The 144,179-nt window shown below is 43.2% G+C and overlaps 7 protein-coding genes and 1 non-coding gene across 18 annotated transcripts in view; 6 read left to right on the forward strand and 2 right to left on the reverse strand.

The window, feature by feature from the left end:
• Positions 1–3,569: 3,569 nt before the first annotated feature.
• gch2 (GTP cyclohydrolase 2) lies at positions 3,570–11,956 on the forward strand. The gene is made up of 6 exons (XM_024387776.2): positions 3,570–4,045; positions 8,032–8,141; positions 8,601–8,656; positions 9,653–9,684; positions 9,807–9,891; positions 10,026–11,956. Exons 1-6 carry the CDS (start codon positions 3,748–3,750, stop codon positions 10,153–10,155), a joined length of 711 nt encoding a protein of 236 aa, XP_024243544.2. The 5' UTR covers positions 3,570–3,747; the 3' UTR covers positions 10,156–11,956.
• Positions 11,957–12,686: 730 nt separating this feature from the next.
• Positions 12,687–17,043, reverse strand: LOC112224294 (cysteine-rich PDZ-binding protein). The gene is made up of 5 exons (XM_024387777.2): positions 16,918–17,043; positions 16,538–16,603; positions 16,379–16,433; positions 16,190–16,311; positions 12,687–13,912 (listed from the first exon to the last, which is right to left on the reverse strand). The coding sequence occupies exons 1-5, from the start codon at positions 16,931–16,933 to the stop codon at positions 13,848–13,850; spliced, it is 324 nt and encodes a 107-aa protein (XP_024243545.1). The 5' UTR covers positions 16,934–17,043; the 3' UTR covers positions 12,687–13,847.
• An 8,557-nt stretch (positions 17,044–25,600) lies between these two features.
• Positions 25,601–52,036, reverse strand: LOC112224295 (protein tfg-1). Of its 5 annotated transcripts, none has more exons than XR_002949447.2 (13): positions 46,012–46,590; positions 43,427–43,469; positions 41,645–41,847; positions 41,282–41,363; positions 40,631–40,915; positions 38,043–38,251; positions 35,317–35,352; positions 34,766–34,846; positions 34,284–34,397; positions 32,257–32,301; positions 28,059–28,178; positions 27,294–27,937; positions 25,601–27,080 (listed from the first exon to the last, which is right to left on the reverse strand). XR_002949447.2 is itself a non-coding variant. In XM_024387780.2 (13 exons), exons 2-12 carry the CDS (start codon positions 43,467–43,469, stop codon positions 27,818–27,820), a joined length of 1,338 nt encoding a protein of 445 aa, XP_024243548.2. In that variant the 5' UTR covers positions 46,012–46,592; the 3' UTR covers positions 25,601–27,080; positions 27,778–27,817. The 5 variants fall into 5 exon arrangements, 4 of the variants coding, with proteins under 4 accessions (XP_024243548.2, XP_024243547.2, XP_024243546.2 ...); XM_024387780.2 differs by having other exon boundaries at positions 27,778–27,937; positions 46,012–46,592; XM_024387779.2 differs by lacking the exon at positions 46,012–46,590 and adding an exon at positions 51,676–52,036 and having other exon boundaries at positions 25,601–27,937.
• Positions 52,037–54,975: 2,939 nt separating this feature from the next.
• Positions 54,976–65,485, forward strand: LOC112224297 (metastasis-associated protein MTA3-like). The gene is made up of 14 exons (XM_042305992.1): positions 54,976–55,322; positions 57,036–57,103; positions 60,293–60,386; positions 60,594–60,732; positions 60,906–60,969; positions 61,089–61,206; positions 61,343–61,445; positions 61,532–61,631; positions 61,749–61,937; positions 62,141–62,215; positions 62,360–62,418; positions 64,386–64,504; positions 64,683–64,840; positions 65,004–65,485. Exons 1-14 carry the CDS (start codon positions 55,295–55,297, stop codon positions 65,247–65,249), a joined length of 1,560 nt encoding a protein of 519 aa, XP_042161926.1. The 5' UTR covers positions 54,976–55,294; the 3' UTR covers positions 65,250–65,485.
• Positions 65,486–65,977: 492 nt separating this feature from the next.
• Positions 65,978–71,965, forward strand: LOC112224296 (metastasis-associated protein MTA1-like). 2 transcript variants are annotated; one of them, XM_024387783.2, is made up of 6 exons: positions 65,978–67,023; positions 67,194–67,355; positions 67,443–67,471; positions 67,838–67,968; positions 69,720–69,747; positions 71,352–71,965. In XM_024387783.2, exons 1-6 carry the CDS (start codon positions 66,903–66,905, stop codon positions 71,409–71,411), a joined length of 531 nt encoding a protein of 176 aa, XP_024243551.1. In that variant the 5' UTR covers positions 65,978–66,902; the 3' UTR covers positions 71,412–71,965. The 2 variants fall into 2 exon arrangements, with proteins under 2 accessions (XP_024243551.1, XP_024243550.1); XM_024387782.2 differs by lacking the exon at positions 69,720–69,747 and having other exon boundaries at positions 65,979–67,023.
• Positions 71,966–76,443: 4,478 nt separating this feature from the next.
• Positions 76,444–76,538, forward strand: trnai-uau. The gene is made up of 2 exons: positions 76,444–76,481; positions 76,503–76,538. It is a non-coding gene; the product is annotated as a tRNA-Ile (tRNA).
• A 3,957-nt stretch (positions 76,539–80,495) lies between these two features.
• On the forward strand, positions 80,496–111,924 carry LOC112224298 (protein phosphatase 1B). Of its 6 annotated transcripts, none has more exons than XM_024387785.2 (8): positions 80,496–80,837; positions 93,640–94,134; positions 107,956–108,129; positions 108,245–108,418; positions 108,512–108,629; positions 108,855–108,966; positions 109,167–109,224; positions 109,720–110,879. In XM_024387785.2, exons 2-8 carry the CDS (start codon positions 93,652–93,654, stop codon positions 110,239–110,241), a joined length of 1,641 nt encoding a protein of 546 aa, XP_024243553.2. In that variant the 5' UTR covers positions 80,496–80,837; positions 93,640–93,651; the 3' UTR covers positions 110,242–110,879. The 6 variants fall into 6 exon arrangements, with proteins under 6 accessions (XP_024243553.2, XP_024243554.2, XP_024243555.2 ...); XM_024387786.2 differs by having other exon boundaries at positions 93,643–94,134; XM_024387787.2 differs by having other exon boundaries at positions 80,496–80,750.
• A 21,022-nt stretch (positions 111,925–132,946) lies between these two features.
• The window catches only part of LOC112224299 (protein kinase C epsilon type-like), a 17,263-nt gene continuing 6,030 nt past the window's right edge, over positions 132,947–144,179 (forward strand). The window contains exons 1-10 of the mRNA XM_042305995.1: positions 132,947–134,266; positions 134,507–134,653; positions 139,588–139,651; positions 141,285–141,450; positions 142,234–142,268; positions 142,459–142,547; positions 142,781–142,910; positions 143,055–143,197; positions 143,272–143,347; positions 143,489–143,661. Coding sequence (XP_042161929.1) covers positions 134,066–134,266; positions 134,507–134,653; positions 139,588–139,651; positions 141,285–141,450; positions 142,234–142,268; positions 142,459–142,547; positions 142,781–142,910; positions 143,055–143,197; positions 143,272–143,347; positions 143,489–143,661 — 1,224 coding nt within the window. The 5' untranslated portion in view covers positions 132,947–134,065. The remainder of the gene's footprint in view (positions 134,267–134,506; positions 134,654–139,587; positions 139,652–141,284; positions 141,451–142,233; positions 142,269–142,458; positions 142,548–142,780; positions 142,911–143,054; positions 143,198–143,271; positions 143,348–143,488; positions 143,662–144,179) is intronic.

Below are 144,179 nucleotides of genomic sequence, written 5' to 3' on the forward strand. Positions count from 1 at the left end.
CAGTGATTCACCTGAGAGGCCCAGAGTGACAGACTACAGTAGATTACTACTGCAGCATCACACACAAACACACATACACAAGCTCACACACACACGCTGACACACACGCACACATACACTCAGACCTAGGATAACTGTAGTTTTAACTATGCTTTGTGGAAGGTAACTATTTTTAGTGGCGAACAAATAGTTACTTTGGAGCTGACTACAACTATTTGAATACAGATCCCCAAAAAGCACTACTTTTTAAAACTATTTGAATACAGATCTGAGAATGCAACTACTTTATTTTTGTTTATATTTGAATACAGATCTCAGGAAGTGACTACTTTTCAGAAACTATTGGATACCTTCAACTAATGCCAGGGCTGTATCTCGAACTGCATGTTGAAAACAGAAATACAATGACTAGAGCACCCATAATGTCCTATGCTATTCAAATCTATCTCACAGTAAATTTGATCTACACAATACATTTCTATCTAAACATTCTGTAAATGACCATTCTCCTTAAAACCTCTTCAGGATTGGTGGGTCCCTCGTGGGACGGTTGAGCTAATGTAGGCTAATGCGATTAGCATGAGGTTGTAAGTAAGAAGAACATTTCCCAGGACATAGACATATCTGATATTGGCAGAAAGCTTACATTCTTGAACTGTCCAATTTACAGTAGCTATTACAGTGAAATAATAACATGCTATTGTTTGAGGAGTGCACAGTTATGAACTTCAAAAGTTATTAATAAACCAGTTAGGCACACTTGGGCAGTCTTGATACAAAAGTTTGAACAGAAATGCAATGGTTCATTGGATCAGTCTAAAACCTTGCACATACACTGCTGCCATCTAGTGGCCAACAACTAAATTGCACATTGGCTGGAATAATACATTATGGCTTTTCTCTTGCATTTCAAAGATGATGGTACAAAAAATTACAAAAAAAGCACGTTTTTTTATTGTATTATCTTTTACCAGATCTAATGTGTTATATTCTCCTACATTCATTTCACATTTCCACAAACTTCCAAGGGTTTCCTTTCAAAATGGTATCAAGAATATGCATATCCTTGCTTCAGGTCCTGAGCTATTGGCAGTTAGATTTGGGTATGTCAGTTTTGGTGAACATTTTAAAAAAGGGGCAGATCCTTAATGTCCATTGCCCCAGGTAATCAAGTCAAACCGTTTAACCAATGGTATTTTGTACAGATAATAAGTATAAATAAGTTGTGATGCTCAACAAATGCATTTCTTTTTCAACATGCCACCGAAAAAGTCAAAAGCTGCAATTAAATGTATGATACCTGAAAATACTGCAGAGAAATTCAAAGTAATTTGCAAACATTGCGAACAGCAATTTGTTCCTAGAAAGATCTCATACTTGCATACTTCTCGCGCCCCCAGGGGTACGCGCAATGCCGTCGGGGTATGCCAAATAAAAACGCGATGACATTTTTAACAGTCCATTTATTTTTTCCAACTGGGCTATATATTTGGGTGAGTTTTTTTGTTGCCAGAGTAGCCTCGTTTTACTGCCAAAAATCGAATTAATCTATCTCCTTTTCAGCTAAATAACAACACAATGTCAAATACAGGTAGCCTAGTCAAATAATTAACATCCAATCACATTAAGCGTTACTCTCTCGTGGGAATGGTCCGTATGTAGCCAAACGTAGCTGCTGCTCATGTTGGTATCTGTACTGATGGCGCAAAAGCCATGACAGGGAGACATAGTGGAGTTGTAACGTGCATGCAAGCAGTTGCTCCCGACGCCACTTGGGTACACTGCAGCATCCACCAAGAGACTCTTGCTGCCAAGGGAATGCCTGACAGCTTGAAAGACATTTTGGACACTACAGTGAAAATGGTGAACTTTGTTTATTAAAGCAAGGCCTCTGAACTCTTGTGTATTTTCTGCACTATGCAATGATATAGGAAGCGACCATGTAACGCTTTTACAACATACAGAAAGAAGTCATCTGTTTATCAAGTGGCAAAGTATTGACACTATTTTGGAATTGAGAGATGAGCTTAAAGTTTTCTTTACTGATGATAAAATTCACTTGTCTGACGCTTGCATGATGGCGAGTTTCTCACATGACTGGCCTATCTGGGTGATTTTATTTCTTGCCTGAATGATCTGAATCAAGGATTACATCTCTGCAACTATATTTTATGATTAAGAAGCTGGAGCTCCTCTCTGTCTGCATTAAGGACAACACACAGGTCTTTCCATCATCGTATGATTTTTTTATGTGCAAATGAACTCAAGCTTACGGACAATGTCAAATGTGATATAGCAAAGCACCTGAGTGAGTTGGGTGCACAATTACGCAGGTACTTTCCCCGAAACGGATGACACAAACAACTGGATTCTTTATCCCTTTCTTGCCTTGCCTCCAGTCCACTTACCAATATCTGAACAAGCGGCTCTGTGAAAATTGAATTTAGTCAGAAACCACTGTCAGATTTCTGGATTGGGCTGCGCTCAGAGTATCCTGCCTTGGCAAATTGTGCTGTTAAGACACTGATGCCCTGTGTGGAAAATGATTTAAGACTGAGACTCTCCAATACAACCTAACATTGCAGAGTCATGTGCATCCTTTCAAGCACACCCTTCTCATTAACCTGTGGTGAATTATTCACCATTTTCGATGAATAAATAAGGTTTTATATGTAAGATGGTGAAATAAAGAGCAAAATTATAGATTATTATTATATTATTATTTATGCCCTGGTCCTATAAGAGCGCGTTGTCACTTCCCACGATCCGGGTTGTGAATGTCCATTGCGGGTTGTGAATGTCCATTGCCCCAGGTAATCAAGTCAAACCAATTATATTTTGTATAGATAATTAAAAATAAGTTGTGATGCGCAACTACTATACACACACACAAAATAATGGTTATATATAGTGTCAAATGAGGGTTATTTGGCTTGTAACCATTGCAGATCCCTTTTTCGTAATATAATATGTTTTTTATAACCTTGCTGTTAATAGATCGCAAAGCATAATACAACTGAGCTAACGTTTGGAAATGACAAGTTAACAGCTCACATCTGAAGACGAGGGGACATTTAGGACGTCTTCTATTGTGGATCGCTAAAATGATCACAATTCCTCAATTCAAATATTATGGCGACACTATCTATACCAACGATTGTTAGGTATGGCTTATGAACAACAACAACAAAAACAAAGAATTACATGGGGCAGTTTGGAAAAAAAACGAATCCCCTCCTAATCGTTATCTGGAATAACAGACATTCTGGGATAATATAGTTACATAATCAACGTTCTGTACTAATACTCGTTCCGTGCGAATATGGGCTTATTATCGATAATGACCGATGATCAAGTCATGACAATCCTTTTTTTAATCCAATCAAATATGACAAACAATAAACCATTCAGTTAAAGAATTGATAACAACATAACAGACAAGCAAGCTTTTCTAGTCGTGACAATTCATACGAACTAACCCCTTGGAGCGCAGGATGGCGTCACCCGATGTTTTTCATTAGCGTGACGAAATGCGGAGCGAGGTTTGGTTTGGCACCGTGCGCACGCGGCTGCTGTAGGTCTGGTATATAAACGGAGCGCAGGTCAGGGCCATGGACAATCTGCTGCTGGTCACTGCTTGGCGGACAACAAAACGACAACTAGCGTTTACAATCAGCAACTTCTTGAGTTAGAAAGGCTGTATATTGTTTCTCCCTCTGTCAGATCGAATACCAAAAACCAGCGGCGATGAACAGCCATTGTAACGGGACCGGGAAGCAGCTGGTGACAGATTTCTACTATAATAACGGTTTCAGTGAGTTGAGCCTCGAGACCAAGAAGACCACCGTACAGCAGCGGAAACAGCATGAGACGTCCGGTAAAGATGCTGAGGATGAGTCCCGGTTACCGGCACTCGAAGCAGCGTACAGCAGCATCTTGCGGGGTCTCGGGGAGGACACGGACCGGCAGGGGCTCCTGAGGACGCCTCTAAGAGCCGCCAAGGCAATGCAGTTCCTTACCAAGGGATACCACGAGGACGTGTACGGTAAGACCCGGTGGGACTCAGTATTTGGTCGATTAATAGTTGGGGGGAATATGCTAAAAGTAAAGGGCACATCCAACTTGAATATCAGTACCCTGTTTTTGCCATCCTTTTCAAAAGCTGATGCAAAAGCAATGCAAACCTATAGGCCTATAGGTTTTTGTTTTTGGTGCAGAAACAAAATAAGAATACATTTATCAAAGATGAGCAGCAGGAGAGTGCCAAACGTAGGATAGAGTGAGAATAGAGAGCTAGGAACACATTCCTTCCTACACTGTAAATTGTAAAAAATAAACATTTGTTGAAACCAAATATATGATTCCTGCCAACTGTTATTTGATTATTAGCACACCTAAAGTTCAGCTGCCTACTTCTTTAAACACTCAATTTACTTTTCCCCTTTGGTTAAACCTAATAAATACAAACTTTTTATAAATACATATATATATATGTATATATATATATATATATATGTATATATATATATATATATATATATATTTTTTTTTAATTATAAAAGTTTGTTTATATATATATATATATATATATATATATATATATATATATATATATGTATATATATATATATATATATATATATATATATATATATATATATATATATATATATATATATATATATTACAGTTGAAGTCGGAAGTTTACATACACTTACATTGGAGTCATTACAACTACTTTTTCAACCACTCAACCACTAGTTTTGGCAAGTCGGTTAGGACATCTACTTTGTGCATGACACAACATTTTCCAACAATTGTTTACAGACCGATTATTTCACATACAATTCCAGTGGGTCAGAAGTTTACATACACTAAGTTGACTGTGCTTGGAAAATTCTAGAAAATTATGTAATGGCTTCAGACGCTTCTGATAGACTAATTGAAATCATTTGAGTCGATTGGAGGTGTACCTGTGGAGGTATTTCAAGGCCTACCTTCAAACTCTGTGCCTCTTTGCTTGACATCATGGTAAAATCAAAAGAAATAGGCCAAGACCTCAGAAAAAAATTGTAGACCTCCACAAGTCTTGTTCATGCTTGGGAGCAATTTCCAAATGCCTAAAGGTACCACGTTCATCTGTACAAAAAATAGTTTGCAAGTATAAACACCATGGGACCACGCAGCCGTCTCCTAGAAATGAACGTACTTTGGTACAAAAAGTGCAAATAAATCCCAGAACAACCGCAAAGGACCTTGTGAAGATGCTGGAGGAAACAGGTACAAGAGTATCTATATCCACAGTAAAAACGAGTCCTATATCGACATAACCTGAAAGACCGCTCAGCAAGGGAGAAGCCACTGCTCCAAAACCGCCATAAAAAAGCCATACTGTTTGCAACTGCATTTTGGAGAAATGTCCTCTGGTCTGATGAAACTAAAATAGAACTGTTTGGCCATGATGACCATCGTTACATTTGGAGGAAAAAGAGAGAGCCTTGCAAGCCGAAGAACACCATCCCAACCATGAAGCACGGGGGGTGGCAGCATCATATTGTGGGGGTGCTTTGCTGCAGAAGGGACTGGTGCACTTCACAAAATAGATGGCATCATGAGCAAAGAAAATTATGTTGATATATTGAAGAACATCTCAAGACATCAGTCAGGAAGTTAAAGCTTGGTCGCAAATGGGTCTTCCAAATGGACAATGACCCCAAACATACTTCCAAAGTTTTGGCAAAATGGCTTAAGGACAACAATGTCAAGGTATTGGAGTGGCCGTCACAAAGCCCTGACCTCAATAGTATATAAAATGTGTGGGCAAAACTGAAAAAGCATGTGTGAGCAAGGAGGCCTACAAACCTGACTCAGTTACACCAGCTCTGTCAGGAGGAGTGGGCTAAAATTCACCCAACTTATTGTGGAAAGCTTGTGGAAGGCTACCTGAAATGTTTGACCCAAGTTAAACAATTTAAAGGCAATCCTACCAAATACTAAATGAGTGTATGTACACTTCTGACCCACTGGGAATGTGATGAAAGAAGGAAAACCTGAAATAAATAATTATATCAACTATTATTCTGACATTTCACATTCTTAAAATAAAGTGGTAATCCTAACTGACCTAAAACAGGGCATTTTTACTAGGATTGAATGTCGGGAATTGTGAAAAACTGAGTTTAAATGTATTTGGCTAAGGTGTATGTAAACTTCTGACTTCAACTGTATATACACAACCGTGGGTCTAATCCTGAATGCTGATTGGTTAAAATCACATTCCAGCCTGTGTCTATTCCGCAAGTTAACACACACTGCCTATTTACTCTGACTGAGCAATCCACTGTCTCATCAACCCACTATAAAAAAACATCTAGAAATGATCTCACATTTCTTTTAGACTAAGATTTAGATTTCAACAGCGCAGATTTGTATCAACATTGCAACATAAATGTCACTAGAAAACAGCTTAAACGCAAATGCATCTACTTTTCTGTTATTTTGGCTGCACTCTTTGACGAGACTAAGTTAGCCATAGTTGGCTAGCTAGCAAGCAAGGGATAAGAACATTGCCAGCCAGTATAGCAATGGAACATTTAGAACGAACGACTAGGTCGCGTCCATAGATGTAGAACAAAACAAAACAGGCAACCGAACCGACAGAACGAACGACGAGCCAGTTTGGGACTATATCTTGTGGAAGGATGAAATAGTATGAATTAATACATTTTTTAAAAAAGGAATGAAAATATATCAATAATTATATGAATATGTTGGTAACCCGTTGTATAAAAGTGATAATGCCCTCATGCCGGTGTTTGGAAGATATATTGGCTGGCCCTGGCCCTCAACAACACCCATGCCAATATATCCTCCAAACACCGGTTTCTCAGGCATTATCACTTAAATATACATATAAACCATTTTAAAAAAATGTTGTACCAAGTTGATTTTTCACTTTGGAATCACCTATACAAGTTTATTTAATTGGGTAATAAGCAATTCAACAATATCCTGTAAATCAAGATATTATGTTAGATAAACACTTTCTGTACATAAGACATTCACATTAACTGTCTACAATTTCGTAACCAAATGATGACCACCTCATTATGAGCAATGCCAGTACTTAGGCAGATATCAGTGCTGGCAGTGAACATATAAAATAGTAAATTAAAAAACAAAACATTTTACCTTGAATGACATTTACTCTCACGGGTGGACTAAAATAACAAACCAAAAGCCAGGCCCACAATAGGCCACGCCTTCAACTCTTCTGATAGGCTGCCATTGCAAGATTGCACCCACCATCATGCAATGCGAATGTGCATGAGATGTTGAAAGCAATTTAGAAGTTTTCGTATCATTAAAAAATCACATTGATCTGTCAAATTTGTTTTTTTGATTTCTGACAAATTGAATAGAATAGGTTTATTGAACCACAGCGTAATTTTGGATTGTACACATCAGAAAAAGCACTTCAGCTGAACGAAAGTGCTATCCCACTTTTTACAGTGTTAATGTTTCTCTCAAATCTTTCAACAATATATTTTTGGATCCAAATCACATAATTGAATTGAAATCAACAGCTATATGCATGATGTGTTATTTATCTCGTTATCAGGCAGTTGCGTGGGTTAATCGAAACCCAACTTTTAGTTATGTGTTAACACGATTACCAATTCTCATCAAGACAGATGTTGCTGTTAGCGCTAAAGCCGGTGACTCATGCTTATCGGTCCTGGCTGTAGGAGCTCGCCAAGACCGCGTGCGTCGTCTTTATCCGCGTGTGGTGCCACTCTAACCTGTAATCTAAGAATGTGTGTGTGTTGGTGTTATGTCATTGATACGTATTTTCGTTCACGATCCGTTTTTTTGTCATTCGAATAGAGCAGTCTCTTGTTTGTATGGTCTAAATCAGGGGTGTCAAACATACAGCCTTTTTCAGTGCGCCCCCAGACCAGAGGTTGAACAATACTGATAGGCTTTTATCACAATTTGATGAACTTTCTCTCTTTCTCGCTCTCTCTACAGACATCCTGAATGATGCCATATTTGACGAGGACCATGACGAGATAGTGATAGTAAAAGACATTGAAATGTTCTCTCTTTGTGAACACCACCTTGTACCCTTTTTTGGCAGGGTAAGACTGGGGCTCTAAAGACAGAAAGTGGGGTGGGGAGTGGCTGACAGAGAATAGCAGAGCAAAGAATGGCAGAGAGAGAGAGTGTGTTCTGTTGGAAAGAGAGTATGGGGGGGGTTATTGGGTTCTTTGTCCTGGATAGGGAGCAATGGGACACACTCACATGCGCGCGTACGCACACACACGCACACGCACGCACACACACACACACACACACACACACACACACACACACACACACACACACACACACACACACACACACACACACACACACACACACACACACAAACAGTGAGTTGGCTTAGCACACAGTAGCTTTGATGCCAGTCTGGTGTTGTGTGTAGAGTTTACAAACAGTATGAAGATGCTGTATGTGTGCTGAGCAGGTCACATTTGAAACTCTGCTCTGGTTGTTTGAACTCTGACCTGTATTTCTAATCTGTTGCATTGACCCAGGTACATATCGGATACCTGCCAAATAAGAAGGTGGTCGGACTTAGCAAGCTGGCTAGGTGAGTATACAGTACAAACACACACACACAACTGACACACAGTCCATACATAGTGTGTGTATTGGAGAAGCTGGTTGGCTCATGACAGGGGCAGGGAATGGTCGGGCTACCCGAGTGTGTGTGTGTTAGTGCTGGGTGGCTGAGTTCTTCTGTTATTTCAGTTCTTTGACCTGGAGGCTTAGACTGTAAGCCCTACTGCTAATATCCTGTCTCACCCCAGACACACACACACACACACACACACACACACACACACACACACACACACACACACACACACACACACACACACACACACACACACACACACACACACACACACACACACACACACACACACACACACACACACACAATACCCAGACCTAGCCGCTCCCAGACCATGAGAAAATCCCTCCAGACCAGTGGGAATCATTCTTCTATTATCACAGGCTCTCTCTGTCTCTCTGTCTCTCCCTTGTCCTCCCTCCCTGTCTCTATTTCTCTCCCCATACTTTATAGCCCTTCAACCCTTTTGTATATTTCACTCCAAACATGCACATTGATCAGATCTTGCCTAACAATTTCAGATAATGTTTTGGCAGGCAGTGAATGATTGACAGATTGATAGAGTGATCGACAGGTCGATAGAATGATTGACAGATTGTGTATCGGGTCATCTCTCTATTTATGAAGACATTAATCATTATCAAACCTGATCACCAATTAGCTATATGTTTGATGGTCTTCTACTGTATTATATTATTGTTCTGTGTGTGTGCGCGCACGTCAGCGGAGGCTGTTGGGAGGGGGTATAGGAGAACAAGCTCTGTGTAATGGCTGGACTAGAATAAATGTAAACGGGATCAAACATATGGAAACCACATGTTTGACTCCGTTCCATTTTTTTTCTTTCTCCCAGAGCACGTCCTCCTATAGCTCATTCCACCAGCCTCCACTGGTGTGTGTATGGTCTTACTGTGATAGTAACTGTTTGTTTGCTGTGTGTGTCTGTAGGATTGTTGAGATGTACAGTCGAAGGCTCCAAGGTAAGAATGGCAGAGTGCTTACTCAAATATACATACACAGTACGCATACTGTAGTTCAAAGGACATATACGAAACATTACTATAAGAAATAGGCAACATTCTGTGCGTGTTCCCCTCCCCAGTCCAGGAGCGTCTGACCAAGCAGATTGCCATGGCGATATCAGAAGCTCTACAGCCAGCTGGTGTGGCTGTGGTTATAGAGGCAGCGTGAGTACTACACACTCTCACCACCTCTGAGTGTTTATTAGGTGCTTGAAGTTCCAGACTTATAAATCACATGTTAATCATGAGAGTAAAGCGGGGCATTATTGTGTTGGCTTGTATTTAATAATGTGTTCCAGGCACATGTGTATGGTGATGCGTGGGGTTCAGAAGATGAACAGTCGAACTGTGACCAGCTGCATGTTGGGGGTGTTCAGAGAAGATCCAAAGACTCGAGAAGAGTTCCTACGACTCACCAAGACTGCTTAGCAACCATCTCTGACCCCTGACCTCTAGCCCCTGCCCTGACCCTGTAAAGCACATGTTCTAGGGTAGAGTTCCTAAGACTACTCCACACACCTCACAGAAGCCTTATATACACAAAAGGCAATGCAGGCTATAATTATGAGAGGCTATAATTATGGTGCCTTCAGCTAACCACAGCTAGAAAACCTGACAGTCTTAAAACATGATCTCTACTGTATAGAAAGGTATATATATATATATACACTAGTTATAAGCACTAGATATGACTAGTTAAGACTGAGATTTATTGTGATACTGCGAGCAGGAAAGTGCCCTACCTCTTACCTTTTTTAATGCAACTCATGAACCGGGTTTCCACTCAACATTTTTATGTGAGTAAAGTACATGTCGGATAAAAAATGTCACAACAGACCTGATGGAAATAGCAAATTTGTCGGTAAACTTTCCAAATGTCGACAAAACAAAATACGCTAGACAAGGTGGGGTCTTTTTGTGGCTGTAAAAATAGTTATGTGAGGAGTTGCGGTGGGAAACGCCTTTATGTGCAAATATTGATAGAATAACCATATTATCTCAAGTAAATTTGGAGTCACGCAATATGTTGTGTGGTAATCCCACTACATCTCAGGAAATCATGCAGTTTATTAGGCTACAGATAAAATAAGTAATGAAATTCACTCCTTTATATTAAATATCAAGTCTTATTCTTGTGATATGATGATCAGTGCTTGGCTGTCAAGACCAGAGTGGGCACATACCGGATATAACCTAGCAGTTTTGTGACAAGCATCAGTAGAGTTGAAAATGCAATGGAAACCCATTTAACTTGTATTTTTTAAAAACTTGTATATTTAACTGCAAAAGTTATTTTTATGTGCACTACGTCATCATGCACAGCCTTTTATCCGCAAAAAGTACATTTGATGGAAATACATATCTGGTGGGAAAATGTGCATATTGTTTATTTGCAGATTTTTGAATATTCACATGAAAATCTGTCACACCGATTGGGTGGAACCTAGTTACTGTCATCAAGTTGCACTTTTTTAGGACCTCTTATTTTACCTACAGAATGTAGAAACAAGCCGTTTTCACATATGTAGACACTGGTATGGTGCTGGAGATTTTTTATTTTTTTATTTACTTAACCTTTCTTTTGACAGGGAGTCAATGTTAAGACCGAGGTCTCTTTTCCAGATGAGCCCTGTTTAGCACAACAATACACATTAAACTACAAAACAATTAAATAAATGTTATTATACACAAAAAGAAAAACACAATCATAAAAAAACAGACATTCTTCAGTAAAAAGGTTCCGGAACAACCATCTGAAATGCTCTAGAGGTATCAATTCCTCCAAGTTTGAAGTGGATTGTATGTAGATCATTCCACACTTAAGGTGCAAGGAAATTAAAGGCTGATTTACCTAACTCTAAAAGCCAAAGGAATCTCCAGAGTTAACCAACCCTGTGAATGGGTTTGATAACCTTTCATTTATAGACATAATGACGGAGGTTGAAAAGTGGTGGAATGTCCCTTTTTAAAGGGACAATCTGCAGTCACTACATACATTTTTGGACTTGTAAATTAATTATTTTTACCCATTGATTCTTGAGAAATATAACTTATATGCCTAATGAGCTTAGTTCAACTGTTACACCCAATCAGAACCCAACATATATGCTTGTTTTACTCGAATGTTTGTAAATATAAACAAACACTGTATAGTCTCAAAACAACCTCTTAAGGATCTGCCCCTTTTTTTCAATTTTCACCTTAAATGACATACCCAAATCTAACTGCCTGTAGCTCAGGCCCTGAAGCAAGGAAATGCATATTCTTGGTACCATTTGAAAGGAAACACTTTGAAGTTTGTGGAAATGTGAAAAGAATGTAGGACAATAACACATTAGATCTGGTAAAAGATCATGCAAGAGAAAGGCCATAGTGTATTATTCCAGCCCAGGTGCAATTTAGATGTTTTTCCCCACTAGATGGCAGCAGTGTATGTGCAATGTTTTAGACTGATCCAATGAACCATTGTATTTCTCTTCAAACTTTTGTGTCAAGATTGTCCAAATGTGCCTAATTTGTTTATTAATAACTTTTCATGTTCAAAACTGTGCACTCTCAAACAATAGCATGGTATTTTTTCACTGTAATAGCTACTGTAAATTGGACAGTACAGTTAGATTAACAAGAATTTAAGCTTTCTGACAATATCAGATATGTCTATGTCCTGGGAAATGTTCTTGTTACTTACAACCCCATGCTAATCGCAATAGCCTATGTTAGCTCAACCGTCCCGCAGGGGACCCACCAATCCTGAAGATTTATTTTAAAACTATAATTGTGATATCGTGGATGGTCAGTCCTTGCATACATAGCTCGGTCTATACATTTTTAGAGCGGTTTGATTTATCCAGCCCCATCCCTCATCTTTTACCGAAAGTTATTTTTCCAACAGCAGATTAGCCTGTTAAGACTCCATAATGTTTCATCTGTATGTAAAATAAAGGAAAATATCTGTAACCAACATTTGAAAAAAAGTGTATTTCAGCACTGGTCAGCAAAAGCATCTCTACAGTTTATAAGCCAACACGTGTTCTAGATCTATATTTCCTAGTATGTGTCTAACAGTGTTTTACTCTGTCTATGTTGCCATTTGTTTTCATGAATCATCATTATGTTGTGTGTTCTCTCAATTAAACTAGATCACCACAATAGAGTGGCTCTTTGTTTCTGTGTAATGGGCTGGGTGTGTGTTTGATGGGGTAGAGCCTGAGGGGAGACGGTGCCTTTAAATGTCAGTGGGCAGCTGCAATGACTCAGCCAACCTCTGTTCTCCTGCCGCGTTCACATGCTAGTCAGAACTCTGACATTTCAGACTTGCTAACTGGTTGAAGTTGTACACGTGCCATTGTACACGTGCCACGTTCAACCAGTTAGCAAGTCGAACATTTCAGAGTTTCCAAGTTCCGACTAGCACGTGAACACGGCATCTAACCTGAATCCTGGGTCACACAGGAAGTTACAGCATGCCGTGTCACATCATGATGATGTCAGAGGTTCTAAACCAATCACTGCAGCGTGTACAGGTGACCGAGCGATACAGAGAACAGGGTCGTGACTTGTCTTCAAGCCTATTGAATAAGACCATGTACAACAAACAGACATTTGTTGGAATGTTTTGGTCTGAGACAAAACAAAGTTGATGAATAATCATTTAATTGCCATTACATATGTATTATATTAATACACTCAAAAACATGACACTTGATATAATTTCCAATGAATTGATAAAAGGAAACTCCTGTATCAGAGCAGGTTTGACACGACCGGAGAGAAACCATCAGTCCAGGTACAAAAAACTAAAAGTAGTCTCGGATTTGGTGTGTGGAACAGTACTGGCCACTTATTGCGGATGGTTATAGGATCTGTACAATAGGGAGGGCTCCATCACACACACACACACACACACACACACACACACACACACACACGAGAGAGAGCTGGAAAGAGTAAGAACCCTTTGACTGTATCTCTGCTACGAGAGATTTAGACGGGGTCAAAGCAAGCCTGCTACAAAATAAAGCGGTCATTTCTTGTGCCCACCTTCCTTCCCCTTTCCCTCCTTTTCTTTCTCACTCCTCCCCTTATTTCTCTGGTTATACTGGTGGCCTGTCAGAAGACTATCAGACGGAGGTCTGCTTGTAGTTCTTGGTGTCCAGAACCTTCTTCCCACACATCGCACAGATCCCTAAGAGAGAGTGAGAGAAAAAGGGTGAGAGAAGGGAGATTGTGAACATTATTACATCTTCACTGAATGACAATTTGCTTCTTAGAGAGTGTTGTGGAAATATTGAATCAAATATTTGTCAGATACCGGAACTTGTAAAGTCAAATAGACTTTATTACAAAGTAACAGAAGCCGAGCAATTCCATGGAACAAGTTCATTTTCTTGTTACATTCAAGCTTTATAGGTTTCCAACTTCAAATAACACACATGGTCATTCCCCTCTATGTAGATGATTAACTCCCCTTGGCCTTGAGCCACCATTATCTTCCTGTCCCAATAATTGTTTGTTAATGCCCACATCTGCTCAGTTTAGTTTATATTGGTGGCGGCGCCATAGTGTTAATAAAAATAAATAATACATTTATTGCATATATACTTTCTTAATATAACTTATTTTCTAATAATACTTGATTAGTACAAACATATGTTCTTATTACAGATACATGGCTTTTGGTGCCTATATTAATTAAGGTACACATTTTCTGCTTCAGTTCTGTTTTTACATATCTAGTGATTAACTCCATGTTGACCCAGTCTGTATACTCTCATGGATTCTGCTTCCGTTCTGTTTTTACATGTCCAATGGTTAACTCTTTGTTTATCCAGCTCTGTCCATTCACCTGAGCTCAGCCTTTATTCTGCTTACACATGTCTATTAATTAACCCTATGTTTTCTGTCTCAATACTTCTGGGAAAACAATCTAGATACTGGAACATCAAACATTGTCATGAATTTTCACCTACAAGAGCAACCAAAATGGCAGACAAGATGGGGTGTGTAGTAGTGATGCGCGGGTCAGCTGTTTGTTCATCCACACCGCCCGACTATATGTGATAAAATGAAAATCTGAGGTCCGCCCCCGACCCGCAAATATAGAAAATGCACTGTACAGTCAGAGATGCGCTAACTATTTTTTGACAGGGGGTGCAGGTTGTTGATTTTTTAAAGCCCAATTAAAGACACGATTCTGCTTATAATTTCCAACATTTTGGTAGGCTATTTGTTAGTCAACTTGTTTAGATACATGCAGCTTCTCATCTGTAATTAATTGTTGCCCTAGAAGACTAAATAAACCCTTGCTCACCAGAAAATGTCATAAATCGATAGAATGAATGCATCAATCTAGTTTGATTTTTAATGCATCTAGTTGACATTGGTAACATTCACTTTCATCTCTGCTTCTCTCCTGCAGCAAAGGCATTTAGGGAACGGGGAGAAAATGCAAAAATGGGAATGATTTTGTGTGTAAAATTGACAAATGACATCAGTTTGACTGGTTTTAATAGAATTAAAAGCTATGAAAACAACCCAACATGTTTCTGATAAGATTTCCCTTCAGCTTGGATGCATATTTTATCAGCTTTTACGATGCTGATAAAGATAGCACCTTTATAGACGGTCCCTAATTGCGCATTCATTGTCTCAAGATGCTGTAAGAAATATATAATACTTCTGCAGGAGTTAGTATTATAATAGGCTATGTGAGAGGTTATAGACCTACAGTCAGTGTCCAGATTTCAGTTAGGACTACTATTCCATTTAACCCATCTGAACTTTTCAGTTATATTGATGTGCCATGTCGAATTTGTATAGCGCCTCACAATCAACATATTTCCCAAACATTAGGCTACTGTTCTGGCCCTCCCTTCTCTTTATTTTCAACTCTCCATTTTGCAGCTTTTCTCTTATTGAATTAAACTACGACATTGTCCTTTTTGCCTCAGTGGATCAACTTTAATTTTTTCTGCCCAAGTTCCCAAAAGCATTTGGCAATTGGTGTGTATTTGGCAAGTGTACAGTTAGTGCGTAAGCCTAATTCAGGGCCTAACGCCTGATAAATATAATTAGAATAAAAACCTCAATGTAGCCTATAGAATTGTACAAGTATACATTGTTATTTTACCTTTATTTAACTAGGCAAGTCAGTTAAGAACAAATTTTTATTTTCAATGACGGCCTAGGAACAGTGGTTTAACTGCCTGTTCAGGGGCAGAACGACAGATTTGTACCTTGTCAGCTCGGGGATTTAAACTTGCAACCTTCCGGTTACTAGTCCAATGCTCTAACCACTAGGCTACCCTGCCGCTGCATTTATGGATTTTTAATGCATTGTTTTCTCTTTATACATCGCGCCCACCCTTCATCCACACAATATTTTATGACCCCAAACCCGCTCGACCCGCACATATAACCCTGGGGGCTGCAGGTTACACTAGTGTGTAGGCAGATATAGTACCTTTCTTGTAGGCACAGCCCTGGCAGTAGTGAGATCCTGATTGGTGAACAGAGCTCTTGCAGATTCGGCAGATGCCAAAGCCCGACTTTCCTGATTTTCCTGGCTTCCCATAAGGATCAAACCTGTTGACAGAATCATATTATCGTAACATAACCATCATCTGACCATATACAACATCAACTGTCTTACCTAGCCTTCTTAGATGTCAGAGCCTTGTTCTCATTCAGCTTCCGCCCACCGCTCTCTACAAACATAATACAGTATACTGTTGTGAATACATAGTTGTGAATAGTTTGATACTATGTGTAATACACAATTCTGTATCTATAATACGAGTCCTATATCTACCTGTAGTGTTCCTTGCTCCATCCTTCCAGGTGTCTGGAGTTATCACCCTGCCCAGCTTCTTCTCACCTGAGATAGAAAGAGAAGCAATAGAGGCCGAGGGTGAAGAAAGAGAGAAGGAAAGGTCCGAAATAGGAGTAGATGTTGAAAGGAGATGGGGAGAGATGAGAGATAGGAATTCATTGTTAGCTGCAGGACTCACACAAACACTTCCCGTTCGGTCTGTGATACACAATAGGGCATGTTAACTAGGTAACGTTAGACTAAACAACAAAACAAGCCTTCTGCAACACAACAGTTAGCTGAGATAAAAACAATTAGACAGCTAGCCAGTTAACGTTAGTTATCTTCTTATAACTTCTAATTATCCAGAACTTACTTACAATTGTCGCAAACCATAGTTTATTTGTTTTGTACAACACTTTTTGCTAACACCACTAATAAACTGGACCTAAATGTGTAGCTAGTCAGTTGTAAACTTCCTGTTTCCGTTTTCAACCTCTGGGACCTCAGAACCTGATTGGTTGGTTTCGCAGGAGTGGTAAAACCGTTATTGGTTGACAAATATGTCAATCAATATAAGCGTCTGACTTTGCGCGGCTGAATGTTTACGGAAGGGAGTCTGATGAATGAACACCACAATATCGGTGTGAAATCTTGAAAAACAGCCACGCAGGCCTCTAGTTGACTTGTCTCATTTAGAATAGTAAACTCCTGTATTATTTCGAAGGATACAGCTAGCTAGGCTACAAAGGCCGTAGCTAGCTAGACAGCAAAACTTGACTCAACGTCATATCTCAGTACGAGGAAGGGGTTGTCAAGGTAGGCTATTCAGACTATCCACCCGACTGGAGCTGCAGTAGTTGGTTTTGTGCTAAAAAAAAATAGCTGTTGGGTTATTGCTAGGGGTTTTAGTGGTTCAGACTATTATGATGATGATGATTAACAATGCATCCAGCCTGGTCTGGTATATTTATATATTTTAGTAATTTAGCAGACCCTCTTATCCAGAGCGACTTACAGAAGCAATTAGGGTTAAGTGCCTTGCTCAAGGGCACATTAACATATTTTTCACCTAGTTGGCTCGATGATTTAAGCTAGCAACCTTTCGGTTACTGGCCCAAAGTGCTTAAGCACTAGACTACCTGAGTGTCTGTATCTGCTAACCATGCCTTTTATAGCACAGTCAGGTGGTAGTGCACTCGTCCTGTAACTGGGGTTGCTGGTTCAAACCCTGCTACGGCTTTTCCCCTCAAATACTGCAACAGGATACTATATTTCCAATTTCAGTACAGGTAGTCCTGACCAGACCTCTCTCCGGCACCATGTGGGACGAGGAGATCAGACATATGGCGTCCAGCCACGCCATCATGGCATCGGGGGTATTTATGGCGACAGTGGTGCCGGCGGTGCTAGTGCCGGGTTTCTCTGTGTATGGGACACACCTGCTGTGGCAGTACTCTGTTGCCGGGGTTGTCGCTGTGGTCAACATCTCCCTGTTCTGGCTGCTGGGGGTCAGCCCCCCCCAAGAAACACACTATCACCTACAAGGTACACAGTCACCTAAAGAAACAGAAACACACACACTCACCTACAAGGCATACTCACTATGAAGATATGATCAGTTTTATACGAGACTCTCTCTCCAACTACTTCTTTATCTTCTCTCTCGCGCGCTCACTCTCTCTCTCTGACAGAGACAGTATGTCTGTACTGTATGTCCACTGGTAGACAGTCTCTACTACTATGTCACAAGCTTCACAATGTCGATGCTTTGTGTGTGTGTAAAATGTGTATATGTATACTTGTGATTTGTTTTAGGGCCATGTCGGTGTGGGACACTTCTCTACAGATGGTGGTCGGCTGCAGTGTTGTGGGAGCCTGGCTGGGAGCCTTCCCTATCCCTTTGGACTGGGACCGACCCTGGCAGGTCAGATCACACACACACACAGAAAGGCAATGAGTAGAGCTGACACGACTCCTTACTTTGTATATCAGTAAGCCCTGTTTGTTCTACACAATATATTTATATCACAATGTTGTTTCCTGTAGGTGTGGCCTGTGTCCTGCAGTCTGGGTGGAGTGATTGGTTACCTGACTGGGCTAGTCGTCGCCCCTGCCTGGATACACTGGCACCGGAAACACCTCACCTACAAGAGCAAGTGATGGACAGGGAGTGTGGGTGGGTGGGTGTGAGAGAGTATGTATGTATGTATATTGTATTTTTTATTTATTTTAACTAGGCAAGTCAGTTAATAAATTCTTATTTACAAAGACGGCCTACCAAAAGGCAAAAAGCCTCCTGCGGGGACGGGGGCCCGGGATACATAAATAAAAAAAACAGTATAAATAATAATAAATATAAACACAACATTACATAAAGAGAGACCTAAGACAACAACATAGCAAGGCATGACAACACAACATGGTAGCAACACAACATGGTACAAACATTATTGGGCACAGTCAACAGCACACAGGTCAAGAAGGTAGAGACAACAAATACATCACACAAAGCAGCCACAACTGTCAGTAAGAGTGTCCATGAATCAGTCTTTGAATGAAGAGATTGAGATAACTGTCCAGTTTGAGTGTTTGTTGCAGCTCGTTCCAGTCGCTCGCTGCAGCGAACTGAAAAGAGGAGCGACCCAGGGATGTGTGTGTGCTTTGGGGACTGACTGGCAGAACGGGTATTGTATGTGGATGATGAGGGCTGCAGCAGTTATCTCAGATAGGGGGGAGTGAGGCCTAAGAGGGTTTTATAAATTAGCATCAACCAGTGGGTCTTGCGACGGGTATACAGAAATGACCAGTTTACAGAGGAGTATAGAGTGCAGTGATGTGTCCTATAAGGAGCATTGGTGGCAAATCTGATGGCCGAATGATAAAGAACGTCTAGCCGCTCGAGAGCACCCTTACCTGTTGATCTATAAATGTATGTCTCCGTAATCTAGCATGGGTAGGATGGTCATTTGAATCAGGGTTAGTTTGGCAGCTGGGGTGAAAGAGGAGCGATTACGATAGAGGAAACCAAGTCTATATTTAACTTTAGCCTGCAGCTTTGATATGTACTGAGAGATGGACAGTGCACCGTCTATCCATACAAGTACTATGTATGTGTAGTGTATGTATGTGTATTGTATGTATGTGCATTGTATATTGGGGTGAAAGAGTAATATTGTATGTGTGTGTGTATTGTATATGTGCATGCTTGTTATGTCACTCCTCCAGGCTGCTGATAATTAATTATCCTCTTAATTATCCTAGTAGTAATCCTGCTGTATTCCTTTGGTATCTGAATATTTATTGGGCTGTTGGTGGCCAGGCCCTCTCCTGTAAAATATGATGTTGCCATGTAAAAATATTCCAGATATCCTCTTTTTTGACAAATAAAGTCTTAGTTTCTTTTTATTCCTCTGATTGTGTTTCCCTATAGGCTTCTAATAGGGTTTTTACAGACAGAAACCACAGAGCTGTACCGCCACAGCTGTGCATTTCACACACACACACACACACACACACACACACACACTATACCATGAATTCCAAGGAACTGGCTGTAGATTTCTGAGATAGAAATTGTTTTATAACCATCCCCAGATATATGCCTCATCACAATTTTCCAAGAGCACACAGTGTTCTCCATCATTGGGAAATGGAATGGCCCAGCCCAAGCTCAGACTTGAATCGCATTGAAAATATGTGGCAAGATTGCTGTTCACCACCACTCCCCAGCTAATTTAAGAGGTTGATAAAATCTGCCGATACAGATTGCTGTCAAAGGTGCTTCTATGATTTGTTTAGCACAGCAACGTCGACTGAATGTAATTATTATAATTAACGACTTGGTCAAAACATGAGAAATTAACTTAACGACCAGCCCGCTTGGGTAGCATTTTAAGAACCCAAAAATCAATTTACTAATTTAAAATGTTCGGAAAACAGGACCTCCGATTTGACACACTAAACTCTATCTGAGAAGTAGTTGGTGAACCAGGCGAGGTAGTCATTTAAAAAACCAATGCTATTGAGTCCAGTGTTGCCAACTCCTCAGTAAGGAAAGTAGCTTTTGGCTATCCTAGAAATCGCTAAATGACATCATCGCATAATTGGCCATGTGCATGTAATTGTGATGGACGCTGTAGGGGAGAGAGAGAGACAAGTGAGTAAAAAACACCCTAAATATGTTTAGAACTACAAATGAATTTTCTTCTGTCGATTTTTTTTTTTAATGGTACAATTCCAACCCTCCTTTATCCGGGCTTGGGATGGCAAAAGTTTAGTTTAATTAATTTGGTTTGGTTTTTAACCATATGTCCACTTAGGAGCAACAAGTCACAGTAAAACATGAACATTTTTAACCATTTTTATTTTTTTTTGTATACAATCTACATTAACAATCTAAATGGACCAAAAAGAGACAATAGAAAAAAACTGTCATTGGCAATGTGAGAAAATTATGGAAACTAGTCTGGCCCTAGTTCGGGTTAATTGTTTTTTTAATATCAGCCAGCGGTGGCTTCCCGCATGCGCGATTCATTTGCAGTCTGGACGCTGAGGGGTGAACATCTGCTCTGACTGCAGCTGGGAGGGATTTCTGCACGAGGACTGGGCCGCCTGTGAGTGCTTTGGGACAGGGTGGGGCCCACGGCAGCACTCGCTGCTCGTTGAGAAGAGTAAGAACGATACATGCTTTCATGTCAGAGTCTCCAATAACACCAGAAAAAGTTGCTAGATTTGTTGCTAGTTGCTTTTTTGAAAATGTGTCGGTAGAGGGGTCTAAATACTCGCTAAATATAGCAACAAAGTCACTAAGTTGGCAACACTGATTGAGTCTGCAGATAAGAATGTGGTGATTGACAGAGGCGAAAGCCTTGGCCAGGTCGATGAAGACGGCTGCACAGTACTGTCTTTTATCGATGGTCGGTTATGATATTGTTTAGGACCTTGAGCGTGGCTGAGGTGCACCCATGACCAGCTCGGAAACCAGATTGCATAGCGGAGAAGGTACGGTGGGATTCGGAATGGTCGGTGATCTGTTTGTTAACTTGGCTTTCGAAGACTTTAGAGAGGCAGGGCAGGATGGATATACAGTGGGGCAAAAAAGTATTTAGTCAGCCACCAATTGTGCAAGTTCTCCCACTTAAAAAGATGAGGCCTGTAATTTTCATCATAGGTACACTTCAACTATGGCAGACAAAATGAGAAAAAAAATCCAGAAAATCACATTGTAGGATTTTTAATGAATTTATTTGCAAATTATGGTGGAAAATGAGTATGTCCAGGGCATAGCTGTGGGCTGAGGGGGGTCTATAACAAGCAGCAACAGTGAGAGACTTATTTATGGAAAGGTGGATTTATAAAAGTAGAAGCTTGAATTGTTTGGGCACAGACCTGGATAGTATGACAGAACTCTGCAGCCTATCTCTGCAGTAGATTGCAACTCCGCCCCCTCTGGCAGTTCTATCTTGACGGAAAATGTTGTAGTTGGGGATGGAAATTTCAGAATTTTTGGTGGTCCTAAGACAGGATTCAGACATGGCTAGGATATCAGGGTTGGTGGCGTGTGCTAAAGCAGTGAATAAAACAAACTTAGGGAGGAGGCTTCTGATGTTAACATGCATGAAACCAAGGCTTTTACGGTTACAGAAGTCAACAAAAGCACCGCCAGCATTCAAAAGTGACCAAAACATCAGCCAGGAAGCATAGGAACTGAGAAGTGGTCTGTGGTCACCACCTGCAGAACCACTCCTTTATTGGGGGTGTCTTGCTAATTGCCTACAATTTCCACCAGTTGTCTATTCCATTTGCACAACAGCATGTGACATTTATTGTCAATCAGTGTTACTTCCTAAGTGGACAGTTTGATTTCACAGAAGTGTGATTGACTTAGTTACATTGTGTTGTTTAAGTTTTCCCTTTATTTTTTTTAGCAGTATATAACATTCTATTGGTTGCAAGAATTTTGTATAGTAACTTAAATTGAAAATTTCGAAGTTTTGAATCCGGCGTTGTTTTGCGTATCAATTCATAAACCATGTGCCATGGAATGGGTACATCGCAAATCTCTTCCCAACTATTTTGCAATTTATATGGCACAGCTGTCTGTTTTTTGGTCCTTAAATGAAATTGGTATATGTTTTTATTTTTCACACTTTTCTTGAATCATTTATGTTTTTTAATACAGGGCCGACATACAACTTCCTTACTTTTTTCCCTTCTACTTGCCTCTTCCATTTTTGTGGTAATGCTGCAATTAATTTGTTGTAATTTTGGGAAGAGCAGACATGTCCATATGTCTGTGTTAGCTGTATGTGTGACATAACTCCACCAGTCCTATTTATGGTATCATTCACTAAAATTATACCTTTTTTAAAATTATTCGAAAAATATGTTTTTTAAATCAATTAGTAGTATATTTGAGTTTAACCACAATATTTGTTGTATTATTTGTTCTGTCTTTTCAGGTGGATTAAACTGAAAGTGCAACCAACTTTCTAAGGCTTGTAAAAAATAACTATATTTTGGAGATTATTTACTTTTCAAACAACCGAAAGTGAGCAGGTGTCATCTGAATAAAGGGGAAAAGGCCCTTCTTGAACATAGGATGAGACATTCTTACCACTTTACTAGAGAACCAGTTTTGATTTAAGTATAACTTTTGTATGACTGATGCCTTTAGTGAGAGGTCTAATGCTTTAATATTTAATAATTTCTGCCCTCCGAATTCATATTCGTTATATAAATAGGCCCTTTTAATTTTGTCTGGCTTGCCATTCCAAATAAAATTGAATATTTTTGGTTCATATAATTTAAAAAGCAGGTCACTCGATGTAGGCAAAACATTGAGCAAATAGATCAACTGTGAAATGACTAAAGCGTTAATCAGGGTTATTTTTCCACAAATAGACAGGTATTTTCCTTTCTATGGTAGCAAGATCTTATCTATTTTTGCCAACTTTCTATAAAAATTATTGGAGTGAGATCATTTCTTTCTTTTGGGATTTGTATACCGAGTATGTCCACATCTCCGTCATACCACTTAATTGGTAAACTACATGGTAATGTAAAATTAGCATTTTTTTGTGATCCAATACGTAGTATCACTTATCATAATTTGGTTTTAATCCAGAGAGGATAGCAAAAGTATCTAGTTCCTCTGAGGCCGTGGAGAGATTTTAATTGTGTTTTTTAAAGAAAGCATGAATCATTAGCGTACAATGGCACCTTCGTTTTTAAGCCACGGATTTCTAATCCCTTAATATTATTGTTTGATCTAATTTTAACAGCTAACATTTCGATTGCAATAATAAATAGATATGCCGATAGTGGACAACCTTGTTTTACTCCTCTAGATAGTTTAAAACTGTCTGAGATGTAGCCATTATTTACTATTTTACACCTAGGGTTACTATACATACTTTTAACCCATTTTAAAGAGATTCCCCAAAATTTAAATATTCTAGGCATTTATATATAAACTCCAGTCGTACTTTATCAAAAGCCTTTTCAAAATCAGCTATGAAAACCAGGCCTGGTGTCCCCAATATTTCATGGTATTCTATTGTTTCCAGTACTTGTCTTATATTATCTCCAATGTAAAAAACCTGTCTGATTAGGATGAATAATATCTGACAATACTTTTTTAATTCTATGCGTCAAGCATTTTGTTAGGATTTTTGCATCACAACACTGAAGCACGTTGTGTTAGCTAATCCAAGTTTATCATTTTAAAAGGCTAATTGATCATTAGAAAACCCTTTTGCAATTATGTTAGCACAGCTGAAAACTGTTGTTCTGGTTAAAGAAGCAATAAAACTGGCCTTCTTTAGACTAGTTGAGGATCTGAAGCATCAGCATTTATGGGTTCGATTACAGGCTCAAAATGGCTAGAAACAAAGACATTTCTTCTGAAACTCATCAGTCTATTCTTGTTCTGAAAAATGAAGGCTATTCCATGTGGGAAATTGCCAAGAAACTGAAGATCTTGTACAACACTGTGTACTACTCCCTTCACAGAACAGAGCAAACTGGCTATAACCAGAATAAAGAGGAGTGGGAGGCCCCGGTGCACAACTGAGCAAGAGGAAAAGTACATTGGAGTGTATAGTTTGAGAAACAGACACCTCACAATTCCTCCACTGGCAGCTTCATTAAATAGTGCACGCAAAACACCAGTCTCAATGTATAGAGGCGTCTCTGGACGCCAGTGTAGAGGCGTCTCTGGAATGCTGGCCCTAACGAATACAGTCATGTGTCGTAACTCTGCAATTCATTCGAAAGACACTCTGGGAAATATGCAAATAAGGCTTTACACTAAGCAGTGTGTTAATTTAACACTGAAAAGTGTGGACCCATACAGACACTGGACTAGTGTTAAATTTAACACTCAGTGTGGATTTAACACTCAGAATTTGCTGTGTGGCTCCCTGATGAGAAAAAAAACATTAATTACTGTAATAACATTCATTACTGTAGTTTTAGTCCTCACGTGATTACGTGAGTGAGACAGAGAGATTATTCATAAGGAGGGAGTGAATAGTAATAGAGAGAAATATGGGTGGTGCTAATTGTTGCAGCAGCTCTTACCTCCCCAAGTATCTACGCCTGCTTCAGACTGGGTGGGGACAGCAGTAGTTGACAAGACAGTTTAAACAGCTCAGTCTGACTACCACAGAGGAAGATACCTGGTCCTGCTCTTCTACCGCCTGGACCTGTAAGTCTTACCACTGGTCTGCTGGTTTCAGCTCATCTCCTCGAGACGAAGTGAAGCCAGAGTCCCAGATAACATTCATGAAAGTTGAGGTGTAATGGTGCTTCGATAATTCCGTCTCTATACCCTTTTTCAATAGTTTTTATTGAATCATGTCAACGGCAGTACAATTAATAAGAAGCAGTAGTTTTTGTTATGTCTCCGTTTATGAATCGTTTGGTTCCATTTTGTATAATAAAGCATTTGCCTTTTGTTTTCATAATGTTACTAAGTCATTTTTTTTGTTGTGATAACAGAATTAACTGCAGATGTGATTAGCTTGTATTTTAAAGCACACAAACGGACAGGCAGAGCAGGGATTTTGTATTATGTTTATTGAGGTGGATATGTGCATGTCCTACAGACAATTCTACTATAAATGCTAACGATATTCATAGAATAAAAACAAACGGAACATTCCACAAGGTCTAATGATATTGCTTTGGAAATCATCTAGACAGTTACAAAGTGAGAAGACGTTCTGTAAGATCGCTTTAAAAGTTACTCCAAAAGCTCATGTGGTATCCCTAAAGAGTGAGGTAACAAAATGTAAATAAAAAAATGAGTATCGGGAGCCTGGGTTGTAATCATTAGCGCACTGCGCACACCGTAGCACACTAGCAAAAACATTTGCAACGGAAACTGTTAACTCCAAACGCTTTTACAACATGACACAATTCCATTGAAACACATTTCACTAGTCTACACTAATGAATATGTCCCTGGAGTAGCAAGTTTGTTTACAGCTCATGAGGGTGAGGGTATTGGTAACTGACAAAAAACAAATGCAGTGGTAAAGTAACCTTAATAAACTTGGGCCCTGGTCAAAAGTAATACATTTGATAGAGAATAGGGTGCCATTTTGGACACATCCATGGCTTCATTCTAAGTGGTATGATAGTGTGGATATTGGAGGAGAGCCTATATGTGCATAGATGAAGGAATGAGAGGTAGAATGCCAACTCTGGTTCCTTGGCAGTGTCACATTGCAATGGTTGAAAGATGACTAACGACGATGTAATGATGAGAACAAAGAACTAGGCCAGGAAATTTTTCTGGTCAGGTCACATGATCTGGAAATGCTCGTCGCCCGTTAGCGTAAATGTCATTGCTGTTCATCATGTTAAGTTTGTACACTGCAAATTAAAATGTTCCTTGAATATTTATACATACTACATATTTTAACATAATTAATATTAATATAATTCATATTAACATGGCTGATTATATACAGTAATAAAGTGGTAACTATTCCAACTTTGTGATTTGCATAGGCTCTTGTGGAACTCATACACCTCTGTTAGCCTTGTTGACGCTACAAAACTGTCCGTGTTTAACCTAACGTGATGACAATACAAGAGAACAGATGCACAGGAATGACATTTACTCGGGTCAAAAGTAGTGAACTATGTAAGGAATAGGGGGCTATTTGGGTCTAATAGAATAGCACCCGCTTCCCAATTGTTTTTAATCATAAGCTGCCAAAACAGTTAATTAACTCTGCATACCCGGTTGAAATGACAGTAGTTTCATATAAAGTACTAAAATGGTCCATCATGCATATAATGACAAACTAAACTTTGGAACATAAAGGCATTTGTGATTGTATTTACATGTATATACTTGTTTATAGAGAGCTTTGCTTTGTCTATCCAGAGTGATGATGAGTTTTCCTGGTACCATCTGATTGGATCATGACTGGGTGTGATGTAGGTTCTCTGGTTGGATAATGATCGTGTTTGTTTTTTTTGCGAGATGGTTGGCAGTTGGAGTGTTTCATAGATACCATCTTTACTGTTGAGTTTAAAAAAAGACAAGTTAGAAAAATCTAAGGCTACAGGTTTAAAACAATAAATGTAACATAACCGACCTTTTCTACTGCCTTCTCAACCCTCGCCCCTAGACTCTGGCTACATTCCAATTTTCTACCCTTCTCCCGAAGTGTGCACTCGTACAATCCCCCTAGTATATTTAAAATAAATGGACAGGGAATATGGTGGTAACTACCTTCAGCCATTCTTGCACCAATCCCATGCTTCCATTGTCCGTTTCAGCCATTTTGACAGGCTCTGTATCACAGCTAATGGACACTTCCTGTCCCTATACAGGAAATAGAGGCATATTCCAATTACCGACTTTCCTTATCTCCTTTCCTTCATTAATACCCCATTTACACAGAGGCAAAACCCCTTATTTTTTACATTTTGTTACCTTTGTTTATGTGAAAGGGGTAGGGGGTAAAAAAACCACAGTGAATAAAAACACAGCTCGGGACCTAGTTATGTCAGCTGTTTTTTGTTGTTGTTGTGAGAATGGATCACTGCATTTTCGTGGGTAAATTCATTAGCACTTCTCTTGTTTACCACCTCCCTAAATTGAATCGCAAACAGCCCCCATGGTTTATACCTCCCATTAATATCAGTGGTCACACAGGGAAAGCAACGAGGAAAGGAGACGAGGAAAGGAAGCAATTGGGACGAGCCCCCATTACGTTGAAAAGGCCGCTCCTGATTGGGCCATTGGGTGGTGTTCTACAGGAAGTTGGTGGTGTTGGTGGTGGTGTTCTTTCCTGTGTCGATGTTAAACTGGTAGGCTCCGTCCGAGGAGTGGAGGACGTCAGAGGCAGGCACGGGGGCGGAGGGCGATGACGCCTAAGGAGTGAAGGTTGAGAGTTGAAAACCATGTATCGATAAAGTAAGCAAGTATGTATTTGTGGGACTGAGATGGAGAGAGAGCAAGCAAGAAAAAGACAGAGAGAGGGAGAGGACTGACCTGGGGGGGTTGTGGGGGGTGGGCGAGGAGGGGATCAGCAGGAGACATGTTCTCCATCTTTATCTCCTCCTTCACTGGCTCACCTGGAGGCATGGCACTGTACATCACTGGAGCATACCCCTGAAACACACACAATTAGTCACACAAATACAGGTCATGTACACACACACACACACACACACAAACTACACACTGAGATGAGAAGGATCCAAACCGGAGCAGCGTATGACAGATACAGATGTCAGTTCTTAACTTGATCACTCTTTTGTCGCTAAGAATTTTCCTGCTGCATCAAAACATTCGAATGAGCCTCGACAGTCCCTGAAAAAAGAGCAGTAATCTTTTCTTCCATGAGGGGACAGTCCAGTCATTGGGATCAGAGTTTGCTATCAAAATCATTTTCTCTCTCTCGCTCAAACGCTAGACCTAGGCCCTGTTACTACAACATTCAAATGTACAAAATGTATCTGAAATGAAGCCATACACATCAACATCTGTCGTTTTTTATATAGCCTAATAACACAAGATAGATATTGGTCTCCACTTGGTGACGACGTACAAGTGTCAAGTTTATCAACATTTTTAATTGTGCCCTGGAGTGGTCTAACGGTTAGGGCTGCTTTCTTCAGTGCGTACATAAATGTCTATGGCGTCGGCTTGGGTTTGATTCCCGGCCCACACTCTGATGGCACAAAGAACTCAATCACCCCGATTGACTTGATTTATTTACACATTTCAAGGACAGTCGATCGTGATAAGAAATGACCATACCAGACACTTTTGGATAACCGAAATAGGAAACAAATAAAATAATAGCAGTTGGCTACACCAACATTAGTTTTCCGTTCATACAAAAAGTGTGAGGTAAAATGCCACAGTAGATTTGCCGTGGTAAACTATGAAATACTTTATTTTTATCGCACGGAATGCTCGTTAAATAGATACATCGCCCTTAGTCTGTTAAAATAACTCAATTGTTCCAATTACAATACCAACCAGAGGGCAAACATATCTTGAAAGACTTTGATTGCAAGCAGGACTAAGGACCACCGATCTTTTAGGGAGCAGTAATGAGGTGACTAATGGTTGCAATTGAGATCAGCTGTGCGGGGGGAATTTAGCGCATATTGATGGTATAACAAGACATCAGTTGGCGATAATCTAGTGCCATTGACGGTTGCAATAGGATTATATTCCAATAGGCTACATTCTGTAGACTACCCATTAGCCTATTCATTATCACATAATGAAAGGAGTGAAAACTGATTACAGGCTTCTGTGTTTCCCTGGCTGAGTTGATCAGCTGATTTGGGCCATCAGTTGATTGACAGATGTAGGACTACCCTATGTTCGCCCTCTCATCCACGTTTTATAGTTAAGCTACAGTGCCTTGCGAAAGTATTCGGCCCCCTTGAACTTTGCAACCTTTTGCCACATTTCAGGCTTCAAACATAAAGATATAAAACTGTATTTTTTTGTGAAGAATCAACAACAAGTGGGACACAATCATGAAGTGGAACGACATTTATTGGATATTTCAAACTTTTTTAACAAATCAAAAACTGAAAAATTGGGCGTGCAAAATTATTCAGCCCCTTTACTTTCAGTGCAGCAAACTCTCCAGAAGTTCAGTGAGGATCTCTGAATGATCCAATGTTGACCTAAATGACTACTGATGATAAATACAATCCACCTGTGTGTAATCAAGTCTCTGTATAAATGCACCTGCACTGTGATAGTCTCAGAGGTCCGTTAAAAGCGCAGAGAGCATCATGAAGAACAAGGAACACACCAGGCAGGTCCGAGATACTGTTGTGAAGAAGTTTAAAGCCGGATTTGGATACAAAAAGATTTCCCAAGCTTTAAACATCCCAAGGAGCACTGTGTAAGCGATAATATTGAAATGGAAGGAGTATCAGACCACTGCAAATCTACCAAGACCTGGCCGTCCCTCTAAACATTCAGCTCATACAAGGAGAAGACTGATCAGAGATGCAGCCAAGAGGCCCATGATCACTCTGGATGAACTGCAGAGATCTACAGCTGAGGTGGGAGACTCTGTCCATAGGACAACATAGGCCTTTATGGAAGAGTGGCAAGAAGAAAGCCATTTCTTAAAGATATCCATAAAAAGTGTTGTTTAAAGTTTGCCACAAGCCACCTGGGAGACACACCAAACATGTGGAAGAAGGTGGTCAGATGAAACCAAAATTTAACTTTTTGGCAACAATGCAAAACGTTATGTTTGGCGTAAAAGCAACACAGCTCATCACCCTGAACACATCATCCCCACTGTCAAACATGGTGGTGGCAGCATCATGGTTTGGGCCTGCTTTTCTTCAGCAGGGACAGGGAAGATGGTTAAAATTGATGGGAAGATGGATGGAGCCAAATACAGGACCATTCTGGAAGAAAACCTGATGGAGTCTGCAAAAGACCTGAGACTGGGACGGAGATTTGTCTTCCTACAAGACAATGATCCAAAACATAAAGCAAAATCTACAATGGAATGGTTCAAAAATAAACATATCCAGGTGTTAGAATGGCCAAGTCAAAGTCCAGACCTGAATCCAATCGAGAATCTGTGGAAAGAACTGAAAACTGCTGTTCACAAATGCTCTCCATCCAACCTCACTGAGCTCGAGCTGTTTTGCAAGGAGGAATGGGAAAAATGTCAGTCTCTCGATGTGCAAAACTGATAGAGACATACCCCAAGCGACTTACAGCTGTAATCGCAGCAAAAGGTGGCGCTACAAAGTATTAACTTAAGGGGGCTGAATAATTTTGCACGCCCAATTTTTCAGTTTTTGATTTGTTAAAAAAGTTTGAAATATCCAATAAATGTCGTTCCACTTCATGATTGTGTCCCACTTGTTGTTGATTCTTCACAAAAAAATACAGTTTTATATCTTTATGTTTGAAGCCTGAAATGTGGCAAAAGGTCGCAAAGTTCAAGGGGGCCGAATACTTTCGCAAGGCACTGTATGTATAATTTGTCAGTATAGTTCTGGTCTTTGGTGTGGTTTGAAAGCCTGTATTGTGTGGCTTTAATATTTAACTTCGTAAAGCTGTCAAGATGTTTAGGCATTTGAGCCTATCCGAAGATGATTTTGTTGAGCTGAGACACTTTTCTATAATATGTAAATGATTAGACTATTTGCTTTACATATTGAAATAAATGCAATTCACTTGTGGGCCTAATGTAGGATCAGGCTGGTCACTATCTCACTCAGCACTGACCACAAACTCATGAGGTTCAGAGTTGGAGCATGCTGCTTTCACCACTGCACTACGACAGTTCACTATACTTTCACAGGCACGAAGAATACTATAAATACTGATGAAACATAGGCGCGTAGTTTTCCATTTTGTTTTTGTTTTAAGCCTTTCCCCAACCATAGCCCTTAACCGTAACCGCTCAGAAAGAATGCCTAAACTGTTAACCTTTTGAATTAGTTCTGCTTTAATTATTTCTGCTTTAACGCAGAGTTAATGTGTCAAAAATAGACATCAATTTTTTTTAAACCAGGCAAGTCAGTTAAGAACAAATTCTTATTTTCAATGACGGCCTAGGAACAGTGGGTTAACTGCCTGTTCAGGGATAGAACGACAGATTTGTATCTTGTCAGCTCAGGGGTTTGAACTTGTAACCTTCCGGTTACTAGTCCAACGCTCTAACCACTAGGCTACCCTGCCGCCCCATATGCAGTGGGCCGGATTCAAACCCATGCCGACTCTGGCATATGTGTGCTATGGTCAGTGGCTGTGACCTCTGGACCACACAGACACTGAGGAAATGTATAATTTATTCTGCCTATTGCTTGCCTTCAACATATAATAAAACAATTAATCTGAAAAAATGATTTTCCCAAACTAAAAATACATCTACCCCCTACAAATATGTCAATTTATTATAATTCACAGAAGAATTCACACGAGATGCCCTGTAGCCTGTACGTAGCCTACTTAAGGTACAATGTAGGTACAGTGTGCATTGCTCACAAACACCGCTTCCAGCTGCCCCCTGGTGGCGATTCTAAATATTTATTCAGATATTCAAAACCTACTGCTGGATTATTTTCCTCCAGCGACGAATGGAGTCAAATTAAGATTTGACATCTGTTGACACAGAGGACAAGGGTGATGGGGAGGACTGGGAAGAGACACTAGACTATGGTTAAGTAGAGTAGATATATACCATCGGAGCCATGGGATACTGATACTGGTTAGGCGGCCCACTCCACTTAGGGGTCAGAAGGAAGGCAGCGTGAGATAGATTGTAGAATAGAGGGAATAGGAGTAGAGGCTGAGTAGAGTTTTCAATAATATAACCAAATATGGTAGAATAGGGTAGAGTAGAAAGTAAAGTAGAATAGAACAGAGTAGAGTAGAAGAGAATATATTAGTGTAGAGTAGAGTAGAGTAGAATAGAATAGAACAGAGTAGAATAGAACAGAGTAGAGTAGAGTAGAGTAGTAGAATAGAACAGAGTAGAGTAGAGTAGTAGAATAGAACAGAGTAGAGTAGTAGAATAGAACAGAGTAGAGTAGTAGAATAGAACAGAGTAGAGTAGTAGAATAGAACAGAGTAGAGTAGTAGAATAGAACAGAGTAGAATAGTAGAGTAGAATAGTAGAATAGAACAGAGTAGAATAGTAGAATAGAACAGAGTAGAATAGAACAGAGTAGAGTAGTAGAATAGAACAGAGTAGAATAGAACAGAGTAGAGTAGAATAGAACAGAGTAGAGTAGAGTAGAATAGAACAGAGTAGAGTAGTAGAATAGAACAGAGTAGAGTAGTAGAATAGAACAGAGTAGAGTAGTAGAATAGAACAGAGTAGAATAGTAGAATAGAACAGAGTAGAATAGAACAGAGTAGAGTAGAACAGAGTAGAGTAGTAGAATAGAACAGAGTAGAGTAGTAGAATAGAACAGAGTAGAGTAGAGTAGAGTAGTAGAATAGAACAGAGTAGAGTAGAGTAGTAGAATAGAACAGAGTAGAGTAGTAGAATAGAACAGAGTAGAGTAGTAGAATAGAACAGAGTAGAGTAGTAGAATAGAACAGAGTAGAGTAGTAGAATAGAACAGAGTAGAGTAGTAGAATAGAACAGAGTAGAATAGTAGAGTAGAATAGTAGAATAGAACAGAGTAGAATAGTAGAATAGAACAGAGTAGAGTAGAGTAGTAGAATAGAACAGAGTAGAGTAGTAGAATAGAACAGAGTAGAGTAGTAGAATAGAACAGAGTAGAGTAGTAGAATAGAACAGAGTAGAATAGAAGAGTAGAGTAGTAGAATAGAACAGAGTAGAGTAGTAGAATAGAACAGAGTAGAGTAGTAGAATAGAACAGAGTAGAGTAGTAGAATAGAACAGAGTAGAGTAGTAGAATAGAACAGAGTAGAGTAGTAGAATAGAACAGAGTAGAGTAGTAGAATAGAACAGAGTAGAGTAGTAGAATAGAACAGAGTAGAGTAGTAGAATAGAACAGAGTAGAGTAGTAGAATAGAACAGAGTAGAGTAGTAGAATAGAACAGAGTAGAATAGAACAGAGTAGAATAGAACAGAGTAGAATAGAACAGAGTAGAATAGAACAGAGTAGAGTAGTAGAATAGAACAGAGTAGAATAGAACAGAGTAGAATAGAACAGAGTAGAGTAGTAGAATAGAACAGAGTAGAGTAGTAGAATAGAACAGAGTAGAGTAGTAGAATAGAACAGAGTAGAGTAGTAGAATAGAACAGAGTAGAGTAGTAGAATAGAATAGTAGAGTAGTAGAATAGAATAGTAGAGTAGAGTAGAACAGAGTAGAATAGTAGAGTAGAATAGAGTAGAACAGAGTAGAATAGTAGAGTAGAGTAGAGTAGAACAGAGTAGAATAGTAGAGTAGAATAGAGTAGAACAGAGTAGAATAGTAGAGTAGAATAGAACAGAGTAGAATAGTAGAATAGAATAGAACAGAGTAGAATAGTAGAATAGAACAGAGTAGAATAGTAGAATAGAACAGAGTAGAATAGTAGAATAGAACAGAGTAGAATAGTAGAATAGAACAGAGTAGAATAGTAGAATAGAACAGAGTAGAGTGGAATAGATTATAGCACGGTAGAGTAGAAAAGATTAGTGTAGAATATAACAGAGTAGAATGGTACAATAGAATATAGTATAGTAGAATAGAACAGAGTAGAGGAGAAGAATATAATAGAAGAGCGTATGGTAGAGTAGAGAGACATACCATAGGAGGAGCACCAGGGTTATACTGTGGCTGGTTGGGCGGCGGGCCGTTCCACTGCAGGGGCTGGGCGGGGGGGTACATAGGGTCCTGTGGGTGGTAGCCTGGGTTGAACCCCTGAAACAAAACGCAGCAAAACAACATCATCTCACACACACAGAGGAATATTGCTTGTTGATGAAGATTGGCCAATTGAGAGTATTAATCAACTGGGACAGACAGAACCTTATTCCTGGAAGGTTAGTGTAGCGTCACAGCCCCTAACTGAGCCCCAATCCTCCTGTACAGAGAGTGGATGTGTCACAAATAGCACACTATGGGCCCTGGTCAAAAGTAGCACACTATAAAGGGAATGAGGTGCCATGAGGCCAGACATTTTCTCCCCAGCTCCTTTGTTTTCAGACCTTACAGTTGTGCTGCTAAGTGAACAAATGAACAGATGGAGAGAGAGAAGGCGTGAAGGAGAGATGAATGGATTGACTCACTGGTTGGAATGGGGGTCCAGTCCACTGAGGCTGGCCAGGCATCCCAGGGTTGGGGGGAGAGTAGACCTGGGGGTAACCTCCCTGTACATGGAGGAGCACCACAGTTCCTACAGTTAGACAGAGGGACTGAAATATACTTTTATATAATCATATTCAGGGATGGAATTTAACGATTTGGGGTCCAAATCTGTGCCATGCAATGTTTGGCCTATTTACTACTAGCCCAGTCTGAAAAGTACTAGACTCGGGCTAGCTTAATTTCCATCCCTGCTTAGACTATATATCCATGACAGTATATACTCATACACAACCTGAACATACACAGATACTGTACATGGATACCCACAGATAGACATATGGACTTCTACTCCAATACACGCATGCTACACGCACAGTGCTCATGACATGACTAAGACGGAAATAAGAAAATGATATACTGTACATACGGAAGGCATTATTGCTTGACGTTCAGATCAGTGACACAAAGCCGATAACCAACCACACACACACCACAGTGTAGTTAATTGAGTAATAATAAATGCATCACGTACCATGTTAGGATCTGGGCCTGGGCCATGATAAAATACCTGCAACAATCACAACAAAAACACAATTGATGTTATTATCGACCGTTCATTCACAAAACCTTACTGCGATGTCACTGTGATCGTACATCAAGGAGTGAGAGGGGAGACATGAGGAACATAAAGGCAACGTGTGGTCCTCTGTAGCTCAGTTGGTAGACCGTGGTGCTTGCAACGGCAGGATAGTGGGTCTGATTCACGACACCCCCCCCCCATACCTTAAAATGCTTTGGATAAAAGTGTCAGTAACACTTTACTTGTCATAACAGATTACATAACTTGTCATAATATGGTCCTAACACTTTCATGACGCATATATTTACACCTGTTCTGACAAGTATTTATTTAAATAATTTCCCCCCCTGCCAACAAGTTTCCCTTCGTTTGAAAGCTTGTTCCTTAAATAACTTGTTGTTGTTGTACTCAATTCTTTACAGTCGTGTTTTTTTTCAACATATTTTATATAACTAGATAATACACATTATGACGCTGTCAAAAAAGCATTATGACCATCCTGTGTCACTTTACTTGGACTAAGAAAATACACTTTATGACACTGTCAAGGAGCATTATGACATCAAAATCATGATTAACCAGAGAGGCCTATCACGTACATGCCCTTATATTAATTAGTATCAGTCAAAAAGAGAATCTTCTCCTGCTCCTGAAATCTGCTACTGCATTCATCCTAGTCATCATTCATGTGTGTGCAAGAACAATGATCATTTAATATGGTCAATTAAAAACAATATATATATATATATATATCACATAGCCTACATGTCAACAGTATGTTTATGGTGTGATGGAATGTTTTGTCTTGTGTGGTAGGTTTTGTGGGTTTTGACACTCTTATGTAGGTGTCATAACCATCCATAAAATAACGCAGTCTGTCACAACAAGTCTAAATATATGTATCATGACATACAAACAGTGTTCCATACATGACAGTGTTATGACCATATTATAATGTGTTATGACCCCTTCTCAGTTGTTATAACATATTATGACATGGTTATGACCATAAAGTGTGACCAAAGTGGGTACTACATGGCATGTAGTATTATGTACAGTGCATTCAGAAAGTATTCACAGCCCGTGACCTTTTCCACATTTTGTTGTGTTACAGCCTGAATTTAAGATGGATTAAATTGAGATTGTGTGTCACTGGCCTACATGTCAAAATGGTATTATGTTTTTAGGCATTTTTACAAATGAATAAAAAATGTATTCAACCAATTTGTTATGACAAGCCGAAATAAGTTAAACAGTTCAAATGTGCTTAACAAGTCAAATAATAAATTGCATGGACCCTGTGTGCAATAGTGTTCCACATACTTTTTAAATGACTACCTCATCTCTGTACCCCACACCTACAATTATCTGTTAAGGTTCCTCATTCAATCAGTGAATTTCAAACTCATATTCAACCACAACGACCAGGGAAGTTTTCCAATGCCTCGCAAGGTAGGGCACCTATTGGTAGATGGGTTAAAAAAAAACATACATTGAATGTACGCTGGGGCGGCAGCGTAGCCTAGTGGTTGGAGCGTTGGACAAGTAACCGAAAGGTTGCAAGATCGACGCCCCGAGCTGATAAGGTGCAAAATCTGTCGTTCTGCCCCTGAACAAGGCAGTTAACCCACTGTTCCTAGGTCTTCATTGAAAATAAGAATTTGTTCTTAACTGACTTGCCTAGTTAAATAAAGGTTAAAAAAATATATAAGGAAAATGTCCCTTTGAGCATGGTGAAATTATTAATTACACTTTGGATGGAGTATCAATACACCCATTTTCTTCAACGGAATGGAGCTAAGCACAGGCAAAATCCTAGAGGAAAACCTGGTTCAGTCTGCTTTCCAACAGACACTGGGAGATTAATTCACCTTTCAGCAGGACAATAACCTAAAACACAATGCCAAATATACACTGGAGATGTTTACGAAGACGACATTGAATGTTCCTTAATGGCAGAGTTACAGTTAACTTGAAAATCTATGGCAAGACTTGGCTGATCTATTGCTGTCTAGCAATGATCAACAACCAACTTGACAGAGCTTGAAGAATTTAAAAAATAATAATATGGTAATATTGTACAATCCAGGTGTGTAAAGATCTTAGACTTACCCAGAAAGACTCACAGCTGTAATCACAGCCAAAAGAGATTCTAACATGTATTGACTCAGGGGTGTGAATACCACAATATGTAAATTAGATATTTTTGTATTTCATTTTCAATAAATGTGGAAAAATGTCTAAAAACATGTTTTCACTTTGCCATTATAGGGTATTGTGTGTAGATGGGTGAGAGAAAAAAAAAATATATTCAATCCATTTGGAATTCAGGCTGTAACACAACAAAGGTCAACGGGTATGAATACTTTCTAAAGGGATATATAACAAGGGTTGTGTCCCAAACGACGCCATATTCCCTATAAAGTGAACTACTTTTGACCAGAGCCCATCGGTGCAGTACTTTTGACCAGAGCCCACTAAATAGGGAATAGGGTACCATCAGCCATGGTCAGCGCACTACAGTATATAGGGAATAGGGTAACATTTGGCACTATTCCCTACATAGTGTACTACTTTTGACTAGAGCCCTATGGGGTGCTTGGTCAAAAGTAGTGCACTAAATAGGGAATAGGATGCCATTTGGTATTTTGCCAAGCCACCATCAAACTACCCCTTACCGGGCCACCAGGTCCAGGGGACACCCCTCCAGGGATATTGTAGCCGGGAGGAGGGTGCAGAGTCTCGGGGGTCCCCTGGAGGACGGCTGTGGGGTGGGGGGCTTTCTTCTTGAAGATCTTCTTCTGGCAACAGCAGCAGATACCTGCGGGGATCCCCAGCAGGAGGAGAAGGGCCATGAGGGGGTTAGCCGCTTCATAGTCATGGTGGTCTGAAGGGGGAGAGAGAGGGGACAGAGGAGGGAGGAAGGTGGGAGGAAATGAGAGTAGGAAGGCAGGAGAGGGAGGACAGAGAAAGAGTGCGACAGAATAAGAGAGAGTCGGTGTGAAAGAGACAGGGAGAGAAAGGGGAGAAATCAGGAAAGCAAAAATAGAGAAAGAGTTCAGAGAGTCAGTTACTGTAGGTGCCTATGAGGTCTTTCTCAAATAGCCCCAAAAGCATACAACTAAAAATACAGACTGTGATAATTTAGCGCAAAGGACACAAAGCGCATGTTTATTAGAAGACTATGCTTAGTACATGCTTGGGGGAGGCAGATAACCTAGTGGTTAGAGCGTTGGGCCAGTAACCTAACGGTTGCTAGGTCAAATCCCCGAGCTGACAAGCTAAAAATCTGTTGTTCTGAACAAGGCTGTCATTGTAAATAAGAATTTGTTCTTAACTGACTTGCCTAGTTAAATATAAATAAAATCAATAAAAGTACAGAAACACAGTAGAGACCAGTACAAGTGAGACTGGTGGCCATTTGAAGTGTGTGTAGGTGCCTTATCAGAAACAACCACTCTGGTTCCAAAAGGCTTCTTCAGCTGTCCTCATAGGAGAACCATTTTTGGTTCCAGTTAGAACTCTTTGGGTTCCGTGTAGAATCCTCTGTGGAAAGGATTTTTACATGGAACCCAAAAGGCTTCTTACCTGCAAACAAAAAATGTTCTTCAAAGGGTTTTCCTATGGGGACAGCCAAAGAACCATTTTAGGTTCTAGATAGCATTTTTTTTTTTGAAGAGTGTAGGGTAGTTAAAATAGGTTGGAATTCCATATGTACCTCATGGCATGTTTCTGATGTATGCATGGTTTTCTTACATGACCAGCAAAACATATTGAGATTAAACTGAGCAATACATAAATACTTGACTCTTTATATGCACATTGTTGAAGAAAAGTTTCCAATGAAATCACGCTCATTGGTCCTGCTTCGTAGTATACCCTTCAGGGCCCATAGGGACACAGACGAAGTGAACAGTGATGGCGGTGTGAACAAGCATAACAGGAGAATAGGAGTGCTCAGTCAGAATGAATTCAGCTCTTTGCTATCCTTTTTGTATGCAGAGCAGACCTACTATAATTAAGCAATAAGGCCAGAGGAGGTGTGGTATATGGCCAATATACCATGGCTAAGGGCTGCTCTTACGCACAACAACACACGCAATACGGAGTGCCTAGATACAGCCCTTAGCCGTGGTATATTGGCCTATACCACACCTCCTTGTGCCTTATTGCTTAATTATACCAGGCATTTCAGCCTATCCTGTATGGCTCAGTTGGTACAGCATGGCACTTGCCACGTCAGGGTTGCGGGTTTGATTCCCATGGGGGACCAGTACGGAAAAGTATGAATATCTATGTACTCACTACTGTAAGTCGCTCTGGATAAGAGCGTCTGCTAAATGACTCAAATGTATTCAGGGCTCTAACTACCCAGTTCATAATAACAAATAAACCCCTGCCCTTTGGCCTATCCCTTCCCTGGAAGTCAGCAGATGGAATATTGAAAACATTTGGAGGCCTGCTGGTGGGCAGAAGGAGTGAAGATGGAAATTCTATGGAATTCTTATTCCTGTGAATGGACACAGTAGTTGAGTCAATTCCAGAATGGATTCCTTGTCCCTCTATTTCAGTTTGTACACTCATGGTATGTGTCCCAAATGTAACACAATTACCTATGTAAGCATTACATTTGACCAGTAGTGCACTTAATAGGGAATAGGGTGCCATTTGGGACACACATTGCAGTCTGAGTGGTGAAGACCATTGACAGGGTAATAAGATACTTGGATAGCCACTTAAAGCCAGCCAGTGTCTGTGGAGACCAAATGGCACCCTTTTGCATATTTAGTGCACTCCTTTTGATCAGGGCCCATAGGGCTCTTTAGAGGAAATAGGGTGCCATTTGGGACATATCCAGCGTATATGCAGACCAAGGTTTGGAGCAACTAACAATGCCAATAATTCATTCAGAACTATCCGTAATCATGGTAGCATCCACATTAATATAGAAGTTTCATCGTTGTATCATTTCAAATCCAAAGTACTGGAATACAGAGCCAGAACAACAGAAAATGTGTCACTATCCCAATACTTTTGGAGCTCACTGTAAATAGCACAATTTATATTCTAGAATAAAATCCCTTCTATGTCTATGATGAGAACCATATATACACACACCTTACTGTTGCTGCTCCCAGGCAGGGTTGAGGTTAGGTATGTGGGGCTAGGCTATTTGGGAAACAGCCAGCATATATGCAGACCAAGGTTTGGAGCAACTAACAACGCATGGTGACACAGCAAAAAAATCACACACACACACCCCCACCTGTGAGTTCCATCCTGATGATGGAGACCACCCTGTCTCTCCTGTCCCTCAGCGTGTAGTAACCCACGTCCGTGGTGTTGACGTTCTCGATGGTGATCTTGGTGGAGTAGGTCTTGACCCGGTTCCAGTAGTCCGGGTGGTCCTGGGCGACCACGGCCCCATCATGCACCAGGGTGATATTGGCGTCGGCGCCAGAGAAGGAGAGTTGGGCGTCGGCTAGGTCAATGCCCTCCAATGAGATGTAGAGGTCCTCGCCCGCCACGCACTTCGGGTACTCATGCCTGGCTGGTGGGGCGAGAAAGGGTGTGAGAACGTGTTACGGGTGAGAGAGTAGTTGGAAACAGAGATGGGGCAGGCACATGAAGGGGTGAGAGAAAGTAAGGAGGGAAATTAGCATTAGAGGAAGAGAGTAAAAGAAAGAGAGGGGTAGTACATGAGAGATGAGAGAGGGGGTGGGTGAGAGCGAGTAGGTGGAAAGAGAGAGAAAGAGTGAAGGAGCAAGCAAGAGTGAGAGCGAGAGCGAGAGAAAGGGAGAGACAAAAAGGCAAGAAGGATCTGTACACCAACTGACAACAACAAAGGACAATATTTCAATAACATGCAAAACAAAAACTCCCCACCACCCCACCGTGCACCCCCTCCTGCACTCACTGTTCACGGCCACTTTGAGTGAGGAGATCTCCTTGTTCCAGTGGTCTCTCTGGACGTAGGTTCCCTGGTCCTCGTACGTCACCTTCAGAGGGCAAAGATCAAATCTAAGTGCATGTAAAATTGCTTCACAATAAAAACAATACAATTAAATTAAAAGAGATAGATAGAGGATGGTAATCACATTAGCGGAGGTGATGTAAATGTATTACTAATGGTCAAAATCAAGGGGACCTTTTTGTTAAGAGGTGGACACCATCCCCCCAACACCCCCCTCTCAATTGGACGTCTGGTGGTATGATATGATATACTTTATTGTCTCCTTGGGAAGATTTGACTTGGACAATTGAAGAGTCAGTCAGTCACCTTGTCCAGATACCAGCGCCTGTCAGTCCCTGTCCCAGACACCCGTCCCTTGTTGGTCCGGGCACCATGGTCCCAGTACAGGTAGGTCTTTGCGGGCTCTGCAGCAGGGGTAAACTCCAGCTTTGAAGAGCTCTTCGGGAGGTAGATCTTCAGCTGACGCCCGTGGGACAGACGCTCGTGCAGGTCGTGCATCGCATAGCCATCTGAGAGACAGAGAGAGATGGTGGGGGGATAGGGAGGCAGAGAGAAGTGGTGGGGAGATAGGGAGGCAGAGAGAGGTGGTGGGGAGATAGGGAGGCAGAGGGAGGTGGTGGGGAGATAGGGAGGCAGAGAGAGGTGGTGGGGAGATAGGGAGGCAGAGAGAGGTGGTGGGGAGATAGGGAGGCAGAGAGAGGTGGTGGGGGGAGATAGGGAGGGAGGCAGAGGAGGTGGTGGGGAGATAGGGGAGAGGTGGTGAGAGGGAGGCAGAGGTGGTGGGGAGATAGGGGGAGATAGGGAGGCAGATAGGGGTGGGGAGATAGGGAGGCAGAGAGAGATGGTGGGGAGATAGGGGGCAGAGAGATGGTGGGGAGATAGGGAGGGGGAGAGGCAGAGGAGATGGTGGGGAGATAGGGAGGCAGAGAGGAGATGGTGGGGGCGGGGAGATAGGGAGGCAGAGGGAGATGGTGGGGAGATAGGGAGGCAGAGGCGGGGAGATAGGGAGGCAGAGGGAGATGGCGGGGAGATAGGGAGGCAGGGGAGATGGCGGGGAGATAGGGAGGCAGAGGGAGATGGCGGGGAGATAGGGAGGCAGAGGGAGATGGCGGGGGAGATAGGGAGGCAGAGGAGATGGCGGGGAGATAGGGAGGCAGACGGAGATGGCGGGGAGATAGGGAGGCAGACGGAGATGGCGGGGAGAGATGGCGGGGAGATAGGGAGGCAGAGGAGATGGGGGGAGATAGGGAGGCAGAGGGAGATGGCGGGGAGATAGGGGCAGAGGGAGATGGCGGAGAGGAGAGATGGCGGGGGGAGGCAGATAGGGAGGCAGAGATGGCGGGGAGATAGGGAGGCAGACGGAGATGGCGGGGAGGGAGATGGCGGGGAGAGATAGGGAGGCAGAGGAGATGGCGGGGAGATAGGGAGGCAGACGGAGATGGCGGGGAGATAGGGAGGCAGATAGGGAGGCAGGAGATGGCGGAGATGGAGAGATAGGGAGGGAGATGGCAGACAGACGAGATGGCGGGGATGGCAGACGGGGAGATAGGGAGGCAGACGGAGATGGCGGGGAGATAGGGAGGCAGACGGAGATGGCGGGGAGATAGGGAGGCAGAAGGAGATGGCGGGGAGAAAGACAGGATTAAAACACTGTAAATTCAAACCCTTTTAATTATGTATTTTCTCTACAGCTGTTTCCAATATGGACCCTGGATAAAAGTAGTGCATTATACAGACCCTATGAGCCCTATGCTGCTGACTAATGCCGAATGTGAGGTGAAAGTTAACAATAAGGTACAATAATGGTGTAGGTTAGGCCTTATTGTACACAGTAGTTTACCTTTTAACATTGCAGCCTATTCATCTTGAAATGTCGACCTCCTCCTCGGCTATGTACCATACCCCCTCGGGCGTTATTGCTTAAGGAATTTGTTCATCGACGTGTTTTCTGGATGACATTTCATTGGAATGTAAAAGAGCTAATACAGTAAGCTAAAACTTCCACATACGTCTTTAGGTTCGAAACTTGTACCACATTTTGTACTTCAAAAATAAAACATTTTAAATTATGGAAAATAAATGACTCACCCACACCGAGAGTTCCCAACAGGATCCACAGACTCCACATCATCTGCGTGGGAAATAGAGATTTTTTGTGAACAAATTACCAGAAATATAATGAATTATAGTGTGAACGGGTCGTTGTGGGGGGTATAACACAGACAGATGATGAATCAATAAAGAACGACCAAATGAAGAAATCAGTGAAAAGAACATGCTCTGGGGTTGTTTGCTGCCTCTGTTACTGGGGACCTTGAACATGTGCAACATACAGCCCTTAGCCGTGGTATATTGGCAATATACTACAAACCTCCGAGGTGACTTATTGCTATTATAAACTGGTTATAAATGTAATTAAAAGAGTCAATCAGCATTCAGGGCTCGAACTACCCAGTTAATAAAATATTTTATAAACAACTTTATAAACTGGGTTGTTCGAGCCCTGAATGCTTTTGGCTGACAGCCTGGGTACATCAGACCGTAAACCAAGGGTATGACAAAACATGTGTTTTTCTGCTCTAATTATGTTGGCAACCAGTTTATAATAGCAACAAGGTACCTTGGGGGTTTGTGGTATATGGCCAATCAGTATACCACAGCTAAGTCATCATGAATTCAGCAGATCATCAGGTGTTTTGGACTCCAATGTTCAACACAGTGTCTGAAAACTGGGTCTCTATTGAACGTTGTGGGTCCAGCAGGACAATGACCCCAAACACATGACAAAAAAGAGCAACCAGGAATGGTACAAGATGAAACACTGGACTGTTCTGGAGAGGCCAGCGTCTAGTTCAGATCTGAATCACATTCAAAACCTATGGCAAGATCTGAAAACAGCAGTAGGTGGAGGGCAAACATGCTGGGCCCTCAAACATGGAAGAATTCAAGCAGTTTGCTGCTTAAGAGTGGGCCAAATTACCAGTAGAAAGGTGAAGCAAGCTCATCAATGGCAACAATAAGCATTTGACTGCAGTTATCTTGGCCAAAGTGCTCCGGGTGGCAATCATTTTGTCCATGTCATTTGTCTTTATTTTCTAAATTAAAACGTAAGTTTACAAAATAGTATACAGTGCAGTGCACTACATTTGACCAGGGCCCATAGGTCCAGGAGTTCGGCTACCTGGTTAACGTTGGCCAGTCAAACAACTACCTCCCCTCCACTGTCTCAGACCAGACTTTACAACCATTCATGTTATTGTAATGTGTATGGTGGTCCTTTCTCTCACACAACCACCTTGCGCGCACGCGATCCGCATCCTTTTGAATTTGGAGCGCATCCGTCAAGTCAAGGGCGGTGTGGGGTCGTGAGCGTTTCATAAATGTGTGCGTCACAACAATCGTTTAATAATTGTCACACAAGGCCCGCCATTCAATGTTACATGCAATTGAGATTTGTTATTTAACTAGGCAAGTCAGTTAAGAACAAATTCTGATTTACAATGACGGCCGAGGAACAGTGGGTTAACTGCCTTGTTATAACTGCCATAAAGACAGATTTTTACCTTGTCAGCTCGGGATTTCGATCCAGCAACCTTTCGGTTACTGGCCCAACGCTTTAACCACTAGGCTACCTGCCGCACCGATTAGAGATAATGATTAGAGATAATGATTAGAGATAATGATTAGAGATAATGAAACAAACAATTCCCATGATTACATAAAATTCTACAATAGGCCTACAGGGCCACAACAGCCCATGCAATTTATAACGTTATATATATATATATTTTTTTACAATTATTACTATGTATTCATTTGTATTATTATTTTAAAGCCATACATGCAGCTATTCTTTGGCATCTCTCGCGCCTGATAAGCCTATATGAAACATTGGGCTTCAACCTGTTGAGGATCCACAGAATATCAGGCTACAGTGAGGAGCCTAACGGCTATCTCTCCAGAGAGCTAGCGGTTCACGTGGGACCGTAAAATCTACCGAGGGTGCCGCGCCTTTCATTTGGGAAGGGGAGAACGACGACAATAACTCTCGGGGAAAAAACAATAACAAAAAAACAAAACAAGGATGAACCATATCGAGAAGATTTATATAAAATAAGAACATCTACTATATGATGATCTTTTCAGTAATGAAAAGCTAAACATGATGTTAGGGGTAGATAGAATAGGATTAAATCGCTGTGTGACTCGGTGCAACGGGTAGAAAGCAATCCCAACACAAAATAATATGCACACGCATACGGTAAGTAATCGCACACACCCACAACCATCTCTCTCCTCTCCTTGGTAGACAGAACACCCACAACCATCTCTCTCCTCTCCTTGGTAGACAGAACACCCACAACCATCTCTCTCCTCTCCTTGCTAGACAGAGGCTCGCACGCAAGCGCCCAGACCACAAATCACCATGCGACAAAAATAACAAACATCACTAACCGAGGCAAAGAAACAAAAAAAATGATCAGAGGAGAGTTTATTGTTCGCCTGTGTTGCAAAAAAAAAATAGAACAAATAAAACTAAAAGCCGCTTCTGCTGCATGGAGAAAGCAGACAGCTGCAATGAAAAATCGAATTATGAGCCATGAACATGGCCATCGCACAAACATTCTTATTGTGCATGCAGACGATATGTAGTAGGCCTATAGGCTACATACCTTGATAGGAAAGAATGTAGTTGATTATTTCCCTGTTTTTCTCCTCGGAACAATGTATCTATGACGGGAGAACGTCACGCGGTGACTCGATAGGCAGCGGATAGTAAGTAGTAGGCCAAGTGTACGATTGATGCCGGAGCTCTGATGCTGCGAAGCGGTTTTCAAAGCACTTCTTATCCGACCAACGAAACTATAAACCCTAGATGACAATCCACTGTTTTGAAGCGACTGCGCTGCCAGTAGGTTATATAGTGGGATAGTAACTGGTCTAGGCAGTATTATATATTACTGTTTTTTTAAACCACACCGCTGCACATTGGTGTTAAATTAATTTGTTTTGTGTGCTATAATGTTAAGCTATTCGTCTTTATCATGCAATAGATCCACAGAAGCTAGGTGGTAGTTTAACTAAATTCAAATCTTCATTGTATTTTCATTAGCTAATTACTTGTTTTGCCATGTAGCATTGTAGCTAAATACTTGAACTACCCACACAATTGTTAACCCCCCAAAGAATAAAAAACTACAATCATAATTTTCGCAAAAAAAACATCCCCTATTTTTCTCTCTCCCCCTGACAACTGGGCTAAACCAATTGCACTCACTCTATGGCTGTCACTGATACCTCACTACACTGTTAACATCTGACTCCAGAGTGATGTGTTCGGTTACACTTTATTGTAGGGTACACATATTAGCCACTAATTTGTAATTTATGTCATGACTCCACTTTCATTAATCTGAGGACAGTTAGTTAATTAGATAAATAACAATGTTTAATTGTTACCCGGTTAAATGAATCATGTAACAATTAACCAGGGTTGGGTAGGTTCATTTCTAAATGTAATCCATTACACTTACTGTTACCTGTCCAAAATTGTAGTCAGTCAAGTAATTTTGGGATTATCCAAACTCAGTAACGTAACATTCAGTTACTTTTAGAAAAAAATGTATGTCACCAATTGAACGACGTCTATTGCAGGATAAATACATGTTAAAGTTTACATAGCTGGCCATATATGGATGTTAAATTTTACTTTATGGGTTGGTTATGTAGGCTTCTTCCAACCCATCACTTCCTACTACATATAATAATACAATTAAATTCTTTCTTTACATTAAAAACCAAAGTCTATACATTTTATACCCCTTGATGTTCAAGAATAGGATGTGGAAATATGGAAGTATAGATTAGCCAAATTGTTTTACCTGAACATAACCTCAAAACTAAGGACTTAATGTATTTATTGTCATCTCCCTATCAGGCCACTGCATGCTGTGACAAGGGCCAGGATGGTGATACACATCTGCTTCAAGCTGCCTGCCTGAATACTGGGGCCTTCAGTAGTACCTTCCCTTTGATTTACAGCAAGAGTCTCATTATCTCTGTCTAATAGCCATTTAACATGTATTGTATGTAACCACTCAAATTCATGGAAACTGCTACGAACACAAGAACTGACTTGTAGTCACTTGTTCCTGGCTGCATTTAGACAAGCAGCTCAATTCTGATCTGTTTTTCCGTGAATGGACTCGTAAATGGACTTACTATACTTGAAAATCGTATTGAATGTATTCAAATGTCAAGTTACAAGTTTGCCGCCGTTGTTAATCCGTTGTTAATCATGATACAAGCTTGCAAAATTAAATTACACGTTTGCAAATCGTACTTGCAACCACAAAACTCAATGTGCGACCACGTAATTGAATATACAAACTCACGTAGTTCTGTCATCATTATAATCCCATAATAGAATGGTACCAGAGGGGATGGCTGCTGGAGGGAATGACTCCAAACCAATTGTGCTATTTTGTGTGTTTTTTCGCATTGTTTGTAACTTATTTTGTACATAATGTTGATGCTACTGTCTCTTATGACCGAAAAGAGCTTCTGGATATCAGAACAGCGATTACTCACCTCAAACTGCACAATTATTTTTTCTTTAATGAGTCTGACGTGAAGGATATAATCCTTGTCCTTCGCATGAAGAAAATAAGGAAATACAAGGGGCACAGATCACGCCCTGACCTTAGAGAGCCTTTTTATTTCTCCATTTGGTTAGGTCAGGGTGGGATTTGGATGGGCATTCTAGTTTTTCTATTTCTTTGTTGGCCGTGTATGGTTCCCAATCAGAGGCAGCTGTCTATCGTTTTCTCTGATTGGGGATCATACTTAGGCAGCCTTTTTCCACCTTTAGTTTGTGGGATCTTGTTTGTGTGTAGTTGCTTTTTGCACTGCATGTAGCTTTACGTTCGTTTTTGTATTTTGTTGTTTTTTCGGTGTCATTTAATAAAAGTAAAATGTACGCCTACCACGCTGCACCTTGGTCCAATCCATCTCTAAACGATCGTGACAGAAGATCCCACCACCCACGGACCAAGCAGCAGCCAAGGAGGAGTGGAGGACACCCTGGACGTGGGAAGAAATCATGGCAGGAGACCGATGCCTGCCATGGAAGTAGGCGGAGGCAGCGAAGGTGCAACAGCGACGGCGCTGGGGTTCACGGCCACAAAGACAGCCCAAAAACATTTTTGGGGGAGGCACACGAGGTGGTCGGCGGTCCCGAGGTGTGAACAAGGGACAACCTGGGAGGAGGTAGAGAGGTGGTCGGTCGACCCAGAGAGAGTGCCAGAGCCTGCCTGGGATTCAATAGAACAGTGCAAGGAGGGATACCGGAGAATGGAGTTGGCGAGGAGTATGCGGCAATGTAGGCGTTTGGAGGAGCGTGTCACCAGTCCAGTGCAATATGTGCCGGTCCCACGTATCAGGCCTCCAGTGCGCCTCCCCAGTCCGGTACGTCCTGTGTCTCATCCTGGTTCCCAGTACGGAGGCTTCCGGCGACGGTTCCCAGTACGGAGGCTTCCGGCGACGGTTCCCAGTACGGAGGCTTCCGGCGACGGTTCCCAGTACGGAGGCTTCCGGCGACGGTTCCCAGTACGGAGGCCTCCGGCGACGGTTCCCAGTACGGAGGCCTCCGGCGACGGTTCCCAGTACGGAGGCCTCCGGCGACGGTTCCCAGTACGGAGGCCTCCGGCGACGGTTCCCAGTACGGAGGCCTCCGGCGACGGTTCCCAGTACGGAGGCCTCCGGCGACGGTTCCCAGTACGGAGGCCTCCGGAGACGGTCCTTAGTTACCGGCTTCATGATTAAGTGCATCGATGACGTCATCCCCACAGTGACAGCACGTACATATCCCAACCAAAAGCCATGGATTACAGGCAACATCCGCACCGAGCTAAAGGCTAGAGCTGCCGCTTTCAAGGAGTGGGACACTAATCCGGACGGTTATAAGAAATCCCACTATGCCCTCAAACGAATAATCAAACAGGCAAAGCGTCAATATCGGACGAAGATTGAATCCTACTACACCGCCTCTGACACTCGTCGGATGTGGCTGGGCATGCAAACTATTATGGACTACAAAGGGAAACCCAGCCGCAAGCTGCCCAGTGACACAAGCCTACCAGACGGGCTAAATTCCTTTTAATGCTCAATTCGCGGCAAGCAACACTGAAGCATGCATGAGAGCACCAGCTGTTCCAGACGATTGTGTGATCACACTCTCTCCGTAGCCGATGTGAACAAGACCTTTAAACAGGTCAACATTCACAAGGCCGCAGGGCCGGACGAATTACCAGGATGTGCGAACCAATTGACAAGTGTCTTCACTGACATTTTCAACCTCTCCTTGACCGAGCCAGTAATACCTACATGTTTCAAGCAGACCACCATAGTCCCTGTGCCCAAGAAAGCAATTTTAACCTGCCTAAATGACTCTGCCCCGTAGAACTCACGTCGGTAGCCATAAAGTGTTTTGAAAGGCTGGTCATGGCTCACATCAACAGCATCATCCCAGAAACCCTAGACCCACTCCACATCTGCCACGCTGATCCTCAACACGAGGGCCCCTCAGGGGTGCATGCTTAGTCTCCTCATGTACTCCCCGTTCACCCATGACTGCGTGGCCAAGCATGACTCTAACATCATGATTAGGTTTGCTGACAACACAACTGTGGTAGACCTGATCAACGACAATGATGAGCCAGTCTATAGGGAGGAGGTCAGAGACATGGCAGTGTGATGCCAGGACAACAACCTGCCCCTCAACGTGAGCAAGACAAAGGAGATGATCGTGGACTACAGGAAAAGGAAAAGTTCCTTGGTGTCAACATCACCAACAAACTATCATGGTCCAAACACACCAAGAGGGTTTTGAAGAGGGCACGACAACTCCTTTTCCCCCTCAGGAAACTGAAAAGATTTGTCATGGGTCTCCAGATCCTCAAATAGTTCTATAGCTGCACCATCGAGACCATCCCGACTGGTTGCATCAGCGCCTGGAATGGCAACTGCTCGTCATTCGACCGTAAGGCGCTATATATGGTAGTGAGTATGGCCCAGTACATAACTTGGGGCCAAGCTTCCTGCCATCCACGACCTATATACTAGGTGGTGGAAGGCCCAAAAATTGTCAAGGACTCCAGTCACCCAAGTCATTGGCTGTTCTCTCTGGTACCGCATGGCAAGCGGTACCGGAGCGCCAACTCTAGGTCCAAAACACTCCTTAACAGCTTCTACCCCCAAGCCATAAGAATAATTCGTCAAATGGCTACCCGGACAAATTACATCGACTAACCTGTACCCCCGCACATGGACTCGGTACCGGTACTCCCTGTATATAGCCTCATTATTGTTATTTAAAATAAATGTTTTTTAACTTTAATTTATTTAGTAAATGTTTTCTTAACTCTACTTTCTTAAAACTGCATTATTGTTTAATGGCTTATAAGTAAGCATTTTATGGTATGTTGTGTTTGCCGCATTTGACAAATACAATTTGATTTGGATCATATTTCAACACTGTGTAATCAGGCAAATTTGCAGAACTGCTAAACCCGGAACCAATCAGAACTCCCATACAAACCCCTGGTGATGAAGGAAGCTAATGGCCTGCTTCTATATAGGATGTAAACACAGCCTCAAATGAAAACTGGAGCCTGTTTCTGTATCATGTGTGATGAGCTCCCAAAGACTGAAATAAGATACCTGTTTTTGAGTGCACTTGAAATATGCAGCATGTGTTACCAATTGTCTTGATCATATGAAGAGGTAACTCCGTTAGCATGATCATATGAAGAGGTAACTCCGTTAGCATGATCATATGTCTCATTTCAAGCAACTTGCAGCAGGTTTAAAGAAACACTCAATCATATACTTTGTATATAAAACCAAATAAAAGCATGTAGATAGAAAGATGTGTGTGTCATGTATGCTGGAATGGAGGTTTAAAAACTACAGCTGCATATACATATTAGCCAACACAGCATATCCTACACATATAGTGTACCTTGCAATACAATCTTCTCTTCATAACAGCTCAGCAAAAAATTATACAATGTGCTCTGCAATACGATGCCCAGCTTCCTTTCCCTTTTAGTTTCTAGACCAGATGAGTTCTCAAATGTCAGAAGCTGCCCAATAGCATGGTGGGCATGCATAATGTTGGATGCACTGGAATATAAGGTATGGAGAACAATAAAGAGTCTGCAGGAAGGATGATAGAAAAAGCAGCTGAAGAATTCATGTTTTACGTTCCAAAATACTAAATGTTCAGTGAATGTGAATATATTTAGGTGGTTAAAATGATGAACTTTCCTACTCACCTTCTAAAAGTTGCCCATGTCAAATTCTTGCCAATCCATTATTCCGACTACCAAATAGGAAGAAGAATCTTGAAGAATCTACAGCAGCATTTTGTATAGTGAAACCTGTAAGGTCCCGTAATGGATAACAACAATCTTTTGGTTATATCACATTATCAGGTGTAGCTACAATCTATAGCTAACTCCAACTAGGCCTATTGGCATGGATAAAGTGGCATTTCTTATTTGTCAGGATAAATACAATTTGTGAGTCCTGTCTTGATGACTGTATGAGCTATACAATACCTTCCCTATCGAATTTTGTAGTCTTAAATTATTACTTGGAATAATGATAGCTAAAGCTTCCTGTCCCGGAATGACATGCTAATGATAAAGCCAGATAGACCAATGAGTAAGATACGCTCTGTGTTTCCGCTCACTACTAAATATGGTAGTGAGAGGAAGCCCAGTGGCCGGTAGTGGGAAAAGATTGAAGGAGATGGATTTTGGCCGTCATTCTGCAACTTCTCATCGATGAAACATTTGATCTCAATACAGTTTTCTGTTCCCAAAAGTAGAACCTGTTATATAAACATAGCGGACTAAGTTTTGTAGACTTTACCCATTGCTCTATGTCTTTAATGACGTTGTACTCTTTCAACTAATTTCCTGCATTCCCTTCTCCCTCATACTCGATCTCAGCCTCTCTCTTTCCCTCTGATACTGCCCACACTGTAGCAATACACGCTCCACGGTCTCTGTTTCCTGGCAATAATCACACTTTCCTGTTGGATGCTTTCCTAACACATTTAAAGTATTACTCAAACGGCTGTGTCTCACCCTCAACCTTGTAAAAAAAGCCTCCTCTCTTCTGTCCCTTCCTGCCATACACCCCTCCCCCGACTTTCCTCTGCACTTGAAATAAATGCCTGCCCTTAGTATCACTGCTCCTGCCATCTCTGCACCATCATGGTACATGGCAGGTGCCTTGCTCATTGAAACTACAACATCCCCACTACTAAGTGCCTTTTGAGCCAGTATATCAACTGCCTTGTTCCCCTCCTCCCCCACATGGCCTGGGATCAAAGTAAATCTTATCTGTGTACCCATCTGTCTAATCCTGCCATGGGTTTGTAGTACATCATAAAGGAAGTCTTGTCTCCTACGTGAGCTAAAGGACTGGAGACTCATCAACACTGCACATGAATCAGAGCAAATAACTACTCTGTCTGGCTTCCTTCACCCACTGCAAGGCCAACAGTACGGCCATCAGCTCTAACGTACAGTATATACAGTCAGATGATCTGTCAAACGGTTCCTGACTGACACCCCACATTCCTGCACTACAAATGCTGACCCAGTACGTCCTGTCCTTGGATCTTTTGAACCATCTGTGTAAATGGCCACAAAATCCTGATACACAGTATCCAGATGTCTCTTAAACCAATCAGATGGATCAACACCCTCCCAATCTTTCCATAGTCCCTCCAACACTTCTAGATCAACTAGGGTATTACCCACCCACCCAAAGCTCGTGTTCTGTCCTCACTCATGTACCCAGCAAGCCTGTAAAATTATTTTCGCAGGATGAGGCACACCATGTCCCTGTAGGTTGACCCAATCATTATTTGCCAGCTGCTGTCTCCTAATGTGCAATAGCATATCCCCCATCTCCACCTGTAGTGCAGCCACTGGGGAGAGACGAAACGCCCCACTATATATTCTGAGTCCTTGCCTCTGTATGAGCCTATCCAATAAGGTTGGGGCTGCGGAAACATATGCTATACTGCCATAGTCTATTACAGATCAGATCAATGCAACATTCATGGTCCTCAATGAAGAACGCCCAGACCCCCACTCCTTCCCTGTCAGACATCACATCACATTTAGTACCTTCTTACACTTTCCCACCACTCTCTCAATGTGTTCTGCTCAGGTCAGCCTAGTGTCAAAGTATACCCCAAGGAACCTGAAGGTCCCCACCCTCTCCAAGTTTCTCCCATATAACCTCAAGCGTACCTCATCTACGACCTTCATCCTGGTAAAGAGCACTGTCTGAGTTTTCTCTACAGAGAACCTGAATTCCCACATTAATGCCCACCGCTCTACCTCATCAATTGTTTCCTGTACATTCCTGATTATGCATGGCACATTTCTTCCTCTTTTCCCCTCCATTAGGCCCCATCATCTGCAAATAACGACCTTCCAATATCCGGCCGGACCTGAGAGTAAACATCAACGATCATGATTGAGAACAACAGAGGACTAATCACGCTCCCCTGCAGTGTACCGTTATCCACCAGGTAGCTGCCTGATAGAGACTTCCCCACACTCACCTGGATAGACCTTCCAAACAGGAAATCCTTTATCCAGTTGTACGTTCTTACTCCAACCACCATAATATCAAGCTTGATTAACAACCCTCCTTCCATATCATATGCCTTCTCCACATCAAAAAAGACAGCTACAACAGTCTCCTTCTTGACCTCTGCTTCTAAGCAGAGTGCTGTGTCCATAGTACCCCTCCCCTTTCTGAACCCACACTGATGTGGCGATACTAGCCCTCTGCTTCCTTGTCTAGTGCCTCATCACTAAGATGGGCCAACATAACATCGCACACCTCATCTTTCCCAGGTGAAGTTAACCCAGCGTTACCTATTGCCCTTATCTCTGCCATCTCTTACTACCACATCCTCCCCACTCGTCAACACTGGATAATCCCACTCCCTTCTGACCCCACTCATCCTCTTAATCATCCCCCACACTTCTCCCACAGGTGTCGCCCTTCCAATGGTGTCACAGAACCGACGCCAACGTGACCTCTTTGCCTGACGGATAGTTCTCCTCACCAGGGCCTGCTCATACTGAATCAGATGTTGGAAGTTGTAAATGCCCTGTTACTACTCCTCACCATAGCCCCACACTGCTCCATCCACCATGGGACTGCTTTCCTCCTTCTCCTCCCTGCACTCTTAGGTATACCCTCAGTAGCTGCCCCCACTAAAGCTGTTATCACAGCTCCTGAAACTGATCGCTCTATGTGCATTCGAAAGTGTCACATAAACTTAAAAATGTAATGCTCAAGGGGGCCGTTCATGCAGGAACCAATTGGGTGCTGGGAGGGAGGGGGGTTCCTGCAAATAAAATAATGCCCACATGCAGGAACGCCCCTAATTGCGGGCTGCAGTTGCACACTATTGGGCCAGCTAGCGAACATAAATGTATTTTGAAAAAATGGGCAAGAATTGACATTGCCAGCAAACGGAAATGTGTTAAGAAGAAATACATATACACAATATTTAAAAACCAGCTCTTCCCTCGCCAGGGACCGATCATCTCGAAAACTAAAGCATTTACGATGCTTCGGCCCACAAACAATGTGGTTTCGGGTTGATCAGAGTCTTTTGGCTGTGTGTTGGGCTGTCTGCCTACTGTATTGTACTGTGAGAAGGCAGGCAGATAGGGGGCACCTCACCAAAATCTCCCGCTCAACTCCACATTCAACCCCCCCACCAATGTACCTTCTAACTTCAACGCATTTTAAAACCGACCACAGGATTTAAACATCTGATTGCTTTATTTATTGATTCTATTTTCGGTTAGTTTATGGTTTGTGTTTTTACACTCCGGGAGGGCAGAAATGGCCGCCAACATGTACCGGGTCGGAGGTATGTCACATTGTTTTTTTTTTTTATGAAGTCGAAACGTGCAGATTTATCAATGCAGCAAATGTGTTATTTTATCTTATATATATATATATACCTGTGGTGTCATTTCTGATATTATACTTGCAAACGTGTGCTGTCATTTCCCGGAGAAACGCATGGATTTCCCAATATTTGCGATTCTAATGGGTCAGGCCTCGCGACTATCGTGGCCATACCAGTTAGCCCTTAGCTCGCATGCTACACCATAAACATTTACTATTTTCTTCTTTAACTTTATGCACGTATTTTCACTTTATCCACGCATGCACGGCCATGCATTGCATGATTTGCTGTGTGCGTGTTTGATTTACTTTGTTGTTTGGAATAGGTGCCTTTGTATTTGGCTCCTTTTTGGCACGCATCCATGTATTACGGCTCCTTATTGCGTTAGCTAGCAACTAGCCAACTATCCCCCCCGGTTAGAAGTGCAGGCTTTGTTGCCAATGCAATTAATTATCGTAACCGTTATAATAACGCTCTATTGTTTGACAGTGTGAAGGAAATGTCCCATACATCTTTATTTGGTCGTCTTACTGTTGCTCATATTCAGATGGCTACATAACTAGCTATGTGGTTAGCTTTACCAGGTTAGCCTCCTAACAGTTAGAAAGCTGTTGATGGCATCCGACATTGTCTCATGATGGCGTCGCGGTAATGACTCTTTCACGTTTGCGAGGATAGCCAGCTACTGTTTTATGATACTTATCCCACAACATCTGTGCAACAAAAGTCGGCGGTAAAGGAAATTGTATTTCACCATAAATATATATATATATATATATATATATACACACACGCGCTGCTGGGTGAAAAAGATTTACTGGCAACAATGTAACGATTTTTTTTCTACTTGGCTACAGAATATTGGAATGTGTCACGTGATGTCTAATTTGTTGTCATCTTGAAGCTAGTTGTTGGTGATGTGTTTTCCACCGGATGTCACTGTGTATTTTTCATATTAAATCAATATGATATTATTGCTATATTATATCAACTCTGTTAATATGTAATCTGGCTATGGGTTGAGAGTGGTTGTCTGTGTATGGTCTGTCTTTCTGAGTAGAGATGTGAACTGTGTGTGTGCAGTATGGTAGCAAGCCATTTTGATGACGGTTGACAGGCATCTCTATAGGTAGAGGTACCACTCAGATCTGATTGACTTGTTTAACTCTGACCTGAACCACCAACTCTCGGAAGGAATTTGTGTGTGTGACTGTGTACCCTGGCTCCCAGCATTTGACTACTGCAGCCTCTGCCAAGGGTTCTGGATCTTTATTTTTAAATTTAATTTTACCTTTATTTTACTAGTCAGTTAAGAACAAATTCTTATTTTCAATGACGGCCTAGGAACAGTGGGTTAACTGCCTGTTCAGAGGCAGAACGACAGATTTTGTACCTTGTCAGCTCTGGGATTTGAACTTGCAACCTTTCGGTTACTAGTCCAATGCTCTAACCACTAGGCAACCCTGCCGCCCAGACAGGATACAGTGGCCTGGCCAGTTAACTGCAGGGTCACTGGTTTAAGCCCCATTAGGTTTGTTCCACCCTGTTGTTGAATTAGGTGTTAGAACAGGGCTGGAATAAAAGCCTGCACACCTAGTAGTTGTAATGGATATATGTAATGGTTATATGGCAGGCTGTGTGTTAATGTGATGTTATTCTGTTCTCTTCCAGACTATGTATTCTTTGAGAATTCCTCCAGCAACCCTTACCTGATCCGCCGGATAGAAGAGCTCAACAAGGTACTGCTCGCCCTGGAGTGTGTGTTTGTGTGTGTAATTCAAGTACTCTGGCCGATGTGCCTGAGGAGGGAATAGGTGGAATGCCTGTCTGTTTTGTGACTTTCCCTCTCCTCCCCTGCGCTAGTGTGTGTGCGCATGTGAGATTGTGTGTGTAATATGATGCGTAGCAACAGATGTTACCTGCCTACAATTGTCATTTTCAATCGGCAGGTGAGAATGTGCACACTTCCTCCCTTCCCCCTCGCTCTCCATCAGTATTAGAGATGTGACCAACGGAAACATTTTATTAACACTTAAACCTCCATTTTTCTATCGGTTTTCCGCTAAAACGATACAAATTCATAAAATTCCACGTGAATTGACAATGTAGATGGGCGACATCACGCTTCCCTTAGAGAGAGAGATTTATAATATATGCTGCTGGTGCTCTTGTTTTTAATGAATGTAGCTTGTTTGTAATCACAAGTCATCAAACTGACACTAGGCCATGGTCATAGAGCCTCCGGGTGGCAAGATATTAGGAGATATCTAGGCTAATAGATGGAATTAAAATGACAGAACTAGAAGTTCAACAATAAGGACAAGCTACAACACCAAGAGCCAAACAGGTAGGCTGCTATTGAATAATCTGAACGTAGTTATTTACTGTAGGAGAAGGTGCACAGTTCAAGTTACAATATGTTGTCTCAATTAGCCTGGCTAACGCTAGGTTAGCTTAACTAGCACCACTCCGTTTGATGCAGTCAAGACGGGTCCTATGTATTGAGATGATAAATAACTAGCGATTAATTAGTCTACCAGCGTGAGTGAATTTTGTTGCAATCTCTCTCTTCCCCCCCCCTTCCCTGCTCCCCTCGTCACTCACAATTGAGCTGCTTCTCTGCTTCAAGCCTCTCACTCTACCTTGTACAATACAGCTCTGGTTAGTAAAGTAGCTAAATATACACTGCTCAAAAAAATAAAGGGAACACTTAAACAACACAATGTAACTCCAAGTCAATCACACTTCTGTGAAATCAAACTGTCCACTTAGGAAGCAACACTGATTGACAATACATTTCACATGCTGTTGTGCAAATGGAATAGACAACAGGTGGAAATTATAGGCAATTAGCAAGACACCCCCAATAAAGGAGTGGTTCTGCAGGTGGTGACCACTTCTCAGTTCCTATGCTTCCTGGCTGATGTTTTGGTCACTTTTGAATGCTGGCGGTGCTTTCACTCTAGTGGTAGCATGAGACAGAGTCTACAACCCACACAAGTGGCTCAGGTAGTGCAGCTCATCCAGGATGGGACATCAATGCGAGCTGTGGCAAGAAGGTTTGATGTGTCTGTCGGCGTAGTGTCCAGAGCATGGAGGCGCTACCAGGAGACAGGCCAGTACATCAGGAGACGTGGAGGAGGCCATAGGAGGGCAATAACCCAGCAGCAGGACCACTACCTCCGCATTTGTGCAAGGAGGAGCAGGAGGAGCACTGCCAGAGCCCTGCAAAATGACCTCCAGCAGGCCACAAATGTGCATGTGTCTGCTCAAATGGTCAGAAACAGACTCCATGAGGGTGGTATGAGGGCCCGACGTCCACAGGTGGGGGTTGTGCTTACAGCCCAACACCGTGCAGGACGTTTGGCATTTGCCAGAGAACACCAAGATTGGCAAATTCGCCACTGGCGCCCTGTGCTCTTCACAGATGAAAGCAGGTTCACACTGAGCACATGTGACAGTCTGGAGACGCCGTGGAGAATGTTCTGCTGCCTGCAACATCCTCCAGCATGACCGGTTTGGCGGTGGGTCAGTCATGGTGTGGGGTGGCATTTCTTTGGGGGGGCCGCACAGCCCTCCATCTGCTCGCCAGAGGTGGCCTGACTGCCATTAGGTACCGAGATGAGATCCTCAGACCCCTTGTGAGACCATATGCTGGTGCGGTTGGCCCTGGGTTCCTCCTAATGCAAGACAATGCTAGACCTCATGTGGCTGGAGTGTGTCAGCAGTTCCTGCAAGAGGAAGGCATTAATGCTATGGACTGGCCTGCCCGTTCTGGGACATCATGTCTCGCTCCATCCACCAACGAGCTGCACCACAGACTGTCCAGGACTGTCCAGGAGTTGGTGGATGCTTTAGTCCAGGTCTGGGAGGAGATCCCTCAGGAGACCATCCGCCACCTCATCAGGAGCATGCCCAGGCGTTGTAGGGAGGTCATACAGGCACGTGGAGTCCACACACACTACTGAGCCTCTGACTTGTTTTAAGGACATTACATCAAAGTTGGATCAGCCTGTAGTGTGGTTTTCCACCTTAATTTTGAGTGACTCCAAATCCAGACCTCCATGGGTTGATAAATTTGATTTCCATTGATCATTTTTGTGTGATTTTGTTGTCAGCACATTCAACTATGTAAAGAAAAAAGTATTTAATAAGAATATTTCATTCATTCAGATCTAGGATGTGTTATTTTAGTGTTCCCTTTATTTTTTTGAGCAGTGTATATATATTTTTTTTCCTCCTGCTAAGGTCACAGCATTATTGCATTAGGTATTTGTCCATTTTTTTTTTCATGTTCCCTCTGATGATGATTGGGACCTGTTAGTGGTCGTTTTGTGATAACTGCACTGTGATTTTAATTTGTGAAGGGGGAAAAAAAAACAGTTTTTCGGTTGTCGTCATGTTAAGACTCCCAATTTTGTTTAAAGTTCACACCCCTAATCCGTACCTCCCTCCCCTCTCTCCTCCTCCATGCTTTTCCTCCAGTGTGTTTAATCTCAGAGGAGACAAAACATCTGTCTGACCAATCAGGCAATCAATCAATGTATAGTATCGTTTTTTGTATATAATGTATGTAAACCTTTGTGTAAATTCCTCTGTCTGTTTCTGTCTCTTTGTTGTCTTTTGCTAGTAGCACCATATTACCGGGTAACATTCTGGGTATGAGTAAATGTAAAATGTACTTTGCAAATAAATAATCTTTCAGTCAGTGTTGTGGCTCCTGGGCCAGGGAGCAACGTCTCAGACTTGTTACTTAGTCCCAGCCCCTCTCTCATTTCAAATCAAGACACTGTTTTTAAAGTGTTTATACTCTCTCTTCCCCTCCCATAGACAGCCAGTGGTAATGTGGAGGAGTATTATTTAATTGTGATAAATCTGTTGTTTTAAGAGTTCACTTTACGTCTCTCTCTCTCTCTCTCTCTCTTCAGACGGCCAGTGGCAATGTGGAGGCCAAGGTGGTGTGTTTCTACAGAAGGAGAGACATCTCACACAGCCTCATACAGTTGGCTGACAAACATGCGAGTAAGTGGCTCCGTGCGTGGGGCCAGTCCGTCCGTCCATATGTGTGCTTTTGTGTAGTAGTGTAACAACTGGCGGTAGCTGAATGTCTGGAGAGTTTCCTGATCCTTAGAGCAGGGGTCCAGGTTCAGACGGTCGTGTTTAGTGTGTGTGTGTGTGTGTGTGTGTGTGTGTGTGTGTGTGTGTGTGTGTGTGTGTGTGTGTGCGCAGAGGACTTAGAGGAGGAGAAAGAGGAGGAGAAAGAGAGTCCGTTGGAGGCAGAGCTGACAGACAAACAGAAACACCAGTTACGCCACAGAGAACTGTTCCTCTCCCGTCAGTATGAGAGTCTACCAGCCACACACATCAGGTACACACACACACCCTACTGTAACAGGCAGTACCCCTGCATACCCACTCACCCAGCCATAAAACCATGTTAACACAGACAACGGTGCTCGTTTTCTCTCCTTTCACTCCCCCATCTCTTTGTCTCGCCCCTCGCCATCTCTCTCCTCTTTCTGTCTTTTTTTTTCCCCCCAGGGGGAAGTGTAGTGTGGCATTATTGAATGAGACTGAAGCTGTCCTCTCCTACCTGGACAAAGAGGTAAGGGGGCTTGTGTGTGTGCACCATGCATCCACATCTGCCATTAAAATGCCTACCATGCGTCATCTTTGTGTGTGTGTGTGTGTGTATAATGTAAAACGTGTGCGTGTTTTATGTAGGATACGTTCTTCTACTCGCTGGTCTACGACCCTACCCAGAAGACACTGTTGGCTGATAAAGGAGAGATCAGAGTGGGACCACGCTTTCAGGCCGATGTACCTGACATGCTACAGGAGGGTAGGCACACACACACACACACACACACACACACACACACACACACACCACACACACACACACACACACACAGACATACTTGCCATACGTTCTTTACACACACTCACACCCTCTGACTCTATTCATCTCTTTGTAGGGGAATCAGATGAGTGGGACCAGTCAAAGTTAGAGGAGAAGCTGTGGGATCCTGATTGTCCTCTCTCCAGCAAACAGATTGACCAGTTCCTGGTGGTTGCACGGTATGACATTTAACCTCTAACCCCTGACCTCTCAGTTCCTTGATCTCCTTGATCTCTAGCCCCTGACCTCAAAACTGTGTTTGTAGGGCGGTGGGGACGTTTGCCAGAGCGCTGGACTGTAGCAGCTCGGTCAGACAGCCCAGTCTACATACGAGTGCAGCTGCCGCCTCCCGAGACATCACACTGGTAAGACACACACACCATTTTTAATTGTCCTGGGTTTGGCTGTTCGTCTACGGCGGTAACCTTCTCTAACATCCACTGATCAACTCTATAACGTTCGATCTGCCTGTGTGTGTCTAGTTCCATGCGATGGACACGCTGCATCGTCATGGTTACGACCTGTCCAGTGCGTTGAGTGTGTTGGTGCCGTCCGGTGGGCCGGTGCTGTGTCGGGACGAGATGGAGGAGTGGAGCGCCTCGGAGGCAGCCATGTTTGAGGAGGCTCTGGAGAAATACGGAAAGGACTTCAACGACATAAGACAAGACTTTGTAAGTGTGTGTGTGTGTGTGTGGAGGTCAGGTGCTCATGAATAGCCATACATGTGAGATTGCCTGTGTATATATTAAACTGTGTTTTGCGTCTGACACGTTGGGTTCAGAATTACCCTGGTCAGCCTGCTCAACTTTTTTTTGAGGGATCTGACCCACAGACATCAAAAACACGAGTTAATAATACTTTTCCCTCACTTTAGCTACCGTGGAAGTCTCTGACCAGTATAATAGAGTATTATTACATGTGGAAGACAACAGACAGATATGTACAGCAGGTAAGTCTCGGTATCTCTACACCACTCCTGCTAACTAGCTAGCTAGCTTAGCTGTTAGCCACAATGTAGCATCCAGTGCCAAGCTATCCTCTGGTGTTTCCTTGGCTTGCAGTCTAACTCTCCTCTCTGTTTCTCTCCGAGCAGAAGAGACTGAAGGCAGCAGAGGCAGAGAGCAAACTGAAACAGGTTTACATCCCCACATAGTAAGTGTATGTTTTAGAGGTCGACCGATTAGGATTTGTCAACGCTGATACCGATTATTGGAGGACCAAAAAAAGCTGATACCGATTTTTATATATATTTGTAATAAATGACAATTACAACAATACTGAATGAACAATGAACTCTTTTATTTTAACTTAATAAAATACATAAATAAAATCAATTTAGTCTCAAATAAATAATGAAACGTGCGATTTGGTTTAAATAATGCAAAAACACAGTGTTGGAGAAGAAAGTAAAAGTGCAATATGTGCCATGTAAAAAAAACAACTAACGTTTAAGTTCCTTGCTCAGAACAAGAGAACATGTGAAGGCTGGTGGTTCCTTTTAACATGAGTCTTCAATATTCCCAGTTAAGAAGTTTTAGGTTGTAGTTATTATAGGACTATTTCTCTCTATACCACTTATATTTCATATACCTTTGACTATTGGATGTTCTTATAGCCACGTTAGTATTGCCAGCCTAATCTTGGGAGTTGATAGGCTTGAAGTCATAAACAGCGTTGTGCTTCAAGCATTGTTAAGAGCTGCTGGCAAACGCAGTAAATTGCAGTTTGAATGAATGCTTACGAGCCTGCTGCTGCCTACCATCGCTCAGTCAGACTGCTCTATCAAATATCAAATCATAGACTTAATTATAGTATAATAAACACACAGAAATAAATACGAGCCTTGGGTCATTAATATGGTCAAATCCGGAAACGATCATTTTGAAAACAAAAGGTTTATTCTTCCAGTGAAATACGGAACCGTTCAGTATTTTATCGAACGGGTGGCAACCCTAAGTCTAAATATTGCTGCTACATTGCACAACCTTCAATGTTATGTCATAATTATGTACATTTCTGGCAAATTAATTACGGTCGTTGTTAGGAAGAAATGGTCTTCACACAGTTCGCAACGAGCCAGGTGGCCCAAACTGCTGCATAATACCCTGACTCTGCTTGCACGGAACGCAAGAGAAGTGACACAATTTCAGGCACCGCATCGATTATATGCAACGATGGACAAGCTACATAAACTAGTAATATCATCAACCATGTGTAGTTAACGAGTGATTATGTTAAGATTGATTGTTTTTTTATAAGCTACGTTTAATGCTAGATAACACCTTACCATGGCTCATTGCTGCTTGCGCTCTCGTAGCAGGTGGTCAGCCTGCCACGCAGTTTCCTTGTGGAGTGCAATGTAATCGGCCATAATTGGCGTCAAAAAATGTCCATATACACTACATGACCAAAAGTATGTGGACACCAGTATGTCAAACATCTCATGGGTATTAATATGGAGTTGGCCCCCCCCTTTGCTGCTATAACAGCCTCCACTCTTCTGGGAAGGCATCCCATTAGATGTCGGAACATTGCTGTGTGGACTTGTTTCCATTCAGCCACGAGCATTAGGGCACTGATGTTGAGCGATTAGGTCTAGCTCGCATTCGGTGTTCCTTTCATCCCAAAGGTGTTGGATGGGGTTGAGGTCAGGGTTCTGTTCAGGACAGTCAAGTTCTTAGATTCCCAGATTCGTGCCAGATAGTGAAGCTTGATTCATCACTCAAGAGAACGTGTTTCCACTGCTCAAGAGTACAGTTGTGGCGAGCTTTACACCACTCCAGCCAACACTTGGCTGCTCGGCCATGGAAACCCATTTCATGAAGCTCTGAACGAACAGATCTTGTGCTGAAGTTGCTTCCAGAGGCAGTTTGGAACTCTTTAGTGGGTTTTGCAACCGACAACAGGTGCTTCAGCACTCGGTGGTCCCGTTCTGTGAGATTGTGTTTCCTACCACTTTGTGGCTGAGCCGTTGTTGCTCCTAGACGTTTCCACTTCACAATAACAGCACTTACAGTTGACCGGTGGCAGCTCTAGCAGGGCAGACATGTTTGTCTTTAGTCGTTACATAGGATTGAGATTGTAAGCTTTGTTGTCTTCACTTTCCTCTTGTTTCGCAGCAATAAGCCCAATCCTAACCAGATCTCAGTGACCAATGGGAAGATGGCGACGGTGAATGGGGCGGGGCCTGGAGCCTACCATGCAGCGGGGGGAGGACGGGCCTGCGAGAGCTGCTACTGTAAGTACACTTTCCTCCCTTCATCCATCCATCAATCCAGCTCTCTATCCCTGATGAGAGACTGATGAACAGTGTTTAAGAGGAAACCATATTGATGGACTGTTAGATATTGATCATGTTTATTGATTATGCATTGATAAGGTGTATGAGTCATTTATATACGTGTGTGTGTGTACAGCAATGCAATCAGCCCAGTGGTACTCGTGGGGGCCGCCCAACATGCAATGTCGCCTGTGTGTCTCGTGCTGGATGTACTGGAAGAAGTACGGTGGCCTTAAGATGCCAAGCAGAGCGGAGGCGCCTGAGGAGAAGACCCCACCAAGCCCTGTGCCCAACGTAAGACTTCACCTTTAACTACCCCCACACGTCCTCTTTAACATTGTACACCACTCAACATAAAACCAAATTCTGCTTATACAATGTTACTGAAAGTTCAGAACAGTTGATCTTCTTGGTCATGGAGAACAGGTATTCATGTGAGCCTTCTCTCCTTCTCTAGGAGCCTCGGTCGCGTGGCCATGGCCCCCGCCAGTCCAGTCACATGGTGCCGGTGCGTAACAGCGGCAGCCCCAAGTCCTCCACGAAGACCAAGCAGGCCTTCCTGCTGCAGGCCACCCGCCTCACCAAGCTGGCACGCCACATGTGCCGCGACATCATCAGACTGCGACGCGCTGCGCGGCGCCCCTTTGTGCCCATTAACTGTGGCGCCATAAAGGCAGAGTGTAAGAGCTCCTTCAATTCCTAACTTCTGCCTCATGACACACACACGCACGTACCCACACACACACACGTACACACACACGTACACACACACACCGCCCCCCTCCTTCACCTTGACACCCCCCTTTTCACCCCACCTCGCTGTCCCCCCCCCTCCCTGTCTGTCTCTCTCTCTGTTTTTGTTATATTGTATTATATTATTATTATTATTTTGGTTTTTGTATTCTCCCCGGTTTCAATAAAGACTGCCTGTCCTCATGACTTTTGGGTTTCATCATCTGTTCGTTTGTCTGTTTTTGGTTCGTTTTTATTTTAATTTTTTAAGCCACTGAGCCTTTAGAGCCGTTTGGAATCCATACAAGCACACAATCTTCTCCACACCTTTTCTCAGAAGTCATTTTCTATACATGCATGCCTTGCACTATACATGCCCACCCATAGACAAACATGGATGCATATAATTGATGCTCTTCCTACTTTCCAGGCCAGGGTACATGATGGTTGTCGAATGTACGCGTATATTTAAGGTTGGTTAGAAGTAGAGGAGACGTATTTTACTAAGAGAAGCTCTATTTTGCACAGTGCGTGTTACACTTAATGAGCCTTTTTGTATGTGTGCTTTTCTGCGTGTGTCGGTGCCTTTTTCGGGCCAGTAATTGTGTGTGTGTGTGTGTGTGTGATTTGCTCGAGAGCAGTTTGATTTAGAGCTCAACTGACGACCAAGGAGGGCGATAAAGCGGAATTGGACATAGAGGGAGGGAGGGAGGGAGGGGGAGTTCAGGCAGTAGTGGATTCTATGAAGATGGTGGTAATCAGATCTCCATTCTCTGCTTTTCTTTCTGAGTTTGAAGCTTGTTTATCATTTCCTGTTTCTGTGTTGCTCTGTCAGCCCACTCCCATTCCCGTCCTATAAGCAACTCTCACATGCCCATATCGGGACTTTCCTCTTTCCCAGTCATATGGACTCATCTCTATTTCTCCTACCTTGTCTTCCTCTCTCTTGCTCTTCAACTGTCTCTCTCTTCCTCTCTCCAACACTCTCTCTCCATCTCCCTCTATGAATGTGACGGTGGTTAACTAATAAAAGTCACAGCTGAAACCATCCTCTCTTGAGTCCTTGTGCTTCATGTGTCTGTGTGCCTGTCCATCACGACACCAAACATACCGATTGGCCAGAGGACCAGATGAGGCCTGCCCCAACAGCATGGACTCAGCCTCCCTGCCTGCTTCCATCACACCCTCAACATGCTGTGTGTATGTGCATGTATGTGTGTTTTAAACATTTTTTTTTAGGTGTTGTGTTTATACTTATATTCAGTTTGTGTGTGAGAGAGAGCACTGCTACTACGTCTCCCCATGACCATCTTATTCAGAAAGTTGTCTATAAAACACGCGTTTGTCTCAAACTGACTGCTCTCAACTCGGACTGAAGCTAGATAGTTGTGTTAGCAGATCAGTAGTTGCACAGCTATTATTGGTGGGCTACAGTTAGTTTCGAAGCCTTCAGGTAAATTGCGCCTTAAGAGATGAAACAATACCAGGAAACTGCACCGCTTCCAACAGGCACGGGTAAATAAACCGATGTTCACACCTTTAGTCTCTGAACATGTCTCCATATTCCTGACTGAATGACAGTACAGCTGCTTTGTTTGTCACTGGCGGTGTAGTTGGTCAGTAGATGAGCTGCTGTTTGGTGATTGGTCTAGATATGTTGCGGGTGTCGGAGGGGCAAGTCGGGCGACCACCTAGAATCCGGACTGCCCAGAGGAGCACCCTGGCCAGCGTCTTGCAGTTTCTGGGTAACACACACACACACCGACTCACAATACCTAAATGATGGAGCAAATACATCCCACGGCGTGTTCCTATGACATGAAGTAATCCGTAAGGAATGACATACTCCTATGATAACAAGAACCTAAAATAGTTGGTAATATGGGTATCAAATCTGTGATGTAATGTGTTCCAGAGTCCCGCCCCGTGATACACGCGCCCCGTTCTCACCGAACCCTCGGCTTGCAAGCCCCTCCCCCACGCCGCCTCCTCTCTTCTCTCCCTTACGGTCCCCACGGCCTTCTGGGTAAACGCAGCTTCCACCACCACACCAGAGCCGAGCCGGAGAAACGCCCAGGTACACACTCACACACTTACACGCACACAAACAATCGCACACACTTCTATTAATCTCTATCGCGTTGTCTCCTGTGTCCTTCTGTAGAAAACCCGGGGCAGACAACGGGACCAGTGGTGAGTAACAGTCTTTCTTTTACGTAACACTTTACATACTGTAGGTGGCGCTCCTCCTTGACTTCATTGCAGACTCATCCCAGATCTCAAAACACCGAGAAAGGTTTTTAATATATCTGCTAATGACATACCAATCTGCCCAATTGCTGCCAAGTTGATGACGTAGCAACACAACCATTGGTTGATGATGCAATGCAACGTCTGCAATGTCGTCGGGCAGCAATTCAACCACAGACTTCAAATACAGCCATTTAAGTTTGTCTCTGCAATATTACATCATTTAACATGGCAGTTTTTTCTTGGATGATTATGAGGTGCTTGTATTTGATTGGCTCATTCTAATTGTTTATGATTGGTTCTTCCCAGCACAACGGCCGCAGCAGTGGTGGCGGAGGGACCAGGGGCAGTGCTAGGGGCGGAGTCATGATTAGGAAGCGACGCCCAAACTTGATCGATGCCCCTGACGACAGCTTTTTCGTCGTCTCCCGGGAGACCAGGTAGGCATGGCCTCTGATTGGCTGCTGGGCTAATGATACGTTAGACTGTCTTATATGTGATTAGAGCGTGACGGCTGATTATGCCTGGGACTGACAGCCGATTGGGTTGAAGAAGCCATGTCCTGACAAGCTTCGGCAACCATAACTCACCGAGCACAGAAATAGAATAATAGAGATCAGGACGTAGAAATTAAATGAATAAACAGGCCACTGCTGAGCGTTGAGATGCATCAGAATTTGAGTCTGAGTCAAAATGGGTCAAATTGGTCTGTAGATGCACACTAAGAAATGAGGGTTCCTCAAGGGTTCTTTGGGAAGGGTGATGGTTCTATGTGGAACCATACTGACCCAAAGCACCATTTGAGCTCTTCAATGGTTCTTTGCACTTCAAAAAAGGGTTCTTTCCTCTTTTAGTGATAATTCATATGCAGGGGTGGCGGCTCATTCAAATATTTTGGGTCGAGGTTTGCGCACACAGCTATTTTTGTTCAACCGTGAGTGAGTGTCATTACAGTTTATCTAATCTGTTATGTTATGCTATTTCATTTTGACTTATGACTATGGCCAATGATGGTGTCGTGTGAAAGACTCACGTAAAACTCACGGTTGACTAAATCAGTAGTTCTCAATTCTCTCCTCAGGGACCCCCAGCCGTTCCAGAGCTAGCTCACCTAATTCAACTTGTTCATACACACAATAATAAAATGTATGGAATTTTAACAATTTAATATGGCTAATAAACCAGAATTAAAACCCTGCATGGTTCTACAAAAAAAAGTTTGTATTGAGAAAGGTTCTTTATAGAACCGTTCTCCATAAAGGTTTTATAAAGAACCATAAAAAAGGGTTATTTTTAGCTCCCAAAAGGGTTGTAACCATAGCGGAACCCTTTTTTGGTGCTCTAAAGAACCTTTTTCAATTGTTCTTTATAGAACCTTAGGAAAGGGTTCTTTATAGCACCATACAGGTTCCATTTAGAACCATATGAGCATGGTTCTTTATAGAACCTTCAAAAACCTTCCATTATGGTTACAAGCCAAAGAACCCTTAGTTGCCACTATATAGAACCATTTGTTTTTAGTGTGTGGTCTATGGAAATTGTTTTGCTATGCATCAACTTGCTAGGTTAAGGGATAGTTAGTTGAACATCCTTTACAGGGGATCATAACTGTAGGGTAGACAGGGCTGAGACTGAGGCCACTGCCAAGCTGATGAATGGGACTCCACAGGTAACCAAATAGGCTCATCTCATACAAAACACACTCACATAATATTATGTATCTTAATGTACATACACACACACACACACACACACCTGGGCCCGTATGCAAAAAGTGTCTCAGAATAGAAGTGCTGATCCAGGATCAGTTCCATATAACGTTGTTACAACCTCAAATGCAAAATCCTACTCTCTTAAGAAGAAAAGGGTTCCAAAAGGGTTCTTCGGCTGTCCCCATAGGATAACCCTTTTGGATTTCATGTAGAACCATCTGTGGAAAGGGTTCTACATCGAACCAAAAAGAGTTCTACCTGAAACCAAAAAGGGATCTTCAAAGGGTTCTCCTATGGGGACAGCCAAAGAACCCTTTTAGGTTGTAGATAGCACCTTTTTTCCTAAGAGTGTACATTAATTAGCACTCCTGCTCTGAGACTCTTTGGGAATACAGGCCCTGACCTCTCGTGCCCTGTTGCATCGTGGGTCGGCGTGTGGTTCCCTTCGTGTCAGTGACTGGCTGCTTGTTTCATTTCAGTGCTGCAGCCGTTACACACCTGCTCACGGTAAGCCCCCCACCCCACACACACACACACACACTCACGTACACACGCACGTGCAAGCACACACATACACACGTGACCTGGGTTACCTGTGGAGTCTGTTTCTCACTTGTGGATCGTACAGTCCAGTCAACGGGATAATGCACTCACACACAGACAGACACACACACACACAAACAGACACACTCACTGTGTCCATGAAAAATTGCCAACCGCATCACCCCCCTTGTTCCCTGGATGAAGGGTTATTTTAGTCTAACTGACTGAAATTGACCAGGCTTCAGTGGAAATATCATTACTGCACCACTGGAGCATCCACTTACATGCCACTGTGTGTGTGTGTGTGTGTGTGTGTGTGTGTGTGTGTGTGTGTGTGTGTGTGTGTGTGTGTGTGCGCCAGAACACTTCCTCTTCCCAGAATCACAGCTGGAATATGCTAATGAGTCTCATCTGATTGGCTGACACTAATGACAGATGATGGAGATGCTCTATGCTTTATTAGACCCAATTAGAGCTCAGGTAGAGGTCAGGCTGGTGGTGTGTGTGTGTGCATTTGTGTGTGTATGTGTGTGTGTGTGTGAGAGATTACATATGCCCGATATTTCTAAACAGGTAGAGATTAGTCTCCCAAGGGCCGGCAGACAACTTGTCTCCCACAATGACAATGTTCCAATTTACAGGTGTGCCAAGGTTCATGCGTAGGTTGGGCAAGGCAGAAATGGACATACAGGAAATCCGTTCTGAGCCTTATGCCTTAAACATCCCCACCGGACACAACATTTGTAACTAGCCCGATGGAGCTTGCAGACAATATTTGTATTTCCTAAGTAACTAGTTTGCATGCACCATGACAGCTAACGTTAGGGTAACTAGCTTCCAACCAATATAATAAGCCTAACTACTGTATGTGCATCCGCGTTGTGTCTACCTCTGTCATGTTTCCGAGATCATTATTGTTCAAGAGCAAGAATTACCATTCACATTTTTTTTCCTACCCTTTCGAAGTTACCGAGAAAATCCCCCATATTCCCCAGACCTAATGCTGTTGCTCTAGGTCTGGGATTTGAGACTATGAAAGAATATATTCAGTAAAAGACTGTGTGTGTGGGGAACACATACATTTTCCATGACTCTGTGACTGGTCCTGCCTCACTAGATGGAGTGATCGATATTACTGATTATATCACAGAGAAATTCTCTAATAAACACTCAGACATTCACCAGACAGCCCTGCCCTCAGGACCCATATCTCTCTTCATCTCCCTCTCTCTTTCCTTGATGCAGTAAAACACAATGGACAAAACAACATAATATGCACGCACACACTCACACATAGTGCCTATATTAGCCTAATTAAATCCCAGCATGCGCTGTACTGGAGGAAATTGATAAATGTTTCTGTTCAGAGAAATGATGAACAACCCTGAGAGACCGAGAGAGATAGAGAGAAATGCTGTAGTAATAGACTCCCTGCAACAACTGCCCTTTACTTCATGTATCCTTCTCTGTGTCTCTTTCAATGTTTTGGCAGAATAAAAGGTTAGAGTGAGACGTGTGTTCTAACGTTCTGTTGAGTTCCCCTCTGATGTCATATCCTGTCTCTCCAGGAGGGCCAGGCGGCTGCTGTCACGGTCCCAGCTGAGGCGCGCCTGTCGGCAGCCCTGTGAGCAGATCACCCTGCGCAAGGCCTCCCAGGCACTATCGCAGGGGCCGCTCCTCGCCCCTCCACACCCCCACCCCAGCCTCAGGATGAGGGGACCCATCGTTATCCACGACTGACCACTGACCTCTGACCCTATCTCTCTGCCATGTTTGTCACCTGCCTATGCTCTACATGCAAGACCCTAACCCTAGTTTCACCTGGCCCCCGACCCCCGCCCTGCCCATCGCCCACTTAAAAAAAATATTGTGAACCTCCCCACCCTACGGAGTCTGACCCTTCACCTCGGGAGGAAGTGATGTGCTGTGTTGCCGTGGGGACAGACAGAAAGTGGTTCCCACCTGTACAGATTAAACTTCCCTGGGACAGAAACCAGTGTGTGCGTGTGAGAATTTATGTGTTTAAGCACGAGTGTGCACGCGCAAGGATATGAGCGTGTGCACGAGTGTGTGAACTTGATGTTTTTTCTTCTTCTGTACCTGCTACATGCCAGTGAGTGGGGGTTGTGAGATATATATATATATATATATATATATATACAGTGCATTCAGAAAGTATTCAGACCCCTCGTTTTTCCATTTTTTGTTACGTTACAGCCTTATTCTAAAATAGATTAAATAAATACAAATCCTCATCAGTCTACACACAATACCCCATAATGACACAGTGAAAAACTTTTTTTTTAAAGTGTACATTTATTACAAATTTATTTATTACATAAATACTCAGACCCTTTGCTATGAGACTCAAAATTGAGCTCAGATGCATCCTGTTTCTATTGATCATCCTTGAGATGTTTCTACAACTTGATTGGGGTCCACCTGTGGTAAATTAAATTGATTGGACACGATTTGGCAAGGCACACACCTGTCTGTATAAGGTCCCACAGTTGACAGTGCATGTCAGAGCAAAAACCAAGCCTTGAGGTCAAAGGAATTGTCCGTAGAGCTCAGAGACAAGATTGTGTCGAGGCACAGAACTTGGGAAGGGTGCAAAAACATTTCTGCAGCACTGAATGTCCCCAAGAACACAGTAGTCTCCATCATTCTTAAATGGAAGAAGTTTGGAACCACCAAGACTCTACCTAGAGCTGGCTGCACGGCCAAACTGAGCAATCGGGGTAGAAGGGCCTTGGTCATGGAGGTGACCAAGAACCCGATGGTCACTCTGACAGTGCTCCAGAGTTCCTCTGTGGAGATGGGACAACCTTTCAGAAGGACAACCATCGCTGCAGCACTCTACCAATCAGGCATTTATTCACAAATTTGTATAAGCCATTTCTCAGTAAATGGCACATGGCAGCCCGCTCGGAGTTTGCCAAAAGGCATCTAAAGGACTCTAAATGACCAAAAGGCATCTAAATGACAAACAAGATTCTCTGGTCAGATTAAACTAAGATTGAATTCCAAGCATCATGTCTGGAAGAAACCTGGTACCACCCCTACAGGGAAGCATGGTGGTGGCAGGATCATGCTGTGGGGATATTTTTCAGCAGCAGGGACTGGGAGACTAGTCAGGATCAAGGGAAAGATGAACAGAGCAAAGTACAGAGAGATCATTGATTATAACCTGCTCCAGAGCGCTCAGGACCTCAGACTGGTGCGGAGGTTCACCTTCCAACAGGACAATGACCCTAAGCACATATCCAAGGCAATGCAGTAGTGGCTTCGGGACAAGTCTCTGAATGTCCTTGAGTGGCCCAGCCAGAGCCCAGACTTAAACCAGATTGAACATCTCTGGAGAGACCTGAAAATAGCTATGCAGCGACACTCCCCATCCGACCTGACAGAGCTTGAGAAGATCTGCAGAGAAGAATGGGAGAAAGTCCCCAAATACAGGTGTGCCAAGGTTGTAGCGTCATACCCAAGAAGACTTGAGGCTTGTAATCGCTGCCAAAGGTGCTTCAACAAAGTACTGAGTAAAGGGTCTGAATACTTATTTGATCAAATATTACATTTACATATCTAAATATCTGCTTTTGCTTTGTCATCATGGGGTATTGTGTGTAGATTGATTGAGGGGAAAAAAGTATTTAATCCATTATAGAATAAGGCGGTAATGTAACAAAATGTGGAAATAGTCAAGGGGTCTGAATACTTTCCGAATGCACTGTATATATACAGTGCCCTCCGTAATTATTGGGACAGTAAAGCAGTTTTTCTTCTTGAAATTAAACAAGGACTATGAGGTTAAAGTGCAGACTGTCAGCTTTAATTTGAGGGTATTTTCATCCATATCGGATGTAAATACCCTCAAAGAATTACAGCACTTTTTGTACATTTTGTACATCCCCCATTTTAGGGGAGCAAAAGTATTGGGACAAATTCACTTATATGTGTATTAAAATATTTGAAAGTTAAGTATTTGGTCCCATACTCATAGCACGCAATGACTATATGAAGCTTGTGACTCTACACATTTGTTGGATGCATTTTCTGTTTGTTTTGGCTGTGTTTCAGATTATTTTGTCCCCAATATAAATGAATGGTAAATAATGTATTGTGTCCTTTTGAAGTCACTATTATTGTAAATAAGAATAGAATATGTTTCTAAACATTTCTACATGAATGTGGATGCTGCCATAAACTGACCTTCTCACTCATCATTATTCACAAATGTGTCACAAGCTAGATGTAATGCTTTGAATATGGGATCAAATACTTCACTTGTTACTACTTTAAGACACATAAGTGAATTTGTCCCAATACTTTTGGTCCCCTATAATGGGGGGACTATGTACAAAAAGTGCTGTAATTTCCACAACAAAAAAGCACAAATATTACCCCCCAAAGACATGCTTACCTCTCACCATTACAATAACAGGGGAGGCATTTTTTGTGGCATACAGAAGTGTTTAGAAACATATTCTATTCTTATTTCTATTCAATAAAAGTGACTCCAAAATGACACAATACATTATTTACCATTGGGAGCAAAATACACAACCAAAACAAACAGCAAATGCATCCAACAAATTTGTAGTCACAAGCTTGATGAGTCATTGTGTGCTATGCGTATGGGACCAAATATTTAACTTTTTACTACTTTAATACACAAAGTGAATTTGTCCCAATACTTTAGTTCCCCTAAAATGGGTGGACTATGGACAAGAAGTGCTGTCATTTCTAAATGGTTAACCCAATATGGATGAAAATACCCTCTAATTAAAGCTGACAGTCTGCACTTTAACCTCGTGGTCATTGATTGATTTTTGAGTATAGAGCCAAAAGAAGAAAAAATGCTTCACTGTCCCAATAATTACGGAGGGCACTGTATATACAGTATAGCTCTCCTCCGTGTGTCAAAGAGATCTAACCAGATATCAACTAACCAAATCGGATCAACTAGATTTACAGGGATGGTTTGATCACAAACTAAATGGTTAAAGGGATTGTTATCATTTAAAAGGATAGCTGCATCATTCTGTAAGCCTACAGTTCCATGACACTGCGAACCTCTGAGGCAACAACATAGATATACGCTCCTCTCCCTCAGAGTCATTGTATATTACTATACCCATTGCGACACTGTACAGTCTAGCCACTCTATTTCTATGCTCTACCTAGCCCTGCTCTAGGTAGAATGCTTCCTCTTTGCTCAACAGAACCTGGGACTGTCATGACAGATCTAATCTGATTTGGCACCCTATTCTACTTTTGGCCAGAGCCGTCTGGTGCACTAGGGAATAGGGTGACTTTTAGGACATGTCTCCTGCAGCAGCATGCCTCAGGTCAAACCTCCTGATCAGCTGATCTTTGATTACTTCTCCACTATGTTTATGTTGGTGTTCCTGTACGTCACGTGTTCCTGTACGTCACGTGATTAAAAACAAAACACATTACAGATTTTTCTCTACTCGCCTCCTTTATGTTTCCTCGTCTCCTTTCCGTGTCTCTTTGTGTCCTTTCCTTCAGAGAGCCTGACGGTTGAATTCATTCAACTGTTCTATTCCCAGGGGTCAGTGTGTGTGTGTGTTTTGCAAATTCGTTACATATTGTACAAATTGTAATTAGTAACATATCATAAAAAATGAATGATAAATTAATACATACTATACGAAACGTAACATATTATACTATATTAGACTGTCTCGGATTTACTACACAATAATACGAAATGCTCTGAGACCACATTTGCCACAGGGATGTGTGTGTGAGTGTTGGTCTGTGTGCCTGAGAGAGAGAGAGAGAGAGAGAGAGAGAGAGAGAGAGAGAGAGAGAGAGAGAGAGAGAGAGAGAGAGAGAGAGAGAGAGAGAGAGAGAGAGAGAGAGAGAGAGAGAGAGAGAGAGAGAGAGAGAGAGAGAGAGAGAGAGAGAGAGAGAGAGAGAGAGAGAGAGAGAGAGGGTGGGCAGAGAGTGTTTGTATCTGACTAACTCCATTGTGACGGCCAGTGAAAGCTATAGACTACACAATGGGACACAGAGAGTTGGCCTACAATACATGATCTATTTTTCACAGAGGAATTTCAATAAGAACCTCACAACCACAGATGAATAAGGGAAATATGGTTAGCTATGAGAATAATCTTTGCCCCGGGATACTTGCAAATAAACAATAGCCTCATACAATACACAGAATTCACTCTGTCTCTACAGTCTGTTTAGTGTGTGTTGGCCTTGTGGTGATGGTTGGTCTCAGGGAGGAAGGCCCAAGGATGGCAGCAATGAGAACTGATTCAAGTCTGCGCCTCAGGTGTCAAGTTGGTCCCTGTTATTCCACAGATACTGAGATATTTAGGAAGAATTTTTCGAATATTATTAGCTAATTGTTCATGTTTGTAACTTTTATTTTCCATTAGCCTCGTATGTTATCTGACCCAACATTCTCCTGTATCCTCCTCTTTTTTCATTTTTCCTCTCCTCCCTTGTTCCTCCCTGCCAGTGATTTCACTGCATAACGTCGTAGTCGGTTATTGTCAGCCACACAATTAGCTGCAAGCTACTCGGTTGGATGTAGAAAAAAAGGAAAAAAGAAAAAGTCGTCTCCCTAATGAACAAACATGACATTCTTAAACGGTATTCCTAGTCGGCATCATCGGGGCTCCAGTGGCGCAATCGGTTAGCGCGCGGTACTTATACAGCAGTATTTCAGTTGAGCTATGCCGAGGTTGTGAGTTCGAGCCTCACCTGGAGCAGAGAATTTTTAACTGATCCCGCTTGACCGAACAGCGGAGAAGACAAATACAAAAGTTACAACCAATTAATTATATACACACAGGATCAATGACAAGGTGTGCTGTTTTGAATTCACCTAGCCTCCATCTTGGAACTCCCCAAGGAGTTGAGAAAAATATTTAGGGAACTTATAGAAAAGCATTTATTAATGTCTACATTCATTTTTCCTTACGTTTATGATATTACAGACACTTTAATGCTTACATTAAAAATAATATTATGTGAGCTAAACATAAACATATATAAAAGCATTTTCCTTAAATCATACTTTTTATAATGTTACTGTGGCCACTACCACAAAATAATACCTGTAATTGTGTCCTTGAAACATTTAATTGTGCAATTGAATTGCATATTTAACTTATATTTCTTGCGCAATACTGTAGATTTCCATTCATTCCTATGGAGACTGCTTCTTCTGAGCAGGGCTCTCTAATCCTGTTCAGCTAAGTACCCTCTTACATGTTTTCGCTCCAACCTCAGCTGTAACTAACCTGGTTCATATTATCAACCAGCTAATTATTAGAATCAGTTGCGCTAGATACATTTTGGAATGAAAATCTGTTGGTTGCTCTCCAGGAACCGGGTTGGAGAGCCTGTGAAGTGCTAATATGGCCGACCAGTGGCTTCAAAGTCTCTCATTGGCCAACACATAATATCAGCAATTCAGGGTTTATTGGTGCTTTCGAGACAACTGGAAACTCGGGAAAAAAATTGGTCAAATCATGTCAGTGATCTTGAGGTCGTAAAGTCGGATCTGAGAAAGATGTTTTTTCCGACTTGAAATTCCGAGTTGGGTGACCATTCAAAAATATTTTTCCCAGTCAGAATTATTTTTTCCCCAGTTGTTTTGAACGAGGCATAATACATAATTGATAACAATGGTGTCATCTCTGTATCTATGATGTTTTCAATGCCGAGTTCAAAACAACTTGGAACTCGAAAATCTCTGACTTCCGACTTCAGTGCACTCAAGACAATTGTGAACGAGCTGCAACGGTGAAAAATAGTTTTTTTACGTTAATCCAAGTCAGAATTCTAACTCGAGAACTCGGGCCTCTATAGCTCCGACCTGAGGATAACTGATTTTATGATTTGACCTCGTATTTTTCAGATTTCCCAGTTGTCTTGAACGCACCACAAGACAGCTGGGAACTCCGGAAAAAAACGAGGTAAAATCATTACATCAGTTGGAGCTCGAAAGATGCCCAACATTTTGCGTTGTGCGTGTTCAAGTAGTGCTTTAATAGCTGCTCAAGAGTACACCCTACTGGTAAACGAGCAACTGACTAGCAGAGGGTCTCTCTACCCGTTGGAAATATGTTAAAAGGTTTACTTAAAAGGTTGAAAGGAAACAATGTTTTGCTGTTGCAGATGTTAGTGACTTTTTCCATTGTGCATCTGTCGTAATGAAAGTACTGTATGAAACGACTGTTTCATAATCATAACAATGCAAAATGCGTGTGATCTGTACTTCTCCACCAGAGGGAAGCATATATCACAACCAGCCCCAATCCAGTCTTCCCAAATCTTTGTTCTTTGTCCATTTGCCACGGTATAGTAGCATCTTATTACATGCTACTTACATCTTATTTTAAATCAAATCAAATGTTATTGGTCACATACACGTGATTAGCAGATGTTATTGCAGGTGTAGCGAAATGCTTGTGCTTCTAGCTCCGACAGTGCAGTAATATCTAACAAGTAATATCTAACAAATTACACAACATATACCCAATACACACAAATCTAAGTAGCAATGAATTAAGACTATATACATATATGGACGAGCCTACTCATTCAAGGGTTTTTCTTTATTTTCACTATTTTCTACATTGTAGAATAATAGTGAAAACATCAACACATATGGAATCATGTAGTAACCAAAAAAAAAGTTCAACAAACCATAATATACTTCAGATTTTTGATTCTTCAAAGTAGCCACCCTTTGCCTTGATGACAGTTTTGCACACTCTTGGCACCGCCCACCACTAGAGGGATATCTTCAACCACCAACTTACCATCCTGAGACAAGGCCGAGTATAGCCCACAAAGATCTCCCCCACGGCACAACCCAAGGGATGTTTTTTAAAGTCAGTTAATTCGGGTAGTTAATTGAAATTCAATTGATGAAATGAAAACTGACCAGTAATTTCTATGAATACATTTAAATGAATGAATTAAAGATTCAGACTTTTGTGTTTCCATGGCTGAGGCCAGGGCCACCAAAAAAATATTGGAGCCAGGTGGGTGCAGGTTGCAATGTAAAGCTTACAGAACATTGTTTAAAGGGGCTAGCCACCAAGCAACTGTTAGACCTTTTACATATTTGTGACATTTCTATTACCAATGTTTCATTGTGCAATCAAATATGTGTATAAGAGTGTGTGTGTGTGTGTGTGTGTGTGTGTGTGTGTGTGTGTGTGTGTGTGTGTGTGTGTGTGTGTGTGTGTGTGTGTGTGTGTGTGTGTGTGTGTGTGTGTGTGTGTGTGTGTGTGTGTGTGTGTGTGTGTGTGTGCACGCACACGTGTGTGTGTGTAAACTCTGTAAAATGTGTTAACTGGGAATGAACAATAATAATATTGTAGTAATGATGTGACATAGATATCTGATATCTGGACTGAACATGAGACTGTAAATCTGTGTCCCTTACCTATCCTTCATTCTTCCCTCCCTCCCTCTCTTCCTCTTTCTTTCATCCGGCCAAGGACACAATCACTGATCACAGTTTATCAGTGCTCAGATTTCAGTGTGTGTGTGTGTGTCACACTATTTTCTCCCTGCAGATTAGACAGGACAGTTTTTAATTTAGGATTCTGATCCGCTGCTATAAGACTCTAAATCCCCTGAAGGGGCCAGAGCAACACAGCCCCTGACCCCGGTTTCTTTCTTACACACACACACACACACACACACACACACACACACACACACACACACACACACACACACACACACACACACACACACACACACACACACACACACACACCTAACCTCCAAGCTGACCAGAGCCTGCGTGTGTTTGTTCAGGGGGGTAAACTGAGATTGAACATCCTGAGAACAGAGAAAAATGATCAAATTCTACCCACGCTAATCCTGCATTTTAGCAAATGAAAATACCCACTCTACTCACTCACTCACCCAGGCCTGTGGCTGAGTGTCATAACGCTTGTTGGCCTCGGGGGAAAGCTGCTGTGATATCTGATGAGTTGTCCATTAATAAGACTGAGATTAATCCTGCTGAAAAACACAAAGAAACACTACATGAAAACAAGCTCCCCTGGTCTTACAAGGAGGAGCAATTGCTGATTATCACCCTAAAGACCCCAGACTGTCTGTCTGCACAATCTATTGTCGACCTCCCTCATCCTACTCCCCTATAACTCTTCTCTCCCTCTCCTTTCTCTTTGGGGCTCCTGGGTGGTGCAGTGGTCTAAGGCACTGCATTCTGGTATCATAAATAGCTGTGATTGGGAGTCCCATAGGGCAGTGCACAATTGGCCCAGTGCTGTCTGGGTTTGGCTGGTGTAGGCTGTCATTGTAAATAAGCTATTGTTTCTAAACTGACTTTCCAATATAAATTAAATGTTTTAAATGTATTTTCTGTCACTCCCTCTCCTATGTGTGTGTTAGGTGTTTTGAATCATCTAGTTGTAAATCTTTTGAAGTATGGGAAGATCACATCATTGTCTAAAACTAAAAACTCTTTTTTTTGTAACTGACTTTCAAGCCCTGAGCTCATCTGCTGATTTCGGGACATGCTATCGGGGAAAACGAGCGCACCTTTGCGAAACGTCAGACGGTTACACATTAACCAATGAAACGGCAGATTTGAACGGGGGCAGAGCTGATTGAAAGTGATTTCAACCAATCAATGTTAGCACCCTCGATAATTCTTGACCAATCACCGAACAAGTACCAAAAATAGCACCTCCTCTTGTTCAGCACCCAAAGGACGAAAGTGCGAGATTCGCCTGTGTTGTCTATTATAACCAATTCTTACTGTCCATATTTGTGTAGAAACGTACTGAACAGTTTTTTTTGTTGATGTGAGAAACCTATTTGGTGTCAAACATGCGTAAAAACCTACGCCATCCAAGCAGGGAACCGCCGAGAAAGGAATTATCGCCGCTCATCTGAGGCCAAACTCGCATATTTTGTTTTGTCAAGTAAGGAAACAAAACAATATATCACCACGACGATACCCACTAGTCAGGGACCTAAAAAACAACTACATTCGTTTTACAGTTGGAAACGTAAGTATAAATTAAGAGGCTTAGCTAGGGGGCAATCGTTGTGTTGGCTAGCTTGCTAACGTTAGCCTAGCATGGCCTATTCGCATTTAACTAGCTAACAACTGTAGCTGACGTTATCGTCACCAGTGATTGATTCTCGCATGAATTTGTGTGACGAATAGCAGCTAACGTTTAACCTTAGTTACATGCTTTTGACTGTCAACGTCGTCTAAAAGGTACATCACTTGTTTTCAAATGCTGTGCTTGGGCAGGGAAAAGTCATTATTTTGCCTACTATTTAGCTAAATAGCTAGCCGCTTATTTTTTTTAGGTGACACCTTTAACTAATGTCAGCTATCTAGGTAAATGTGGCGTTTGGTTTGTTGTCCGTTTTAACGCAACCAACAAAAATCAGTTTGTGGCAGAAATAATCGAATCTGATCAAGCGTAATATTAGCACAGTTAATTCTATAATCCAGTGGTTCCTAACCTTTTTCGGTTACTGTACATTTACCACCAACTGAATTCTGCTCTAGCCGAAGTATCCCTTCATGTTCTTTTTACCTGTAGTAAGCATATTGTCTCATGAGTCTTAAGTACTCGCTGTGGCTAGGCTAAGTACCCCCAGGGGTCCTAGTAGCCGGCTATATCGTTGTAGGGTTATTTTCCGTCGCCGCACACCAGAACGATGCACAACGCAGGGAGTCAAACCAACAGACTTGTCCCATTCACCTTGCCAGATAATACTGACCCTACCGGTATACCTACTTGTTTACACTGAGCTGTACTGAGGTCGGAACACAATCATGGTTACATGACGTAGAGCACACATACAGAGTAGTGACACTAGGTGCAATGATGTTAACTTAGACAGAACCTTGTCATTTACACATCCCTATCTTTATTACTCTAGGAGACTGATAGGTATATTTATTATTTAGAATATTCATGTTTAATTTAGTAAATTTTCTTAATGTACATGTTGTTTTTTTACATTTAAAATACTACTCATACTACAGAGCAAGCGGACAAGCTTAATATAACACCAATATTGGCTTTGTAGCATCTACAGATGAAACATAGGGTCTTAAAGGAGGCCTGGGTAAGGCCAACTTTGATTCATTTTTTTCTCAATTATGCTTTTACATACAGTGCACTCCACTTATATTGGCGCCCTTGGTAAATATGAGCAAAACAGGCTGCAAAAAAAAATGTCTTTGCTGTTTTTCCTCTTGGTCTTTCATTCCAAATATTCACAAAAAATCAAACTTTTTAATTGAAGTAAAATTATTGGGAAAAAATTAATGTGAAATAAATATTTTTCTCAAACGTGTGCCACAATTACTGGCACCCCTAGAAATTCTTATGAGTAAAATCTGTAGTATATTCCCATTCATATTTCATGTTTTTAAAGTCACTTGAGGGTTTAGGAATACTTAAGTGGTATGCCATGACTTCCTGTTTCACTGGGGTATAAATATGAGGTGACATACAGGCCAAGATCATCCATCACCATGGGAAAGACTTGAGAATACAATAATGATGTGCGACAAAGGTTGTTGAGCTGCACAAACCAGGAAATGGCTATGAAAAAATAGGTCAACATTTGAAAATGCCCATTTCCACTATCAGGGCAATAATTAAGAAGTTTAAAGCACCTGGAGATGTTAACAATCAGCCTGGAAGAGGACGTGTGTCTATACTGACCGCACGCACAGTGAGGAGGCTAGTTAGTGGCCAAAAAATATCCAGGGATCACAGCTGGAGAATTGCAGATGTTAGTTGGGTCTGGGGGTCAGAAAGTCTCAAACTACGATCAGACGCCACCTACGTAACCACAAGTTGTTTGGGAGGGTTGCCATAAAAAAGCCTTGGCTGTCATCAAACAACACTCAAGCACAGTTTGCCAAACGTTAATGGAACTTTCAATGGGACCGGGTTCTATGGTCAGATGAGACCAAAATTTAGCTTTTTGGAAACAAACACAGTAGTGGATTTGGCATAGACAGAAAGATATCCATGCAGAAAAGTACCTCACCACCACTGAAGTATGGTGGTTTATCTTCGCTGTGGGCCTGTTTTTCTTCCAAAGGACCTGGACAACTTGTTAGGATACATAATATCATGGACTCCAAGTACCAGCAGATATTAAATCAAAACCTGACTGCCTCTGCAAGGAAGCTTTAACTGGGCTTTGGTTGGATCTTCCAGCAGGACAATGAACCAAAGCACATCTCAACATAAACACAAAAATGGTTCACTGACCACAGAATCAAGGTTTTGCTTTGGCCATCCCAGTCCCCTGACCTGAACCCCATAGAAAACCTGAGCTGAAGAGGAGAGTCCACAAGCGTGGACCTCGGAATCTGAAGGATCTGGAGAGATTCTGTATGGAGGAATAGTCTCATCATAGTCCAACCTCATTACCCATTACAGGAGAAAACGGCTCTGAGTTATCTTGGCAAAGGCAGATTGCACAAAGTATTGAATGAAGGGGTGCCAATAATTGTGGCACACATATATTTGAGAAATATTTGTTTTATGTAAATTTATTTGTGTAAATTATTTTACTTTAAATAAAAGTTAGATTTTTGTGAATTTTTAATGAAAGATCAAGAGCCTGTTCTGCTCATGCAGTTGAAGTCGGAAGTTTACATATACTTAGGTTGGAGTCAATAAAACTCATTTTTCAACCACTCCACACATTTCTTGTTAACAAACTATAGTATTGGAAAGTCGGTTAGGGCATCTACTTTGTGCATGACACAAGTAATTTTTCCAACAATCGTTTACAGACCGATTATTTCACTTATAATTCACTGTATCACAATTCCAGTGGGTCAGAAGTTTACATACACTAAGTTGACTGTGCCTTTAAACAGCTTGGAAAATTCCAGAAAATGTCATGGATTTAGAAACGTCTGATAGGCTAATTGACATCATTTGAGTCAATTGGAGGTTCACCTGTGGCTGTATTTCAAGGCCTACCTTCAAAGTCAGTGCCTCTTTGCTTGACACCATGGAAATTCAAAAGAAAGAAATCAGCCAAAGTCTTAGAATTATTTTTTTCTAGACCTCCACAAGTCTGGTTCATCCTTGGGAGCAATTTCCAAACGCCTGAAGGTACCACGTTCATCTGTACAAACAATAGTACGCAAGTATAAATACCATGGGACCATTCAGCCGTCATACCGCTCAGGAAGGAGACACGTTCTGTCTCCTAGAGATGAACGTACTTTGGTGTGAAAAGTGCAAATCAATCCCAGTACAACAGCAAAGGACCTTGTGAAGATGCTGGAGGAAACGGGTACAAAAGTATCTATATTCACAGTAAAACAAGTCCAATATCGACATAACCAGAAAGGCCGCTCCGCAAAGAACAAGCCTCTGCTCCAAAACTGCTCCAAAACTGCCATAAAAAAGCCAGACTACGGTTTGCACATGGGGACAAAGATCATACTTTTTGGAGAAATGTCCTCTGGTCTGATGAAACAAAAATGGAACTGTTTGACCATAATGACCATCGTTATGCTTGGAGGAACAAGGGTGAGGCTTGCAAGCCGAAGAACACCATCCCAACTGTGAAGCACGGGGGTGGCAGCATCATGTTGTGGGGGTGCTTTGCTGCAAAAGGGACTGGTGCACTTCACAAAATAGATGGCATCATGAGCAAGGAAAATTATGTGGATATATTGAAACAACATCTCAAAATATCAGTCATGAAGTTAAAGCTTGATCACAAATGGGTCTTCCAAATGGACAATGACCCCAAGCATACTTCCAAAGTTGTCTCAAAATGGCTTAAGGACAACAATGTCAAGGTATTGGAGTGGCCATCACAAAGCCCTGACCTCAATCCTATAGAATATTTGTGGGTAGAACTGAGGTGTGTGCGAGCCAGGAGGCCTACAAACCTGACTCAGTTACACCAGCTCTGTCAAGAGGAATGGGCCAAAATTCACCCAACTTATTGTCGGAAGCTTGTGGAAGGCTGCCAGAAATGTTTGACCCAAGTTAAACAATTTAAAGGCAATGCTACCAAATACTAATTGAGTGTATGTAAACTTCTGACCCACTGGGAATGTGATGAAAGAAATAAAAGCTGAAATAAATCACTCTACTATTATTCTGACATTTTCACATTGTTAAAATAAAGTGGTGATCCTAACTGACCTAAGACAGGGAATTTTTACTAGGATTAGATGTCAGAAATTGTGAAACTGAGTTTTTACATCTATTTGCCTAAGGCGTATGTAAACTTCCGACTTCAACTATATTTACCAAGGGTGCCAATATTAGTGGAGGGCACTGTACAAATGTCAAAATATGTCAACAATCCTTCCTCCAAAAGACTATTGTATGGATTACATTTTGTGAAAGTCCCCTAAATAATTTTGTTGTCTGGGTTTCACGAGGAGTCACTCGTAGGGAGAAGACGGACCAGGAGAGTAGGGCTGTGAATTGCCAGGGACCTCACGATATGATCATGATACTTTAGTGCATTTTTATTTTATATATATATTTTTTTACACCTATTGCGATTCTCATGATTTTACACTGAACAAAACTATAAACGCAACATTTTGAAGATTTTATACTGAGTTACAGTTCATGTAAGGAAATCGATAATTAAAAAAAATTCAATATGCCCAATCTATGGATTTCACATGACTGGGATACAAATATGCTACTGTTGGTCATAGAATACCACAAAGTATGGGCGTGGATCAGAAAACCGGTCAGTGTCTTGTGCTACCACTGTTTGCCTCATGCAACGTGACACATCTCATTTGCATAGTGTTGATCAGGCTGATTGTGGCCTGTGGAATATCGTCCCACTCTTCAATGGCTGTGCAAAGATTGCTGGATATTGGCGGGAACTGGGACATGCTGTCGTACATGTCAATCCAGAGCACCACAAACATTCTCAATGGGTGACATGTCTGCTGAGTATGCAGGCCATGGAAGAACTGGGACATTTTCACATTCCAGGAGTTGTGTTCAGATCCTTGTGACATGGTTGTGCATTATCATGCTGAAACATGAGGTGATGGTGGTGGGTGAATGGCATGACAATGGGCCTCAGGTTCTCGTCATGGCATCTCTGTGGCCATCGAAGGTGAGCAATTTCCCACTGATCCCGCAGGGGAAGAAGCTGGATGCATTTCACTACACCCGCAGTAACATCTGCTAAAGATGTGGCCAATAAAATAAGATTTGATGTGAAGGACCTGGGCTGGCGTGGTGACACGTGGTCTGCGGTTCTGAGGCTGGTTGGACGTACTGCCCAATTCCCTAAACCGCGTGATCATTACACAGGTGCGCCTTGTGCTGGTGACAAAAGGCCACCAAAATGTGCAGTTGTGTCACAACATAATGCCACAGATGTCTCAAGTTGAGGAAGTGGGCATTTGGCATGCTGACTGCAGGAATGTCCACCAGAGGTGTTGCCAGAGAATTTTATGTTAATTTCTGTACCATAGGTTTAATCAGTTTCTTGATATGCCACGCCTGTCAGGTTATTGGATAATCTTAGTAGAGGAGAAATGCTTACAGGGATGTAAACGAATTCGAGCAAAATAATCTTTTTGTGCGTATGGCACACTTCTGGATCTTTTGTTTCGGCTCATGAAACATGGGACCAACATTACATGTTGAGTTTTCTATTTTTTTCAGTGTATGTGTTGCGATTTCGATGCTCCAAAGATATTTCTGCTGCAGATGGATGAGGGAGCAATGAGAGAAATTAGTTTTGATCAGTCATGGAAATAAATGCAAAAAAAAATTGGCTCCCTATTTAGAAAGATGGAGAACAAGCTATGACATTTGATACAGTTAACTAGATCTCTTTCTCCCATCACTGAGGGATTGAGGGAAGTGGAGTGCGAGGCTGAGTGGTTCAGTACAGGGGCGTGTTCAGATAGTGTGACAGGTTTGCTTCTGTGCATCTCCTTGCCCCAATCGTCACCCACGAAGCGTCGTTACCTATTGCTCCACAAAAGCCTAGTAAAGCCTTTGCATAGCAAAGGAAACAACTACTTCAAGTTTTCAGAGCGGGTGATGTCACTGATTTAAATGCTACTAGCGCGCACTGCTAACTGGCTAGCCATTTCACAGCGGTTACATCTGCACAAAAATATTTTCGAACAAGACTTCGTATTTCTTATTGGATAGGTAACAATACTTGTTTTCTCCCCTGGTCCTGGATACCTACAGTTTCAGCAGGCTTTAGTTCCAGCCCAGCACTAACAGGTGTGATTTTAAACTAATCAATTCATCAAGATCTCTGTTAGCTATATCAGGTGTGCTGGGATGTCGATCTGAATGGACTGGATAGGTTTCCACCCATTTTGAGGGCAAGCTGAACCAATTGTCTTAATGCTTACAAATCCAATCATCCTACCTAATGATTATCATATGTTTGTTACATTTATCCAGTCTTTTTTGTTTAGTTGCTACGGTTTGAGGAGTTGATTTGGGACAGCTACGTCCGCTACAGTTCTATGTCAAATAAAACGTTGAATGTGGCACTGTCATAGGATGCCACCTTTCCAACAAGTTAATCAAATGTCAACAGTAAATGCTGTTATTGTGAAGTGGAAAAGTCTAGGAGCAAAAACGTCTCGGCCACACAAGCTCATAGAACGGGACCGGCGAGTGCTGGAGTGCGTAGCTCCTAAAAAATTGCCTGTCCTCGGTTATAACACTCCCTACCAAGTTCCAAACTGCCTCTGGAAGCAACGTCAGCATATGAACCGCCAAAGAACACAAGCCTAAGATCACCATGCGCAATCCAAAGTTTTGGCTGGGGTGGTGTAAATCTCGCCGCCTCTGGAGCAGTGGGAAGTGATGAACCACGCTTTACCATCTGGCAGTCCGACAATCGAATCTGGGTTTGGCGGATGCCAGGAAAACGCTACCTGCCCCAATGCGTAGTGCCAACTCTAAAGTTTGGTGAAGGAGGAATAATGTTCTGGGGCTGTTTCATGGTTCAGGCTTGGTCCCTTGGTTCCAGTGAAGGGTAATCTTAACGCTACAGCATACAATGACATTCTTTGTGGCAACAGTTTGGGGAAGGCCCTTTCCTATTTCAGCTTGACAATGCCCCTGTGCACAAAGGAAGCTCCATCCATACAGAAATGGTTTGTCGAGATCGGTGTGGAAGAACTTGAATGGCCTGCACAGAGCCCTGACCTCAACCCCATCGAACACCTTTGGAATGAATTGGAATGCCGACTGCGAGCCAGGCCTAATAGCCCAACATCAGCACCCGAACTCACTAATGCTCTTGTTGAATTGAAGCAAGTCCCCACAGCAATGTTCCAACATCTAGTTGAAAGCCTTCCCAGTAGAGTGGAGGCTGTTATAGCAGCAAACGGGGGACCAACTCCATATTAATACCCATAATTTTGGAATGAGATGTTCGACGAGCAGGTGTCCACATACTTTTGGTCATGTAGTGTAATTAGCACGTTATCGCAGGTGCAGCGAAATGCATATGTTTCTAGCGCCGACAGTGCAGTGTTTACCTACCAATACACACAAATCCCCAAAAATGCTTTCTGAAAAAATATCAGAAAGAGCAATCTCCAGAAATGATCAAATGACAACCCTGTTTGTAAACCTTTTAAATATCAATCTCAACTGTATCTTTTCCAGTGATGAAGACATGACTGTCTCATGGTGGGGTATGGAAAAGTCACTTTCTGAGCACTTATACAATGGGGAAATATTTATGGAAGGTTTTGATCAAATCAAAAGGGGTTCTGTCAAATGATTGAATTCAAATAGGTTGTAATGTCACATGCACAAGTACAGAAAAATTCCTTTCTTGCAAGCCTAATGGAATCCTCTAAATGGATCTGTGAACAGTTGGAAAAGTGACGTATGTTTGTGACCACAGAGCTGTACTCTGCGCTCATTAGAGTTATGTAATCACTGGCCTCCACTTCCCTCTGCAGAGCCAGTGGTTCTTGACAACCACGTGTGGCTGTGGGAGATCTGAGTCCTGGTTTCGGCTTGTGGTTTTAAGTTGGGTGACATCAGTTTCGAGGGTTGAGTGGTCGAGAGTCTGTGGTTTTGTCCCTGAGCTGGGGTGTATGTGTCTCAATAACACCTATGTCTGTGTGTGTGTGTAGCAGTCCATCCAAATGCCACTGGAGAATAAAGGGGATACTAAGAAGGAAGCTGGAGCTTTGTGATTCCCTGCCATTTCAGGCTGGGCAATGTAACTAGTTCCTCCTCGAACACGCACACACACACACACACTGCTCCCATTTTTTTTTGAGAGAGTGTGTGAGGTAGCTGAATGAAGCCTAGACTGCATGTTTGGTTGCTAGGCAACAGTAGTGAGTTTGTTTTATTTTAGAGTTGTACTGCCTAACATGACAGACGTTCTGTACAAACACACACACACACACACACACATTGATATAGACCCAGTCGGTATTAGATAGAATATCGCTGCCCACCTGTGGGGGAAAACAACCTGTGTTACCTAGGTTACCCCATTGGCTAGTAGCCAATTGAGTGAATGCTACCAACAACACAAACAGACTGTACAGCTACAAGTAGTGAGTGGAGTTACAAACGGACTGTACTAAACAAGTTAAATGTCTTGCATGTGAGAATGTTTTCCACACACATAGAGCTACGTGTAGCCTACTTAGGCATGGGAAAGTGGGAACACGGTGTCTAACAGCCTGAAGCCACAGGGCTCTTCTCACAGGCTCTATTTCCTTACCTGGGAGCATTGTGAAACAGAAGTCAGGATTTTTGACCTGGCTACATGTACAGTACCAGTCCAAGGTTTGGACATGCCTACTCATTCAAGGGTTTTTCTTTATTTTTACTATTCATTGTAGAATAATAGTGCAGACATCAAAACTTTGAAATAATAACCATGAATAATTAAACAAACAAAAAAACTTGAATGAGTAGGTGTGTCAACTTTTAACTGGCACAGTTCATTGAACAACACAGCAGCTTTTCGGCATGTTTTGTTGATTCTGTATAGCAAAAATTGTACGTCTAAGTTGGCTCCTTTTTAAATGGGGCTCAATTGGAAATAATGTTTGTTTTGTCCAATTTGTGGGCTTAGTTGGTGAATTCTTTATTACGTGGATATCGACTCTGAGTATAGGGACGAAGGGGTAGCCTAGTCTTAGAAGGAGTGATGGGGGCTCGTAGAGGGACGGGGATAGTTGGGGGAGTGATGGGGAATAGGAGGGGTCGCCAGGAGGGGTAGGAGGGGTCGGGGGCTAGTAGGAGGGGGGGCTAGTAGGAGGGGTCGGGGGCTAGTAGGAGGGGTCGGGGCTAGTAGGAGGGGTCGGGGCTAGTAGGAGGGGTCGGGGGCTAGTAGGAGGGGTCGGGGGCTAGTAGGAGGAGGGGTCGGGGGCTAGTAGAAGGAGGGGTCGGGGGCTCGTAGAAGGAGGGGTCGGGGGCTCGTAGAAGGAGGGGTCGGGGGCTCGTAGAAGGAGTGATGGGGGCTCGTAGAAGGAGTGATGGGGGCTCGTAGAAGGAGTGATGGGGGCTGATGGGGGCTAAGGAGTGATGGGGGCTAGTAGAAGGAGTGATGGGGGCTAGTAGAAGGAGTGATGGGGGCTAGTAGAAGGAGTGATGGGGGCTAGTAGAAGGAGTGATGATGGGGGATGGGGGCTAGTAGAAGGAGTGATGGGGGCTAGTAGAAGGAGTGATGGGGGCTAGTAGAAGGAGTAGGAGGGGTCGGGGTCTCGTAGAAGGAGTGATGGGGGCTAGTAGAAGGAGTGATGGGGGCTAGTAGAAGGAGTAGGAGGTGTAGGGGTCTCAGAGAAGTGTGATGGGGGCTAGTAGAAGGAGTGATGGGGGCTAGTAGAAGGAGTGATAGGGGGCTAGTAGAAGGAGTGATAGGGGGCTAGTAGAAGGAGTGATAGGGGGCTAGTAGAAGGAGTGATAGGGGGCTAGTAGAAGGAGTGATAGGGGGCTAGTAGAGGTATGAATGGAGTGTCTTTCCCACCTTGAGCTTGAAACCCAAACCACACACTATTAATAGACTGTGTTTTTACAGAGCATCATGACTTGTGTACTCCCCACTGGCTCTCACCCACCCGCACGCACACACACACTCTCATTCTTCCGAGGCCAGCTGGGGAGTCATTCTTTGTGCCTGCCAACCTTTTTTTGGGCACATGCCTGTCGTGCCATGTGTGTCTGTGTGCTCACGATTTAGGGCTGGTCGATATGGCATATAAATCTTTTTCTTTTTTTTTCAAACTTAATATCTCAGTTTTATTTTTGTCTATAAGCTTTATTGCACAGTTTTTAAAGGTCAATAGACTGCATTTTCAAGCAGTCAGCAATCTAATGAATTCAGGGCTGTGTAATTATACCTAGGCTACATATAGGCCTTCCACAACCATAAGACCCACTAATAATTGTATCAAAATGCGTTTACCTGTTTTTTTTGTAATCACTGATCTGGCTTTCAAGTCTCTCTGAAAATGTCCTTTTTGTTACAACTTTAGCCAGAACCATGCGTAATTCAATAATAATGACCAACTTCTTATAGCAGGCATTTCGGAAATCAACGAATATCTCAGAAACAATCTCCAGCACAAGCCTATGTTCTAGTGAGTAGCCAACTAATCTTTATTTCAAGTCGAGTTAACTTACAAATAGATCCAAGTTGACAAGGCAAAACAGATGAACTGTTATGAACACACCCTCCTGTCCGACTCCAGCTTTTTGAAATTTGAACAGCATGCTAGCCTGTCCACTTTGCTTAGATGTTGAAATCAATAAATGCATATTTTTATATTCATTGCAAATGTATAAAACACAAACTAGAAAGCCAGAAAATAAGTCTATGGCTATAATCCTGCTGGCGATACGTGGCACTGCACTGCCGCGCTCAACAATCGTAGAATACTTTTCCCAGAATCAACGTTCATGGATACTCCAGTGTTAGTAGGGTCTGCTCTGCGCTAACATTCTCATCCTATTACAGTAAAATAATATCTTTGTTTCATTGTCTACATGACCTATTCCGATGGACCAAACCTCAAATGCAAATACCGAGATGAAACGGCTTTTCAGAGAAGAAGAAGTGATCTTTTATCTCTTATGAGTGGCAGGGGAAGTGGCTTGGCGTGTGTGAGAATGGGAAGGTACACACAGCACAGGACGAACGAATGAGACGAGTCAAAAAATACATAAATGCTCCATGAAAAACACTTTTTTTTTCTTGTGATACAGGCATTTGGAATTTTGTGCTAAAACAAAAATGAGATTTAATCAAATTAATTCAATACAGTGCCTTCAGAAAGTGTTAATACCCCACACATGTTGTTACAGCCTGAATTTAAAATGGATTAAATAGATTTTTTTCTCTCACCCCTCTATACACAATACCCAATAATGACAAAGTGAAAACTTGTATTTTGTTTATTTTTTAAATAAAATACTTAAATCTAATTTACATAAGTATGCACACCCCTGAGTCAATACTTTGTAGAAACATCTTTGGCAGTGATTACAGCTGTGAGTCTTTCTGGGTAAGAGCTTTCCACCTAAAAAAATATTTTCAAAATTCTTCAAGCTCTGTCAAATTGCTTGTTGATCATTGCTAAACAACCATTTTCAGGTATTGTTATAGAATTTCTAGTAGATGTAAGTCTGAACTGTAACTCGGCCACTCGGAAACATTCACTGTTTTCTTGGTAAGCAACTCCAGTGTTGTCTAGCTAGCCCCACATCTTTTTCTGTTGGGTTTATCGGCAGTTGGCTTCCAACTTTCTGATGCGTTGCCACCACCTACTGTACTAGAGTGCCCCCACCTCCCACCTGTACAGGAGTTCTAGCATACAAATTGACCAATAGATGTATAAAGAGGGGTTCCTGCAGATGCAGGAATGTCCACAAGCAGGAATGCTCCAAATTGCAGTCCTCAGTTGCATCTTTCTCAAGCAGATCATGCAAGCCCAGTAGTGTGTAATTTAGACCCACAGTTCGGGGTGTTCAAGGCGTGTGGGCATTCCTGCTAGCACCCAGTGTTCGCTAATGCCTGCCGAACACCTACCCTGGCCGTCGTTAACAGAACTGCGGGAAAACAGTGCCCGGCAGGCGGGGGGCAAAGTGCACAGTCTACAAGTGTGCTAGCTAGCTACGTGTCTTGCCTGCTGTGTACCGGAGTTCTTGCACAGCGTGTCCACATGCCGCTCCAGAGCCTGTTCTCTTCTTCCTTTGCTTGTAGTTCAGGTTTTCACTATTTAATCACACTTTTGTTTAAAAAAAATAAATGCATGTAAAAATACAAAATGTTATGGTTTATGCATTGCTGTAGACTTAAGAGCGGTCTTCTGATATGTTTTGAGGTCTCAAAACAATCAAACACATCTTTGGGGGGGGTGTAGTTGCCCTTTTATTCAATTGTGCACCTTCCAGGAGAATGTTGTTAGGCTAGATGTATTTTTGTACGATGTAGGCTACATGTAATGGCAGAATGCCCTGTGATTTGATACAAATTATCATGATATCATTCTGCCAGGGAGGGCCTACTTTGCAGTCGGTTTTTGGGAAAGCAATTAGAAATTGTTTTTCAATCAGCGCATGATAACCGAGTTGCGTATTACAAAGATTCAACCAAGACTTCAGACCAAACTTTTTGAATACCTTGTCTGCATACCCATTGTTGCCTACCCAAATCGTGATGTTAATAATAAAATAGGGAACCAAAAACTAACATGACCAGCTGAAAAACATTTCAGTGGCACCCTAGCCACCATTGGCCTATTGAAGTATGACTGCGTTGATAACATAGCTTTATGTATGTTTTCTCTCCTGTCAGCAGTTTGTAGGTATGGGGGCGTTCCTGGACAAGCCTAAGACAGAGAAGCATACGGCCCATGGTGAGGGCAATGGGCTGCATTACGGCCTGAGCTCTATGCAGGGCTGGCGGGTGGAGATGGAGGATGCCCACACTGCCATGGTGGGCCTGCCCCACGGCCTCACCGACTGGTCCTTCTTCGCTGTCTACGACGGGCATGCCGGCTCCCGCGTTGCCAATTACTGCTCCGCCCACCTACTGGAGCACATCCTATCAGGGGGGGCGGAGTTCACCCCGGGGACGGGCTCAGTGGAGGGTGTAAAGGATGGGATCCGCGCGGGCTTCCTGAAGATCGACGAATACATGCGCAGCTTCACGGACCTGCGACAAGGGCTGGACCGCAGCGGCTCCACGGCGGTGGGTGTGCTGCTAAGCCCTTTCCACCTCTACTTCATAAACTGTGGCGACTCCCGGGCCGTGCTGAGCCGAGATGGACGAGTTGGATTCTCTACACAGGTACAATATATTACACTAGATTAGGGATGCAAGCTTTGATCCTTTATTGATGTCAGTCAGTCTATATGAAGTGGAGGAGACTGGTTAAAGAAGGATTTTTCAGCCTTGAGACAATTGAGACATGGATTGTGTATGTGTGCTATTGAGGGTGAATGGGTGAAACAAAAGATTTAAGTGCCTTTGAATGGGGTATGGTAGTAGGTGCCAGGCGCACCGGTTTGTGTCGAGTCTTTTAACCAAAATATCACAGATTAGACAAACATGTTCACCTGCCCCTTTAAGTGTGGGAGGTTACCGAGGTTGCGCAACTCGTCATGTTTGTGCCTGTGGAATTGAGAATCTGACTAGCATCCGCATTGCTTCTCTTCCTTAGCAGTTGAAACTCAAATGTAGAAAGACAACCCAGCTTGTGAAACATCTATTTTTTGTTTAAATAGCCAAGGAAGGACTAAGCCTCACTTCAGTAGACTTTAGTTTCAAGTAAATTAGACCAACTTTTATACCTGTTCATAGCGCTTTAAAAAAAATATATAATTCACCCACCTTCACATGCACACAGCCCCCAGCCAGGCATTTATGCATAAATCGTAGTTCTTTGACCTAGTGGGATTAATTTACTAACTATGATGCTAAACAGCAGAAATCATTTTTAAAAAGCTAGTGCAGCATTTATTTTACTTTAAATGGGTTCATACTTTACTATTTTTATTCAGAAATGTGAGTGAAATAATCGTACTGTAGAGCCCTGACCACCCGCCAACGTGGATGGGGAAATAGACATCTTACCCACCTGTGGCGGTGGGCGTTAGGCCCTAAAATTACTTTCAATGTTCTCTACCTATAATATAGTATTCTAAATATCCCAATTCATGTTAAGTTCAAAAGAATACAAGATCAAAATGGCTGACTTCATTCAAACAAATGGGGGTTCTCAACTTTAAAGACAAATATCTCTGGATCATCTTTTGCAGATAGAACCTTAAGGTATGATTTTGATATTGAGGTAAAAACGGCTGCATTGGACTTTTTTTTGAAGAGTTTAATTGTAACGTGACAAGCCTATCGTCTCACAGTGCCTTCAGAAAGTATTCATTCTCCTTTCTTATTCCAAATGTCACAGCTTGAATGAAACCACACAATACCCCATAATGACAAAGTGAAAACATGTTTGAATTTTTTGCAATTAAAAAAAAACTGAAATACAGAAATGATCTAATTTACTTAAATATTCACACCCCTGAGTCAATACTTTTGTAGATGCGCCTTTGGTGGTGGGTAAGTCTCTAAGAGCTTTACACACCTGGGATTGTGCAACATTTGCACCATTTATTTATTTTTTATTTCTAAAAGCTCTGTCAAGTTGGTTGTTGATCATTGCTAGACAACCATTTAAGACTTGCCATGTGATTTGAATCAGCTTGAAATTCTAACTGTAACTCGGCCACTCAGGAACTTTCACGGTCTTCTTGGTAAGCAACTCCGGTGTATATTTGGTCTTGTGTTTTTAGGTTATTGTCGTGCAAAAAGGTGAATTCATCCCCCAGTGTCTGGTGGAAAGCAGACCAGGTTTTCCTCTGTTTTTGCCCGTGCTTAGCTCTCTTACATTTCTTGTTTATCCTGAAAAACTGCCTAGTCCTTAACAATTACAAGTAAACATTGGGTTGTTATTTTAACTTGAAGTACACAAAGTCCTCTTCTCTGATAAAAGGGTAAACCAAGTTTTTCTAGTAACCTCTCCTCCAGCATTCTTCTTTGGAGTTTATATGGCGGTTGGCAACCAACTTTAAGGTACATTACCACCACCAACTGGACTGGAGTATGGCCCTCAGTTCATCTTTCAATCACCCCTGTGGGAATACTCTCCTAAAAACCAATGAGCTGGGATAGGTGGGAATTGCAGTGCGTCAAGCGTCACAAATAGAACCAAGTTCTATTTTAACGCTTGACTACACAGACACGCGTGAGCAGTGTGGGTGCAATGATTGAATAACATGTATGTGTACATTTATTTAGCAGAGTATGCGAAGCAAGCGGTGTGGTCAGCATGTTACTTTCGTGCCTTGTTGCAAACAGGATGGATGTTTGAAATGTTTGTATTATGTACAGGCTTCCTTCTTTTCACTCTGCTAATTAGGTTAGTATTGTGGACTGACTACAATGTTGTTGATCCTTCCTCAGTTTTCTCTTTACCATGATCACCATTGGCCTCATGGTGAAATCCTTGAGTGGTTTTCCTTCCTTTCTGACAACTCCTTTAGAAGGTCCCCTGTATTATTCTACGACTGGGTGTATTGATACACCATCCAAAGTGTAATTAATAACTTCACCATGCTCAGAGGAATATTCTGTGTCTGCTGATCTAGCAATAGGTGCCCTTTGCGAGGCATTGGAAAACCTCCCTGGTATTTGTTTGAAATTCACTGCTCGACAGAGGGACCTCAACAGATACATCTTCCGGCGCCGACAGAGATGGCCGCCTCGCTTCGCGTTCCTAGGAAACTATGCAGTTTTTTGTTTTTTTACGTGTTATTTCTTACACTAGTACCCCAGGTCATCTTAGGTTTCATTACATACAGCCGAGAAGAACTACTGAATATAAGATCAGCGTCAACTCACCATCAGTACGACCAAGAATATGTTTTTCGCGATGCGGATCCTGTGTTCTGCCTTACAACCAGTGTAACCGAGTGGATCACATGCAGCGACCAAAAAAAAAAACGACTCAGAAAAAGAGGGAAACGAAGCGGTCTTCTGGTCAGACTCCGGAGACGGGCACATCGTGCACCACTCCCTAGCATTCTTCTTGCCAATGTCCAGTCTCTTGACAACAAGGTTGATGAAATCCGAGCAAGGGTAGCATTCCAGAGGGACATCAGAGACTGTAACGTTCTCTGCTTCACGGAAACATGGCTAACTGGAGAGACGCAATCCGAAGCGGTGCAGCCAGCGGGTTTCTCCACACATCGCGCCGACAGAAACAAACATCTTTCTGGTAAGAAGACGGGCGGGGGCGTATTCCTTATGGCCAACGTGACATGGTGTGATGAAAGAAACATACAGGAACTCAAATCCTTCTGTTCACCTGATTTAGAATTCCTCACAATCAAATGTAGACCGCATTATCTACCAAGAGAATTCTCTTCGATTATAATCACAGCCGTATATATCCCCCCAAGCAGACACATCGATGGCTCTGAACGAACTTTATTTAACTCTCTGCAAACTGGAAACGATTTATCCGGAGGCTGCATTCATTGTAGCTGGGGATTTTAACAAGGCTAATCTGAAAACAAGACTCCCTAAATTTTATCAGCATATCCATTTTGCGCAACCAGGGGTGGAAAGACCCTGGATCATTGTTACTCTAACTTCCGCGACGCATATAAGGCCCTGCCCCGCCCCCTTTCGGAAAAGCTGACCACGACTCCATTTTGTTGATCCCTGCCTACAGACAGAAACTAAAACAAGAAGCTCCCACGCTGAGGTCTGTCCAACGCTGGTCCGACCAAGCTGACTCCACACTCCAAGACTGCTTCCATCACGTGGACTGGGAGATGTTTCGTATTGCGTCAGACAACAACATTGACGAATACGCTGATACGGTGTGCGAGTTCATTAGAACGTGCGTTGAAGATGTCGTTCCCATAGCAACGATTAAAACATTCCCTAACCAGAAACCGTGGATTGATGGCAGCATTCGTGTGAAACTGAAGGCACGAACCACTGCTTTTAATCAGGGCAAGGTGTCTGGTAACATGACTGAATACAAACAGTGCAGCTATTCCCTCCGCAAGGCTATCAAACAAGCTAAGCGCCAGTACAGAGACAAAGTAGAATCTCAATTCAACGGCTCAGACACAAGAGGCATGTGGCAGGGTCTACAGTCAATCACGGACTACAGGAAGAAACCCAGCCCAGTCACGGACCAGGATGTCTTGCTCCCAGGCAGACTAAATAACTTTTTGCCCGCTTTGAGGACAATACAGTGCCACTGACACGGCCTGCAACGGAAACATGCGGTCTCTCCTTCACTGCAGCCGAAGTGAGTAAGACATTTAAACGTGTTAACCCTCGCAAGGCTGCAGGCCCAGACGGCATCCCCAGCCGCGCCCTCAGAGCATGCGCAGACCAGCTGGCCGGTGTGTTTACGGACATATTCAATCAATCCCTATACCAGTCTGCTGTTCCCACATGCTTCAAGAGGGCCACCATTGTTCCTGTTCCCAAGAAAGCTAAGGTAACTGAGCTAAACGACTACCGCCCCGTAGCACTCACATCCGTCATCATGAAGTGCTTTGAGAGACTAGTCAAGGACCACATCACCTCCACCCTACCTGACACCCTTGACCCACTCCAATTTGCTTACCGCCCAAATAGGTCCACAGACGATGCAATCTCAACCACACTGCACACTGCCCTAACCCATCTGGACAAGAGGAATACCTATGTGAGAATGCTGTTCATCGACTACAGCTCGGCATTCAACACCATAGTACCCTCCAAGCTCGTCATCAAGCTCGAGACCCTGGGTCTCGACCCCGCCCTGTGCAACTGGGTACTGGACTTCCTGACGGGCCGCCCCCAGGTGGTGAGGGTAGGCAACAACATCTCCTCCCCGCTGATCCTCAACACTGGGGCCCCACAAGGGTGCGTTCTGAGCCCTCTCCTGTACTCCCTGTTCACCCACGACTGCGTGGCCATGCACGCCTCCAACTCAATCATCAAGTTTGCGGACGACACAACAGTGGTAGGCTTGATTACCAACAACGACGAGACGGCCTACAGGGAGGAGGTGAGGGCCCTCGGAGTGTGGTGTCAGGAAAATAACCTCACACTCAACGTCAACAAAACTAAGGAGATGATTGTGGACTTCAGGAAACAGCAGAGGGAACACCCCCATCCACATCGATGGAACAGTAGTGGAGAGGGTAGCAAGTTTTAAATTCCTCGGCATACACATCACAGACAAACTGAATTGGTCCACTCACACAGACAGCATCGTGAGGAAGGCGCAGCAGCGCCTCTTCAACCTCAGGAGGCTGAAGAAATTCGGCTTGTCACCAAAAGCACTCACAAACTTCTACAGATGCACAATCGAGAGCATCCTGGCGGGCTGTATCACAGCCTGGTATGGCAACTGCACCGCCCTCAACCGTAAGGCTCTCCAGAGGGTAGTGAGGTCTGCACAACGCATCACCGGGGGCAAACTACCTGCCCTCCAGGACACCTACACCACCCGATGCTACAGGAAGGCCATAAAGATCATCAAGGACATCAACCACCCGAGCCACTGCCTGTTCACCCCGCTGTCATCCAGAAGGCGAGGTCAGTACAGGTGCATCAAAGCTGGGACCGAGAGACTGAAAAACAGCTATCTCAAGGCCATCAGACTGTTAAACAGCCACCACTAACATTGAGTGGCTACTGCCAACACACTGTCAATGACACTGACTCTACTCCAGCCACTTTAATCATGGGAATTGATGGGAAATGATGTAAATATATCACTAGCCACTTTAAACAATGCTACCTTATATAATGTTACTTACCCTACATTATTCATCTCATATGCATATGTAGATACTGTACTCTATATCATCGACTGCATCCTTATGTAATACATGTATCACTAGCCACTTTAACTATGCCACTTGGTTTACATACTTATCTCATATGTATATACTGTACTCGATATCATCTACTGTATCTTGCCTATGCTGCTCTGTACCATCACTCATTCATATATCCTTATGTACATATTCTTTATCCCCTTACACTGTGTTATAAGACAGTAGTTTTTTTGGAATTGTTAGTTAGATTACTTGTTCGTTATTACTGCATTGTCGGAACTAGAAGCACAAGCATTTCGCTACACTCGCATTAACATCTGCTAACCATGTGTATGTGACAAATAAAATTTGATTTTGATTTGATTTGATTTGAACAGATAAATGTGTGTGATAGGTACAGAGATGATGCAGTCGTGTTAAACACTATTATTAACCCCCTAGAGTCGATTGACGCACCAGTGAGTTCATCTAAGTTACATGACCAAAAAATCTATCAAAATCAGTTAGTTTAACCCCTCTGGGATATGTGGGATGGTAGCGTCCCACCTCGCCAACAGCCAGTGAAAGTGCAGGGCGCCAAATTCAAAACAACAAAAATCTCATATTTACAATTCCTCAAGCATACAAGTATTTTACACCATTTTAAAGATAAAGTTCTCGTTAATCCAGCCACAGTGTCTGATTTAAAAAATGCTTTACAGCGAAAGCACCACAAACGATTGTTAGGTCACCACCAACTCACAGAAAAACACAGCCATTTTTCCAGCCAAAGAGAGAGAGAGTCACAAAAAGCACAGAGGTAAATGAATCACTAAACTTTGATCTTCATCAGATGACACTCATAGGACTTCATGTTACACAATACATGTACGTTTTGTTCGATTAAAATGCATATTTATATCAAATCTCATTTTACATTGGCACGTTACGTTCGTAGTTCTAAAACATACAGTGATTGTGCAGAGAGCCACATCTATTTACAGAAATACTCATTATAAGTGTTGATGAAAATACAACTGTTATACATGGAATTAGATACTTCTCCTTAATGCAACCGCTGTGTCACATTTCAAAATAACTTTACGGAAAAAGCAAACCATGCAATAATCTGAGTACAGCGCTCAGACAACAAAGCCGCCAAAAAGATATCCGCCATATTGGGTGGTCGACATTAGTCAGAAATAGCACTATAAATATTCACTTACCTTTGATCTTCATCAGAATGCATTCCCAGGAATCGCAGTTCCATAATAAATGTTTGTTTTGTTCGATAATGTCCATTTATGTCCAAATATCTTCTTTTGTTAGGGCGTTTGGTAAACAAATCCAAAGCGCGTTCAGGTCCAGCCGAACGTCGGACGAAAAGTTCAAAAAGTTCCGTTACAGCCTGTAGAAACTTTTCAAACTAAGTATAGAATCAATCTTTAGGATGTTTTTATCATAAATCTTCAATAATGTTCCAACCGGAGAATTCCTATGTCTGTAGAAAAGCAATGGAACGAGAGCTAACTCTCTCGTGACCGCGCCTCAGAGCCTGTGGCAATCTGCCAGACACCTGGCTCATTCCTCTCTCATTCGGTCCCACTTCACAGTAGAATCCTCAAACAAAGTTTCCAAAGACAGTTGACATCTAGTGGAAGCCTTAGGAAGTGCAACATAACCAATTTCCCACTGTATCTACAATAGGGGCTGAGTTTTAAAAAACGACAAGCCGCAGATTTCCCACGTCCTGGTTAGATTTTTCTCAGGTTTTCGCCTGCCATATGAGTTCTGTTATACTCACAGACATCATTCAAACAGTTTTAGAAACTTCAGTGTTTTCTATCCAATACTACTAATAATATGCATATATTAGCATCTGGGACAGAGTAGTAGGCAGTTTACTCTGGGAATCTTATTCATCCAAGCTACTCCATACTGCCCCCTGTCACCAAGAAGTTAAGCTAGAGATGAGTTTTTTTTTTTGCATTGAATGTATCTCTACCCACCTCATCTGCCAGTGTCGCACTTCCGCATCTGCGGTGAAAGGTCTCATGGTGTGACAAACACCGCTCTAGCTCTGCCACATCTGAAAATCACTCTTGTAACGAAATTGTTTGTAGCGTCCTAAGGGGGAGCCTCTCACAAACACGATTGTGTTCTCCGTTTTGCTCCACCACCCCCACAAGTGTCGTGACTCGTCTGAAGGTAACCGATACCGGTAATAAAAAAATAAAAAGTTAAATATGTGTTAACAAAATGTATATGTATTTACATTTCCCATGTTTTTTTCATTTTTTTTATCCTAGATTTAGGACAGACTCTCGTCTGTCCTAAATCTAGGAGATATTAAAAAAAATATTTTAAAAACTTGGGATAATATATATATATATATTTTTTTTTACCGGTATCGGTTACCTTCTAGCTTAAACCTAGTTTATGATTTATTTTTTGATTGTCCTTTTTGCTATTTATTAATTGTGTTGAGTTTCTATGGTCCAAAATCAATATTTTATACAAGTTTCTTAGGTATAAAAAAATATATATAAAGGGGTCCTAAAATTCAAAATCAAATAGCAAAAATGATCCAGTGTGACCATCTTAAAACAATTCCATATGTCAGCTTCTCCCCAATGTCATAGACTCTTAAAGAAATTATTAAACACCCAGTGAGTCATGCAACTTATTATATGACTAGTTGAGCACATTTTTACTCCTGAACTTATTTGGGCTTGCCATAAGAGGTTGAATACTTATTGACTCAAGACTTTTCAGCTTTTCATTTTTTATTAATTTGTAAAAAGAAATAAAAAATTCCACTTTGACGTTATAGGGTATTTTGTGTAGACCAGTGACGACAAATCTCAACTTAATACAACAACGTGGAAAAAGTCAAGGGGTGTGGATACTTAGCAAAGCCACTGTAGTATTGAACATACAATTACTGCAATGAAGCAGTCAATGCAAAAAATATTTTCAAACATTTGGCCAAAAGCAATTGGCTGGAAAAGACTGTTCTCAAAAGTGCACCTGATGTGAGCAGTTCATGTGACTGAGATTGAAATCTGTTAGAAATGTAGAAAGAGGTGAGATCTAAAGATGCAACAATTAAGATGGGTAGTTAATGACTATATGCCTTTTAACTTCTGGAAGAGAATTGAAAACCAGTAGAACAAGAGATACAGTGGGGCAAAAAAGTATTTAGTCAGCCACCAATTGTGCAAGTTCTCCCACTTAAAAAGATGAGAGGCCTGTAATTTCCATCATAGGTACACTTCAACTATGACAGACAAAATGAGAAAAAAAAATCCAGTAACTCACAAGGCTGGTGGCCAACATCGTTTTCACTCAAATTGCATTTAGAATTGTTGTGCGACGACTGGGTTTATGCGATTACATGTTTCACTTCAAGCTGCAACCAGCTGGAGGAGGAGCTTGCAGAATAGGTGATTGTTGCTTGTGTGATAAATAAGATGCATTATTTTGTAAATGCACACCGGACAATTTCATTCCACGAAATTATGCAAATTAGCCTATAGACCAATTGGTCAACTGTGTTTTCGGCAGCTAACTGCTTTTAACGGTTATCATCTCTACACTGGTACAATATGCAGTGCCTTGCAGAAGTATTCGTCAAGGCACTTTTTCACATTTTATTGCGTTAAAGTGGGATGACAATGTGCACAAAATACTATTTAAAAAATAAATTAAATTATTAATTCTTACCCCGTTTTCTCCCCAATTTCGTGGTATCCAATTGTTTTAGTAGCTACTATCTTGTCTCATCGCTACAACTCCCGTACGGGCTCGGGAGAGACGAAGGTTGAAAGTCATGCGTCCTCCGATACACAACACTGCTTCTTAAAAGCCAGCCGCACCAATGTGTCGGAAGAAACACTGTGCACCTGGCAACATTGGTTAGCGCGCACTGCGCCTGGCCCGCCACAGGAGTCGCTGGTGCGCGATGACTCAAGGACATCCCTACTGGCCAACCCCTCCCGAACCCGGGCGACGCTAGGCCAATTGTGCGTCGCCCCACGGACCTCTTGGTCGCGGCCGGTTACGACAGAGCCTGGGCGAGAACCCAGAGTCTCTGATGGCACAGCCCTTAACCACTGCGCCACCCGGGAGGCCCCCGCAAAATACTCTTGTCCAAGTGGTATATTTGTTTAATTTTTGTTGGGATGAATAAAACATTTCAATAACTAAAATAGTTGTTGCATAAGTATTCAGCCCCTTTGTTTAGGCAAACCTAAATAAGTCAAATGACCAAATCACAAAATTTACGTGTACTCTGGCAAATAATAGGGTTTGACATGATTTAATGACTAACCCTTACTCTGTCCCCCATACATAAAACACCTGTAAGGTCTCTCAGTCAAGTATTGCATTTCACACACACGTTCATCTACAAGACCAGGGAGCTTTTCAAAAGCCTCATAAAGGGCAGTGATTGGTCACAATAACACATCTGACATTGAATATCTCCTTAAGCATGGTCTAGTTTATAATGATGCTGAGGATTATGTGTTAAACCACCCAGACACCTCGGATACAGTCATCCTTCTGAACTGTGCTTTAGGACAGGAATGAAACTGCTCAGGGATGTCACCATGGGGCAATTGGTGATTTTAAAACGGCTACAAAGTTCAATGGCTGAGATGGGAGAGGATGAATTAACATTGTAGTGACTCCACATTAATGACCAAGTGAAAAGATTCCAAAACATGCATCTTGTACTTAACTTTAAAAAAAAATTGAACTAGGCAAGTCAGTTAAGAACAAATTCTAATTTACAATGACGGGCTTTCCGGGAACAATGTGTTAACTTCCTTGTTCTGGTATTCGTTCCAGCAACCGTTCGGTTACTGACCCAACGCTCTAACCACTAGGCTACCTGCCGCCCCTACACTCTAACCACTAGGCTACCTGCCGCCCCTACACTCTAACCACTAGGCTACCTGCCGCCCCTACACTCTAACCACTAGGCTACCTGCCGCCCCTACACTCTAACCACTAGGCTACCCGCCTCCCCTACACTCTAACCACTAGGCTGCCCGCCTCCCCTACACTCTAACCACTAGGCTACCTGCCGCCCCTACACTCTAACCACTAGGCTACCTGCCGCCCCTACACTCTAACCACTAGGCTTACCTGCCGCCCCTACACTCTAACCACTAGGCTACCCGCCTCCCCTACACTCTAACCACTAGGCTACCTGCCGACCCCTACACTCTAACCACTAGGCTACCCTGCCTCCCCTACACTATAACCACTAGGCTACCTGCCGCCCCTACACTCTAACCACTAGGCTACCTGCCGCCCCTACACTCTAACCACTAGGCTACCCGCCCCCTACACTCTAACCACTAGGCTGCCCGCCTCCCCTACACTCTAACCACTAGGCTACCTGCCGCCCCTACACTCTAACCACTAGGCTACCTGCCGCCCCTACACTCTAACCACTAGGCTACCTGCCGCCCCTACACTCTAACCACTAGGCTACCTGCCTCCCCTACACTCTAACCACTAGGCTACCCGCCATCCCTCTAACCACTCTAACCACTAGGCTGCCCGCCTCCCCTACACTCTAACCACTAGGCTACCTGCCGCCCCTACACTCTAACCACTAGGCTACCTGCCGCCCCTACACTCTAACCACTAGGTTACCTGCCGCCCCTACACTCTAACCACTAGGCTACCCGCCTCCCCTACACTCTAACCACTAGGCTACCTGCCGACCATACACTCTAACCACTAGGCTACCCGCCTCCCCTACACTCTAACCACTAGGCTACCCGCCTCCCCTACACTCTAACCACTAGGCTACCTGCCGCCCCTACACTCTAACCACTAGGCTACCTGCCGCCCCTACACTCTAACCACTAGGTTACCTGCCGCCCCTACACTCTAACCACTAGGCTACCCGCCTCCCCTACACTCTAACCACTAGGCTACCTGCCGACCATACACTCTAACCACTAGGCTACCCGCCTCCCCTACACTCTAACCACTAGGCTGCCTGCCTCCCCTACACTCTAACCACTAGGCTACCTGCCGCCCCTACACTCTAACCACTAGGCTACCTGCCGCCCCTACACTCTAACCACTAGGCTACCCGCCGCCCCTACACTCTAACCACTAGGCTACCCGCCTCCCCTACACTCTAACCACTAGGCTACCCGCCGCCCCTAACCACTACACTCTAACCACTAGGCTACCCGCCTCCCCTACACTCTAACCTCTAGGCTACCTGCCGCCCCTACACTCTAACCACTAGGCTACCCGCCTCCCCTACACTCTAACCACTAGGCTACCCGCCGCCCCTACACTCTAACCACTAGGCTACCCGCCTCCCCTACACTCTAACCACTAGGCTACCTGCCGCCCCTACACTCTAACCACTAGGCTACCTCCCGCCCCTACACTCTAACCACTAGGCTACCTGCCGCCCCTACACTCTAACCACTAGGCTACCTGCCGCCCCTACACTCTAACCACTAGGCTACCCGCCTCCCTACACTCTAACCACTAGGCTACCAGCCGCCCCTACACTCTAACCACTAGGCTACCCGCCTCCCCTACACTCTAACCACTAGGCTACCTGCCGCCCCTACACTCTAACCACTAGGCTACCCGCCGCCCCTACACTCTAACCACTAGGCTACCCGCCGCCCCTACACTCTAACCACTAGGCTACCTGCCTCCCCTACACTCTAACCACTAGGCTACCTGCCGCCCTACACTCTAACCACTAGGCTACCTGCCGCCCCACTCTAACCACTCTAACCAACCACTAGGCTACCTGCCGCCCCTACACTCTAACCACTAGGCTACCCGCCTCCCCTACACTCTAACCACTAGGCTACCTCCCGCCCCTACACTCTAACCACTAGGCTACCCGCCTCCCCTACACTCTAACCACTAGGCTACCTGCCGCCCCTACACTCTAACCACTAGGCTACCTCCGCCCCTACACTCTAACCACTAGGCTACCCGCCTCCCCTACACTCTAACCACTAGGCTACCCGCCGCCCCTACACTCTAACCACTAGGCTACCCGCCTCCCTACACTCTAACCACTAGGCTACCTGCCGCCCCTACACTCTAACCACTAGGCCCGCCTCCTCTACCTCCCGCCCCCATACACTCTAACCACTAGGCTACCCGCCTCCCCTACACTCTAACCACTAGGCTACCCGCCGCCCCTACACTCTAACCACTAGGCTACCTGCCGCCCCTACACTCTAACCACTAGGCTACCTGCCGCCCCTACACTCTAACCACTAGGCTACCTGCCGCCCCTACACTCTAACCACTAGGCTACCTGCCGCCCCTACACTCTAACCACTAGGCTACCCGCCTCCCCTACACTCTAACCACTAGGCTACCCTAACCACTAGGCTACGCCCCTACACTCTAACCACTAGGCTACCTGCCGCCCCTACACTCTAACCACTAGGCTACCCGCCTCCCCTACACTCTAACCACTAGGCTACCCGCCGCCCCTACACTCTAACCACTAGGCTACCTGCCGCCCCGTATGGAACAAGGCACTAAAGTAATAATGCAACTAAACATGGCAAAGGAATAAACTTTTTGGCCTAAATGCAAGGCCCTATGTTTGGGTCAAATCCAACACAACACATTAATAAGCAACTGCCTCCTTATTTTCAAGCATGATGGTGGCTGCATCATGGTATTGGTATGCTTGACATCGGTAAATACTGGGGAGTTTTTCAGGAAGAAAGAAAGAATTGGGATAGGGCTAAGTACCGGCAAACTCCTAGAGCATAACCTGCTTCAGTCTGCTTTACACCAGACACTGGGAGAGGAATTCATCTTTCAGCATTACAATAACCTTCAACACAAGGCCAAATCTACAATGAAGTTGCTTACCAAGAAGACCGTGAATATTCCTAAGTGGCCAAGTTACAGTTTTGACTTAAATCTGCTTGAAATACTATGGCAAGACTCAAATTACTGTCTAGCCATGATCCCCAACATCTTGACAGAGTTTGAAGACCCACAGCTGTAATTGCTGCCCACAGTGTTTCTAACATGTATGAACTCAGGGAGCTGAATACTTATACAATATACTGAGTGAGTGAGAGGGAGGGAGTGATGGAGAGAGACAGCAGGGGATCAGTTTGAGCCTGGCAAGACGCATGATTGCTGACCCTGATCATGTAATGAGTAGTTATTTAGAATGCAAGGTCATGTTGTAGATCAGCAGCCTCTTATCTCAAACGCTTTCTATTTCTCACTGCAGGACCACAAGCCGTGCAACCCCAGAGAGAAGGAGCGTATCCAGAACGCAGGGGGGTCAGTGATGATCCAGAGGGTCAACGGTTCCCTGGCCGTGTCCAGAGCCCTGGGGGACTATGACTACAAGTGTGTGGATGGGAAGGGTCCCACAGAACAACTGGTCAGCCCAGAGCCAGAGGTGTGTGTATTTAAAATGCCTTTATTACTGTGCACAGCTTGAAGTAAACTCGAGGTCTTTGTCCTACTTGAGGTGTGTGTGATCTCTCCAGCTGAGGTGTGTGTTCCTCCCACAGGTGTGTGTGTTGGAGCGTGCTGCGGAGGGGGATGAGTTTGTGGTGCTGGCGTGCGACGGCATCTGGGACGTGATGTCCAACGAGGAGCTGTGCGAGTTCGTCAGGTCCCGGCTACAAGTGTTTGACGACCTGGAAAGAGTCTGCACTGCCGTGGTGGACACCTGTCTGCACAAGGTACATACACACTCTATCTAACCCACACTCTATCTAACCCACACTAACTCACCCACACTCTAAGCCCCGGTCTCTGTATGTGTGTTTCTCCAGGGCAGCAGAGATAACATGAGTGTGGTGTTGGTGACTTTACCGGGAGCTCCCAAGGTGTCTGAGGAAGCCCTGAAGAGAGAGGAGGACCTGGACAAATACCTGGAGACACGTGTAGAGGGTGAGAACACGCACATACACCCCCATCCTTTCTAAGAGCTTAGACAGACGAAAGGCTAATAGCAGCGAGAAGCTGTCGCCGCGGTGTGTAATAGTGACCACCTGCTGGGTGTCGACGAGCAGAGGCTCTTTCAACGTGGACATGGTGGCCAATATTCTGGTCAGAGGCAACTGTCCGTCTTTTATTCTGTTGCGTTTCCAGTCTAACCCTGTGTCTGTCTCCTAGATTTGCTGGGTAGCTGTGGAGAGGAGGGGGTTCCTGACCTGGTGTCTGTTCTGAGGAACATCGCCTCTGAGAACATCCCCAATCTTCCACCTGGAGGAGGCCTGGCCTGCAAGTAAATACTACACACACTGAAGACAACTGCTTTATTGTCCATGTCTCCCCCTTCTTTCTTCATGAAAGTATGAGAGACTGTCATGATTTATTGATCCAACTTCTCAATAAAGCTTCACACAAGTTCACAAATAAGAATGTCTAATTGTGTGTGTGTGTGTGTGTGTGTGTGTGTGTGTGTGTGTGTGTGTGTGTGGTCAGGCGCAGTGTGATCGAGGCGGTGTACAGCAGGCTGAACCCACAAAGAGAAGAGGAAGGGGTGAGTAACTCTTCTTTGACCGCTCACCCCTGACCTCCCACTTCCACAATGACCCCACTCCAGCCCAGTCACAACAGCACCACTCTTCTGGCGTGTGAATGGGCTTCGAGGACCGTCAAAATACCAAACATGATCAAAATTGACTTGGTTTCACATCACATGAATACTGCTCCCTGATGTTCCTTCCTACCGTGTCCCAACCTTTTATCACACAAAAGTCCTGGACGTCTTTTGAACATGAACTATTTTGCCTAGTCTGTGTTTGTGTTGTGTTTGGGGTTTGTTGAGTTGTAGTGGGGAACGGGAAGGCATTGTTGTATTCTCCTCTCCCTCACTGGACAAAGACAATGTCACTACGGGTAGCTGGCCACAGGGGTAGGGGTAGTATGGTGTGAGACAGTGTGTGTGCCTGTGTGCGTGTTTGACGCTGGTGTGTGTCTGACACTAGCTTGTGTGTGTGTGTGTGTGTGTGTGGCGTGGTGTTGCCCCGGCCAGGCCTGTGTTGGAGGTGGAGGAGAGGAGGAGAGTGAGGAGGGAGGAGGCAGCAGTACGGCGACCAATCTCTTGGAGGCGCTGCGTCAGTTCCGCCTGCACCACCGGGGGCAGTATCGCTCGGTGCTGGAGGAAGCCCTGGCAGTCTACCGTCTGCCTGGGGAGAATACAGCTGACATGGGAGAGGAATCCTCCTCTTTTACCGCTGACGACCTCCCTGACTCCCCCCGGCCCTCACCCCCCTCTCCCCCTCCCTCACCCGTCGTCATCGAGACGCCCTCATCCCTGGAGACAGAGAAAAGCAAAGACACGCCCTCTCCAAACATCGACCAACAACCACCTCCGGCTGTAGACATCGACCAACCTGAACCTCCAGCGGTAGACACTGACCAACCTGAACCTCTGGCGGCAGACCTCGTCCCACTATATCCTCCAGCTGCTGAGCTTCGCCAACCAGATCCACCCCCTCCTAATTCACCTCTGATCTCTGTTGTTGTTGTTGACGCCCCCCCAAATCTAGTCTAGTCCATGCGTGCTCTCACAGCGTCTAGTCCATCCGTGCTCTCACAAACGCCATAATGGGTAGATATAAAGATGAGTGGTCTAAGTCAATGGACCGATCATGTCTGGACCTCTACCTGACAGAGAGAGAAGACCGACTGGACTGTCCATATAAAAACACAAGTTCCCATAAACCACCTATACCTGTTCTCACAGTACCCACACACAACACACTCACTGTGTGTGTCTGTGTGTCTCTGTTTGCCTGTCTCTGTCTCTCTGCGTCTGCCTGTGTGTCTCTGTCCGTCCGAGAGAGAGAGACGGGTCTTAGCAGCCAGCTGAGGTGTGTGTGTGTGTGTGTGTGTGTGTGTGTGTTTGTTTGGTAGAATTTGTTAAGGTGTGTGTCCACTACAGTACTGTAACTACTTCAAAATTCTGGAACAGTATACAAAGTTCTAAAAAGTTCAAAATACCAAAGTAAAAAATGTGTGTGTGTCATTGTATTTCTAAAGACTGAGTTGTATTTCTCTCTGATGAATGGTGGCACTTACTGTATGCAACAAGACACAATTGTGTGTGTGTGTGTGTGTGGGCTGAATCTGTTCCATACAGCAATATGTGAATGAAAAAGAATCAATAAAAGTGATTTGAATTAATAATAATACTAATATCTGTCCATCTGATTTGGTTTGTCTCTTGACTGTCAGATTTGGTCAGTGTCTGACTGTTATGGTATATGATCACTTTTTCCTGTGAACATTCCATTGTGGGTCTGAAATTGCTCTTCGTGTCCTGAATAGTGCACAGTGATTTCCTGCTACATGGCACCATGGCATTTATAGCATCATCTACAAATGTTTAATTCTTGACAACAAAAAAGCCTATTACATAGGCTTGTAGCCTAGTATAAGAATTGGGACACAGCCGGTCTTTCATTAGGCCACCAACAGGTGAGTCCAAGATCGGCTCATCCCACAGATTGACCCACATACCAACCCCTCACATTCTCAGCCCCCGGTCCACTTGCACACCCGCTTCTCAACATCAATACGTTAATAACATCAGTTTTATATTGTATGCACTATGGCGCCTCATAAACATTTCTCTCTCTCGTTCTCTCTATCTCAGTGTGATCTGGAGGACCCCTGGTAGTCGTGGTAACTGCGACCCGGTCTCCTCCTGTGATTGGTCTAGCCACCCAGAGGGAGAATTGCCTCCTCCACGTGCCCAGTGGACGACGTGTGTGTGTGCGTGTGAGGATGAACACACCCACACACACACTCTGCTTTTCCTTGGGAGGAGTGTGTCTTTGGAGGTGTTGCGGTTGTTGTAAGGACTGATGAAGCGTCTGGATGGTAGACATTTTTTACCATCCAGGTTTTCTGGTGTTACATTTTTTTGTTGTTGTTGACATTGATCACCTGACTACATGGACATGAACTGGGGTGGATTTATGTGTTTGTGTGTGTGTGAGAGAGAAAGGAAATTTGGAGGTGGGGATTGGGACCCAGACTGGTTCAATCTGGTACTTGTCTTGGACTCTGTGCTGCCTGAAAACCCCAACCGCCCGAACACACACACACACCCTAAAACCTGACACACCAAGCCCTGCAAATGTACAGTGGGGAGAACAAGTATTTGATACACTGCCGATTTTGCAGGTTTTCCTACTTACAATACATGTAGAGGTCTGTAATTATCATAGGTACACTTCAACTGTGTGAGACGGAATCTAAAACAAAAATCCAGAAAGTCACATTGTATGATTTTTAAGTAATTAATTTGCATTTTTTTGCATGACATAAGTATTTGATACATCAGAAAAGCAGAACTTAATGTTTGGTACAGAAACCTTTGTTTGCAATTACAGGGGTCATACGTTTCCTGTAGTTCTTGACCAGGTTTGCACACACTGCAGCAGGGATTTTGGCCCACTCCTCCATACAGACCTTCTCCAGATCCTTCAGGTTTCGGGGCTGTTGATGGGCAATACGGACTTTCAGCTCCCTCCAAAGATGTTCTATTGGGTTCAGGTCTGGAGAATGGCTAGGCCACTCCAGGACCTTGAGATGCTTCTTACGGAGCCACTCCTTAGTTGCCCTGGCTGTGTGTTTCGGGTCGTTGTCATGCTGGAAGACCCAGCCACGACCCATCTTCAATGCTCTTACTGAGGGAAGGAGGTTGTTGGCCAAGATCTCGTGATACATGGCCCCATCCATCCTCCCCTCAATACGGTGCAGTTGCCCTGTCCCCTTTGCAGAAAAGCATCCCCAAAGAATGCTGTTTCCACCTCCATGCTTCACGGTTGGGATGGTGTTCTTGGGGTTGTACTCATCCTTCTTCCTCCAAACACGGCGAGTGGAGTTTAGACCAAAAAGCTCTATTTTTGTCTCATCAGATCACATGACCTTCTCCCATTCCTCCTCTGGATCATCCAGATGGTCATTGGCAAACTTCAGACGGGCCTGGACATGCGCTGGCTTGAGCAGGGGGACCTTGCGTGCGCTGCAGGATATTAATCCATGACGGCGTAGTGTGTTACTAATGGTTTTCTTTGAGACTGTGGTCCCAGCTCTCTTCAGGTCATTGACCAGGTCCTGCTGTGTAGTTCTGGGCTGATCCTCCACCTTCCTCATGATCATTGATGCCGCACGAGGTGAGATCTTGCATGGAGCCCCAGACCCGAGGGTGATTGACCGTCATCTTGAACTTCTTCCATTTTCTAATAATTGCGCCAACAGTTGTTGCCTTCTCACCAAGCTGCTTGCCTATTGTCCTGTAGCCCATCCCAGCCTTGTGCAGGTCTACAATTTTATCCCTGATGTCCTTACACAGCTCTCTGGTCTTGGCCATTGTGGAGAGGTTGGAGTCTATTTGATTGAGTGTGTGGACAGGTGTCTTTTATACAGGTAGCGAGTTCAAACAGGTGCAGTTAATACAGGTAATGAGTGGAGAACAGGAGGGCTTCTTAAAGAAAAACGAACAGGTCTGTGAGAGCTGGAATTCTTACTGGTTGGTAGGTGATCAAATACTTATGTCATGCAATAAAATGCAAATGAATTACTTAAAAATCATACAATGTGATTTTCTTGATTTTTGTTTTAGATCCTGTCTCTCACAGTTGAAGTGTACCTATGATTTAAAAAAATTACAGCCTCTACATGCTTTGTAAGTAGGATAACCTGCAAAATCGGCAGGTTATCAAATACTTGTTCTCTCACTGTATCTCTCTCACACAGAGGGTGGGGGGTCCACTTGCTACATGTTGCGGTTATACATCCCTCACAACCCTCTCTGCCCCACGCCACAGCTACTGAACAGGTATGGGTTAAAACTGATCCCACCTGACCCCCTATGTGCCACGCCACAGCTACAGGGTGGGTATTGGTTCAAACTGATCCCACCTGACCGCCTCTGATTGGTTCCTCCTGATGGATGGAGATTTCTGATCATTTTTATTTTCTGTTTGCTGTAGGATAAACGAAGGAGAAGAGCGGTAAAAAGGAGAGGAGTGCTGAATCCCAAACCAGTCCCTTCCACTCGCTCCAATGCCCTCGATTTGTGCAGTCATGTGAGCCCGCCATATGCACGTGTCCCAAAGCCGAGGGAGTGGAAATATTGAGGGGTTTAGGTCTAATTTAGTCTCTCCGATAGACACTTCAACCTGGCTTCACAGCAAAGTAATATTCCAACACGCACCACAAAGTGCAATTTCATAAATAACATTGAAAAGTCTTGCCTAATGATAAGGCACGTGCATTTATTTTGTGAAGCAGTGAAATACATCCCAAATGAACTGTTCAACTGTTAGTGTGTGTTAGTGTTAAATCTCGTTAAACAATGGGGAATTTCTCAATTTGACTTGCATGTCCATTTTTACATGTCCATTTTATTGAACTTGAAATGAATCGTTCATGTCATGACTTTGTCCCGAAGTTGGTTGGGGTTATTGATTTGACACGCTGGAAACCAGCATCAGTCTTGTCAGGAAGTGTGACAATGGAGTGATTTCCGAGAGTTGGTAGAGGCGAGGGACTGGTTTGGGACTCGGCAGAGGACTACAGCGGTTTCTGTTCTCTCTGGTAGGGGTGGGCTCACAATGGTGGACTCTGGGCGTGGTGGGGTTCCGTGTGATGATGTCTGTGTCTCAGGCTGGACTGGGGGAGGGAGGGATCAGGGGTTAGGGCAGAGTTTCTCAAACTGTGGCATGGGGACCCCAAGGGGAGCACATTTTAGTTTTTTGCACTAACACTACACAGCTGATTCAAGCAATCAAAGCTTGATGATGTTCATTATTTAAATCGGCGGTGTGGTGCTAGGGCAAAAAACTAAATGTGGACCGAGTTTGGGAAACACTGGGGTTAGGGTGTCACGGTTGGACCTGCTGCATCAAAAACAGACCGCTCCTGAACCTCACCTACTCCCCTCCGCTCTTCTGATCAATAGTTAACCTGATCACTTTGATCAAAAACAGACATCTCCTGGACCCCACCGTCTCACCTTATTCCCCTCAGCTCTGCCCACCTGAGTAAAGCAGGATCAATAGTTAACCTTGGCCCGGTTTCCCAAGAACGTTAGAAACGTTGTCGTTAAATCTGTGAGCCGTTTCCCAAAACCATCGTTATTAACGTTGCACTTGAAGATGCTCGTAATCTAACGCCTGCATCAGATCATCACAGAACAGCTGAGTTAGATGGGTTTTTTTGCCCTCCCACGTCACTTTATACACAAGATCTCTGCTAAACATAATCACATGATTTATCAGTCTCTGTGACCACCTATAACTTCAGAACAAAGTTGACTACAAATACAAAGTTGCCGATGTCTTTGCCATTGAAACAGTGGGAGGCGACATATAAAAAGATGCTTCAAATGTACTGTATTGTAGGATACTGTCTGTAATTTGTATCAATATATTTCATCACGTGTAGCCTAACAAATCAGTGATATGGTGCATTTGTTATTGGGTAAGCGTTAAAAAAATCAGCCGGCTCGATATTTGCAACTGTAGGTGGTTATGTGTCTCTAGAAGCTGATCCGTAGTCAGTTTTGTGAAAGAAATATAATGCAAAGGAAAGATTTGAATGGATAAAAGCTGATCTGAGAGCAGCACTCCCGTTCGATCCTATCAGTAGCAACACATGATGATCCAATGATGCATTTAGCGACCGTTCTCTACGCGTGGTGTTTTTGGAAACGCATGTTATATCTTCGGCGGTTGTAGGAAAGTTGCATCGTTAAAACACTTGTAAGCCTAAGGTCCATCGCTATCGTGAAACCGGGCCCAGATCACATTGGGCAACATTCAAGCGCGTAGCTGTTGATTTTTACGGAGTATTACCAAGCTAAAGTTGAATTCAAATCAGTCTCTGTAAACTAGGAAATGTGGAGTTGTTTAAGAATATTTAGGAGCTTTAGCTAAATCTTTGGTCCTGCTTTGTGACATCAACCCCTGGTTGGCTGCCAGACGCCCTACTCCACAATGTGATGTCATCATAGACTGCAGGGCAACTTCCTGGTTACGGAAAACACCAACACAATTCAAATTTGCCAAAACTGACACTTGACTCTTCCCAATGTGATCAGTCTTCTTGGCAGATAAAAAATGTTGCTGTTGTCTGTAAAGCAGAGCGCTGCCCCATTTTGTGTATGATGTCATATGGTGGAGTGTACCTTTTAAAAAAAAAACCCAGGTAGAGTCCTAGTGTTAATCCTGTGTACCTGGTTCAGACTACATCGGTAATGTTTGTATTTGCTGTTGTTTGATTGCACTCACATTTGATTACAGAAAGCGTCTATATATGAAATAAAATACCTGCCAAGGACCAGTGGTCAGTGTCTCTGGATTGTGTGTACACGTTTCTGCGTCTGCCTTAGCGTATGAAAGTGGGCACCCTGTTTGCTTATTTCACACACAAATCCATTCCATTTAAATCCACGTGGGACAGCGACTGAGTACACTTCAGGGAGAATCCTGAATCCTCCCCCCTATACCCTTGGCTAAACTCCCTCTCTCAGGCCTCTCATCACTTCATCATCATCATCTCCAATCACAATTTTCTCAATCTGAGCTCGATTAAGACATTAGGCGTTATGGGTCATAGCTGTGTTGTTTAATTTGGTGATGGGTTACTTCTGCTATTGGCTGCTTTTACATCCTCCGTTCAATGTATCTGCTTCTCATGAACCCCGGTACAGTGCATTCAGAAAGTATTCAGACCACTTGACTATTTCCATTTTTTTTAACGTTACTTCCTTATTCTAAAATAGATTAAAACAATATATCCTCATCAATCTACACACAATACCCCATAATGACAAAGCAAAAACAGGTTTTTAGAAATGTTAGCAAACTGAAATATCACATTTACATAAGTATTCAGACTCAGTACTTTGTTGAAGCACCTTTGGCAGTGATTACAGCCTCAAGTCTTCGAGTATGACGCTACAAGCATGGCACACCTGTATTTGGGGAGTTTCTCCCATTCTTCTCTGCAGATCCTCTCAAGCTCTGTTAGGTTGGATGGGGAGCGTCGCTGCACATACATTTTCAGGTCTCTCCAGAGATGTTCCATTGGGTTCAAGTCCGGGCTCTGGCTGGGCCACTCAACATTGAGACTTGTCCTGAAGACTCCTGTTTTGTCTTGGCTGTGTGCTTTAGGGTCATGCTTCCCCGTAGGGATGGTGCAAGGTTTCCTCCAGATGTGACACTTGGCATTCAGGCCAAAGAGTTCCATCTTGGTTTCATCAGACCAGAGAATCTTGTTTCTCATGGTCAGAGTCCTTTAGGTGCCTTTTAGCAAACTCCAAGCGGGCTGTGATATGCCTTTTATTGAGGAGTGGTTTCCGTCTGGCCACTCTACCATAAAAGCCTGATTGGTGGAGTGCAGCAGCGATTGTTGTCCTTCTGGCAGGTTCTCTCATATCTACAGTGGAACTCTGGAGCTCTGTCAGAGTCACCATCGGGTTCTGGGTCACCTGCCTGACCAAGGCCCTTCTCCGATTGCTCCAGGCAACCATTTCTAGGAAGAGTCTTGATGGTTCTAAACCTCTTCCATTTCAGTATGAAATTATGGCCTTCAATGCTGTATACATTTTTTTTTTTTTACCATTCCGTAGATCTGTGCCTCGACACTCCTGTCTCTGTGCTCTCCTGACAATTCCTTTGACCTCGTGGCTTGGTTTTTCTCTGACATGCACTGTCAACTGTGGGACCTTATATAGGCAGGTGTGTGCCTTTCCAAATCATGTCCAATCATTTGAATTTACCACAGTTGACAGTGCATGTCAGAGAAAAACCAAGCCACGAGGTCGAAGGAATTGTGAAGTTGCAGAAACATCTCAAGGATGATCAAAGTTAACAGGCTGCACCTGAGCTCAATGTCGAGTCTCATAGCAAAGGGTCTGGAAACGTATGTAAATAAGGTATTTACTGGTATTAACTGACTAGGCAAGTCAGTTTAGAACAAATTCTTATTTACAATGACTGCCTATCCAGGCCAAACCCGGATGACGCTGGGCCAGTTGTGCGCCGCCCTATGGGACTCCCAATCACGGCAGGATGTGATTTTATTTTTATTTTAGTCATAGACTGTTCTTTCTGCTGACGCATGGCAAGCAGTACCGGAGCACTAAGTCTCGGTCCAAAAGGCTTCCCAACAGCTGCTACCTCAAGCCATAAGACTCCTTAACAGCTAATCAAATGGCTAACCAGGCTATTTGCATTGCCCCCCCCCCTCTGTTACGCTGCTACTATTCTCTGTTTATTATCTATGCATAGTCACATTAACTCTACCTACATGTAACTCTACCCCCGCAAATCTGTACCGGTACCCCTGTATGTAGCCTCGCTATTGTTATTTTACTGCTGCTCTTTAATTGTTACTCTTATTTCTTATTTTTTAATTAACACGTCTTAACTGCATTGTTGGTTAAGGGCTTGTAAGTAAGCATTTCAGGGTAAGGTCTACACCTGTTGTATTTGACAAATAAAATGTGATTTGACTGAGGGGAATAAACCATTTTATTCCATTTTAGAATAAGGCTGTAATGTAACAAAATGTGGAAAAAGTGAGAATACTTTCCGAATGCACTGTATTGGGAGACATCGTCCTGCAGTTCCTTGTGTTCTGGAGGGTCCTACGTATAGATGGTGTTTGTCACTGACAGCATGTGATTTCGAGTGGGGTCATTTGGCAGATGAGGGCAGGCCATTGTTAGAGGGATAATCTGCTCTGACTGCTCAGATGGGTTAACACGCTCCTGATTAGTGCAGATTATTATCCGCGCGCGCGCGCGCACACACACACCCCATGCCCCCATCTGGCCTCTCTCTCTAACCCTAGTTCCCTCCCTCCAAAGCTCCCTTTTCCTGTGCCTCTCTCGGTCCCTTCCTCCTCTTCCTGTCTCACTCCTTTTTGTATAAGTCCTGTACTTTTTCCCCTGTACATTTCTCTCCTCTCTCTCTCCTTCCCTTTCTCCTGTTTCTCTGTTTGTGAATACTGAAAACAGACAGCTGTTTGTGTTTTTGGCTGCTGGTGTTTTTGTCAGGCCAGTTGTATGCTTTTGTCTCCACATACATCTCCACACGCTTAACCATTTAAAAACAACCTGGTTCATGTGATGTCACCACATTTTACTGGATAACGATTTAAATACAGAGTCAACATCTGCCCAGCTCCCCTCTCTCGCTCTCTCTGTGTGTCTGAGAGAGAGGGTTTGGATCAGAGACACAGTTTTTTTTAGGAGGAAATATCTTTTAATAATCTTGTGATTGTTTATAGGGGAGTATTTTGTGCTTTTGGGTGTGTGACGGGTGTTTGTGTGTAATTGAGTGGTAACACCTCTCCACTCTTTTTTTTCCTCTTCACATTTATTTGTTTATTTAACCCTTTAATTCACCAGGTAAGTTGACCGAGAGCACGTTCTTATTTACAGCAACGACCTGGGGAATAGTTACTGGGAAAGATTAGGTGACCGTGATGGTATGAGGGCCAGATTGGACATTTAGTCAGGACACCCGTTTAACGGCCCATCCGAAAGACGGCGCCTTACACAGGGCAATGTCCCCAATCACTGCACCTGGGGCGTTGGAAGCTTTTTTTAACATTTTTTTTAGACCAGAGGAAAGTGTGCCTCCCTTTTGGACCTCCAACACCACTTCCAGCAGCATCTGGTCCCCCCCTCTAGGGACCGACACCGCTTAGCTTCTTCGGCAAGCCAGGAGTGAGATTCAGGGTGGTATGCTATATTGTTCTCCTGTAATAATGTGCTGTATGTTCCTGTACAGTTCATATTTGAGGACAATATGTGTTTTGAAGAGAGAGAGTTAAGAAAGCCCTGAGAACCAGCCCTATATACGCTATAAATACACATCATTGATACCTGGTATAGAAACCCTGACGTACGTTTAGCTGGTGGTCCTGTTCTGTTATAGAGACCCACCAGTCTGCTTTAGGCACCACTTAGTCATGAAGTGGATCTGTGAGCAACAGCTAAGGCGTCTCGAGTAGTAATCGTGTTTGAGAGTATGGAATGAATGGAACCAGCCTTGACATGTCCTGACCCAGAAGTATCAGCCTGAGAGAATAAACCACCAACACATTCCTAGAGAATGGAGAAGCACTCCACACACAGTGTGACTGGGCTCAGACAGATCCATCTGTCTGTGGGTGGTAATTGGCATTATTAATTGAGCCCAGGCAGGAACCCCAGCTTTTTTGTTTCCCCGGATGTTTTTGTCGTTGGTCTTCGTGTCAATCACCAATCTGGTATACGGTGGTTTTTGGACAGGGCACAACAATCTTGCCCCATCCCAAATCAACCCTTAGACCTCATTGGCACTCCTGTAGATCTGAGAGGATTGGACAGGTACTATAGCTTCATCTTGCCCTCTGAAATCAAATCCCGCTGTGTGATCTCTGAAGGCAGTGGACACACTGGGCACTCTGGACAAAGATAAGCACACACACACATAGCAGTGTTATTATGGCCCTCCGGTCCAGGGTGTGATTTTTTTTGTCCACCGTATCGCCGGTAGGCTGCGTATGTCTCTCTAAGTGGTTTTCCAATGATATGAACCATTATTCTAATCACTGTTCTGCTTTATCATGTTTATCATTTGAGTGTTAAGCCACACTACATTCTAATATAGTCAGATGATCATATCTAACAGTCTGATAGACCAACACATTTAATCGGCATTAGCACAGATTCAGTTAGGCTCAGCCATATGGTCATGGTTCGGGTTTCCTGCCATGGATCAAATGCATACTAGTGTTTTTAAAAGATGGATGTGAAGTTTTTATATATATAAAAAAAAAAACTCACTGTGTTAATTTTCTGGGCATCTGTGGCTTCACTATGTAGGAGCCAAGTGCAATCCCAGAGTATATTTGGCTGAAAGAAGAGCACATACCTTGACAGCTCTCTCTTCTGAAAGATGTTACCGCCAAAGGTCCAATGGGAGACTTTGCACATCCTGTAACACTGGCGTTTCAAAATGTGGGCGTATCACATAACAGGACAAGCTTCTTTTTTTACAAACAAGGAAATGGTTGAGCTGTTTTGCTATCAAAATGCCATGCAGTGAGACCTACGTCATCAAATAGTGAGCAGATGGATGTTCATTCTAATCAAGAATCTTATTAAACCGTAATTGTATGAGAATGCCCAGTTTGTAAGAGATGCACAAAACACCAATCTAGCCAAGACTTAACATCTCAAACTTTCCTAAGATTTCCTAAGATACTCTTTGAAGAGGCAGGGTTTCAGATGTTTTCAGAAGATGGGCAGGGACTCAGACATCCCAGCTTCAGGGGGAAGCTGGTTCCACCATTGGAGTGCCAGGACAGAGAAGAGCTTGGACTGGGCTGAGCTGGAGCATTCGACTGGAAGCCATTGGAGTTTGTGGGGGAGTGGGGTGACATGGGAGAACTTGGGAAGGTTGAACGCCAGGCGGACTGCAGCGTTCTGGGTAAGTTGCAGAGGTTTGATGGCACAAGAGGGGAGCCCAGCACATTGCACTAGTCCAGATGGGATATAAGTGCCTGGATTAGGACCTGTGCCTCTACCTGTCTGCAGTAGGGTCATACTCTACGGATGAACCTGCAGGAGTGAGTCACTGCTTTGATGTTTGCAGAGAACGACAGGGTGTTGTCCAGGGTCATGCCAAGGTTCTTTGCGAACAGCATGCGTACAGCACTACCCATTGTCTACACTGGCAAGGCAAGACAGTGAACTTGGGGCTTGTATTCCCTGAAACCTGAGAGAGCTCTTCATGACAAAATGTTATTATTCAGTATACCAATACCAGAGATTTGTCTCTACCATTCATTCTGACTGTGGTTTGTTTCTCCTGTGCTGGTGTTATATAAGGAGTTTGATAAAAGGTGAAGTTATAATGTTCTTTCAAGAATGTAATCGTCTAACAGTCAAGGACGAGGTCAGAGTATATTAGAGTATATTATACTGCTCCGAATGGCATCTCCCGTAATAGCCTTTATAGTTGACGAGTTTCATGTGAAACGACTATTCAAGGCAACTGCAGTGCAGAACCTTTGCTCTATAAACGTAATTCATCTACACTGAACTAAAATATAAATGCAACATGTAAAGTGTTGGTTTCATGAGCTGAAATAAAAGATCCCAGAAACGTTCCACATCACAAAAAGCTTATTTCTCTCAAATGTTGTGCATAAATGTGTTTACATCCCTGTTAGTGAGCATTTCTCCTTTGCCAAGATAATCCATCCACCTGACAGGTGTGGCTGATTAAACAGCATGATCATTACACATCATTCCGCACCTTGTGCTGGAGACAATAAAAGGCCAGACTAAAATGTGCAGTTGTCACACAACACAATGCCACAGATGTCTCAAGTTTCGAGGAAGTGTGCAATTGGCATGTTGACTGCAGGAATGTACACCAGAGCTTTTGCCATAGAATTTAATGTTCATTTCTTTACAATAAGAGAACATAGTTTTAGAGAGTTTGGCAGTACATCCAACCGGCCTCACAACCGCAGATGTGTATGGTGTAGTGTGAGTGGGCGGTTTGCTGATATCAACGTTGTTTTAAATGTTCTTTTTTTACCCCGTTTTTTTTGTGATATCCAATTGCAATCTCGTCTCATTGCTGCAACTCACTAACGGCCTCGGGAGAGGCAAAGGTCAAGTCATGCGTCCTCTGAAACATGACCCGCCAAACCGACTCTCCTTAAACACCCACCTGCTAAATCCAGAAGCCAGCTGCACCAATGTGTCAGAGAAAACATTGTTCAACTGACAACCAAAGTCAGCCTGCAGGCACCTAGCCCATCACCAGGAGTCACTAGAGCGCAATGAGCCATGTAAAGACCCCCCTGGCCAACCTTCCCCTAACCCGGGTGACACTGGGCCAATTGTGCACCGCCCTTTGGGACTCTCGGTCACAGCCGGTTTTGACACAGCCTGGGATAGAACCCAGGTCTGTAGTGACACCTCAAGCACTGCGATGCAGTGCCTTAAACCGCTGCACCACTTGGGAGGCCCTTATCGATGTCAATTTGAATGCACAGAGTTACTGTGACGAGATCCTGAGGCCCATTGTCGTGCCCTTCATCCGCCGCCATCACCTCATGTTTCAGCATGATAATGCACAGCCCCATGTCGCAAGGATCTGTACACTCAATGTCCCAGTTCTTCCATAGCCTGCATACTCACCAGACATGTCACCCATTGAGCATAATTGGGATGCTCTGGATCAATGTGTATGACGGCACATTCGCAAGCCATTGAAGAGGAGTGGGACAACATTCCACAGGTCACAATCAACAGCCTGATCAACTCTATGCAAAGAAGTGTCGTGCTGCATGATGCAAATGGTGGTCACACCAGATACTGACTGGTTTTCTGATCCATGCCCCTACTTTAAAAAAAAAAGGTATCTGTATTCCCAGTCATGTGAAATCCATAGATTAGGGCCTAATTTATTTATTTCAATTGACTGATTTCCTTATATGAACCGTAACTCATTAAAATCGTTTAAATGGTTGCATATTGTGTTTATATTTTTGTTCAGTGTGTATATTCCATGCACTGAGAACCAGCTCTGCAGGTTACATGTTTACAGTAAAGTCATCACTGATGACTTGTCAAGTCCATGCATGCTCTCCTGTGTAGACCCATGTCTGTTCATTCCACTTTCTATGATCAGTGTGGTGTGTTCAACACACATCGGGGATTAATTCAAGATGTTAGAACCGTCCACATAAACTTTTTCGTCAGCCAACAAGATCAGTAACAAACAGCAAAAGCACTAGCCTATGTCATTCTACTATTCCCCCATAGTACAGAAGTTGACCTATTTCTATTGGTCAGCTTGTTGTTCTGTGCCGAGCAAGAAATATTCCTAACATACTCTGGGACAGTTGTGGGACGTCGTGATAGATCCCAAATGAATACAACCACTATCAAAATACATTTTAAAAGGCAATGAGGCTGATGCAACCGATCAGAACCTTTAGATGAAAATGTTGATCAACTATTAGGCTATTTCTTTACATTAAGCACATCATGGACAAATGGCAGTAGGCTATGAGCCGAATGTTCAAAAAAAGCAATTAGCTGTAAACACTACTCTCAAAAGTGAATCGCAAATGCGAGCGCGCTCATGTGACAGAGATTGGAATATCCTTTGGAAATTTAGAAAGAGGTCATCCGAAAGACGCAACAACAAGCATGGGTTGTTAATATGACTATGGTTGTGTCTTTGGCTGCTGGACCCCGAAAGAAAGTTGAGAACATGAGAGAAATACTGGTTTCAGTGGCATATGAGGAAGTGTTTATAAGAGAATCCCCTTTGTAAGACTCATAAAGGCCTCATAAAATGACAAAAACTGTCCAGGTTTTAAACAGTTACGTTTATGGTTCAATAGTTTCAGAATGTTGACTGCCTCGACTCAGATTGCAAGGCGGATGGCCTTTCTCACGGGTCTTTCTCATTTTCAGGTGCCTCCCTCATGTCAGCATTGATCTGGTCATGACAGGCTGTAGTTAATATGCATAGGCCATCACCTATGCAAATAATTGATGTACATTTAAATACACTTATGTTTTTCTCAACAGAATAGCTAGTGTTTTTTTTGATTTTCAAATCAATTAAATGGGCTATTTTTGTTAAGGGCCTTGGTGCCCTAGCAGATGGCCTGGGTGCCCTGGCAGATTGGACACCTCGAACCGCTGATCAGTTAATCAAATGGCCACCCAGACTATTGCATTGACCTTTTTTTTTTTACACTTACACTGACTCTATGTATGCACACTCGTTGGACTCTATCCACACACTCACACATGCTTATACTCCAACACACACACTACGTACGCTCACAAACACAAATCACACACACACTATCCACATAGCTGCTGCTACTCTGTTTAGTGATTGCCTAGTGATTGCCTATAGTGATTGCCTAGTCACGTTTACCCCTACCTACATGTGCATATTTCTTAAAATACCTCGTACACCTGTTCATTGACTCGGGACTGGTACTCCTTGTATATAGCCTGGTTATTGTTATGTATTGTGTTCCTGTTTTCTATTCTAATGGGTAGGAGAGGGGAGGTAGGAGAGGGAAGGTAGGAGGTGGTCTGACGCCTGCTAGACTGTGATTGGCATCACTGTTTTTATAGCCCCGCCCTCTCCAGTAGGACACCCAATGGAGATGCAGATTAAGGGTCCCATCCTGCCCTTCAGGTGAGCTATAGAAAGACTCCAGACCAGCGAGCTCATAACAGGAAACTGTCTTTTTCCTCTCTTCTTCTTTTCTATTCTCTTCATTGAACCGATGGTGTTCAGGTCGCCGCTAGAGCTCTTTCACGCCCATCTCTTCCTGCCCCGTGTAAACGATGTGAAATGGCTATATAGTTAGCGGGGTGCGCGCTAATAGCGTTTCAATCGGTGACGTCACTCGCGCTGAGACCTTGAAGTAGTTGTTCCCCTTGCTCTGCAAGGTCCGTGGCTTTTGTGGAGCGATGTGTAGCGATGCTTCAAGGGTGAATGTGGTTTATGTGTGCAGAGGGTCCCTGCTTCGAGCCCAGGTAGGGGCGAGGAGAGGGACGAAGCTAAACTGTTACATTGATCCTGTTGACCGGTTGCTGCGGAAACGGAGGTCAAAAGGCGCACTTCCTCCTTGTGGCCACGAGATGGAGACAACAGACTGTAGAATGCACTGGGGATAAAACAGATGTGGGATGCATGCCAGCAAAGCCACAACACAACACTAAACAATACATGAATTGCACTATAACGGTGCCCACAAACTGTTAGGGCCTACATAAAGCTGTCCCAACACCTTACCACTGCTACACCTGGCTATCAGCAGAGCCTTGTATGGTAGTGAAACAGTTCATTCAGCCTCATTTACTGCCTTTAAAAAAAATAGCTGATATGGCTGACTTGCTTAAACAAATGTGGTTTCTACTGACAATTGAGATGTACTAACTATGGCATAAGGGGACAACAAGCAGATAAGAGGCAAACCATAATTTCGATTAAGAAATGAATGAGCGAGCTAGGACGGACGTCGTCAATATAACTTTGTTTGGCACTTTTGAAATGTACAGCGACAGAATTCAGAACATGGGCCATTCTTACGGTGTTCTCCCTGTACACCAAGTCAGAACAGTAGGATAAATATAGGGGGCAATTAAGCAGCCAGTGAAAGCTCTTACAATATTCAATGACTACATTTCTAAAAAAAAACAGGTTATAGGCTACATGTACACCACCAAGTCAGAACAGTAGGCAAAATTAAAAGGTGAAATAGACCAAATTATTTGTGTGAGGCACATGGGCTACTAACAGCTTACTACACAACATACACTTAGTATTACTTTCTTAGCTACAATATACATACCTCCCTGGCATATTACATCATTTATGCAGCAGCATACAAGACATTTTTGGACTCACCTTGTTGTGCTGTGCTCACTTGAAAAGGAAGGTGGCGTGGCTGTCCTCCGTGGGCAAATTTTGTCATCAAACTTTGTAATCAAAGTCTGACGTTCTCTGGATTTATGGTGCTTTTAAGACAACTGGGAACTCAGGGGAAAAAAAGGTTGAATCATAATAATTTCAGTGATTTTCAGGTCAAAGCTTTAGAAAGAGGACTGAGTTCCGAATTTACAATTCCGAGTTGGATGACAGTTCAAACCGTATTTCAAACCGTATTTTCCCAGTCATAGCTCATTTTTCCTGAGTTCCCAATTGTTTTGAAAGGGAAAGTAAAAGGGAAAGGGGGATAGCTAGTCAGTTGTCCAACTGAATGTATTCAACTGAAGTGTGTCTTCCGCATTTAACCCAACCCCTCTGAACCCACTAAAGTCAGATTTTGCAGTTCCGAGTTAACAGTTGTTTTGAGCGCGGCTTCATTGACAGCATGGCCAATGTTGAATGTTTATCATTTTAAACTTGGAAAATAGACCCTTAATCTTAGACTTGGGACGAAAAAGCCACTACACTGAATAGCAGACTAATGATTGCTTTGCAATGCTTGAGGTTAGCCACTGATTCCTTCCAAACCTCTCATTGTTGAATTTGCGATTTCCAACTTGTTGTGTAATGTTTATGGCCGATGAGCACTGATACGCTTTATATTTACTTTCTGTTCATTATTTCTCTTCTTAGGATTCAAAAGGATTTGCCAGTAGATTGTCAACTTGATTCATGATGATGACTGCTAGCTAAGAAGTTGAAAGTATGATGTTGACAGTCCAATCAAAGCTACTGTAGATATAATGTGATTTGACGTCATTTTATCTGTGGCCAATGACATTGAGCCTTCTTGGATGGGCACTTCTAATGTAACTCTATGGCAGCACCCAATCGGCTTGAATTTTCTAGCTCCACCCTTAGACTTGGCGGTGAAGTAGTGTCCCCATGAGTGACAGAACACTGGGCCAATCACGGTGCAACGTTCCGTATTTTCACCACAGAAAGCACTGAGCTAGGCTGAAACACTTGCATTTTGGTATTGCCTTAATCAAGAAAACAAAAAAGAGACCATGTTTGTATGCGGCTTTATTAACTCAATGATATATATTTTTTTTACATTGTTTGCAAACTGATATGTGACACATATTAACACCTCACAAGTCCTCAACTGGCAGCTTCATTAAATAGTACCCACAAAACACCAGTCTCAACGTCACCAGTGAAGAGGCGACTCCGGGATGATGGCTTTCTAGGCAGAGTTGAAAAGAAAAAGCCATATCTCAGACTAGCCAATAAAAATAAAAGATTAAGATGGGCAAAAGAACACCGACACTGGCCAGAGGAACTCTGCCTAGAAGGCCAGCATCCCGGAGTCGCCTCTTCACTGTTGACGTTGAGACTGGTGTTTTGCGTGTACTATTTAATGAAGCTGCCAGTTGAGGACTTGTGAGGCGTCTGTTTCTCAAACAAGACACTCTAATGTACTTGTCCTCTTGCTCAGTTGTACATCTGGGCCTCCCACTCCTCTTTTTATTCTGGTTAGAGCCAGTTTTCGCTGTACTATGAAGGGAGAAGTACACAGCGTTGTACAAGATCTTCAGTTTCTTGGCAATTTCTCGCATGGAATAGCCTTAATTTCTCAGAACAAGAATAGACTGACGAGTTTCAGGAGAAAGTACTTTGGTTCTGGCTGTTTTGAGCCTGTAATCGAACCCAGATCAAAATAATAAACAGATCAAAATATATTTTATATTTGAGATTCTTCAAATAGCCGCCCTTTGCCTTGATGACAGCTTTGCATGCTCTTGGCATTCTCTCAACCAGCTTCACCTGGAATCCTTTTCCAACAGTCTTGAAGGAGTTCCCACATATGCTGAGCACTTGTTGGCTGCTTTTCCTTCACTCTGCGGTCTTACGCATCCCAAACCATCTCAATTTGTTTGAGGTCGGGTGATTGTGGAGGCCAGGTCATCTGATGCAGCACTCCATCACATTGCTTCTTGGTCAAATAGCCCTTACACAGCATGTAGGTGTGATGGGTCATTGTCCTGTTGAAAAATAAATGATAGTCCCACTAAGCACAAACCAGATGGGATGCGTATCGCTACAGAATGCTATGGTAGCCATGCTGGTTAAGCGTGGCTTGAATTCAAAATAAATCACTGACAGTGTCACCAACAAAGCTCCCCCACACCATCACACCTTCTCCATGCCTTACGGTGGGAAATACACACGTGGAGATAATTCTTCATCCGCACTGCGTCTCACAAACACATGGTGGTTGGAACCAAAAATCTCCAATTTGGACTCCAGACCAAACAACACATTTCTATCAGTCTAATGTCCTTTGCTCATGTTTCTTGGCTCAGGCAAGTCTCTTTTTCTCATTGGTGTCCTTTAGTTGGGCTCCCAAGTGGTGCAGCAGTCTAAGGCACTGCATCTCACTGTAAGAGGTTCGAATCCAGACTGCATCACATCCGGCCGTGATTGGGTGTCCCATAGGGTGGTGCACAATTGGCCCGGGGTAGGCTGTCATTGTGAATAAGAATTTGTTCTTAACTGACTTGCCTTGTTAAATACATTTTAAAAAACAAAACAAAAAAATAGTAGTGTTTTCTTTGTAGCAATTCGACTATGAAAGCCTGATTTACACAGTCTCCTCTGAACAGTTGATTTTGAGAAGTGTCTGTTACTTGAACTCTGTGAAGCATTTATTTGGGCTGTCAATTCTGAGGCTGGTAACTCTAATGAACTTACACTCTGCAGCAGAGTTAACTCTGGGTCTTTCATTCCTGTGGCGGTCCTCATGAGAGCCAGTTTCACCATAGTTTTTGCGACTGCACTCAAAGAAACTTTCAAAGTTCTTGAAATGTTTCGTATTGACTGATTTTCATGTCAGACTGACTTACATGACTTTCATGTCTTACAGTAATGATGGACAGTAATGATGGTAACCCAATAGGGCTATCTTCTGTATACCACCCCTACCTTGTCACAGCACAACTGATTGGCTCAAACGCATTAAGAATGAAAGAAATGACACAAATGAACTTTTAAGAAGGCACACCTGTTAAAACCTCTTACAGATACCTCCTACTTTTTTCAATTTCCGCCTGAAGACATACCCAAATCTAACTGCCTGTAGCTCAGGCCCAGAACCAAGGATATGCATATTCTTGATTTCATTTGAAAGAAAACACTCTGAAGTCTGTAAATGTGAATTGAATGTAGGAGAATATAACACAATAGATCTGGTTTAGATAATACAATGAAAAAAAGCATGTTTTTATTTTTATTGTTGTATCATCATCTTTAAAATGAACAAGACAAAACAAACATTCAGATAGAATGATGGGGACAATTTCAGTGAAGAACATAAGAGGGCAACAGTACTTGTGCAAAGTTTCAAAATGATAACTTCCAAAATGAGTGTGCTACATGACATTTATCATGAAGTCACCCAGGTGTCCCACACAAGTAGCCCAAATGTACCCAAGTGGCCAAATTGGTGAAGTTATACATTTTGAATGGAATAACTATATACAAAATACCAAAATGGTATTCTAACACACACCCCCAAAAATGGAGAAAAAACATGAAAAAAAATTATATACATTTACAAAATAACACTTTCGATATTTGGAAGACCCTCAGTCCTCTACACAATATTGTGCTGCTGATGCCAGGTGCGATAGCAGTCTCTTTCTGCTGTAAAGCAGAGGGTCACCAAGCATGTGGTGTAGATGATGGGGGACTTAATTTTGCAAAGAACACAGCGACGCCTCCACGCTGTGCCCTTTTGGCTCTAAGGCACATCCATGCCTGCAGAAATACATTTGGGCAGATGAACACCACTTGTGGCAGGAGCAGAAGGGACAGAGGTAGAGGGGCCAGAACGTGGTGCAGTGGTGCTGTAGCCAGCAAGCTCCTTGATGAGCAGCTCTCTGAAGGCTAGCTGTGAGATGGGGGGCTTTCCACAGCTCTTAGCCATTTCCTTGTGTAGGATGAATGCATTCACCACAGCAATGTCGATGAAATGATAAAATGTCTTGTACCATTTCATCATCTTATGGAGAACATTGTAATAGCCTATCAGCGCATCTGACAGGTCCACACCTCCCATGCTCTTGTTGTAGTCCTTTATTGCAGTTGGAATGGGGACATTCTTTGCGGTCCATGCCCCAGTAGCGCTGAGGCAACAGGTGTCCGGCTGGATGAACCAGCTTCAGTGGGGGATGGACACCTTGGCACTGGGGGCTCCCATTCAGAGTCAGTGTCACTGTGAAAGAAAATGTTCAGTTAGAATAGTTTCACATATGAGCTCTGTATCAACAGGTATAATAAACAGATATATATAGAGTACATGAAACATAAGGTTGAATATATTATTATAGACCTGCTAGATCTACTGTCTCGTTTATATTATGACAGACCAGCTAGATCTACTGTCTATTTTATATTATGACATTTCAGCTAGATCTACTGTCTCTATTATATTATGACAGACCAGCTAGATCTACTGTCTCCATTTCACTTTGGCCATTGTTGTGGGCCTGCCCTCCTCTCAACAGCCTCAAATAGGCTATTTCATGTGGGGGTGGGGTGGGGTGGAGCGGCAGACACACGCATCTCGGCCATGCTCCCTCTAATCCACAATATGTATATATACACACACAAACATAGGCTATGGGTCATACACATACATACAAACATAGGCTATGGGTCATACACATACATACAAATATACCCCCACCCACAATGTATAGCCAACGTGTACTTTACACATTTCATTACATTTTTATATATTGCTACTAAAATTTAAAAAAAATCACAAATAATATTTTATATTATTAATTTCAAACAACGGCATTAGCATGAGAAGAACTTACCAGTCCAAAACTATGTCCTCTCCGTTCAAAAAATATTCCTCCATTTGGGAATCAAAGTTATGCTAGCTAAATTAATCGTCCTCCAACAATCTCTGGCTCACTTTCCCGATCATTTTTTTCTAAAATTGTGTGTACATCTATATATCTAGACTTAGATTTAGCTTTCCCTGACTTACTCGCCATACTGATTGATATATAAACAGCTGAAGATGCGCTTTACCAAATAGTGCTGTGCGTAACATGCGCTCCTTCCAGTATGAATCTTCAATGGCGAATGACCCTCTTTACGCCGGAGTTTACTACATGGGTTGGTCTTCCAACACATAAACATTACATATTGCCGTTTACCTCAGCTCATTAGCTATCTACCCAGTAAGATTTCAAGACGATCAGTGGTAATTGGGTTAAAATACAGTCAATCAATGAAACAGCGGTCATATCATTGGTGCACAATGATGTCATTACTTGTTGTCTTCAAATCGGTTTCTTTCAGTCAATATGTCCTGCGAAATGACCCATCACGTTTGGTTTTGTTACCAACAACCAGTTGATTGCAATGAAACCAAACATGACTGGAAAAGTCACGTTTAGTGTGTGTATTTACATCGAATGTGTCGTCGAAAATTTAATGAGACGGAATTCACGACACAAGCGGTTCACAAAATGTTTTGTGTTAGGCTATAAAAATGGATTTTATCAAACAAAAGACCATTCATTGTGTAACAATGAGCATTGGGATTGCAAACAGAGGAAGATCGTCAAAGGTAAACAATTTATTTTATTGCAATTTGTGATTTTGTTACGCCTGTGCTGGTTGAAATAGTTATTTTTTTAATGGGGCTCTGTCCTCAGATAATCGCATCTTATTCTTTCGCAGTAAATCCTTTTTTAAATCTGACAACGCAGTTGGATTAGCAAGATTCTAGGCTTTCGAAACATGTGAGACACTTGTATTTTCCTGAATTTTTAATATGACTATTTATGTAGCGATCACCGTATGTTGTCGAATTTAATCCGTTTGGTTCGGTGCGCAGAGAGGTTAATTGAAATGCATTCCAGGTGACTACCTCATGAAACTGGTTGAGAGAATGCCATGAGTGTACAAAGCTGTCATCAAGACAAAGGGTGGCTATTTGAAGAATCTGAAATATACAATCTATTTTGATTTGTTTAACACTTTTTTGGTTACTACATGATTCCATATGTGTTATTACATAGTTGTGATGTCTTCACTACTATTCTACAATGTAGAAAATAGTAAAAATAAAGAAAAACCCTTGAATGAGTAGGTGTTCTAAAACGTTTGACCGGTAGTGTATTTCTTTTTTTTTTTGTTGCTTAAAATTTAAAATGTGGGGCTCAAACCCATCTGCCCTTAATGACGGTTCGCAACTGCACACGTGCATGGCTCCAGTAGAATGTCCTTGGCCATTTACATCGCTGGCAGATGAAAATCTAATCTCCAAAACAGAACATTTTCAGGAAATCAAAAAAACTGCCATATTTTTCCATGAACGAATATACAATTATAAAACTTCAGAAGCTATTTCAAATAGCTTGGTCCCAGAGTCATGAAATGTTCAGAGGAAGCTACATTTGAGCGGAGTTAGCCAACTGCTTTCAATAGCCTATCCCTGCGTGTAAAAAAGGAAAATAGTCTAAAATTGAGTAACATGGTTTTCATCCAACAGCGATGGGATGAACTAAAAGCCCTTTGCGGATTCCCTGTGTGTGTGTGTGTTTGTGTGTATATATACGTGTATACATATGTGTGCGCGCGCATGACAGTAGACATCACTGACAACAAGGAGATGGATATAATGTATGACATCATAGCAAGGACACAGTCAAGCTTTCATCAACACACTCTTGTGTCCTTAGGTAAACCACTGGATTTGAACCGTGGTTGTCTGCGCAGTCAGTGCGCCACAAGACTGTTAGTCCGCTGAGCTAAAGCCAAACCATTAGGCTATTCATCAGTGTACCGAACCATCTCTTCTACACGCGTTTGTGTGTGTGTGTGTGTATCGTTTCGTTGGGCAGAAAGGCTGTCTGATTGACCATATTGGGTGTGGTATCTTGCACACACAAACACACACACACAATCCCTTATCCGGCGCAGAGGGCAAGCGGCGCGGCTGACGCGTTTTGCGCATTTCCTGAAGCTCGCGCTCACACTGGGAAACCGCTGCTGGCTGGAGAAACGGGTGAACGCGCACAGGGAGAGATATAGGGAGAGAAAGAGAGAGAGAGGAAAACGACAGACAGATTGAGGGCGACTGATAGCCTGTCACTGGTTAGCACTTTAAACCGTGGGACCCACCGGATAAGCAGACAGACATCCCGGGAAAGAAAAGAACCAGTGCTGTTCAAGACATATTCTGTCGGAGCTGTTTACTGAGTCGAGCTGCTTACAGCCGGCACGAGACACGGTGGAGGGATCGCGGATGTCTAGGTCTCCTCCCCCGCCCTGAGCCCGGGACAGCAGCTGCTCTACCGGGTACAGTCTCTGATCAGATGATCAGGACCGGAGCCGTTCTCTGTGATTCATCATCGGGCTTCTCTCCTTTCCTCCCACCACCGAGACCTATTCTATAGCGTCGTTATTCGTTATTTCTGCTAACGACAACCCTCTCTATCTCTGCCATCTGCACGGGACGGACTGTAAACAAACAGAGGGCACCGTCTGTCGTCTGGCCCGACCTGGTTTGGCGCAAGCGGGCTCGGTACCTGACTGTGGGGTGTGTTCTATAGACTATATTAAGAGCGAAGAGGGGCGTTTTTACCCATGTTTACGTTTTAACATGGCCGTGTGTGTGAGGCAGTGTGTGTAGGCTATGTGTGTGTGTATCTGTGACAGTGTGTTGTAAATGTCTGACTGTTTGAATGGATTCTGGGATGTAGGATTACCTATCTAATATGGTGACTAGTTAGAAAGAACAGACTTACAGACAGACGGACCATCTGCACACACATACACGCCACCATGCCAGTGTTCAGTGGGGTGTTGAAGGTGCGTGTGTGTGAGGCAGTGGATTTGAAGCCCACCCCCTGGGCACTCCGCCATGCAGGGGGGAAGAACTCATCCTCATTCCTCCTGGACCCCTACCTCACCCTCAACCTGGACCAGACCCACCTGGGACAGACCTGCACCAAGAACAGAAGCAACTCACCTGCATGGAACCAGGTACTGTACCAGATCCACTTCTCCAGGGCAGGGCAGCATTGGTGGGACACTTTTGCTTCAGCCCAACACAAACACCTGAGTTCAGCCCAACACAAACACCTGAACTCATCATGCGCTTCAGTTTAGGGCTAAAGGTTACAGAGGCAGACTAATGGGCAGAAGGTGGCTGGTGTAAATCTGGCCAGTTGGATATAAATGGACAAAATATATATTATTCTAGTCTATTTTTTTTTGTTGTAGGACTTTACAGCCCAGATGACGGACGGACGGAAATTGGAGATGTCAGTGTTCCATGATGCACCAATTGGATATGATGACTTTGTGGCTAACTGCACCATACAGCTGGAGGACATTCTGCAGAACGGCAGCACGCACTACCAGGCCTGGGTAGGAAGACACATGTGTGTGTGTGTGTGTGTGTGTGTGTGAGAATCATGACTATCCTTGCCTGAAACATTAATACATGCGTTAGCTCCTCAAGCTAATGCATAGGCTTTAGCTCAGCAGGCTAACAGAGTTTGTGGCACACAGGCTAAATTAATTTCGTAACATTTGTGTCTGTCCGTACCTGTGTGTGACGTGTAGAGGTTGAGGGGGCCTGCTGAGGGCTGGGCTGGTGAGTATGTACAGTGCCTGCAGAAAGTGTTCATGTTGATGTGTTACAGCCTGATTTCAACATGGATTGATATTGTCTACACACAAAATCCCATCCCAGTTTTTTTTAGAAATGTTTGTAAATGTATTGAAAATGAAATACACAAATATAATAATCTCATTACATAGGTATTCACACCCCAGAGTCAATACCTGTTAGAATCACCATTGGCTGTGATTACAGCTGTGAGTCTTTCTGGGTAAGTCTCTATAAGAGCTTTGCACACCTGGATTGTACAATATTTGCACTTTTTTAAATTTATTTTTTATTCTTCAAGCTCTGTCAAGTTGGTTGTTGATCATTGCTAGACAGCCATTTTCAAGTCTTGCCATAGATTTTCAAGCTGATTCAAATCAAAACTGTAACTAGGCCATTCAGGAACATTCAATGTCGTCTTGGTAAGGAACTCCAGTGTCTATTTGTCCTTGTGTTTTAGGTTATTGTCCTGCTGAAAGGTGGATTTATCTTCCAGTGTCTGGTGGAAAGCAGACTGAACCAGGTTTTCCTCTAGGATTTTGCCAGTGCTTAGCTTTATTCCGTTTCTTTATAACCCCCAAAACTCCTGAGTCCTTGCCGATGACAAGCATACCCATAACATGATGCAGCCACCACCATGCTTGAAAATATATAGAGTGGTACTCAGTGATGTGTATTCAGGACATTTTTGCAGTTTTACTTTAGTGCATGTTTTGTCATTTTTATTCCGTACTGGCTTCCTTCTTTTCACTTTGTCATTTAGGTTAGTATTGTGGATTAACTACAATGTTGTTGATCCATCCTCAGTTCTTTCCTATCAAAGCCATTAAACTCTGTAAAAGTCACAATTGGCCTCATGGTGAAATCCCTGAGTGGTTTCCTTCCTCTCCAGCAACTGAGGAAGGGCACCTGTATCTTTGTAGTGACTGGGTGTGATCATCCATGTAGTGACCATGCACGGTGTAATCAATACCTTCACCAAGGGATATTACATTTTTGCTTTTTTACATTTCACCCATCTAGCAATAGATGCCCTTCATTGGAAAACTTCCCTGGTCTGTGTGGTTGAATCTCTGTTTGAAATTCACTTCTCGACTGAGGGACCTTACAGATAATTGTATGCGTGGGGTACAGAGACGAGGTAGTCATTCAAAAATCATGTTAAACACTATTATTGCACACAGAGTTAGTCCATGCAACTTATTATGTGACTTGTTAAGCACATTTTTACTCCAAAACGTATTTAGGCTTGCCATAACAAAGGGGTTGAATACTCATTGACGCAAGACATTTCAGCTTTTCATTTTGAATACATTTCTAAAAACATAATTCCATTATGGGGTATTGTGTGTAGGCCAGTGACACAAAATCCAAATGTAATCATTGTTAAATTCAGGCTGTAACACAACAGGGTGTGAATACTTTCTGAAGGCACTGTAACACACACACACACACACACACACACACACACACACACCCCCCAGGGTTTCCTGTCCTACTCTGTCAACCGGTATGAGATCAAAGTGTACAGATCAATGGATCACTCTGATGATCGATCAGTTTTTATTGAAGAGCCAGCCAAGTCAATACTCTCTCTCTCTGTACTGCTACAGCTAGTTACCCTCTCCCCTCCTCTCCTGTCTCTGTGGTGACATCACTGACTATGGCCTCCTGGGTAATAACTGGATGGTTGCCGGGCAGTGACATCACTGGCTACGCCCCTCAGTGACCCTCTGTAGAAGTAGGGCAGACTGGGCTTAAGATGCCCTTGTAAACACACACACACACAAATGGGCCAGTGCATTCACAAGCACAAAGGCACTGGGAAAGGAAACCTGATCAACAATACAATGTGTGTGTGTGTGTGTATCTAGTGTGTGTCATATATGGCCTTAGTGAAAGGGAAGCAATAGGGTGAAATTAGAGAACTCTCTTTCTGTGTGAGTTGACGTGTGCGTATATAAGTGTGTGTGTTTGCTGAAAATGCTGAAATCTCAATTCTGAGAATTTGTCTTTGATGTTGGAGGCTGTCATCGAACCCAAACTCTCCAGAGAGAGGGAAAGGATGGATCTTTTATTCAGACATTTTAATTGATCTATTTAAACAATGTATCAACATTTCTGTTGCCATTATTACAAATGTACCCACTAATGAATTTCCCTATTATATCTCGAGATGTACTAGTCATCAGTAACAATTAATAAATAGCATTTGAAACTGGAGGGAGAAGAAGAGGGACAGAGAGATGATGACAGGAAGGGGTGCAGACACAGTGGAAGTGTAACGTGAGGTGTGTGTGTGTGTGTGTCAGGTAGTGAGAACTCAGATGTGTATTTAATGCTGGCCTCAGTCTCCAACCTACTTTAGGTTCCCTAGACACCAGACACTTACAGATCACACTCAATGATACAGTGTGTGTGTGTGGCTAGGGCTGTATCCCTGCATTCTAATTGGCTAACCGGATTAATGAGGTGAACTAATTTTTCCATGTACATGGCGACAGTAAAGTACTTAAAGTCTCAGCCAGGCAATGTCTCTGAGTGTGTGATTCTAACTTAGCCATATTGTTGTATGTGTGTGTGTGTATGTGTGTGTGTTTATATTAGGTCTACATATGTATTGTTCTGTGTGTCTGTGTGTGGTGGCAGATCTGCTGTATGACAGGCAGAGCGTTGTGTAAGAGGATCTACGGCTGTCCAGAGCTTAACCAAGGATTTAACCCCCATCCCTCTCTAAATCTCTATCCCTCTCTATCACTATCACTCTATCACACTCTATCACTCCATCCCTCTCTATCACTCTCTATCACTATCACTCCATCCCTCTCTATCACTCTCACTCTCTCCCTATCACTATCACTCTATCACTCCATCCCTCTCTATCACTCTCTATCACTCTCTATCACTCCATCACTCTCTATCACTCCCTCTCTATCACTCCATCCCTCTCTATCACTATCACACTCTATCACACTCTATCACTATCACTCCATCCCTCTCTATCACTCTCTATCACTATATCACACTCTATCACTCCATCCCTCTCTATCACACTCTATCACTCCATCCCTCTCTATCAGTCTCGATCACTCTCTATCAATATCACTATCACACTCTCACTCCATCCCTCTCTAAATCTCTATCCCTCTCTATCACTATCACTCTCACACTCTATCACTCTCTATCACTATCACTCCATCCCTCTCTATCACTCTCTCGATCACTATATCACACTCTATCACTCCATCCCTCTCTATCACTATCACTCCATGTTAGTTCAACTATAATTTCCTCCAACACTCCATCCCTCTCTATCACTCTCTCTCTCGATCACTCTCTATCAATATCACTATCACACTATCACTCCATCCCTCTCTATCACTCTCTATCACTCTATCACACTCTCACACTATCACTCCATCCCTCTCTAAATCTCTATCCCTCTCTATCACTATCACTCTATCACTCCATCCCTCTCTATCACTCCATCCCTCTCTATCACTATCACTCTATCACACTCCATCCCTCTCTATCACTCCATCACTCCATCCCTCTCTATCACTCACGATCACTCCATCCCTCTCTATCACTCTCTATCACTCTCTCTATCACTATCACTCTATCACTCCATCCCTCTCTATCACTCTCACTCTCTCTCTATCACTATCACTCTATCACACTCTATCACTATCACTCCATCCCTCTCTATCACTCTCTATCACTCTCTCTCTCTCTCGATCACTCTCTATCACTATATCACACTCTATCACTCCATATCACTCTCTCTCTCACTATCACTCTATCACACTCTATCACTCCATCCCTCTCTATCACTATCACACTCTATCACTCTCTATCACTCTCTCTCTCTCTATCACTATCACTCTATCATCACTCCATCCCCCTCTATCACTCTCTATCACTATCACTCTATCATACTCTATCACTCCATCCCTCTCTAAATCTCTATCACTATCACTTTATCACACTCTATCACTCCATCCCTCTCTATCACTCTCTCTCTATCACTATCACACTCTATCACTCCATCCCTCTCTATCACTATCACACTCTATCACTCTCTATCACTCTCTCTCTCCTACTCTCTCTCTCTCTCTCTATATATCACACTCTCTCTCTCCTACTCTCTCTCTATCACTCTCTCTCTATCACTCTCTCTCTCCTACTCTCTCTCTCTCTCTCTATATCACACTCTCTCTCTCTCTCTCTATATATCACACTCTCTCTCTCCTACTCTCTCTCTATCACTCTCTCTCTATCACTCTCTCTCTCCTACTCTCTCTCTATCACTCTCTCTCTCCTACTCTCTCTCTCACTCTCTCTCCTACTCGCTCCCCCCTTGGAAAATGTAAAATACTTGTGAGGCCAGCTGCCATTGACGCTATGAAGGGTGGCAGGTAGCCTAGGTTACAGAAGCAGGTTCAAATCCTGGTGTGGGTAATAAAACCAGTGAGAATTAACTGACAACACTTACCTGTCTCCAGGAGCTATAGGTGCTCCTCTCAATAATATGTGTTTGAATGTCTGGATGTTGGAGATACATTTCTGTCATAACGGTTGGACTATACTACTATTCCATGATGTCATTGGTATGTGTGTGTGTGTGTGTGTGGGGGGGGGGTGCATACAGTGTGTTGTACATCAAAACAGACTGTCTTTCTCTCTCCAGGTTGATTTAGAACCAGAGGGGAAGGTCTATGTGATTATCGATCTGTCAGGATCTTCTACTGAAGGTAAAACTACTCTACCCACAACCCTCTGCTTCACCCACAGCCTCTTGTTCTACCCACCATCCTCTGCTCCCCCCACAACCTACTGTTCTACCCATAGAGAGCGAGGTCAGACACCAGCCCTAGGGCTATTGTTGGAAGGCCAGTCAGCAGAGCTCTGTGTGTGCATGTGTGTCTCTCAATCGATTCTCACCCCTTTGTCCTACACCCCGTCTCACACAAGCTCTGACTCTCTCTCTCTCTCTCTCTCCCTCTCCCTCTCTCTCTCTCTCTCTCCCTGTCTCTCTCTCTCTCTCTCGCTCTCTCTCTCGATCCCCCTCAACATGTCAGTGACTAGATCAATATGATATTGCAGTCTGATGCCTGACAATGTAGATGTTGTGGCGTTTAATCATTGGTTAATTTGTGCAGCTGCTTCCCTGAAGCCCCCTCACACCTGAACTTCCTCCCAGTTCAGCTAGCTAATTTATGCTAATATATGCGTATTATTCATTTGTAATATATTTGTATATAAGGATGGGCAAGAACTGGAGAGTCAAAAAGAATGAGAGAGAGAGAGAGAGAGAGAAAAGGGTGAGAGAGAGAGAGAGAGAAAAGGGTGAGAGAGAGAGAGAAGGGTGAGTGAGTGAGGAGAGAAAGAGGAGGTATTTTTAGGAGTTATTTTCTCTGCAATCTGTTCTGTGCTGCTCAGGGGCCTTCTCTCGTCCCCTCCCTTCCCCTCCCTCCATCATCTCTCTTTCTTCTGCTGCGTATCCTCCTATAAATCTTCTACCTCTACTTCACCATCCGCTCCTCTTCGCTCCCTTTACCCTGGTTGTTGAGCTCTTCTATACATTTTTTCCCCCCATCACTCCTCTCTCACTTTTCCTTATTTGAGATCCTCTGTGATTGCGTGTGCTTGTGTGTGTGTGCTGTGATTGGTCAGTAAGTGTTCTGTGAGTTCATAGTACACCCGTCTCCACGGCAATCACTCACACCTGCCTAACCCCGCCCCTCTGTGTGGTGTGTGTGAACAGATGGATGATGTATTATGTAAAACACACTGATCTCAGTAATGGCCTGTTTAGCTGCTCCACTTTCTTGTTTTCTCTCTCAAACACGCACACACACACGCAACAATGCACGCACAAATGCACGCACGTATGCACACACACACACACACATACACACACACAAACACATACATACTGTACAGACACACAGTAACCACCTCTGCAAGACAACCTAGAGAGAGCAAGAGAGCGACAGACAGAGAGAGTAGGAGGAGTGGAGGTGGTTCTCTTGTCTCATAAGGCTAATTCGGTCCTAGGGACACAGAGAGAGGGAGAGATGGATGGAGGTAAAACGATGGGACTGGAAGAGAAGAAAATGTACATTTCTTCATATTCTGTCCTTTGTTGTAGTGCCCACACAGAAAGACATAAAGAGAGGTAGAGGAGGATGGAGAAAGCGAGGGAGAAAGATACTATACTTTTAGGAACGATCTCGTGTGCCCAATCCACAATCGGACACGAGCCTCTACCCCTACCCCTGACCTCCCTTAGGCACTGGTGGAGATCTTACAGGATAAGTAATATGGTGCATGGAGTGATTTGTGAATTGGACCCTTCTTTAATGCTGCCTGTCTGTTCGTTAGCCTCAGCAGCCAATGAGAATGAGGAGCGTGTGTTCCGAGAGCGGATTGGTCCTCGGCGGCGGCAGGGGGCCGTCCGGAGGCGTGTTCACCAGGTTAACGGACACAAGTTCATGGCTACGTATCTACGGCAACCGACCTACTGCTCACACTGCCGAGACTTCATCTGGTGAGAAACACATACACACACACCAGCATCAGCCCTCTGTTCCATCCTAGAGCTTCCTCTGCTGGTGAGACCCAGATTAAGCAGCTCAGAAATCAGCCCCAGTAATTATCATAGAATACACTACATGACCATAAGTATGGGGACATGCTATAACAGCCTCTACTTTTCTAGGAAGGCTTTCCACTAGATGTTGGAACATTGCTGCGGGGACTTGCTTCCATTCAGCCACAAGAGCATTAGTGAGGTTGGGCAATTAGGCCTGGCTCACAGTCGGCGTTCCAATTCATCCCAAAGAAGTTTGATGGGGTTGAGGTCAGGGCTCTGTGCATGCCAGTCAAGTTCTTCCACACTGATCTCTACAAACCATTCCTGTATGAAGCTCGCTTTGTGCACGGGGGCATTGTCATGCTGAAACAGGAAAGGGCCTTCCCTAAACCACTGCCACAAAGTTCGAAGCACAGAATCGTCTAGAATGTCATTGCATGCTGTAGCACTAATTTGAAAGCGTGTCCATATACTTTTGGGGATGTAGTGTATTTATATTTTAGTCACTTAGTAGACACTCTTATCCAGAGCTACTTTCAGGAGCAATTAGGGTTAAGTGACTTGCTAAAGGGCACATCGGCAGATTTTTCACTTAGTTGGCTCAGGAATTCAAACCAGCTGCCTTTCGGTTTCTGGCCCAATGCTCTTAACCGCTAGGCTACCTGCCACCAATAACCCTGTTTTCTCTACAAAATGCTGACTTTCTCTCTTTCTCACCCTCTCTCTTTGATTTGATAGGGGAGTACTGGGAAAGCAGGGTTACCAATGCCAGGGTGAGTACAAGTCATCTGTCTTTCTGTGTGGGTTCTTGAATTATTATGCTGGTTCTAGTGATACCTGAGCATTCTAGAATGAATCGAGACATTATTGAGTTGTCTTTCTGTTGTATTCATATTGTGTGTTGTTCAGTGTCCACTTAAAAGTGTGCAATTGTGGAAGTGTGTAATTGTGTGTTTGTTGCAGTGTGCACGTGTGTGGTCCACAAGCGCTGCCATGAGCACATCATCACCAAGTGTGCCGGGATGAAGAAGCAGGAGGATACACCGGAGGAGGTATTGTGGACTGTTATTGGTCAACATGGCCACCATAGAGTTATGGCCACCATGATGTAATTTGGTTTGGAAACACAAACTTCTGTCAATAAATTCCTCTGTGCGCTGGGCATAACTGTTTGCAGAGAGATGCTCCTATATACTAGGTGTAGATTCCAATCACAGCTCCAAACTCTCCCTAACTCTCCCACCCTCCTTCCCTTTCTCCCTCCTTCACCCCTCCCTCTCTCCAGGTTGGTGCCCAGAGGTTTAGTGTCAACATGCCTCATAAGTTCAGCAACCACAACTACAAGGCCCCTACCTTCTGTGACCACTGTGGATCTTTACTATGGGGACTAATGAGGCAGGGTCTGCAATGCAAGGGTATGGCACCTGTGTGAGTGTGTGTGTGTGTGTGTGTGGTAGTATGCAAGGTTGGTGTTCATTGTCAACAGACGGTGTAAGTATAATGTAGCTCCTAACTATGACGTGTGTGTGTGTGTGGTGTGTGTGTGTGTATGTGTGTAGTGTGTAAGATGAATGTCCACAAGAGGTGTGAGGCCAACGTAGCTCCCAACTGCGGGGTGGATGCCAAAGGCATCGCCAAAGTCCTGGCTGAAATGGGAGTCACCCCTGACAAGATCTCCACTACCGCACAGCGCAGGAAAAAGGTATACACACACACTGACGATGGCAACGATGACAATGTTGACGATAACCGTCTCTTTCCCCTCTCTCTCTCTAGTTACCCCCAGGGCTGGACTCCCAGTCACCTTCAGAACTCTCAGACGAGCTTCCCCTCACCTCCCCCTCACAGCAAGGTAATACACAAACACACACACACGCTCACACACACACACACATGGTCACAAACATACTCGAAGACACAGAGTTGTCTGACTTACTTTGTGTGTGTGTGTGTGTGTGTATGTGTGTGTGTGTGTGTGTGTGTGCGTGTGCAGAGCTGTCCGAGTTGGAGCGGCTACAACAGGGGACGTCGCTAGAGATGCAAAGCTCTCCATCCTCCTCCACCTCCTCCTATGCCTCCTCTACCTCGCGGGAGAACGGAGCAGTGAAGAGGACGCTGAAAGACTTCAGTTTCATTAAGGTCCTGGGGAAAGGCAGCTTCGGGAAGGTGAGGAGGAGGAGGGCGAGGGAGGAGCGTAGGTCTGTGGCGGTCGTGACATTTTGTCAGCCGGTAACTGTCATGCAAATAACTGCCTGTCTCACAGTTTAATTGACCGTTAAATGAACATAAACACATTTAGCATCTGCGGGCACAGCCTACGAGCCACTGATGCAGACCTTTTGAACATCTACATTTAAATAAAACAACGTAATAAATATAATAAATAAATCCATAATACAGCCTACACCAGAGATGGACAGCTCCACTTTTCACCGCCGGTTAAACTAATTGCGTTCTAATCTGAAGATCATAATTAGGCGATTATTGGAGTCAGGTGTGTTAGCTGGGGCCGGAGCAGAAGGTGTGACACCAAATCAGGCCTCCGAGGACTGGAGTTGCCCATCCCGATCCTAGGTCTAAAGGCAGGTCTAAAGAAAACATGATGTGAAGGAAATGTAGCCTATTTCAGATGAACAAAATAGCGTATTCTGAGTCGTTCTTATGTTTGGCCCTGATCTGGCTAT

This window comes from Oncorhynchus tshawytscha, linkage group LG25 (genome assembly GCF_018296145.1).
Source record: "Oncorhynchus tshawytscha isolate Ot180627B linkage group LG25, Otsh_v2.0, whole genome shotgun sequence".
NCBI lineage: Eukaryota > Metazoa > Chordata > Actinopteri > Salmoniformes > Salmonidae > Oncorhynchus > Oncorhynchus tshawytscha.

What these genes read in the sequence shown, in the direction of transcription:
- LOC112224298 (XM_024387785.2), top strand. Translation starts at nt 93,652, where the DNA reads ATGGGGGCGTTCCTGGACAAGCCTAAGACAGAGAAGCATACGGCCCAT. An exon ending in TGGTCAGCCCAGAGCCAGAG is followed by an intron (nt 108,130 to 108,244) that starts GTGTGTGTATTT and finishes TTCCTCCCACAG; the next exon opens with GTGTGTGTGTTGGAGCGTGC. An exon ending in GGAGGAGGCCTGGCCTGCAA is followed by an intron (nt 108,967 to 109,166) that starts GTAAATACTACA and finishes GTGTGTGGTCAG; the next exon opens with GCGCAGTGTGATCGAGGCGG.
- LOC112224294 (XM_024387777.2), bottom strand. An exon ending in CTGACATCTAAGAAGGCTAG is followed by an intron (nt 16,312 to 16,378) that starts GTAAGACAGTTG and finishes TTCTGTCAACAG; the next exon opens with GTTTGATCCTTATGGGAAGC. An exon ending in GGGCTGTGCCTACAAGAAAG is followed by an intron (nt 13,913 to 16,189) that starts GTACTATATCTG and finishes ACTCTCTCTTAG; the next exon opens with GGATCTGTGCGATGTGTGGG.
- LOC112224297 (XM_042305992.1), top strand. Translation starts at nt 55,295, where the DNA reads ATGGCCGCCAACATGTACCGGGTCGGAG. An exon ending in CTACCAGCCACACACATCAG is followed by an intron (nt 60,733 to 60,905) that starts GTACACACACAC and finishes TTTTCCCCCCAG; the next exon opens with GGGGAAGTGTAGTGTGGCAT. An exon ending in GGCCTGCGAGAGCTGCTACT is followed by an intron (nt 64,505 to 64,682) that starts GTAAGTACACTT and finishes GTGTGTGTACAG; the next exon opens with CAATGCAATCAGCCCAGTGG.
- gch2 (XM_024387776.2), top strand. Translation starts at nt 3,748, where the DNA reads ATGAACAGCCATTGTAACGGGACCGGGAAGCAGCTGGTGACAGATTTC. An exon ending in ATACCACGAGGACGTGTACG is followed by an intron (nt 4,046 to 8,031) that starts GTAAGACCCGGT and finishes CTCTCTCTACAG; the next exon opens with ACATCCTGAATGATGCCATA. An exon ending in GTACAGTCGAAGGCTCCAAG is followed by an intron (nt 9,685 to 9,806) that starts GTAAGAATGGCA and finishes TCCCCTCCCCAG; the next exon opens with TCCAGGAGCGTCTGACCAAG.
- LOC112224296 (XM_024387782.2), top strand. Translation starts at nt 66,903, where the DNA reads ATGAGCTGCTGTTTGGTGATTGGTCTAGATATGTTGCGGGTGTCGGAG. An exon ending in CAGCGTCTTGCAGTTTCTGG is followed by an intron (nt 67,024 to 67,193) that starts GTAACACACACA and finishes AATGTGTTCCAG; the next exon opens with AGTCCCGCCCCGTGATACAC. An exon ending in GTCGTCTCCCGGGAGACCAG is followed by an intron (nt 67,969 to 71,351) that starts GTAGGCATGGCC and finishes CTGTCTCTCCAG; the next exon opens with GAGGGCCAGGCGGCTGCTGT.
- LOC112224295 (XM_024387779.2), bottom strand. Translation starts at nt 43,469, where the DNA reads ATGATGTGGAGTCTGTGGATCCTGTTGGGAACTCTCGGTGTGG. An exon ending in GGCGCTGGTATCTGGACAAG is followed by an intron (nt 41,364 to 41,644) that starts GTGACTGACTGA and finishes TGCCCTCTGAAG; the next exon opens with GTGACGTACGAGGACCAGGG. An exon ending in CAGGCCCAGATCCTAACATG is followed by an intron (nt 34,847 to 35,316) that starts GTACGTGATGCA and finishes CTCCATGTACAG; the next exon opens with GGAGGTTACCCCCAGGTCTA.